General features: G+C 37.6%; 2 protein-coding genes and 1 non-coding gene across 4 annotated transcripts; 1 reads left to right on the top strand and 2 right to left on the bottom strand.

The window, feature by feature from the left end:
* The first annotated feature begins 77,102 nt into the window (after positions 1–77,102).
* Positions 77,103–125,991, top strand: CCDC39 (coiled-coil domain containing 39). Its single transcript, XM_008142344.3, has 20 exons — positions 77,103–77,192; positions 81,956–82,075; positions 85,295–85,441; positions 87,040–87,198; positions 88,688–88,780; positions 88,876–89,004; positions 92,101–92,292; positions 98,244–98,347; positions 98,653–98,785; positions 101,423–101,617; positions 102,545–102,709; positions 105,706–105,843; positions 109,398–109,606; positions 116,132–116,255; positions 121,610–121,769; positions 122,172–122,278; positions 122,957–123,097; positions 123,613–123,789; positions 123,939–124,018; positions 125,841–125,991. The coding sequence occupies exons 1-20, from the start codon at positions 77,103–77,105 to the stop codon at positions 125,989–125,991; spliced, it is 2,814 nt and encodes a 937-aa protein (XP_008140566.2).
* Positions 120,971–121,073, bottom strand: LOC114231837 (U6 spliceosomal RNA). Its single transcript, XR_003617828.1, has one exon. It is a non-coding gene; the product is annotated as a U6 spliceosomal RNA (small nuclear RNA).
* A 2,426-nt stretch (positions 125,992–128,417) lies between the features above and the next one.
* TTC14 (tetratricopeptide repeat domain 14) lies at positions 128,418–138,614 on the bottom strand. Of its 2 annotated transcripts, XM_008142343.3 has the most exons (12): positions 138,341–138,614; positions 137,806–137,930; positions 137,491–137,690; positions 136,066–136,150; positions 135,783–135,912; positions 135,342–135,497; positions 134,851–134,922; positions 134,337–134,456; positions 134,112–134,234; positions 131,863–131,980; positions 130,830–130,939; positions 128,418–130,025 (listed from the first exon to the last, which is right to left on the bottom strand). In XM_008142343.3, the coding sequence occupies exons 1-12, from the start codon at positions 138,499–138,501 to the stop codon at positions 129,104–129,106; spliced, it is 2,322 nt and encodes a 773-aa protein (XP_008140565.2). In that variant the 5' UTR covers positions 138,502–138,614; the 3' UTR covers positions 128,418–129,103. The 2 variants fall into 2 exon arrangements, with proteins under 2 accessions (XP_008140565.2, XP_054569732.1); XM_054713757.1 differs by lacking the exon at positions 128,418–130,025 and having other exon boundaries at positions 130,838–130,922.
* Positions 138,615–144,179: the final 5,565 nt, after the last annotated feature.

Genomic DNA, 144,179 nt, shown 5'->3' with positions numbered 1-144,179 from the left:
GTAACACATGCTCATACAAATAAACAAAAAGAAGAAAGCCATTGTTCTTTGCCTGTGGAGTAGCGGATGAGAAGGTGTAAATTACTGAGAATTACTTGTTATGGAGAGCGTATAACCCCATTATTCAGGGAATATTTTCAAAGACTTAATTTTGCCTTGAACACATTGTACAGAACTGAGGCTCCTTAACTGCTGAAGTGCATAAGGAAAGTGTTCCTTCTTCTCAAATGTGCTGCAATGTTAGGCTCTGAAGGATCTATACTAATAAAAGGGTAATATGCTAATTAGACTGGGTCAACCAGACATCTTCCGGTCGTCCTGCCTTCCTTCCAGACAAAGCCACGGTGGAGGGGGTTAGGGGCGATCAGGCTGGCAGGGGGAAGCAGTTAGGGACAATGAGGCTGGCAGGGGAGGGCAGTTAGGGGCAATCAGGCAGGCAGGCAGAGGGGTTAGGGGCGATCAGGCAGGCAGGCGGGTGAATGGTTAGGAGCCAGCAGTCCTGAATTGTGAGAGGGATCCTGGATTGGAGAGGGTGCAGGCCAGGCTGAGGGAGCCCCCGCCCCCCCCCCCATGCACAAATTTCGTGAACTGGGCCTCTAGTATTGATATAAGAGTAGAACTCATTTCTGCGGTGTATCATGCATTAATTTTCTGTTGCTGCACAACAAATGGCCACAAATAATAAAGCCACTTTTATTATCTCAGTTTCTGTGGTTCAGAAGTCTGAGCATGGCTTAGCTAGGTCTTATGCTCTGAGTCTTCTAGGCTACAATTAATGTGTTGGCTGGGCTGTGTGCCTTTCTGAAATTCAGGGTTCTCTTCCAGGCTAATTTGTTGACAGAATTCGGTCACCATTTTCTGAAGTCACCAGAAAATGGTGACTTGAAGTCACCATTTTCTTTTAAAAAAATATTTTTATGGATTTCAGGGAGGAAGAGAGAGGCAGAGAGAGATAGATACATCAATGATGAGAATCACTGATCAGCTGCCTGCGGCATGCCCCTTACTGGGGATTGAGCCCACAACCCTGGCATGTGCCCTGATTGGAAATCCAACCATGACCTCCTGGTTCATAGGTTGACGCCCAGCACTGTCTCACTTCCTTGAGGCTACCAAAAGTTCATTGAGTCTGCTACAGTTTTCTGGTGGTAAAAGACACGAGTCTCCTGAGTCAGAAATTGAGAATTTACTACGCACAGTAATAGCAAGAGGCAGAGTGCCAACATTTACATAGGTTTCCTGTGCTCTCCTTCCCACAGGGCCATGTGAAGAGGGCTAGATAGACTGATACTCTCACATACAGTTGATTATGTGCATTATGGTAAAGGACCCCTAAGTTTAGGGAAGCTAGATCTTTTGTAATAGACAATAAGTATGCTTGCCTTTTGCTCTGAAGAAAGATACTACCTCTATCTTCCAGGACTGTTTGTTATATATCACTAGAGCCCGGTGCACGAATTTGGGCACCAGTGGGATCCCTCAGCCTGGCCTGTGGGATCAGGCTGAAACTGGCTTTCTGACATCCCCGTAGGGCTTCCGGATTGTGAGAGGCACAGGCCAGGCCAAGGGACCCCACTGGTGTACGATTGGGACTGGGGAGGGGCACAGGAGGTTGGCCAACCGGGGAAGGACCACTGGAGGGCTCCAGGGCATGTCTGGCCTGTCTCACTCAGCCCCGATTGGCCGGACCCCAGCAGCAAGCTAACCTACCAGTCAGAGTGTCTGCCCCCTGGTGGTCAGTGCACATCACAGCAAATGGTTGAGCGGCCTAACATTTTCCTATCATTAGCATATTATGCTTTGATTGGTTGAATGGCTGACCAGACAACCGGACACTTAGTATATTAGGCTTTTATTATTTAGGATTTCTGAAAAATAGTTCAAAACAAGGGCAGTCAGAGCCTCTGTTCAAAAGACTTGGAGAATTCTATCTCAACAATAACCACTGCACAGTTTTAAAATTCAGGACATTACCATGGGTATAGTACTATCTCAAAACCTTACCACATTTAACCAGTGTTCCACTAAAGTCCTCCCTCTGATACAGGATCACATGCTGCATTCAGTTGTCAGTGTCCTTCATCTCCTTTAATCTGGAACAGTTATCATTCTTAGTGTTTTATGTCCTAGACACTTGGAAAACAAAATAGAATAGTTATTTTGTAGAATGTTCTTCCATTTTGTTTGGCCTGATATTTCCTTACTATTAAATTCAGATTATGCATTTTTTGGCAAGAATACCACAAAAGTGGCATTGGTCCATTTTACTGCACCATATCAGGAGGTACCAACATCAGTTCGTCTCACTGGCTAGTACTGCTAACACTGATCTCTTGGTCAAGGTGATGTCTGCCTGGTTTTCTCTGCTGTAAATGCAAGATTTCCCCTTTGTAATTAATAACTCCGTTATGGGGAGATATTTTGAGATTACATAAATCAGCTATTTTTTTATATTAATTTTGCTCAGGAATTTTAGCATCCGTACATGACTCTTGCCTAAAACAATTATTACTGTGGTATTTGCCAAATGGTAATTTTCTATTTTCCTTTAGCATTTAAGTGGAATGCTACTGTAAGGAATAGATTTTACTTCTCCCCATTAATTAATTAATTAATTAATTAATTAATTTACTTACGTGAGCATGGCCTCATGGATAATTATTTTATTTAGAGTTTTCTAATTCATTATTGTCACTATTTTATTACTCAAATTTTCACAGATTTAGCTGTAAGAAATTCCTTCAAGTTGACTCTTTTGTTCCTTTGACAGGTTCCCATCATTTTTTGAGTCCTTTCTTATTGTTGACAATGCCCATTGGTGCTGGGATGCCATTGCCTCTGGACCTTTTCAGCAGATAAACCTAGTAATTATATGAACATACACACACACACACACACACACACACACACACACTTCTGTATCTATCCTATATAATAAAAGGCTAATATGCAAATTGTCCCCTTGTGAGTTCGACCGACCAGGAGTTTGACCACTCACCATGACATGTGCTGACCACCAGGGGTGGCACAGAATGAAGGAAGGCCCTGGCCAGCAGCCGGAAGGCCCCAATTGGCCATGATCACCAGCCAGGCACAGGGACCCTACCCATGCACAAATTTCTTGCACCAGGCCTCTATTTATAAAAAGCCATGAGTTTATAGTTTCATTCCAACCCCAAAATGGTTATTATAGCCTTTCCCTTTTATTTTTAACAAATTTTATGCTTAAAAATGTCCTCATGCCTTTTTGCACAATTCCTTCTCCTTACCCCCAGCTTCGACATACCTGACTTCTCTTCTTATACTGTTGTCTTTTCCATAATGTCATGTAATTGGAATCATGGGATATGTAGCCTTTTGTGTCTGGCTTCTTTCAGTTAACATAATTTTGAAATTCATACATGTTTCATGTATTAGTGGTTTTTCCTTTTTTACTGGTGAGTAGTATTCCATTTTATGGATATACCACAATTTGTTTAACCATTTACCAGTTGATAGATATTTTTGGTGTTTCTAGTTTTTGGCTATTATAAATAAAGTTGTTATAAACATTTTCATATTGGTCTTTGTGTGGCCATATTTTTTCCTTTATCTTGGATAATACTTAGGAATGAAGTTGCTGGATTATATAGTAAGTGTGTTTAATTTTATAGATACTGCTGAGCTATATTCCAAATGGTCTGTATCATTTTACATTTTCATCAATAATGTTTGAGATTTCCATTTGCTCCACATTCTTGCCATATGTAATGGTATCCCATTGTGGTTTTAATTTGCATTTTCCTAATGATTAATGATATAAACCATTTTGCCATGTGCATATTTGCCCTCTGTATATCCTTTTTGGTAAAGTGCTGCTCAAAGGTTATTTTAAATTAGGTTGTTTGAGATTTTATTATTGAGCTATAAAGGTTCTTATATGTCCTGAACATTTCTCTTAATTTTTATAAATTTCTTTTTTTTATTTTAAGGATATCTCTCTTGCAAAAATGTTGCATATATTTTCTCCCCATTGTCAGTTGTTGTTGTTTTTTTATGTTGTTAATGGTATTTCTTGCCATGAAAAAAAAAAAAGCTTATTTAAAAAATTATACTCAAAGTTATCAATTTATTAAATTGCCACTGAATTTTGAATCATAGTTAGGAGGTCTCTCTCAACAATGAGATTTGAAGAGGAATTCACTCATACTTTTATTATACTAAGTGAATTAAGTCAGATAGGGAATGACAAATACTATATGATTTCTCTTATATCTGGAACCTAAAAGACAAAGTAAATGAATAAACAAAATAGAAATCAACTCATAGATACAGAGAACATTTTGATGGTTGCCAGATGAGAAAGGTATTGGGGGCATGGATGAAAAGAGGAAGAGATTAAGAAGTACAAATTGGTAGGTACAAAATAGTCATGGAGATGAAAAGCATAGGGGATATAGTCAATAATCCTATATAATAAAAGGCTAATATGCAAATAGACTGAATGGCGAAAGAACCGGAATAACCGAACAACCGAACAACTGTTCGCTATGATGTGCACTGACCACCAGGGGCCATGTGCGAAACATGGCAAGCGTTGGCTGGGGCGGGATGGTGGGGCTGGTGAGCTGGGGCGCCAGACCAAGGTGGGGTGCCGGTCATTGTCATCAGGACGAGCCTCTGGTGGTTACTAAAAATTCTTTGCTCCCGTGCACCATGGTCCTACCCAGCACTTGCACCCACTGCCTGCGTTGGCCCCACTTGGACCCGCTATTGGTGCCAGTCCCAATCGCTCTGCGCCTTCAGCGGGTGTGAGTGGGGCCGGAGCCATCAGTGCGTGGGAGCGGGGCTGCCAGCAGAGAGGGAATCAGGGGCTGCAACGGGAGGGGCTGGGTGGGGCACGGAGGATGAGCTGAGACCCGCCCCTGTGCCTACTGCAGCTTTGCAACCCACAATTCCTTTCAAGGTGCACGAATTCGTGCCTTGGGACCCTAGTATAATAATAACTATGTATGGTGTCAGATGTGTACTACACTTACTGGGGTGATCACTTCATAAGTTATATATTGTACACCTGAAACTAATCATTATATTGTACACCTGAAAATAACCTAATATTGTATGTTAGCTGTAATTGAAAACTTAAAAAATATTTTTTTAAAATCACTCAATCTTTCTTTTAGTTCTATTAAAATATTTATAATTCATAATCCATGGAGTTTATACTTATACTAGAGGCCCGGTGCATGAATTTGTGCACAGGTGGAGTCCTGCGGGCCTGCCCTGATTGGGGAGGGTGGCCCATCGGGGGTGGGGTGGCCAGGGGGCGGGGCTGTGGGTGGTTGGCTGGCCACCCCGCCCCCTGGTGGGGATCCCGGTCCAGGGGACAATTACATATTAGCCTTTTATCATATAGGATACAATGTGAGATCTGTATATAATATCATTTTTTTCCCCAAATGGTTACTCAGTTGATCTAGCACTATTTATTAAATCTTTGCTTCAGTGATTTCAGATGACACTCTTATCACATACGAAATTTCTGTATTTATTTGGGCCTATATTGGGGATTTTTATTCAATTTAATTGGTCTGTTACTCTAATTATGCTCCAGTATCATGTTGTGTTAATTATAGAGGCTCTGCAGTATGTTGTTGTTGTTTTTTTAATGTTTTTGTTGATTTTAGAGAGAGAGAAAAGGAGAGGGAGGGAGGAAGATAAAGAGAGGGATAGAGAGAGAAAAAAATTGATTGGTTGCCTTCTGTACATTCCCTGACCAGGTATTGAACCCACAACCTGGGCATGTGCCCTGACCAGCAATCAAGACACCGACCTTTAGGGACATGGGACAATGCTCAACCAACAGAGCCATACTGGCCAAAGCTGTAGTATATTTTGATGTCAGGTAGGACTAGTACCCTTCATAGATTTTTTTAAAGTGTTTTCTTGGCTATTTTTGTATATTTGTTTTCCCATACAATCTTAAAAAAAAACGATGTTTTCATTATAGAATAGTTTCAGATATACAGAAAAGTTGTAAAGATAGTACAAAGGATTTCCAATACACTCCAAACCTGGTTTCCTCTGTTATTAACATCTTACAATACATAGTATGGTACATTTGCTATCGTTAATGAACCAATACTAATACATTATTATAAACTGAAGTCCATACTTCATTCATATTTCCTTGGTTTTTACCTAATATCCTTTTTCTATTTCAGGATACCATTTATGACATCACATTGCATTTAATTGTTATGTTTCAGACTCCACATGGCTGTAGCAGTTTCTCAGACCTTCCTTGTTTTTGATGACCTTGACAATTTTGAAGAGACAGGTATGGTGTAGAAGATCCCACAACTGGGATTTGACTGATATTCTTCTCATGATTAGACTGAAGTTATGTTTTTTTATTATTTTTGAGTTCTTATTATTGATCTATAAGAGTTCTTATATCTGAGAAGATACACTATACACAGACAACACCTAAAGAGTGGGGAATTATGGTCCTCCTCCTTGAGGATAGACTATCTATATAAATTATGTAGAATTCTTCTGTATTGAAGAATTATCTATTCTTCCCATTTATTTATTTATTTATTCAATCATTTATTTATATCAGAATGGACTCATAGATATTCATTTTATATTTTGGATTATAATCTGATATTTATTTTGTTGCTAAAATTATTTTAGATTTGGCCATTGGGAGTTCTTCCTGTTGGCTCTTATGTCAGTTAACATACCCCCATTATTGTGTTTTATGTTTGAGCATTTCCATGTGTCCTCATTTACATGCAATTTACACCTTTTCAAATTATCCCAGAGTCCTTAGATGTTCTGTCTTTTTTTTTTTTTTAACATTTCAATTTGGGAAGTTTCTTCTTACACATCTTCAAGCTCATCAATTCTTTCCTCACCTGTGTCATGTCTACTGATGAGACCATCCAAGGCATTCATTTTTGTTACAGTGTTTGATTTCTAACATTCTTTTGATCCTTAGAGTTTGCATCTCTCTGTTTAAATTACACACCTGTCCTTGAATGTTGTCTACTTAGAGCCCTTAACATATTCATCATAGTTGTTTTAAATTTCCTATTTAATTTCAACATTTGTGTAATATCTGAGTCTTGTTCTTATGCTTGGTTTGTCTCTTCATACTGGTTTTTCTTGCCTTTTGACATGCCTTGAAAGCTGAATGTGTTGTATCAGATAGGAATTGAGGTAAGTGGGCCTTTAGTGTGTGGATTTGTTAGCCTGGCTAGGAATTGGACTATGCTTAATATTTACTGTAGTTATAATTAGCAGAGGCTACACATTTCTCTATTTTTTGTTTCCCTTCCTGAATTTGAGCTTTCCTAAGTACTTCTCAGCAAGAATCTATGTTTTGCTGCTCTTTCAGCTGTAATCCACTCTTGTAATACTGGAATCTGTTGGTGTGGTGGTCACGTGGTAAGATGTGGAGGAGGTGGAGCATTCTATAATATTCCAATTAAATCTCAGTATTTTAGTGGGCCTCTTTCTTGGAGTTGTGACCTTCATAAGGGTTTCCCCCATTTCATGCCCCCTGCTCCTTACTTTCTTTCCCAGCTGTAGCATTCCCAATATAAGCTCTGGCACCTTATGACTTTTTTTTTTTAACCCTGTTAATTGAGGCAGGAAGGCTAGAAGGTGCGGGAGTGGGCGGAATGCCTTACTTCTAGGAAACCAACCAGGTTACCACAGAGAAGCCTAAGAAAGATCCCACATGGTTCTGGCAATGTCTTTCACCTAGAAAGTAAGCCTTTGCTGCGAAAAAAGCTCTTTTATTTCTATATTTCACAATATTTATTCTTTTTTTTTTCCCTTGCCAGGGTCATGAGGGCATCTCTCTTGATTTTTTTCTGTGAGAATTTAGTGGGGTTCCTAGAAGTAAAGCCCACAGAATTGTACCCATGTCAATCTCCCCATCCCACGCCCCCTGCAGACTGCTGTCCCAGGAGTTTCTCACGCTCATGCTAGCTCATACTTAGCCTCTTGCAATTTGCTTACAAGTAGCTTTTAAATATTCCTACCAGTTAATGGGCCAGAGCTTTCTGTTCCAGGTTAACAGATCTCTGCTGTCTCTCTCTAAATGTTCTTGTTTTTCTTGATTTGGATTAACAGCTTGCTCAGTAACCTCAGTTCATATTGTTCAGTTTTTTCTTGTAAACACTGGTGGACTTGAAACCAAAAGTTTCCATGTGAACTTGGGTCAACTTGTCCAGCTCTATAAATAGACTTATTGGTGATGGGATTTCATCAAATTAATAAATTCACTCTAGGACAACTGACAGCTTGATGATACTTAGTTGTACCCAACAACAGCGCTGCCTTTTCATTTGTTTTTGTTTACAGCTTTCAGGTTTGATTTAAAGTTTTTCTTACATAGGCTTTGCAAATTTCTTGTTAAGTTTATTCTTAAGTATTTGATTTTCCTTGTTGGCGTTGGTATTGGGGTTTTCTCTACTATTATGTTCTTTAACTGCTTATTATTTGTGTATATGAAACTTGATTACTGTATGTTAATTTTATATCTTAACTTATTGAATTCTTGTATCAAGTCAGTTTAATCTGAATTTCTACAGGTTTTTATGTATAATATCATATCATAAAGATAGTTTTACTTGTTCTTTAATAATTCTTATGCCTCCAATTGATTCCTCTTGTCTGTTTGCATTAGATACCTCTAATACAAAGTTGGTTAGTAGTAAAGATAATTGGCATCCGTGCCTGTTCCTGATCTTAGTGGAAATGCCTCAAGAATTTTCCCATTAAGTAATATGCTTTAAGACTACGACACATCTATTTTAGATAGTTAAGAAAATACCCACCAATTTTTATTCTCTAGAATACTTTTCTCATCAGAAATAAGTGTTGAAATTTGTCAAAAACTTTCTTCAGCATTTATGAAGATAACCAAATACATTTCCCCTCAGATCTATTAATGTAGTTTATTATATTAATGAATTTTATGATATGGAATACACCTTGCATTTCTGAAATCTTACTTTATCAAAGTGTATCCTTTTCTTTCTGTGGTTTTAGACTCTATTGGCTAACATTTCACTTAGTATTTTTGCATTGGTATTCATAAATAATACTGTTCTGTAGTTTGCATTTTTTGTACTGCTTTTGGATGTAATTATCAATCTTCTACTTCCATCTTGAAAGGAATTAGGCAGCTTTACTTAATTTTCAATGCTCTGGAACAACATATGGAACATTAGTACTATCTGATCTTTGAACTTTTGATAGTAACCAATTTTGCATCCTTGGGATGTCCTATTGGACATTATCTCAGCGGCTGTCAAGCTTCTGTGCCCATAATAATCCCAGGGATAGAGTCTGGGGGCAAGAGTAGAGCGTCAACATTTAGAATGTGGGCCAGAGCTCTAAAGTGTGAGCCAAGAGCTGGGGCCCTGAAATCTGTATTTTAACCAGGGATGCTGGTGTGATGGTCTCTCACCTGTGAAAATAAACTGGTCTAGGGATTTATTTACTGATTCCTAATGCTTGTTTTGTGATTCACAGTGGTTGTTGTGAAAAATGAGTCATAGGGTAAAACATAAATGTAGGTAATGTCAAGTTAAACATCTTAAACAGGTTTAAATATACTTTTAGAATTTTTAATATGCTAATGATGCTTTGTGACTTTCCAAGGAGGGATTTTTTTTTAATATTCCAAATTTATAAACTCACTGAATTCATTTTATTGTTTATTTAGTTTTTTTTGTTTTTGCTTTTGTTTCAGGGTAGGCCCACTATTAACATCTGGTGTTCATAGGAACAAAGTGTGGAAATCCTGGATTAAATGATTTTTCTATAACAGTATTTCTCACTACCCCTTAATACTTCAAGTGATATAATGATTTTCCCCAGGAACATGGCTTTTACTATAGATTAGGCAAAATAAAATCCTTAAATTTTGTAAATCTAAATTATGAAGGCTGAACTAAGTGACTTCCCAGCAAGCATGTATTAACTTTTCCCCTCTATGTTCAAGTGCCTTTTCTGTTCATTCTCTTAGTAAAATGTACACCAACAAAACCTGTTGTGAAGCCCTCCAATTCCTATTAGTCCCTGTTAACTAAGGTAAGATGTGATCTAGAAGAACTTCATACAACAGAAATAAAGCCCACGTGACCAAAAATTTAACACTTATCCAACAACAACTGCTTTAGAAGTGGCAAGGTCTTTATTGTTTAGAATTTCCGGTGTTGGGGTTTTATTCAAAGGGTTATGTTTTAAAAAAAAAAGTCTTTTGAAACACTCCTGTAGCAAATTATTTTGGCTGAATTATGAATCCTCAAAAGTGGGGTTTTATTATAATGGAAACAGAGTTAGAACAAACTCTAACAGCTTTGTAGGCAGCACTGTATAATGAGGGTTGAGTGCATGTTATATTATGATTGCAAGTGTATCTTTTCACATCTCAGCAAAGCACTCCTAGCTTTTATACACAGTGTTATTGTTCAAGTACTCTGTGAGTTTTCCCGTTTTGTTTTTTTAATTCATTTATTTCATTGTTTAACACATCTTCTGATTATGAAGCACCACAAATAACCCCGTCAGGTTTAAATTATTACCCCAGGGGTCATATTCTTGCTAGAAATGTTCTACATATTTATCTGTAGAAGTAAGTAACGACTTCAACTTAACATGTCAACAACTCTATAAAATGTTCTAGCCAACTTGGATGAGTCCTATCTTCTTAATAGCAGCGTGTCTTAAATTTGTTTGGCTGATAGGATTAGAAAGGACAATGAAGGTTAACTCATTAACTTTGCATTGGTTCTTTATAGTTTGCAAAGCATTTAACCTTGAAATGATCCTGTGAGCTAGGATTCAATGCCAGGTAACCTGATGTGAAATCTATACGTATATTCTTTCTACCACATATAGTTTCATTTCTTCAAGTCACCTTCCACTCAGACTGTATAAACTGGAAGGGAATTTGGTTGCTTAAATTCATGCTCCTCTTAAATGGCACCATGAAATCCACTAACTTTCCAGTTATAAACCTTTTCCACGGAACTTCATGAAGGTAATAAGGTGTAGGAACTGAGTGAATCACAAACACCTGGGTTTGAGCACCTGCTGCATCTCTTATTAGTCTGCGAACTTGAGCATGTTACCTTCCCCGAGCATGGTTCCTATTTGTGAAAATGGAGACAGTAGCACTTACTTCAGAGGGTTGTTATAAAATTTAAAAAAATGTTATGAAAGTTATAAAAATATTATGGAATATGTCCAGCATAATACTAAGGGTACCCAGTAACTTCTTGAGACATGCAATGGCAGTTATTTTTAACCTCATTTGTAGAATGTGACCACATTGAATTGAGCCACTTGATCCTGGAAAACAGTGAAGACTAAGAAATCCCCCCAGCCTTTGTGCTCTGGAAAACGGCTTAATAAGACTCACAGGTGCCTTTCTTGTTTAAATGTAACAAAGCCAAACACAGACCCTCAAAATTCCCCTTCTTTGCTTCATAAATGATCAGTGAAACTGTTCGTCCTGATCAATTAGAAAAACACTTGTTAAGCAAACTTTGCTTTATTTTCTTTCTCTCCTCCAAGACCTTGAACTTTGGCCCACCCTCCGCCTGAGCCAGGGTTTTGGGAGGGGAGGAGAGAGGACAGGAGTCTCATTATAAGGACACTAATCCAATCAGACCAGGGCCCCATCTATGTCCTCATTTAGTCTTAATTATTTCCTTATTCCAAATAAAGCCACAATAGGAATTAGAGCTTCAACAAATGTATTGTGGATGGGTGGGTGGGTGGAGAAACATTTAGCTCACAGCACACATACTTACTATAAATAAATCATGAAGGTGGTCCCATTTACCTTTCCACTTCCACCCCAGAGACAGCCACTGTTCCAGCCTTTTTCTGGTGCTCACATGTGAGGGGGATACATGCATGCACAAAGCCACAGATGTATAGTTTCTTTTCTTGTTTTAATGAAATCATACATTCCATATTGTTCTGCATTTTGCTCTTTTTCACCTTATGATACATTCCAGACATCTTTCCAACTCAGTTCATATGGATCTATTTTGCTATTTTAATAGCTACTTAGATTCCATGTTGGTACCATCATTTGTGGAAAAACATTTAGTTTATTCTCATTATTTTTGCCTATGCTATCTTTTAAACCAAGGACATAATCAGTTAGTACAGTATAAGCTTAGTTTTGAATAAACAAACATACACATTTTAAAAAAATCCTTGCTCAAGGATATGTTTATTGATTTTAGAAAGAGAGAGAGGAAGGGGAATAGAGAGAGAGGGAGAGAGAGAGGAAGAAACATCCATGTGAGAGAGAAACATCTAACTGTTGCCTCTGGATTGGTTGCCTCCTGTACGTGCCCCGACCGGGCATCAAACCCAAAACCTAGGTAAGTGCCCTGACCGGGCATGGAACCCACAACCTTTTTTGTGCACTGGATGATGCTCCAACCAACTAAGCCACCAGGCCAGGACAAAAACATATACATTTAAAAAAGTCTAGAAGACAATGAATAAAAATATAAAGAGTGCTTATTTTTAGAGGGTGGAATTATAGATCGTTTTATTACTTAAAAAATAACTTGCTATATTTTTTGCCTCACACTTGGTAACATTGCTGAGCACTTTTTCAGTCCCCATGTACAGTCCTGCAGCAGAGTGTCGGAGAGTTCTGCTCTCTATCTCTGCTGTAATGAGGACAAATACTTCAACTATCATGTAAGCTTCTGAGTTGGGCTGTAAAAAATAACAAAAATTACATTTAATTGTGTCATCATCACCATTGCCACTTTATTTACCTAAAGCAGTAACTTCTTTTTGAACAAATTGTGTGTCAAGGAGAATGTATATGGTATTTAGGGTTTGATAGACGAGTTTTACACCTAGTGTTACTGTGTGACTTCAAAGGTTAACTTTTTACTTCTCTTGACTCCGTTTCCTCAGCTGCTAAACAGAGAATTGTGAACATTAGCCACCAAGGGAGTGAAGAGCCCCCTTGCTGGATTAATGTGCAAGAGTGCTGGCACACCACCCATTTCTCACGTGATGGCCAGTGGTGAGCGCACTCTAAAGTCTGTGTACTGGGGGCAGGTGGGCGGAGGGGGAACTGGGGACATCTGCAGTAGTGTCAACAATAAAAATAAAATAAAAGCAGACCAGAAATTGGAAAAAAAAAAAAAAGTCTGTGTAACGTCCTCTGGCCATCTTCTGAATGTGTGTGAAATATATTAGAAATAAAATTGGAGTTCTCTTTCTGTAACCAGTTTATACAACGGTTAGGCCAGCCTGATGTCATTTCTCCCTTAAACTGTCTTTATTCTGTGCACGCTTGCCTTTTTCTGTTAGGCAAGTATTTAACAAGTTATTTTGAGGGGAGGAATATTGCTAACTCCAGGATGTTTTTCCGAGAAAAGGTCAGCACAGATTTTGGTGGGTCGAGTTACTTCCTCTGGAGGCCCGTGGGAAAGAATTTGAGCGTCTCCCCGGTGCCCTTGGGCAGTTCTGCGCAGCAGAAGCATTTGGGTTCCCCGGCCTTGGCCAGGTCTGTGCCCAGACTTTAAGTCGGGGTTAGTGCTGCAGAAGGCCTGGGTGTGTGGGGGAGCCTTTCCAGAGGGAGGGGGTTGGCTTTCCCCAGAGCATCAGAAAAGGACCTGGCTGCAGACTGTTTACAACTGGATCCTCGCCAAAGCCTGGGAGCATAAGATACTCCTCAGCTCTTCACTTTATTTAGTGAGGAGACAAACGCCTCTCCTGTTCTTTCTCTCCCTCTTTTTTCAACCTTCACCGGAGGATATTTTTCCATTCGTTTTTGGAGAGAGAGTGGAAGCAAGGGGGAGAGGCAGAGGGACACACTGATTAGTTGCCTCCTGCACACGACCTGACCAGGGCCTGGATGGAGCCAGCAACCAAGATCCGTGCCCTTGACCGGAAATTGAACCAGGACCCTTCAGCAGGGGACGCTCTACCCACTGAGCCAAACCTGCTAGGGCTCCTCTCCTGTTCTTAAATAAAAAAGTAAACCATAGACATTGGAAGCTACTAATCCAAAGCCAAAAGTGTAAAAAAAAAACAACACCTAGTCTTTCATATTTGCTTCCCTCCCCACTGTTAAAATAACCAATGTACATACATATGTGTAAACAATATAAAAATATATCCTTAACCCTTTATAGGAGCTAAAAGCACACACACACACTATATATACATATACATATACATATACATATACATATATGTACATATACATATACATACACATACATATACATATACATATACATATACATATACATATACATATACATATACATATACATAATATATACCGATCTCTGGTTGTGTGTGTAAAAAAATATTTTTGCTAAAAGTGGTGTCATTCCCCTCTTTGAATTAACTGGATTGTGGCATGACATTCTGCAGTACTTTGCTGAATTGAACACTATTGTGTCTTAAATACTTGCACTAAAAAGTGCACTTCAAGGCCAGAAAACTTTACAAAATTTTTTCTTTATATGTTCTATAGTGTGTTCACCCTCTTTATGAAGTGAATTATCAATGCATTGATTATTGTTCATTTATACATTCCTGTACAGAAATTATAATATTGCAATTACAGTAATAAAATGATATTCCTTGTGAAAAAAAATAATAAAAATAAAAGTGGTGTCATTCATGTATAAGATAGTATAATTGATGCTAGGTGGCTGAACCTAAATTGTAGAAGCATTTTGGCTTCATTCATTTAAAAAGGTAATTCTACACATTTAAACCTCCTTCCTTCTCCTGTTCCTCTCTGCCCCCTGGCAAGTAGGCCTTCAAAGACCTCTCTAAGACCTTTCTTTTCAAATTTGCTAATAGTGTCATTTGTGGCTAAGTTTCTCCTAGAGTAGATTTTATGGAGGAAAACTCTTATACTTGCCTGTCTATTATCTTTGTCATTTCCTTTTTTACTTCCTCCACTCCTTTGGAGACTAATGGATGGAAGGAATTTTTTAAAAAGAAATAATTTAAATATTTGTTTTCAAAATCTTTATCCTAGTCTGTTGGTTTTATGTCTAGTCAAGCCAGGGTTCAAGCTGAGGGACATAGTCTTGGTCACAGCATTAGTTGAATTCTGCCTCCCACAGCCAGGCATTAACATAACTACATTTAGAAAAGTATTTCTAAAACAAGTTACTTATGCCACAATTTAAAGCTTATGTCCTCTTGTTCTCTGAGGGTATACAGAACAGTTATTTGTGCTCACAGTTCTGATTAAGCCAATAATTGGAAAGTAATCACATCCAAATGGGCTTTAGGATCATGAATGGTACTTGGGAGCTAACAAGTATTTTTCCTCTAGGTAGCAGGTAGTTGGGAAAAATGCAGTGCAAGAAGCTTTAGGATGGGTTTGCCCAGCAGCCTTCCCGTATCTTCCATGATTAGTTGCAGAGTAGGGCTGGCAGGGAGCACTTTAGTTTTGCAGAGTGGAACAAATAGCAATTCTGGCACTCTGTCAAATTGTTTGGGTTTAGGTCTTTAAAAATCTATACATATTGTTAACTTCTGATTAACTATCTCTTTACAGGTTGACCCTTCATAAATATCTGTCTTTCCCAACTAGTCTTCAGTCCCCAAGGAAAGAGGATGGAGTGTTCTGGATAACCAGTGGTTCTTCCCCTCAACAAGTTGCTACCGATCAAGAGGATAATTGCTTTTCATCCCTCTTCAGGGTTCATTCAGTGGTTGTGTCTGTAGCCCAAGTGAGCTGAGCTGAGCAGCTGCCATGAAAACAAAGCCACAACTTTGTAATTGCTTTTGCACCTGAATTGCATGTCATAAAGTCACAATAAACTGTGTATGTCATGCTTAGTAAGCACCATAATGTTCCTTTAGTAATTGTGTTTTAAAGGCCTCTTAATTCTTATTTAAAATAATTTTATAATATTTTGTTATTTGTTTCATGTTTTATAGGTTCCATGAGAGCAGAAACTTTTTTTGTGTGCAGTGCTACTAGTGTATCCCCAATACCTAGAACAGTACTTGGCACACAGTAGGCCCTACAACAAAAATATTTGTAGAATGACAGCTGATACTGTTGCTTTACAGCTTTCAATGATATTGGCCATAAGAAAGAGGTTTTAATGTTATGTGTAGTAAGTGCTAGATTATTTTTTTGTTTGTTTGTTTGTTTTTTAAATTACCAACAGGATCCTCAGTTCAAACCCCTTGAAGGTAAGAAACACGTTCCCAAAGTATTGGGAAAGAGCTCGCCACAGTTCCTTAGTAAAGGTGATTTGCCTCAGACTTGTTTCTAGTGAGACTTGGTTGAGGGACCATTCTAACTCTGAACCATCTCCTGAGATGGCCAACAAGAACACCAATTAATACCTACTTCATGTCGAACCATGGATCACAAACTTTGGTTTTATCCATTGTTTGAATTGGTATCAAATGAAATCATCCTGAACTATTCACTGTACCACAATCAAAGCACCACACAAGAACAACTAGTATACAGCCTGCCCATGTGACTGTTCCTATTTGTTGCATTGTGTATTTCCTGCTGTGCACCAGAAAAGTTTTTTGAATGCCTGTCTATACCATTCTGACATTTCTGTGACAAGGTTTAGGGCAAAATAGGAACTGGAATAGGAATTATTGTTGTCTAGGAACATGTGTACAAAGTATTAGTTATATGAAAACTATAGTATGAAAATTAAAAAAACTCAACTAATAAAATTTAGCTAAAAATGGAATTAATGAATAAGCAACTAAATGGACAAATAAGTGGTTAATATAAAAAATCCATCTTTCTGGTACAATTACTAAAACTCAGTAATCCTGCTTCTAGGTTGGTAGCACATGTAAATTACATGTTCCAATGTTTTAAAATGCTGTTTGCTGTTTGTCTGTGTCACCATAGGAAGATCAATCCATGTCTCATAAATTTCATTGAAAAAGTACTGAGGAAAACTTGATTTATAAAGATTGTTTTCCTCTAAGTCATTCATTCATTCTCTCTTCTTTTAATCAATTATTCATTTAGCCCATTACCATAAAGGGCTAAGTTCTGGGCATACACTGGGGAATCTATGCACTGGTGTAATCTTTGGCCTGAAGATGCAATGGGGACTTTCCTACAAAGAGTTTTATAAAAATAACTAGCAGCCCAGTGCACGAATTCGTGCAAAGGTGGAGTCCGGCCACCCTGCCCCAATCGGGGCAGATCAGGGCAGGGCCTGTCGGGAGGAGGAGACAGCAGAAGGTTGGCCAAAGGGCCCTGCCCCCGATTGGTGTGTGGGGGGGCAATCAGGAGTGGAGCTGGCTGGGAGGAGGGGCCTATTGGGGCAGGGCCAGCCATGGGGAGAGGCTGTGGGTGGTAGGCCAGCCAGCCCCGTCCCGTATTGGGGTATCGGGGAGCAATCAGGGGTGGTGCCGGCCAGGGGGAGGAGCTGTGGGCTTATGGGGGGGTGCTGATGGGGCCAGGGCCGGCAGGGGCAGGGCCGGCTGCCTTGCCCTCGATAGGGGTGGGAGAAGCTGATCAGGGGCGGGGCCGGCCAGGGGGAGGGGCCATGGGAGGTTGGCCGGCTGGCCCCACCCCCAGATCATGCTGGTTCTCTGGCCACAATGGGCATCATAGCGATGGGTCGTTCTAGTCGTTATAGTGTTCCGGTCACTGGCTTTTTATATATATAGATGTGTTAATTATGAGAGATTTGGAAATTCTGATGTCTTAGTTAATTTCCAGAAAAGGAAAACTTTGTGTCATTCTGTTTAACAGGCTCCTACTTGACCAAGGCCACTAAAGCTGGTGTATTCAAAACTGAGTCCAGAGAGTCCAATGGATTCTGATCCCCCTGAGGTGTTTCTGATGAGGCAATATATCCAGGAACACCTAGGTCAGAATGAATGCCTGTTTACTTCTCTTTTTTCTTCAATAACTATTGACTCATCTAAATCTTATCTGTGGTTATTCAGAAATTACAATTTTTCCACCATCAAAAACTGAAACAGACTTTTGAGAGCAAATTTAATCTACTTTTGAGAAATATTATAGTTGCCTAGAATCATAGACTGTATATGTTTCTTTTCCTTGGGGCAATGCTTTTAAAATATGTTTTTATTGATTTCAGAGAGGAAGGGAGAGGGAGAGAGAGATAGAAACATCAATGATGAGAGAGAATCATTGATTGGCTGCCTCCTGCACACCCCACAACCTAGGCATCAAACCATGACCTGGTTCATAGGTTGACACTTAACCATTGAGCCATGCTGGCTGGGCTGTTTGTTTTTAATAAAAATAAAAAAATGAACTCAGAGGGGATCCATGTTTTCCCTTATTGCTTTTCAGAGAGAGTGGGAGGGAGGCAGAGAGAGAGAGAGAGAGAGAGAGAGAGAGAGAGAGAGAGAGAGAAACATGGATGTGAGAGAGGCCCATTGACTGGTTGCCTCACGCACACACCCTTACCAGGGTCAGGGAGTGAACCCACAACCCAGGTATGTGCCCTTGATCAGGAATCGAGCCCACGACCCTTTGGTTCATGGGCCAACTCTCTAATCACTGAGCCACACTAGCCAGGGTGAGGGGCTCCATTATAACATACCTTAGTCATAGGAGATGGTGAAACATACAGGAGAGATGAGAAATATTAGATTGCAAGGCAGGAAAAACAACACCCAAATGCATTCTGAATTTGGAGCCCTTCAATACTTTATCTCAGGCAAACCTTACTCCTTACTCTTCATTGCTGAAGAGAATTGTTACAGTTGTCCCAACAGCTAAGGATTTGCTTCGCATAAATTTCTGGAGATGGCTAATTTCAATAACATTTAAAAGTATACATTTTTTTTTTTTACATATATACGTATTCATTTCAAATTACTCTTTTTCCCGTAGGGCTGACTTTTGGTGTAAACTATCTTGCTGAGTAGCTTGTGTTTCTATATAATCAAGTACCACTGGAGAGAACAGTCACTTGTGGCAGGTAGCAAAGAAATTTCAATAAAGTAAACTCTTAGTATTATCAAAATTATACATTTGGGGCTGTTAGCATGGCCTAGAAAAAGATGAGGACAGGCTCATCTCATTAAAAGAGAAGAAATAGTGGAATTAGCTTGAATCTAATTACAAGCCACACTATCTAATGTAAAAACATGACTGTTTTTTTCACTCCCATTCATTTTGACTAGTAATTAGTTTTGGCCTCTAAAATGCCACCCTTTAATCATCCAAACACAGATGTGATTTTGCCGTGCAATTTAATCTTGCTTTAATGAAGAACTAATGGACGCATCGCAAATTACTTTCCCTGTTGGAGAAAAATTCTATTTCCTGCTTTTCAAAAGATCAAGAGTATCTTGTGATAATAGCCCAAGCGGCCCTGGCAGCCTCACCGCCCAGAGCAAACAAGCTCTTTTACTCAACTCCCAATTCAGTGGAGAAAAAGAGGCTACAATTAGCAACAAAGCGGGGGAAACGCAGCGTTACAGTCGAATCACTTTCTGCAGCTCAACCCCCGGCAACCACTGGCTTGTGAGAGCCAGGTCTAAAGTGTCAGGCGCGAACAATGCGCTGTGATAAATTACTCTCTTCAAACAGCTGCACTGCTAATTTTCAATTATACACACAAATGGCTCTCAGATTGGAAGAAAATGGAGTGCATGGGGAGAACAGTAGTAGATTTCTATGTTTGTTTGGTAGTGAGTGTGGAGGCGGGAGAATGACATCTTGAGAAGAAAGAGGTAGTGAGGAGTCAGTGTTTGAACCTGGGAAGATAAGCCATCCCGAGTCTTAGGGAGACCTGGGGTCTCCCCGTTTTGCTCTGGGCTCTAAAAAGGCGTGAAATCACGTTACCCGTCCTTTGTGGGTTTGTTTCTTGTTTGTTTGTTTCTTTTGACCCATCACTCTATACTGAAAATTTGTTTCTTTGGACCCATCACTCACTCTATACTGAAAATTCACAGCTGACCTCGCTGCTGCCTGGATAAGCCCATTAGGAATCACCAAGGCTCTGTTCCCTACTGGGTACCCTTGCCATCGGTGTACCAAATCCCCACAGACCCTTCCCTCTCCTTCCTTATTTCCTTCGGTCCCCACCAACCTCACTGTACTGCACTCCTTTCCTCTTTCACTCTTGTGCACCCCAATCAGCTGCTGTTCCTCCAGTTCCTTTCAGACGCTGAAGAGACACTTCGTCCACCCCAATACAAAACATTCACCCTCTTAGAAGAGGAAACATTTTCAGGGACCTTACTGTGTGTGTTTTTTCCTGAACAGGATTTTGCCTCTACGGGTACCGGTACTAAAATTTGGCCAGGGATGCTAACATTTCACTCTCAAACGAAAACAGGTGTCATGAGCTATTGATTCTTATTTGATTTTTGGTGCAGACGGGAACAATGTAGATCAATACACATTCTTCTTCTTTTTTATTAAACTGTGTCTTTTACCTGTGCCTTAGTGCCAGCCTGTATTTTGGGCTGATCTTAAAATTGGAGTTCAGAGAGATATGCTGCTAGACCATCTCTTGGTCTTTCAGGAAGGATTCATGGTAGATCTGTGCCCAAACCTTCCCCAACCCAGACCATGAATAGCTTTGTGGAAAATACGTTCTCTCCACGGCAACCTCCAAATTGACAATTTCGTTGCCAGGAAACAGAAGGCAAGAATTGGCTTTTTTCATAGAAAGACATTTGCTAAAAATCTGAATGGTAGCATGAAGTTATTTTCTTAGAGAAAACACCAAGCCAGTTCTTGTTTTGTCTGTTTCTATCTTTATCCGAGCAGGAGGATACAGCCACAAGTGTGTGACTCGGGCTTCTTTTAGCTCACTTTCTTGGAAATTGGTTTGTGACCAAGGGAACTGCTCTTTTGTTTTGTGACAGGGATGGTGTTGACGTTACCGTATTTTTTATTTTGAAGATAAAAACCTCTTGCCTTGATCAGCGTCTGTTCATTGTGCTCAAAGACAAAGATGCGCTCACTTTTAGGGGAGCAGTCTAGGTACACCGGCCCCTGTTTTACTGTGCTGATTCAAGCCAGGGCTTCCTTTCACTTCCACAGCCAGCAAGAAGGCAACAAATGGGTCTCATCTGCTTGAGGGCCACACATCAACACGATACAATCATTGGGCCAGAAGGGGACAATGGCCATCAGAATGTCCTGATTTCTAACCATTTTCTAGAAGATTGAGTGTAATGTAAATTAATGTTCAAAAAGGGGGTTTCCAGGGTAAAATTTGCTTTAAAAAGAGCAACATTTTAGAAGAATAGGGTAGGGTTACCTCTTTTAGAGCAGTCTACCTTAACAAGGAAGAACTGTGAGCATTATCTGTTTGAATTAGGAATATTATCATTCAGAAAAGACTATATGGAATATTTTAAATGCTAGTCCATTAGAAGTGAATTTTCTTGCAGTTGGGGAAGGCTACTGGGAGGTGGGGGATGGTTATGATAGTGAGTGGAAATACAGCTTTTTTTTTTTTTTCCTGCTGAAGTGGGATTTTACTCCTTCTACTTTATAATCGTTACAGAAATTTAAACCTCAAACCATTTCAGCCCAAGCTTATACTAAGCTTGTTAGTGGTTTCTGATGCTGTGGCCGATAATGCTGCAGCATTACCATAAATCAGCAGAATTAACTATGATCTTCAGAAGCATGCTTAAAAGTGGGTGACAGAAGTCTGCAATTTGGTGCTCTGAATATTATGATAACATTCTATATTAAATGTTCATAATCTACTTAAAGCGGAGCTTCAAGTACATTTTGTATTTGTGCTTTGCCCAATATTAAATATTAAAAACCAGTAACAATTATTACAATCCATGTGAAGCTTCATTATTTGCAAATGCAAAGTGTAAAAATATATGGTGCTGTACGCACCAAGTGACCCTTTTGCTAATTTTAAAGGTGTTCATTTGTTTTTCATTTAAATGTGGTATTTCTTTGTCCATTTAAGAACAGGATTAAAATTATATTTTTATTACATTACAGTTCCCAAAAATAATCTATAGATTCAATATAGTACATTTTAGGTACTATATTGCAAACTTCTAAAATATGTATTATTTATTCTGCCTTTTATATCAGATGTCATTTTTTGGTCTAATGTTATGCCTTAAAAGGATCCATGTTGAGCATCAAGTCCCAGGAAGTAACACTATTTTGAAATAAACAAAAATTAATGTCTATAATATTTGTATGAGCATGTTGAGGTTTATTTCTTTACTGTCCTTATTATTCTATGCTAAGTTGCACATATATCAAAGCATATTGATCAATACTGTAGAAGTGGGAAGAAAATATTTAGGCAAGTCATTCTTAGCATTTGGATAGAAAGAGAATCCTTTTAAAATGTTGAGAAAATACAATTGTTCATTGCTTGAACCGACAATACCACCAGGCCATTTAACCTTAGCTCTAAATAGCACTTACAAAAAAGGTTATAGCACGATCAATTGGTTAATTTAGCAGGCAAGCAAGTTAGACACACTGAGGATTTTTAATATGTAATTTATTAGACTATAATGAGGATCGAATAAGTGATGCAAAATGGAAATACAGCACAACTTTATTTTCCCACTGATTTTGTGCAAATGTAAGGAAGTTATATTTTGACAGTATTTTTTATTCACAATGGTTATATAGAAAAGAAAAGCTCATCTAAACCAGATCCTAAATGGGATTAAATATGATCTATTTTAAATGGATCATATTATAAAAACCTCATAAATTTTTAACACTCAAATGCTCTCAAAGGAGCCCTGCCTCTTAGGTCTTGCAGGGGGAATCTGAGTCCTTGAGAGTCCACAGTGTATAGAGCTCTTCCAAGCTCACCCTCATTTCCTTCAACAGCAGCGAACGATTGCCAGCAGCCCTCCCTCTTCATGTCCCTGTGCCCATATGTTATCCATAAAAAGAACATGAAGAGAAAAGATCTACAAAAGCACTTTGAAAAGAGAAAACTGTTATATCCATGCAAGAGATACAAAAGAATAGCAATGATAATAATCACAATTTATTGGGTACCTATTAAGAGCTGCAACATTTAAATGTTTTGCATGCATTATTTCTCATCTTTATAAACAGGGCAAGGTAGGCATTTTAATCTCTATTTATAGAAAGAAAATCAGGTGGACAGAGAAGTTAAGTAACTTACCATGACCTAGGATTTGAATCCAAGTGTCTAATTCTAAAACCCATCATTTAAATCACTGGACTCTGCTGGCTCTAATTATTTAAATATATTTGTTTTATAATATCATTATCTTAAAAAGTATATTAAAACAAATGCTCCAAGTTACATGGTCTTACTGTGCTATATTACCACTGATGGTAATCAGGATATATTGAAATAAACATTTTGCCTTTCCAAAGGAACAAGATTTGAGAGACATTTATTTCTTGACCATATTAATGGGGGGAAAAGGGAATGGTGTAAGATCTAGAGTTGTCAGGCTCACTCAATCAGGGACATAATGGCTTTGGTATGGAGATGTAGTGAGTGAATTTGCTACTTTTGGTAGTTCAAACAGAAGTATGTTGGGAGTGGGCATGATTATGCATTAATGATTTTTCATCAGAGGTAGCACTAGTTTCCTCATGAATTTAGCAAAGTTCCAAGAGTAAATGAGCATGTGCAATAGAGCTGGACCCCTGGGTGTCATTACTTATAGCCAAGAAGATTAGGAACAGAACAATGTTCGGAGACTTGCCTTCCCAGCAGCAAATGAAGAAGATATGCTGCACAAGACATTCTAATGTACAGAGGGGTATTGATACAGGAATAGAAAAGCAGTCAATGGGACAGGATATAAAGCCTCGAATAAGATCAATGTGCACATGGGGGAAAAGATATGATAAAAGCACATTTCAAATCAGTGAACTAGATCCATGTGTTGAAACACCTAGTGGCCCATTTGGGAAAAAAATGAATTAGATCCTTACTGTTGCCAAAAGGTCAGAGGGGGTAATAATTAAATGTAACAAACACACACTAACAATACCAACAAAATAACACCACCATAAAAATTCTAGCAAAAAATATAGGAGAAAATTTTATTATTATTTTTAACCAGAGAAGTGTGTAAGCAAAACAGTAAACTACCAAGTCATTAATGAAAAAAGTGACAAGCTTAACTACATAAAAATAAAAATATTTTCTGTAGTTAAACAAATATCCATTTTAAAAATGCTAAAAGACAAGCAATAGACTGGAAGAAAATATTTGCAATACATATGATATTCAGAGAAGGAATATCTACAATATTATAAAGTTCTTATATAAATGCAAAAAGTTTCCAATGGAAAATTGAACAAAGGATATGGAGAGGCAATTTATTCTTGGAAGATGAAATACAACTAGGTAGTAAATACAGATGCACAATCTCACTAGCATTCAGGGAAATGCAAATGAGAACAAGTTACCATTTTTTATCCATTAAACTAGCAGAAATTCAAAAACTTGCGTATGTCCGGTGTTGGTGAGGATGTAAAGAGCACACTCATACACTTCGGTACAATGTGTACCACATTTAAAATCTACAAACCACCTAACCCAGCAATCCACGTCTAAAAACAATCCTATAAAAATATTTTGCACATGTGCTGAAAGATCCTATCTGATAAAAAGGGAATATGCTAATTGACTGCCACACCCTCACAAAGATGGTGGTGCACCCCCGTCCCCTCAGCCCCCCAGCTGCCCAGGGCTGGCCCAAGGCACAGGCAAGCCTCAGATGTCGGTGGATAGAGTGTCAGCCTGTGGACTGAAGAGTCCTGGGTTCGATTCCGGTTAAGGGCACATGCCCCGGTTGTGGGTTTGATCCCCAGTGGGGAGCATGCAGGAGGCAGCTGATCAATGATACTCTCTCATCACTGATGTTTCTATCTCTCTATTCTTCTCCCTTCCTCTTTGAAATCAATAATATATAATAATATATATACATATATATATATATTTTTTAAAAGATAATAAATATTGTACACCCACACATGGAATATTATGCAGCCATTAATGAGATGTATCTATAGCTAGAAAGATTAGCGAAAAATGTTAATTTCAGAATATGTGTAGCATAATCCTGTTTATGTAAAATCTCTCTATATATGTATGTGTGTAATGCATAGAAAAACTCTGGAAGGATACACCTCCAAATTGTTAATAATGGGAGATGGAGCAAGACTGAGATTCAGGAGTGTATATGCATGTATGTGTGTCCATATGAAGTTTTTACATATTATACTTCTATATTGTTTGAATTTTCTCTTAAATTTTAAGTTTAAACTTAAAAAAATCTTGATTTTTTTCTTTTAAAAATATTTTTATTGATTGCAGAGAGAGATAGAGACATCAATGAGAGAGAATCATTGATCTGCTGCCTCCTGCACATCCCCTATTGGGGACTGAGCCCACAACCCCGTCATGTGCTCCAACAAGGAATCAAACCATGACCTCTTGGTTCATAGGTCGATGCTCAACCACTGAGCCACACCATTTGGGCTTGCTTTTCTTTTTCTTTTGTGGTGAAAGTAATAGTAAAAAGAAACCTATCATCTAATTCATATAAATAAGGCATACTGCAGGGAAGATAAGAATTCTTATCAGTATTTCTTTTCATGTGCTTACATAAGAGCTATAGTTGCTAACCTTTCCCAAAGTTTAGCACCTCATTAAGATAAACGATTTTGGAATCAGATATATGTGGATTAAAGTTCCAGTGGGAAACTGTTGAACCTTTGGAAGCCTCAGTATATCCACCTGGAAAACGGAGAGAATAGTTTTTATTAACAGGACTGTTGTGAGGATTTATGAAGTAATGCACTTACCAGAGCTCACAGACTAGCCCAGAGTCTGAGTTTGATGAATGGTGGCTTTATTTTTTGTAGCTTCACAACAACTCTGTGATGTGATAAGATGTATTTTAATTCTAGTTTTTTACAGATGGAGAAATTCAGGCTCAAAGAGGTTAAATAGCTTTTTCAAAATCAGACAGAATCTGGGACTATAGTCTGGATCTAATTATTATTATTATTCTGGCTTCTGATTCTTTTTCTTAGAAGCTGAAGAAATTGAAGGATGGATAATTTTTACTTCAAAAATTGCCAATTTTTAAGCTACATTAAAAAAGACTATTACTTTCACCTGTGAAGTGAAAAAAAACACACACACAAACACAAAACAAAACAAAAACACTATTTTGCAATGGAAATTTGCATTGATGGAACAACAACAACAGAAAACCAGTAGCTCTACATTATTTTCTAAGAAGTGTCTGGCCTCTGATGTAGAAATATCTGCCATTACTGGGATCCTTGGAAAATGACAGGGACAGTTTAATTAATTTTGATTCAAAAGATCTATTCTTCCAGTTTTCCATCTCACCCCAAGTAGCCTGCCCCATTCTCAAACCTTAGCTTTTCCATTCATTTAACAGAATCTTCTGGCCTCCAGTTGGGTCCCCTGTCAGTCCTAATCGGCAACCGTAATGCTGTACCTGCTATGTAGTAGACACTTGACTAATGTTCTTTGGATGATCAATTGATTGATTGATTATGGAGTTTCACATGCTCTTTGTTTCCCTCTTTCATTAATGGAAAGACTGTGTTAGTGCTATAGATTTCAGTTTAATATAAAGAAGAAATACCTAACAATGGGACAGATTGTCTGGAAAGGTTTCAGAATCATCTACAAGGTCAAGAATGTTTACAGTGAGTAGGAAGCTAGACGGGATCACACATAAAAATTCTTCCTGTTACTAGGATTCTGAAACTTAAAAATAAATGTTGAGTATCTGCTTATTTTGTTTGGTTGTTCTTGTTTAGTCTTGTTTTTGAACCAGGTACATGAATCCTGAGGTTATGTAAAGATAATAATAGCTTTTTATTTTTCCCTCTGTAGAACTAAACACCTGAAATTAAGCTGACAGACATAGGAAAAAACACAATCTAAAGGAATCAGTGTTAGGACTGGAGATTGGTGGGTAGCTTAGAGCTTGGCCAGGCAGGGCAGAAGACCTGAAAAATCTACATGTCTTTTGGAATGTGCAGGCACTTGGAGGAAGGCTAGGTGAATGGACCATGATATCCAGAGAGAATGGTGACATCAATAGGTGTAATCTGGTTACATAGCAACATTAGGTGACACAGCAAGAGAGTTTCCGAAGATCCCTAGAAAATCCTAGACTAGGAATTATGTGGAGATTCAGAAAGAAACCGAAGCAAAAGTGGAAGCAGAAGGCCCAGACCCGCCCCCCATCTCTAAACTGGCATTCAGAGCCTTGAGTAACTGGGGAAAACCAATCAGGTGTCAAGGTAAGAGCACAGCATAGAAGTCAGGACTGAGTTCAAGGGTACACAGTAGAAGCCTGTTCAAGATAGAAGACTAGTTACTAGAATGGGTCCCAAGTTTAGAGCACAAAACACCATATTCAATTGTCCCTACCTAGACCAAACTTAGGATGAGTTCTAAAACAGGCTCAGCCCAGTCCTGACATTGGCCAGGAAGCATTTAAGAACCCTGTTCCTATAGTTGATAGCCAGGTGTGGCATTTTATTGAGTAATAAAATAAACTAATATAGAGGTTGTTTAAAAAAAGAAATTGAAGGACTCACAATATTTGACTTTATTAAAAATGTTTTGCTTGTTTTTGCCCTTAAATTTATTTAAGAGGATTTTTGCAAGTAAAATTTAATTTTACATTGAGAAAATTCAGAAAAACAGTAACATTCCTTCTGGTCTTTTTTAAAAGTAATTATTTTCCAACTATGAAACTACTTGTTTTCCTGGGTAAGATTATTTATTTAAAAGTTTTACTTACGAAGTTAGAGATAAAAATGATCCATTGGTTAATAACAGTGTCAAAATCACCATTAGCATTATGCAATTTTTAATGAGCTATCATCTATTTTAAGTTAATATTTCTGTGATATGAACTTGATGATACTAATTTTACAAAAAGGCCAACTAATCAGCATGGTCAGTGCAGAAAATAATAATAAGATTAGGGCCCTTGGCCATGGGAATAGAACTGGGTCTCTAATAAAAACATTTTGAAAGACCCAGAGAGAATATCAATTTCTTTGGGTTGACCACCATAAGACTTCAAGGACTCATTTCCCTTATGGAGACAGTTTTCTTCAAGACTGTGGTTGAGATAGACAATCCAGGAAGCCAGCAGGTAGCATGCAAGTTTATGAGAGCTTTGATTTACATTAAGTCTCCAGCACACTTCTGAGCAAGGGACTGGGAGGGGGAATTTTTCATGAGGAGATCCGTTGAGTTTTTGTGTCAGCTGAAGACTATGAATTAATGCTTTTCTGCTATTCCTAAAATTAAAACCCCATGAACTAACCATTTTAGGATATTAAGCTTTGCCTCAAAATGCATTCTCCACAGATGAATCAAAGGGCCTAATGCATTTGCTATTTGGGAATAATAAAGCATGAAATGGGGTGCAGGACTTATATATTTACATAAGAAGAAAGAGCTGGAAAAGTTTAGGAAAAACAACAACAGAAGAAGGTGCTACTGTGAGACCAGCTCTGAAAAAGCATTCATGTAAACTGCTTCTCTTCAAACTGCAACCCAGTTTATGGCAATCGAGGTGCATAAAGGATTTGAGGCCTCACCCGTTTCTTTCCCTTGGGTTCCCTAGAACTTCCTGTAGATTTTGGCATTTCTCTTTGTGGTATACTCCTGGGTGAAACAAAGTAAAAGAAACACATTGTGTTTTCCAAGTTTTCAATGTTAATCAGGTATCACAATTGCTTTTAAGAAAATAATATTTATGATAGAAGAGAAAAAAGTCAAGATACAGCATCTTTAGGAATAGCAGGGATCTAGTTTTAACTTAAAATTGAGTCAATCTAGACATTACACTTTATGCAAGAAGCAGTTGTCTAAATCACACATAAATGTGCACAGCCTCTTTTGCAATCTCCTATACCACCTTGTGGCCCTCAAGGTAATTCCATTGAAGAATCATGGCACCACATAGCTTTGTAGATGTGAGTTGAATATCCTGTTAAGATAGCCAAGTTTTTATTTTTAAACAAAAATATTACAGATAAGATCTCTTTTATTTTATTTTCACATGTCAAAACAAATTCAGGACCAGAGCCATGCTATATGCAGTCCTGGAGTGAATAGAGGCTGTGTCAGTTAACCAAGGTTTGGCTGCATGTGAGGGCAAGCCCAAAGTTATAGATCCTCAAACAAGATTAAATGTTTATTTTTCTTTCAAGGACAATTAATCTGGAGGTAATGAGTTCAGGGCTGATGTGGAGACTTCATGGTCATCAGGGACCCCAACTCCTTTGTTCTTGCTGTTTTCTTTGCCATTCTGAATTTACCTCATGTCCAAAAAAAGCAGTTCTAATTCCAATCATCATGTTTGGCCTGTAACATTAACAAAAGCAATGCATTTACTATAAAACAAATTCATATGTTGTCTATTTCATTTTCAAGGTATGAGTTGTCTATTTCATTTTCCCTTGAGCCTTACTCAAGGAAGCTATCTGGTAACAAAGACAATGTAGAATGGAGACTTGACTGTGCTGCCCTTGAGAGTCGATGAGTCAAGACCAACATCATAATATGTTGGTTGATTAATTGGTTGGAGGATGATAGTGCAATGCAAATCCAGAATTGTGGCTCTTAAGTTTTAGTGTGTATGATAATTAATTGCGGAGCTTCTTAAAAACACCTGTTCCTGGTCCATCTCCAAAATTTTGATTTAGTACATCTTGGACAGGTCCCCAAAACTTGAATTTTTGACAAGCTTCTTAGGACTAAGCGTTGAGAAATATTGACCTAGAAATTCAGGAAGCATGAAGACATTGATAGATTATCAGATTTAGTACTATAAGAACTGGATTTGACTCATCTTCACCTTTTACTAAGTGTGTGATCCTGGGCAAGCTAATTAACCTCTGTGCTCAGTTTTCTCATTTTTAAAATGGGTAAACATATAACTACCTCATGAGATTGTTTTTCATATTAACTGGAAAAAGATATGTGAAAATATACAGTACATGGCTTGGCATTTAATAGGCATATAAAAGAGTTCCTCTATTATGGAATCATCAGAGACCATTTACCTAAAAGCTTCATCACAAATAAGAACCCGGAATTTCTACCAAAACATCAGGACTTTGGGTTAAAACATTGTCTTTAGAAAATGCCTGCTGTGATCTTGATAAGTCACTTAGAACTGCTAATTCTTTCCTGGTGCTTCCTGGGGTGTGTTCTGTGGAATAGGAGCCCAATAAGACATTAAGACATGGTATTTAGAAAAGGTTTCATAGTCAAATAATTTTGAGAAATACTAGATTAAACAAAATCAATGAAGTTTCTTTAGCACTAGACATCTCTGAGCCTTTAATACCTTAGTGCACATTTGAGTTTACAAGAGGGGGTTTGTATAAATATTTCCCAAATTTAACAGGAGAATCTCTTTTATTTTTTTAAAATATATTTTATTGATTTTTTACAGAGAGGAAGGGAGAAGGATAGAGAGTTAGAAACATTGATGAGAGAGAAACATCGATCAGCTGCCTCCTGCACACCTCCTACTGGGGATGTGCCCACAACCAACGTACATGCTCTTGACCAGAATCGAACCTGGGACCTTTCAGTCCACAAGCCGATGCTCTATCCACTGAGCCAATCTGGTTAGGGCAGGAGAATCCCTTTTAATGAAGTATCTCAGGGGGTTTGGGCCTACAGAACACAGGAAACAGAATGACGTATTTCCACACACTAAAGTTTTAGATTTGTTAGCAGACAGCGGTCAGCTAAGAGACATAGTAGAATAGTAGATTTGTGGGAGAGGGAATAGGAAAAGGCATGGGACATGGGATCCAGTCTGCGAAGGGCAAATCCAAGTGAGAAGCTCAACAGCAGTCACGGGCATCATGATGCTACCAAAGGTCCTCAAGGTTGAAACCCTAAGGAAGAAGGCTTCAACGTCAAAATGCCTCAGCTGCAGTTTAGTCTAGTACCGTTTGGCCAGGGAACAACTTCCATATGTCCTTTCTCTCCTAATTTTCTTTCATAGCTTCTGATTTGCCTAATTGCGGTTACCTAGGTACTCACAATGAAAGTTCCTTCCTCCTCCCTTCCACCAAAAATGGAAACTTTAATTGGATATTTAACAGATGTCAGGCACTAGACTTGAAGCTAAGAATTGAAAGATGAACAATACATTGTTTATGTCCTTGAAGAACAGCTGGTCTAGTAAAAGAGAAATATAGGTAAATAGATGATTTCATTTGTGTGGTAAGAATGCTAATTAGGTTACACATACCACTTATAATGAATGAGAGGCACTCTTTCAGGAATTGGAGGTGTCAGGAAAATTTCAAGTGTAAAGTTAGGGTTGATGTAAGTCTTAAGTGAATAAGGATTGCCTGAAATGCAAAGGCCTGGCATTATGAAGGATAAGAGTTCTGGAGGACAGATTTTCAGCTGGAAGCAGGGAGCACACAGATTTGATGGGAACATGTGGCCCTTTTATGGGGTAAAAGACTGGAGGTAAATTCTAAAAACAATTATGCTAAATTCACCCTATAATTAGAGCTATTTTTCCATCCATGACAGTGACTTTTATGAAAGAGGTCAGTACTTAATACACTATAGATTGGGGGATCTAATGGGATTTGTGGTCACCCTGATGGATTTTTTTCCAGGTGGGTTTGCTTGGAACCCACATGGTTATTGCTGGGTCTTGAGTGTATCACCTATACTCTTTGCTTAGACTGGATTTTGAATCACGTTGCCTCTCTATTTTCATCTGAAATTAATTTATCCTCTAAGAAGTTCAAGTTTCATGTATGATCCATAGTGCCATCTTTTTCTGAACTTATGATGTGTTTATGGTTCTAAGCAAACATTAGGCATAGCACTCAACTCATTCACCAGAGTTAACTCTTATATGGAAATTATCCTTGAAATTTTCTTAAATTGACATTTAAATTGAGAGGATCTGAGCACTCCGGACTGCAAAGAAAACAAAACAAACAAACAAACAAAAAAACAACAACAAAATCCGCTAGTTTTTTTCCCCCTTTGATAATTTTTTGGCTGTGTCTGCTCTTTCCTGAAGCAGTGGGATTGAAGGTTTCAGTTTAACCATTGACTGACAAACAGAAAATGAGAATTTTTTCCCTAAGTGAGGGAGACAGTGTGAAAGTTGAAGTCAAAGGACATGTATAATATTTCTTTTTATCCATCCTGGTTTCCAGTATTATTCCTTGTTCATTTGCGGGTTAGGTTGGGGAGAGAGGCACCTCTGTAGAACCATGAAGCTACTTTCGATGTGAAGGTGACAAGACAGAGAAGCCATCTTCCTGCCCCAAGGCAAGTGTACCTGATGAACGTCTATTTCTTTTCTACCAGGCTCTCTATATTTAAATGTTTTTAAAAATAAACTCTAGAATTTTACGAAATAAAGCTGTTTTCCCCTAAAATGCAGGAAATGGGAGTTTTAAAATATGAGCAACTAAAGCAGAGATAAAAGTCTATGTACCTATTAATTATTTAAGTTATGACAGGATAAAATAATTATGCTGCTAAAGTTATAACAATGTTAAGAGCCACGTACTGTATATACCTCCAGAGCTTTTTGATAAATGTGAAAGAGAAAATCAGAAGCTGTCTTCTTCAACTGCTATTGCTTTAGGCAAAACTTTGGCCACAAGGTCTGCTGCCTTGCCTCCCTGATTTTCTTATTTCAACAATTGCACTAAATTCTGGGTAAATTAATTTCCCTCAAAGTGAAAGGTTCTTTTAATAATTCCTTGAATGTTCACATCATTGTCATTAAAGGGCTTTGTTCTGTTCACTGTAGGATAACTTCTTTATATACTTGTCTTTTCAAATGCGTTCTTCCCATGAATAGACATCATAGTAAGTCACTTGAAAAAAATCTCCTGTAAATATGGATTTTTTCAATATTATCAACTATTGTCTCATAATTTTCTTTCAAAACTCTGACTTGGAATTACAGAAACCCTAGTCATGAATACTAGGTTGAATTCTACACTTGTAGCTTGAAAAAGCTGTATGATAATAAATACAAAGCTTATTGTAGTTAAAAAAAATAGTAAAGCATCAATATAGGTTAGGATTCTAAAGAATTTAGTTTTTAAAGCATCTTTTGTTCTCATTCTATACTTTGAGCTTTAAACTAAGGATTCAAGATGAAAATATTAATAGTTAAGAGTTCGAGAAAATGTCACTTCTGGAGACCATATTTTTTAGAAGATTAAAAAATTTTTGAATACCAAGAGAGGAATGTAGGCTAGTATGAGGCTCCATGAGTGACACACCTGAGTGAGTTCATCTCTAGGCTCTTCTACTCATTTTCTGTGTAACTTTGGTGTTCTCATTCATAAATTGGGGATGATAGCAGCTACCCCAAAGAGCTTTATGAAAATTAAATGACATAACCCACATAAAGTGCTTATCAGTATCTTCAACCTATCAAGGTAGCTATTATTATTAATTATTATTATTATTATTATTATTATCTGTATTTTCCTGTTACTTTGACATTACAGGAATTTAAAACCAGGAAACCAACTAATCCCAGGAATTAGAATTTAGAAACTTTCTTTTCTATAGGACCCAAAAGAACAAATTTCAGGGTGATTGTATTGAAAAAAATGTATGTGTATATATAATATATATACATATATATTATTGATTTTAGTGAGGAAGGGAGAGGGAGAGAGAGATAGGAACATCAATGATGAGAAACAATAATTGATTGGCTGCCTCCTGCATGCTGCCTACTGGGGACTGAGCTTGCAACCTGGGCATCTGCCCTTGACTGGATCGAACCCGAGATCCTTCAATCCGTAGGCCAATGCTCTATCCAATGAGCCAAACAAAGCTAGGACAGGGTGATTGTACTCTTACTTGGGGGCTCAGGTAAGACACAATTTTCCAGGAGAGCTATCTAATTGAATATTATTTTGGGGTTCTCCAAGAGGCTGGCAAACAGGTCAAACCTACACTACTAGTCCTCGACCTAGAAAAAAAATCGGGTGGATTGAGAATAAATTTATAGGCAATACACCCAACTAATACATCTTGTACAGTAAACAGACTGGTATGAAAAAGGGAATCACAAAAAAAGTCTTTAACTTTGGGAGATATATACTGAATATTTGTGGGTTTAATTATATGATGTCTGGAATTTGCTTCCAAAAATTCAGGACAGAAGTGGAGAGGGTAAGGGTGTAGATAAATCAATACTGGCCTTGAATTGATAATGGTTGAAACTAGGTGGTGCATACATAAGAGTCCATTATATTAGTTTCTCTGCTTTTGTGTTTGTTTGAGAATTTCCACAATGGAATGTTTTTTAAAAGGCCATGAGTTCTCAGAGGCTGTAACAGCAGTCAGAAACAAGCACTGAATGTTTCTATACTCTGTATTCTTTCAGGTCATTCCTCCTCCCCTGGATAGTTCTGACCAAGTGAGAAAAGTCTCAGAATAAAATAACATTCTTGGAAGAGGGACATCTTGCTAATACATCTGAAATATGAATCATTGATACTTTTCTAACATTCCCCGGTTATTTATTCACTATGTTAGATGTGCAAAGTGATACAGAAAGTTTGGAACTGCTAAAACATTTTGCAGGCTTGAGGAAGTTTTATTATTTTTCTTAGGAAGTTTTTTCATCAATCAATTTGCCAGCAGATTTGGAGGTAGGGGTAAGGGTAGAGACTTCACAATATGAGTTATTCTATACAGTTTAGCTAATGGAAAATGTCTACTAAATTATGACCTCCACTGCTAAGAGTTTGAGGAAAATTATCTAACCACACTCTTGAAAAATGTAATAAGCTCTTGTAAGAGAAAGAAGTTGCTAAGTGTAAAACATATTAAGTATTAAAAGTAGTGGTAATGTTCATGCCAATATAAAAAATGACAAAGGCAGCTATTGTGAAGGCTATAGAATATTTAGCAATAGTAGCTCATTTCATTCCTGATGTCTCTCTTTGGCAGAGAATTTATTTATAAAAAATTGGTTGAGTACCTATGTTGTGCAAAGCACTGGGCATGACAAAGACACTTAATACACAGACCTCAACGTAGAGCTCACGGTATGGTTGGCAGCTGCGGTAGAGTCTGGACCACCTCTGATTACCCTCCCCTTCTTTCACTTCCCCAGCTTATACATATTGGTATCAGAGGTAAGAAAATCCTGCAAAACTTTATAATTAGTTTAAGCCATTTAGATACTCATAGATTTATTCTTCTTAATGGCAAAAAGTAGGAAGATGAACCTCTATTGGACATTATAATTTAGTGCATTACTTGGATAGTTTTGAAATTTGGAGCTAGGTGTAGAGGGAAAGATGTTTTCCTTTTCAACTCATTTATTCTCCAACCCATTTCTTCTTTTATTTATTCTCTACCTCCGGATAGAGCATAGTGAGAATTATTTTAAGTTCTAAAAGGCACTTCTGTGGGAGAGAGAAAAAGTATTACAGCAGAAATAAATTGTTGAAAAAGCAGGGTGCCCTCTATAGAGGACACTGAAGTAGCTAATAGTTTCCCTAAGAGATTACCACTAGAGTGGTCTTGCATGAAAGAAAGGTGGCATGAAAGATCATTGCTTCAGTTATTATTAATGGATTGCTATTCCCACAAAGATCATCTGGAGAATGGTTCTGATTGGTCGACTGGTACCATCAAAGGTAGTTTGTTTAGCTGTGTGACTAATGCCACTGTTTTCAAGGTCTCCTCATGGTGCTTCAATTAGATGGAGGCTGTGGCAGTTAGAGGAGCTCTCTTGAACTCTTTGCTGAGTTTCAGGAAAGGAAAACTTTTCCATTAACTGTGAAGCTAAGAAAAAAAATTCCATAATGTATTTCTTAACTAGATTAGAAACCAGAACCCTGGTAGGCTTTTGTTTAGTTATTTTGCTAAGGGTGTTCTGCTAAGGCCATGCAAAGAATGAATAATTCACATTGAAAACCTTAACATTTTACTTAAAAGCCTTATTTTCATTTTTGGGAAATGTGACAGCAAGAATTAGTACTGGCACTCTCTTTCAATAATGGTAGTGATGTTTAAAGGACAACAAATACATAATTGGATTTACATGCACATTTATAGACACAAAAATGTCATTACCTATTTTGGTGGAACGTTTTACACTTACTCTATAAATAACAAAAATCAGCTTAAGTTGTTTTTCTCTGTAAACAATGAACAATATGAGAAACCCTTTGACATACTTGGAGAAAAATAACCTGTTTAGTTTTTATTATCTGATTTTGAAAAGATGAAGTTGTTTATTTTAAGTAAGATCCTTGATGAGTCCTTCTAAAATAAATCCTAATCCATTTCATAGCATTCACTTGAAGATCAGTAATTAGAGACCCTCTTCAAATTAGAAGACAGATAAAAGACAAACTGTAGCGGAATAATTCTGTGCTTCCCTTAGTATTATTAAGCAGAAATTGTCTAAATGTAATAGGGTATGAGATTTAGCATTTTATGGTGAGAACAGAGACAACCGAAGGAGATTAAGAAATACAATGTTGTTGGAAGAATGGTGGAACTCATTGATATGACCTTGTACCAATCATTTTACCCATGGAAAATACAGGATAAAAAATGACATAAAACAACAAAGTCAAACTAACTACTCTTCTCTCAACTACTTGCATAGATTTCCATTTTGAGAGCAAGAATAAAATAAATTTAGCTATGAATAAGAAATATGGTTGTGAGCACAAAGACTTGCTATGCATTCCTGGTCTACTCAACCTTAACAGTGAGGTCGGGGTATTTCCATGCTTCCTGGAATTTTCTGAGACATATGAAGAGACACAAATGCTCTTATTATTACCTTTTATCTGCCAGTTTCCTGGCATTACACTATCTATTCTATTTGTTAACTTGAATTGTTTCTTTTAAAAATGTGATGCCTTAGTAGTATGTTTTCCCAGATGTTACTAACTTTAAAAATTACACATGCATTCAACTTCAGAGTGGCCATTAAACATTGCTAGGTTTCTCCAAAATACCATTTTAGTCCACCTACCAATTAGTCTTATGGGTAAACTCTCAGAATTAAATATATAAAACATCTAGCTATAGAGATGTTAAGATTGACTGTCCTGTCTTTAGCATCCTTATAAGATACTAGCGTTCCCATTGCAGGAAAAATCCTGCAATAGGGTTTCCTGCTGCACTCTACCCCGCCCTGCCTGCTCTCCTCCCTTGTCCCCCGCCCCACCTTCTCCGCCAGCCCCCCTGCTTTTCTCCCTTCTCCACCAGCCCACCTGCTCTTCTTCCTTCTCCCCCGCCCCGCCTTCTCTGCCAGCCCGCCTGCTTTTCCCTTCTCCCCCGGCCCTGCCTCCGCTCCTCCCTTCTCCCCCGCCCCGCCTTCTCCGCCAGCCTGCCTGCTCTCCTCCCTTGTCCCCCGCCCCACCTTCTCCGCCAGCCTGCCTGCTCTCCTCCCTTCTCCCCCGCCCCGCCTTCTCCGCCAGCCTGCCTGCTCTCCTCCCTTCTCCCCTGCCCTGCCTTCTCCGCCAGCCTGCCTGCTTTCCTCCCTTCTCCCCCGGCCCCGCCTCCACTCCTCCCTTCTCCTCCCCCCGGCTTGCTTGCTTCTCCACAGCTTTGCTCCCTTCTGCAGCTCTTGGCTTCTTTCTACGCTGTCTTGATATGCAAATTAGCAGCCATCTTTGTTGGGGTAATTTGCATACTCATCCTGATTGGCTGGTGGGCATGGCTTGGCTGGTGGGCGTGGCTTGGGCGTAGTGAAGGTGTGGTCAATTTGCATATTTGTCTATTATTAGGTAGGATTATTAGGTAGGATGTTTCATCTTATAAGAAGAAATTGAGAGCCTATTTGAAAAAATAACTACAGAAAACTTCCATAACCTAGTGAAGGAAATAGACATACAAGTCCAGAAAGTGCAGAGATTCCCAAACAAAATGAACCAAAAGAGGTTCACATTAACATGCATTATAATTAAAATGAAAAAGGTTAAAGTCAAAGAGAGAATCTTAAAAACAGCAATAGAGGGTCCGGGTGAGGCCGCGTGCCCCTGGGTCCAGGAGCGGCCACGCGCCCTGGGGTCCGGGTGAGGCCACGCACCTCTGGGACCGGGTGAAGCTGGATCCCGGGTCCGGGTGAGGCCGCGTGCCCCTGGGTCCAGGAGAGGCCACGTGCCCTGGGGTCCGGGTGAGGCCACGCACCCCTGGGACTGGGTGAAGCTGGATCCCGGGTCCGGGTGAGGCCGTGTCCCTGGGTCCGGGAGAGGCCGTGCGCCCCTGGGTCCGGGTGAGGCTGGATCCCGGGACCGGGTGAGGCCACGCACACCTGGATCCGGGTGAGGCCACGCGCCCTGGGGCCTGAGAGATGCTGGATCCCAGGTCCGGGTGAGGCCGCGCACCCCTGCGTCCGGGCGAGACCAAACCAGAGGGAGTCGGACCTGCATTACCACCACTTGTCCACCATCCAGAGCTGAAAAGTCAGTGCCGACATGTACACATAAGGAACTGGTGGACATTGAAATTGGGTCTCAAAAGAACTGTTGGTCCAGAAAGAAACTTACTACAGACTGATTCATTTGCCTGTCAGCATAACTATTATTACTCGTCTCACATTCGGTTCTTATAAGTATATTTCTAGTAACACATGATCTCACTCATCTAGGGGAAATGATGAACAACATAGACTGATGAACAAGAACAGAACCAGAAACAAGGAGGCATTGATCGGACTGTCGGGCCTCAGAGGGAGGGTAGGAGAGGATGGGGGTAGGGGGGAGAGATCAACCAAAGGTCTTGTGTGCATGCATATGAGCCTAACCAATGGTTAAGGACAACAGGGTGGTGGGGGCATCTGTGGGGAGGGGTGGGGGATGGGAATGGGGGATGAGGACAAATATGTGACACCTTAATCAATAAAGAAATAAAAAAAAAAAAACAGCAATAGAAAGCACTTATTTACCTACAAGGGACCTCCCATAAGGCTGTCAGCTGATTTCTCAAAAACAAACTTTGCAGGCCAGAGGGAGTAATTGAAAAGCAAGCATCTGCAACCAAGATTACTCCAACCAGCATAGTTATCATTTAGACTAGAAGGACAGATAAAGAGCTTCCTAGATAACGAAAAGCTAAAGGAGTTAATCACCACCAAAGCAATATTACATGAAATGTCAAAGGCTCTTCTTGAAGAAGAAGAAGAAGAAGAAGAAGAAGAAGAAGAAGAAGAAGAAGAAGAAGAAGAAGAAGAAACATTGAAATGTCAATAAATACCTATCAATCAACAATTAAATTTAAAAACAAAATAAATGAACAAGTAGAACAGAAGCAGACTCACAGATACAGAGAACATTTTGACAGTTGCCAGATGGTCATTTAGTACTCTCATGCTTTTTTTTTCTACCAAATTTAACCAAGAAAAAAACTTTTAAAATGCAATATGTCCTAAATAAATTATATTGTTTAAAGGGTTGTATATCTGAAGGACATCTACATTTACTAGCTCTCATTAAGTTTAGGTAATAAAATTATTCTTCATTGGTAGAATTTTGGATCTCAAAAGTCATTGGAAAAGATTTGTTGGAGGAGTGGGGGTGCAGGTGAGTCAAGGGGTCTGGTCTAGCACATCGAAAAATACTCGCAGTCTCTTACTTTGCTTACTTACAAGATTAGTTCTGGTGAGGCATAACTCCTCTTCTCCAAACCATCTCTCTCTCCCCACCTTTATACTGGAGATCAGGGAAACTTCCACTAAGAAGCTTTTCTTGATTAGTTTCGCCATGCTTGAGCCTGTTTAAATTCCAGTCCACTCTTCCACTGTTATCAGGCTGTTGAAAACCTCCCACTTTTGAAGGCCCTATCCCACATCATATCACATCAAAATGTACCAACATCCCACATTAAATGTAAAAATAATTTGAAAGAATTGTAATAATTTTACATGCAAAATGATTTAGCTATGTATAACTTGCTCATTTTAAGATTGATTATGGCGTCTTGGTGCCCATTGTGTAGTCTCAGAAATTTTTGTAATGAGGAAATATACCTTACATTTAAAAATATATAAATATTTTTATATTTATATAGTTATATTTATTTATTTATATTTATGATGTTTATATTTATATTTTATATTTATATTTATAAATATATATATTTATATAAGTATATAAATATATAAAATTTATATATTTAAAAAAATATAAATATATATATAAATTTATTGATTCCAGAGAGGTGATTCCAGAGAGGAAGGGAGAGGGAGAAAGAGATAGAAACGTCAATGATGAGAGAGAATTATTGATCAGCTTCCTCCTATATACTCCCCACTGGGGATTGAGCTGGAAACCTGGGCATGTGCCCTGACGGGGAATCAACCGTGACCTCCTGGTTCAAAGGTCAATGCTCAACTACTGAGTCACACTGATCAGGCTACCTTACATTTTTTAATGTAAGAAGATTTTACGAATATTCACTTTCACAAGTAATAAAGAAGACATTAACATGGCAGTGTGGAAATTTAAGCACTTATTACTTTACTTTTAAAGTTTTATTGTATTTTTACAACATTTTTTTCAGGGTCTCAAACATTTTTATAAATTTATGGAAAGCTCATGAAACTCATTTTTGTGACTTCCATGTACCAAGCAAAGTTCTGTCAGCTGGAATTACAAAGTTGAAAAGACAAATTCCCTGCCCTCAAAGAATTCAAGATGTGAGGAAGCTATTTAAGTAAATCATACCCATGCAGTGTGGGAAGTGCACTAATAAAAACAGCATTAGGAAGACACAGATGACTGTGACTAACTCGGCCCATCCCAGTTCTAATAAGAGGTGACTTTGGAGCACAGCGATGACTGACCAGTAATTTCTAGATTGAAGAATCCCTGGCTCAGGATACTTCATGGGGGATTGTCTCATGGACTATTTTCACATTCTATTTCTTAACTAACACAATCTTAAGTCATTCTTATAGAAATCTGGAGCATCTACCAGAATTGGTCCGACATAATTTTCAATATATTAGGCCATGCTCTGTTTTCAGATGCCTCCCCTTAAAGATAGAATGTGAGCAGCAAGGTGATCCAGTTTACGTGATCTTCACAGATAGCCTCTGAGGTCAGTTCTCTCACGATCCCATTATATTGGTGAGGAAATAAAAACTCAGAGAAGGGAAGTTATTTGCCTAAAGTTAGGTGGGTAATAAAAATGGCAAAGCTAGGATTCAGTCTCCATCTGCCTAACTCCATAGTCCCTAACCTCACTCCTCTGTATACTGGGACACTGTCCTTTAGGTAACTTTGTGTGTACATTTTCTCATTAATTTCCTTCTCTGATGATGAAGTGTAATAGTACTTTTACAGTAAAAACAACAACCTCTCTATACCCAGGAAGAGGTAAAAACTTGTATCAGGAAAAGATAACTCAGAAAGGAAAAAAATATTGAGCACAAAATTACTCCCGAAATACCCACACTGCTTCTTCCTTACCCTCTGTGTTTTAAAGTGACAGGCATTTCCATCTTCCCCCTATATTTTTGCCTACCTTAGCAAAAATATTGTGTTTGATACATAATTTTTGATAAGGGAAGATTCATCAGAATAAATCAAATATTTCATATACTTCAGTGAATTTTAGGATGGAAGTTAAACAGACAATAGAAGTATTCATATTATAAAAACCATTTTTAATGATCCAATTTTAAGATTTTGTTAGGAACTGAGAGTAGAACCTATACAAACATTGAGTGAGTGAAAGGTACTAATAGCAAAAATTCCTCAGAGCCATAAAGATTAGTCTTTGCTTTAAGTTAGGATAATATTCTGTTAGGAGAGTTCTGATTTTAGTATTGTGTAAGCTGTTTTCTTAATACATATCTACCCTCTGCCTAGGTGATATTCATGAAATAAGGCATAGATAATGCATTTAGTAACACTGAACGGAATCATGCAAAACATAATTTGTGTGCAATTTTGGAGAGTGTAAAATAAAAGTTGTTTTAAATGTCAGAAAAAAATCCATAAAAATAAAGCAGTCTAATCAGAGAAAAAATTCAAAAGCTTGTGTCATAAAGGAAAACAATTTACTTGTGCCAGTACCCTTAATAAGTGCCCCAAAGCGTTCCAATGCTGTTACATTTTCTAATGATATTACAGTATGTGGCACATCTCATCTAATCTGTTAGTAAAATCCTAAAGTCACTTATGTCAGTCTCTAATGCAAGCCAAATGAGTCTTTCCAGTAATAAGAAGCTTCGCAGAATTAGTTTTCGTTTTGTAGAAAATTGCCATTGGGGCTGGCACTTTTATCTAAAAATTTCACTCGTGCATAAGCAAAAAACTCATATATTATTTGGTTACATTCCATCAGTATGAGAAATAACATTGTGAGAATTCTATGCATGCTAATGATATATAGAAATCCACCTGCTTTCAGATAAAATGAGTTTAATTTTCTGTTGCCCACTGCCTGGTTGGCCTTTCATAAATTACTTATGCACAGCTATTATTAAAATAGAGGGAAAGCAAATTAGAAAGTCCTCCTATCTCTCCACTGGATTTAGCCAAGGCAGGGCTGTGACAGCTAGAGTCAGCGTTTTTGAAAAAATTCTGCTCTCTTGAAAAATTTTGCATCTCTATACAATTCTATACCACTGTTGTAAACGTTCTGACCTGCCTTCTTACCAAATTAACCTAAATCCTTTCTATTTTCAACATTAATGGAATCCTCTAGAGTCCTGCTGATATATATTAAAATATATTTATTGGTTAATTTGAATTCCAGCATTTTGTCCCTCATTTCCAGCACTCCTGTTATATCTGAACAGCTTTGAGCTTTAGCATTAAAAACTTATAAATTAAGATACATACAGTACATCTTACAATTATCAGATCAAAACAACTTAGCTTTTATTGGAGCATAGAATGGCAAATTTAACTTTCTGATAAAATAGAAAATGAGGGCTGTCTGAAAGAGTTAATTGGATTTCAAAGGGAGTTTTCTAGCTGAGGGTGGGGGTGTCTTTATTGGTCAATGAGTACTTGACCTCTTGGTTTTAAGGACAGGTGAAAAGTTTAAATTGCTAGAGGATTTTGAAGTCCAAAATTCCCAACCATTTAAGATTAATTTTCATTAATTATTTATCTTTGTTCAATGATGATCATGTTTCTTAGAAGTATCGGGTGACAATGTCTTTGAAGGCTGAATAAACATTGATGAGGCTCTACTCTTTCAATGCCATGGTGTTAAAGAGTTATCAAAGCACTATTTTGAAAAGAACTTCAACTCCAGTTCATTCTGAAAAAGATAAATAAAGAACAGTTCCAAATTATTTCATAGGATTATAATACAAAAGGTCAATTTTTGTTTAGTTAATTTTCACCTCAGGATATTTTTTTCCATTGGTTTTTAGAGCGTGTGGAGGAGAGAGAGAGAGAGAGAGAGAGAGAGAGAGAGAGAGAGAGAGAGAGAGAGATACCTGACCGGGAATGGAACCTGAGACCTTTTGGTGCTCAGGCTGATGGTCTACCACTGATCCACACCAGGGTGAGGGCCAAACAGGTCAATTTTAAGACAATTGCGTCCTGTGTGTGGAAGGGTGGTTACATTACTCAAATAGCATTTTAACCTAATTTTGGAAAATAAAATGTGCTCATTAATTTCTGTTGTTAAATTTTTCATGGTGTTTTGATATAAGCTTTATACATAGCTAAATGAAGTTTTTAAAAGAACATTGATAGTATAAGTCATTAATACAAAAAATTATAAATGAGCATTTGTGGTATGTGTGTGGATTGAGAGTGGAGCATTCTTAGGAAAGTATAGTGGAATGGGGACCCAAACCTTATTTGTTGTTGTTGTTGTTATTTTTTCTCATCTCTGCCCTGAACCCAAACCAGCCTTTTTTCTTCCTCTTTGGGAGAAATCTTTCAAACCCATGTAACAAAAATACTTATGCTGATCTTCAAACAGAATACCAAACAAACAAAACCTAGCAACACAACTAAAAGACATACAAATGATTTTGGAAGTCTGCTGCTGTAACATACCAGAGGAAAATATCATTTTCAAGTCTGTCCACAGCAATTTTCAAATAGGGTTGGTCATATCTCCTCCAGGCAAAGTTCATGACAAAGTGTTTGTTCTTTGAGAGAACTGGATGAAAAGACTATTTATATATTTAGTATTATTCATTCTAAAATTCAATATATAATTCAATAAAGTCTTACAATGACTTTAAAATACATCCTGAATTTGCAAGGTGAAATTCACTAGCAAATAGAGTTTCATCAAATGTCTCAAAAAAGACAATACCGTTTAAGACCAGTCAACTGCATAAACCATGAGTTGTTAATCCTCTCTTTATAAAATACTTGACTAGCTGAAGCTTCTCAGAGGTCTTGTGTTTTACCTTGGCAATGGTGGTTCAGCCAAGAAATCCCAGTAAAGACAATTAGTATCAATACTCCTTAGACATCTGCATAAAGTCTAGCACCTGCATAACAAGAGAAGCATCTATTCCTTTGGACAGTGTAAGGTATTAGCATGGTTGGCCTTGTGTAAACACAGCTTCTTGTCAGTTCTTAGGGTTGAAGACTAGGAAGAAATTTAAATCTAAGTTGAAAATAGAAAATAAATTATCAGGATAATTCAGGCAAAAGACAAATTAAAGTTTTGCACATAAACCTATAACATGCTATTCCTCAAAAATTGTAGTTTGATTTTCCTGTCATACCACTTTGAAATAATTTGTCATTTAATTGATCAGTTTTTGTCTCTGTAAATTGTTTGAAAGGGAGCACAAGTGAGGTAGTGAAAAGCTAGGGTTTTTTTTTTTTAAATCTAATCGACTTAGAATTGAAACTTAGCTACAGCATTGCGTAGCTATGTTATTCTGGCTAGTTTTAGTATAAAAATGTACTCATAGTTTGTTGGAAGAATTGAATAAATCATGTTTGCAAATGATTGACTAATGAATATATGGGTGCTCAATAAACATTAGGCTTCCTTTAGTGCATTTAATCAGCTAACAGTATGGAAGACTTTAAAAAATGTGCTTCAGATCTTATAAAGTTTTTGTAGTACTATAGATATGATTTCCACATATAACTTCCCTTTAGTCAGTTGTAAGCATATAAAAATATTTAGTTCTACTTTAGATCTGATATATGTTTTTGTACTGTATTGGTATGATCTCCACATATAACTCCTCAATAGGTACAACTTTGAATGAAGCAGAAAAGGACTTGTTTCTCAAAACAGTACAGGGAGTTTGAAAATAGATTTACAATACATCTTAAACAAGAAAAATGAGATGCTCATTGTAGAATATTTGGGAATTATAGAACAATATAAATGAAAAATCTCCTTTCTTTCTATATTCCAAAGACATTTGAGTATGCTGTCTTTCAGCTTATTTCTCTCTCTATATATATCCATATTTTAAAAAACTGAGATATTATGTTTGCTAAAAATTGATACACATTTTATTTATTAATATAGTGCTTCCTTGTGACAAAGATTTTTATAAGCATAATTCTTAATGACTTCAAAATATTTAATTAAATGAGCTTCAATAATTTACCTTACCATTTACTATTTTTGGATGCTTATGTTGTTTCTAATTTAGGACTACCATATAAATTTTTTTTAATTAACATAAATTGTCTGCATTTCTTGTCACTTTCTTAGGTTAGATAGTTGTCCACCAATATAAACATTTTTGAGGATTTCATGCCAAACTCCAGAAGTGTTGTAGGACTTTATCCTCAGTAAGAGCGAGAATATCCTTCTCAAATCCCCTTTGCATAAGTTGAGCATGTTATTTTCAAAACTTTTGTGAGTTCAATAATTGAAATTTTTAATTTCTGTCAAAAATGTGTGCCAGTTTCATGTAGAACTCATCAGCAGTGAATATTATCAACAAAACAGGGTATATTATTAGTTTTGACTAATTTTTTAAAAACTGAAAGGTATAGGGGTAGAAGACATTTTGTTCCTCCAGCACACATCTCAGTAAAAGTTGTTCATATAAATAAAGCAATTCATTAAGAGTTTGGTAATGCAAGGAGCCTTGACTTTGAGTGGTGAACAAACAATACAATATATAGATGATGTATTATAGAATTGTACACTTGAAACCTAAATAATTTTATTAACCAATGTCACCCCAATGAATTCAATAAAAATATTTTTAAACAGTTTGGCAATGCAAATATACACACACACACAAATGAAAGGTGTATGTGTTTTTACCAGTTTATTTTTAATTGCTAGTGGATTTGAACATTTTTTTTCTGTTTATTGGAATTTGAGTTGACTTTTTTTTGGTGAATCACTTTTTATCATTCTTTTATCATTTATCTATTGCTGTGTTTATCTTTTTCTTATTGACTTATACGAACTTGCATTTATTGTAGGCCTTTTAATATTATGATGTCCTAAAATTTATATAGTTTTACATTTTTATACTAAAAATAAATCCTTTCCTTTGTTTACAATGTTATAAATTTCAATACTTTTATAAATATTACTTCCAAATATTTCACTCTCAGAGAAAAGAAAAATCATGGCTTAAAATTAATTCTATTTTTATAGTTTTATTTTTCCATTTTATGCAAATATCTGAAATTTACTTTTATATTTATTAAGAGACAAGGTGTTAGTTTCACTTTTTCCATAAAGTAGGCCACTTTTTCCAGCCTCTTGTGTTGGATAATTCTCATGGATTTATGATACTTTCTGACTTATCTCAGTTATCTATCAGATCTACTTATCTGTAGGTATTTTCCCCTTAATTTGTGCTCTTTTATGGAATAGAAATCTTAGTTATTTTATTATTATTTTGACAATAATGAAGTAATATAATAAATGATAAATACGATGAAAGTGAGAAGTATCACTTTAGTCAGTTCAATGACTTATTCGTTAGGTAACCTTGGATTAGCTACTTACCCCATTTGTGGTAATAAAGTGGAAAGGATCTGCAACATAGGGAGAAAGGTATCTACTGATCATTATGGTTGACTCCTCAATAGGCATTCCACACCAACTCTTCAGTGGCTAATTATGATGGTCATCACGCTTCACAGAGATTGGCTTAGATAAGGTCTTCTCTAAGCCAATTGGGCCATTAATAAGACTTGAGAAAAGTCTCACTCAGGGCACCTTGCATCTTACAGATGGGCAGGAGTAGTTTCTGTCTGTCTGTGTCTTTCTCTCTTTGACATACACACACATTTCTCCTAAACATGAACGGAGAATTCGTTTCCCTGTCAACAACCAGCAATCATTTTGAGATTTTGAGGCAAACCAGCCTGAGGCCTAAAGCTGATCAAAGAGAAGGGAAAAGCTGAGAGAACAACATGAGGTGGAGCCTGGAGCCCTTATTTCCCTGTCTGAAACCCACACTACTTCTACAGGTTCCTGTTACTTGCAACGGAAAGTATCCTGATGGCTACATATTACCTCTTTCAAGTTTATTGTGATAAGCAAATGAAAGTGTGATTCCCATAGTGCTTTAGAACAGCGATTTTCAACCCTTTTCATCTCAGGGCACACATAAACTAATTACTAAAATTCTGCAGCACACTAAAAAATATATTTTTTGTCAATCTGAAAAAAATAGGTATAATTTTGATTCATTTACATCAGACAGCTATTGTTGAGTTGGCTGTTGTTATTTTTTTATTTGACAATCTAAGGGAAAAGACTAACTAGTCAGGTATTGCACGTTTTAAAAATTTTTGCAACACACCAGTTGAAAATCGCTGCTTTATAATATCACCAGAAATGTGGCAAAATGTGGCTGTCATCATTAAGATGTCATTAGGAACAAAACCGTTGTTGCCATTATGCATGAGTTAGTTGCTTATAGATCTCTATTAGCAAGAAGTGATTGAACATGCAGCTCAAACACTTCTTGCTAATATTAGATATATTTATTAGATGTATTACTGTACATATAATTATGATATATAGATAAAACATATATTAGATGTAATATGTAATATTGCATATTATTATATACATTACAAAAATTCACAAAATTAAGAAGGACCTAGAAAAAGATAAAATAACTAATTTAAAATAATTATTTTGTTTACTTATTTATGTTACAGAGAACCCCTTTTCTCCATTAATAACAACATTATTACTAAATGTATTTATTTTAGAAAAATATCTGCAGGATAGCACCCCATTGCTAAACATTTATAATCTCAGAATAGGTTAACAAACCTTGAGAAGTTGTCTTTTAAAAAATGTCATAATTCTCCTTTAAGTTCAAGCACTCTTAAATACTTTTTGAAGAAATTGCCAGCAAACATTTTTTATATAGCAGGCTTTTCATGCTTACTGCTAATCTAACTTCTGATATTGTGAAGATTCTATTCTTTAAAGTATATTTATTTTACTAAGTATATTAGCCTATGTATATTTAGCCTCAGACACAGGCTGCAATAGGCCATGATATGATGAAAGCTTGTTGATGGATTAAGGCCGTGGTCGGCAAACTGCGGCTCACGAGCTACATGCGGCTCTTTGGCCCCTTGAGTGTGGCTCTTCCACAAAATACCACGGCCTGGGCGAGTCTATTCTGAAGAAGTGGCATTAGAAGAAGTTTAAGTTTAAAAAATTTGGCTCTCAAAAGAAATTTCAATCCTTGTACTGTTGATATTTGGCTCTGTTGACTAATGAGTTTGCCGACCACTGGATTAGGGTTTTCCTGTTACCACTCTACATTGCTAAAACCACACACTTCCCTCAGCCAGACTGACTAAGAATGACCAATTCTCAGTGTCAGAGTCAACTGTATATTAAATACTAATAGGGTTTATGTTATACCTTTTTAAGATATAGGTTAATATAAACTCATTATTTCTTCTCATATATCAGTGAATTGTCTGCTCACTTCTTGGCTTGTGAGTGCCCTACATTGGAAGTAACTGGTTAGATACCACTGTGAGCTACTAAAAAAATAATAATAAATAAACAAAGCTTATATACAATTCTTTTTCCCTCCAAAATAACAACAACAATCAATCATGAAATAAAATGCCAAAAAATAAAAAATAAGAAAACAAATCCTAAGTAACAGCCTTTTCTAGTTGATAAACTGTTATGAATGGAGTGGCTCTTATTATTCTGGCCACAGCATTGATTACAAACTTTGTAATTACAGTCATAAGCACAAAACAAAAGTAGTTGGTGCTGACCTGGAAATTGAGGACAAGCAACATTAAACCAATGAGATCTTTTTTTTTGCTAGCTAAGGGGTAGAAGTAGGAATTTATCATGGTGTTATAAAGCCATATGAAGTATTATCTTAAATACTTTCCATATCAATAGTCAATAATATTATCATTTATTTGTAGAAAAATTCAGCTGGTTTTCAATAAGGTAAAAACATAGTTGCATCTGGGTATGCTGAACTCTTGCCAAGTGAGTGGTGCTATACTGCCAAACTGCACTGCTTCCTAAGGACGAAACCCTCAACAATCAACATTTTCCTTATACTTTTATTTTTCTAGTATGAGTTTCAATCATTTATATACTCACTAAGCAAACATTTCCAAGAGTCTTATGTAGATTGTCACAGAGGGCTCCTCTGAAGTATATAAGACCATTTGCCACATCCTTAAATAGCTCCACACTGCTGTCCTTTTATAAAAATATATATATATATATATATATATATATATATATAGATAGATAGATAGATAGATAGATATCTATCTATCTATCTATCTATCTATATATATATATATATAGATTGATTTCAGAGAGGAAGAGAGAAAGAGAACCATCAATGATGAGAGAGAAACATCTATCGGCTGCCTCCTGCACACCCCTTGCTGGAGATCAAACCTGCAACCCGGGCATGTGTCCTGACCAGGAATCAAATCATGATGATGCTCAACCACTGAACCACACCAGCTGGGCACTGCTGCGCCCCTCTCCACCTTTTTTTAAAGAAGTACTTTTAAAAATATTTTTTATTGATTTTTTTCTCAGAATGTGAAATTTGGAAAAACATTCTAAGAAATGCCATGAAAGAATCCTGCACCCGACTGAATTTTTGTAATTCTTTTAAGACCAAATAACCAAGTATTATTTCACAATGAATTGTTTCTTTTTGAATTCTGGAAACTCAGAGTCATTGCCTAAATTTTTGGCTGAAATAAAGTAAGAAGTAAATGAATGAACTATAAAATAAAATGAAATGTATTTATTGTTTGTGCCACAATAACTTTCAAATTATTTGACCATTATACAAATTAGAGATGGCAATGTTCACTTGATATTTGAAGTGCATTTTGTACTATATATATTTTACAATGTTGAAATTATTTAAGACTTGACTTTGAGAAGTTATAGAAATTTATCAATCACACAGAATGAAGGGCAATATTACTACTACTTTCTGCACTTTTTGTACTTTACAATTTCCAAAACATTCCCTCTATAACCTATTTTTTTTTTTTTTTTTTTTTAGTTCTCAGAACAATGCCAAGAAAATGGGGCATTGTTTACAGATGAGAAAACAGCCTCATTAAGATTGCGACTGAGACCAACCAAGGTCACACAGTCAGCTTGTAATGGACAGAACTGGGATGTGAATGCTGAATCCAGTCAGTGCATTTTGCCCTTCAGCATGCTGGCTGAGGGTACAGGTTCACAGATCTCCTGATATGAGAATGAGTGCTTCATAAAAGCCTGTTGATTGATTGATAAGGAAGTGAGTCATCCCTAGCTGAGTGAGAAAAGGTTGCCAAGGATCTCAGAATGAGGCCTGGAGAGGACCCGGCCCGGCCTGTGCATTTCACTCTCGGTCACGGCGAGGTCCTCTTGCTGCTGTCCATGAAATGGCTCGGGAGTACTTGCTCCCTGGCAGTGGTGTAGCTGCTCTATGTGGACCAGCTCTCCACTTAACTAAGATTAGGGAGGGACCATAGAAGAGTGACAAAGGGATTCATCTCCCTACTAAATAGGCTGAAAAAATGGTCAAGATTCATGGCTGGTAGAAACAGCAGGTCTTTGGCCCCCTGCCCATGTGGAAAAAGAAAATTGAAACAATGTACCAGTTCTTCAAAGTTCAGACTTTCAGGACTTCAAAGTTCTGTTGTTTCTTTGAATCTTGGGAGAGGACTTTAGGATGAGGTACCACATATCGATGCATACAATATATTACAATACCAGTCCTTTGTCCCCAGAAGCTAATTTCCTTTCTTATGAAGCACAGGACATATCCTAGGAACTTGGTAAAGGGCATGCTACAATATTAAGAATTCTATAATTAATGTTGGCCAGGATTTGAATTTAAATCCTTTACTTTTCAGGATCTAATTAAACTAAGACATTATTGTGAGTGGATGAGACGTTTTCCAGAACGACCGTATATTAATGGTTTAATGTGTAAGGATTTTATGTTAAAAGTTTAAAACATATTTGGAATAATGTGTTTTCCTTTGAAGTCAGTAAAAGTGAAAAGTTATCTTGCCTTAACATAAAAGGAAATCACCTTTGATAAAAGTGGCCTTATTAGGGCATATATTATCTTTATCTCTGTATAATTCTCAGTAGTTCTAATATACACCACAAGATTGTAAATATAATTATAGACTCTATACCAAGATAACTGCTGTAGTTTAGCAGCTTTTCATCATAAAATACTAACTCATTTTAGATCACATTTTTAGCAGTTAAATTGAACTCTTTGGGGAATAATGTTGATATCTGCAGGTAGCTTAACTGTAAAACTGTCGATATAACACAATTGTGTTTCCAAGTGCTTAGTTTCCGGTTTCAATGGGCTATAAAATGTAGCGTAGTGACAAACTTTAGAAATGATCCCTGAAAATATAGTATATATCCTAGAAAGTAAGCTATAAGAAAATAATCATCCATTGATATTTACATTATACTGCAGAAAGAAAGTACTGTTTATTTTCTGACAATCATTTTTCCCCTCAGAATTATAAATTATATACATTAATAGAATTAACACCTCAGATATCGATAGCACTTTTCCCCTAATAATTCAAGTGCTTTTGTATCTATTATTTCATTTTATCTTAACATCACTATATGTGTTTCATTATATTTTAAGCTCACAAAGAAATGTTATTTGACAATAGCATTTTAAAACTTAAACATAAAAGAGAATTGCATAATATGAAACTATAAAGTGTAAAAATTATAAAAAGACAAGCCTCCAAAAATACTCTGTTCTAGAAAAGAATATTCTTCAAATTTCAAAAAAATATTAGTTGGGTTATTTAAAACCCCACAAATATTACATAAAATCACGAGGCATAAATAAAACAGCTAGAAATGCTATAAAATAAGCATTCAACTCATGTAAAATAAAAGTGCTTTCATGCTTATACAAGCTTATAATCTTCTGCCCCATTTCTCTGATCTTAGGAAGAAAGGATCAAGTTCTTTTGCTTTCTTCTCTGTTTTGTCAAAATAGAAATCATAGATCTTAGGAGAAGGCAAAACAAAGGGAAGGCTAAGGGCGAAGTGGACTGGAAAGAAAGATGAATATATTTTCTCAAATCCGACCGTTCTCTGGAGTTGGTTTGTCAACATCTAGTAGTAGTGTAATTGTCACTCCTATCTACATTCTTCCTGAAAACAGAAATGGCCTATTAATTTTAGGAAGAGTATAACATTTACAAAGCCTGCAGATTAAGGCCCAGGGCTCTAAAAGGAATGTATGAGCACTCAGAAATGTTTAAGGTTGAACTTGGACCATTTACTTTTGATTGTCATCACCAGCAAATCCTGAGGCTGGATCTCTTGAAATTTACTATGGTTTCAGCAGCACAGGTGTTTAGTTTCCTTCCAACTTGCTCTCTTCTTAGGAGTTGGGAAAGCAGTTCTCCTAATTCCCAAGTAAGTTATTCAAGACAGCACAAGGCAGAGCTCAAATTTTTCTTTTGAGAACTTATCGAACTTATCACTACTCAAACCATAAGGAAATCTAACGCAGGCTGCCAAATTCTTCTCTGCTGCCCTCCCCACCAGGAGACACATAAAAATGGAAGATTTACAAAGCAAACTACAGTGCGTTATATATGTATACATATGTCACATATGTGTGTGTGTGTCATATATATGTGTATATGATTTTTAAAACTCCACTACTTTGTCTTATTTGCATGAGCACAAATCGCTTTCAACTTAATGCCAGAGAAAAAGGCAACATTCCCTGTGATGACTTGCTGAAAAGCTCGCTGTATTTGTTTGATAATGGATTTTAGTTCATTGTCATGTACTTCACTCTTCATCAGCAGGAGCACTTCAGGGTAGAAAAGTAGGCTTTTACCACACTGGAACAAAAGCTATATAAGAAAAAAAAAATCCTGAGCAGATGGAATATTATTTGCATTTGCACAAATAGTGCTTTTTAGCACAATTCCTATTACTCCATTGTGAGCTAAAGTAAGCCAGATGTGTCTACAGCGAGCTGCAGACGCAAAATCAGCTTTTTGTTTGTCAGACTCAGAGGTCCCAATCTTATGATATCTTTGTACTTGTGTATCCATTAGTTTTATTTCAGTTACTTATCAGGAGGGAAAAGAAGAAAATGGCAATATGTATTTAAGAGGATCATTGCATAGAGGAGCAAATTAACTATTTTTTATTTTCATGAATGAGGATCAAATAGGTTTTAGTTATCTGAATGTCCATCAAGAGGCTTAGATGATGATGAAAAATTAAAAAGCAGAATGGAAGTGTAATACAATTCAGTTCTCTGTGATTACATTGAATAATCTTTGACATTTTAAAAGTATCTCTCGGGCAAAGTAGATCGACAAATGATTCAGCATGATTAAAATAGAAGTTTAAGTCTGAAAGGGATCTTTGACACTATCTAGTTCAACTTCTTCATTTTACAAATCAGGAAACTAAGGCTCTGGCACTGAAGTGACTTATAGGGAAGGAGTGGTACAGATAGGAGTCCAGTCTCCTAACCTTGAATCCAATCCTTTATCCATGTGTCACATTTTCTAATATGTTGTACTTGGGCTACAAACTCAAAGAGGTTTGATGATTCAGGCTCCAAAAAAATTAAACTAACCATTTTTATTTTTCAGTTTTTAGGATGTGCTGTCTGTGTTGTATCTTTCTAAGGGCAGAAATTAATAAGCAGCATTTCCCAAAGTTACTAGTACTTAGCCCAGACCCTCTTTACCCACAGTTCATAGAAAGGCTTGCTGGTTGTGTAGAATGCTCTTTTCGGGATTGCAGCAATGGAGCAATCTCTGGTGAGGATGCATACAGGAGTCAACCAATGTTTTTATTTTTTGTTGTTGTTGTTAATCCTCACCGGAGGAGGCAGGGTGAGGGAGGGAGAGAAAGGTCAATGTGAGATACATCACACATGATTGGTTGCCTCCCACACCCACACCAACCCTGGCTGGGGATTGAACCTACAACCCACGTAAGTGCCTTAATGGGGAATCAAACCTGGGACCCTTAGGTGAGTCGGGGGTGGGGGGGCAGGAGGGGAAGGTGAAGCTCATAACCATTGAGCAACACTGGCCCAGGTAGCAACCAATGTTTGATGTTTCCCTTTCTCTCCCTCTCTATTCTTCTCCCTCTAAAATCAATGAAAACATATCTTTAGGTGAGGATTTTTTTTAAAAAAATGTCTTCATATTGTAGGTGCAATTATGCCCTGATTTTTAATTTGACGTTAGGTTGTATACATTGTCCTATGTCATCATATAATCTTTAAAACATAATTATACTGAAAGAATAATAATCCACTGTACTGTAATTAATTGAACCATCTCCCTATTGAAGAACATTAAGGTTATTTTTGTTTTTTTCACCATAATAAATACTATGGCAACAATCATTTTAAAATACAATATTACCTTTTGATTGTTTCCTTAGGATAAATTCTTACAAGTGGAATTGCTAAAATCAAAAGTTACTCACATCTTGAAGTCTCTTAGTAAATAATGCTAAATTGACTTCATACTTTATATTAACATTTTGAGTGTTCCCCGTGTCCCCAGAAAACTGTGTTCCCCAAAAAGCAGAAACATTTAATAAACTGCCTTTGAATCAGGAATACATAACAGGTGTTAGAGTTAAGGGGAAATGTGGCCATTTGCTTTGTTATTCATTTGGAGAGGGGCAGTAGATATACTTGCCATAGTAAACAAGTGCTTAGTGTCTCTTCACACCAACTGAACATAGAGCATTTATCACGGCCCAGCAAAGGTAGGGACGGTGAAAGAGATCTAGTGTGAAATGGGCTCATCATTTTCTGATACAGTCAGTGGAGAACAAGACAATACGTAGGCAAATGGTACACTTCTGTACTTCCATCAAGAAGAGAGTTCGTTGTCTACCTCCCTTTCTCCCAGCAAAGCAATGCTGCAGCCAGGCCCACTCCTTAACTAAATTCCTTTCCAGGGTCTTGAGCAGACAGCTATCTCTTCTCTCCTCAAAGTGTTAAAAGTCTGAATCTCATACTCTTACAAAAATTGGCTCTCATACAAGTATAAAATGAATACAAGGCAAAAATTATATTCAGCTCATAAATCAATAAACTGTTATTGAAATAATTATGATTATATCAAAGAGAAATTTGAAAAGCAGAGGTATCTATAAGTAGTCAAGAATGCTGAAATAAACTTAGTAGTAGATGGAAAACTGGTTAATATTCTTTAGGGTAATAAAATGGTATGCTTTGGGGTTATCTTTTCTATCGGGCAAAAACTAATTATATCTCTACTAGACAAAATTTCATTGTTTTGCTATTGCCAAGAATAATTTGCATTACGATCAAGTTTTTTTTACAAGTAGAGTTCCATCTCCACAGAACTGTAAAATAGCTTGGTCAATAGAAAGCCAGTCAGAGGTACACATCCTAAAAAATCAGATACATTGGGAGGATCCCACGAAGACGTTAATAATAGTTTTGTCTATCCAGGTCTCAGATATTTTTCCTGACAGAACTGTGCTTCCCCTTTTGGTTATTTTTCCTGTTGTAAAAAAAAAAATTGTCCTTCTCCTTGTTTTACTTTCAAGTTTACTCAGACTCTTTTTCTCTCTCATTATCAGTCAACTTCTTATAAAAGTTATCTAGACTTTCTGTCTTCATATTCCCCCATCTCACCTATGCAGCAATCACTGTAATCTTCTTTGAGCACTCATTTTACTAGAATTGCTATTACAAAAATAAGCAAAGTCTTATCTGCCCAATTATGCCATAGTTGCAAACCTTGTTCTACCAGATCTCTCTAGAGCATTTGACACTGTTCACCACTCCACATTTCCTGAAATGCTATTCTCCCTTCTTTCCAAGTCCCTGTTCTCTCTGATTATCCTCTTACTTCTCTGACTTCTTACCTACTCGTGAATGAATTCCTCCTACATTTCCTGAGTGGCTGTCAGGTGCCAGATACTTTGTCAGAGAACAGAGATACAAAAATGAGTAAGAAGTCTAGAAAGCAGAAATAGATCTTTAAACAAATGTGATCTACTATTAGTCTAGAGTTTTCTGTGTGCTAGTCACTGTACCAGAGCTTTACAAATCCCTCCTTTATACTTAAAACAACCTTGTGAGGGAGATATTTTCCTTCATTTTTTTAACTAGGAGAAAATCATGACTCAAAAGATGATTTACCAAAGGCTACACAAATAGTGGATCATTGAGCAGAAATTCAACTCAGGTCTGTACTCTTATCGCCAATGCTATAGAAGACAAGTATTATAAGAATTATAATAAGAATTTTATTGTACAAAGTTCCAGGGGTGTGGCTCAAAGGTTGAAGGATTGGTTCTATTAGAGGTTGAAGAATGGAAGATCCAACAAAACCTTGAAGAGATCTCATGGTTGTCATGCCATTACAGATGAATATTCATTCATAAGGTAGACTAAGCAAGAAGAGCACTCCAGAGGGAGGGAGCATGAACAAAGGCCTACTCTTTAAATGCTAATATTTTCAAATCTAGAAGTTTAATTTTCTGCCATTTTTTATTTCTCACTTTATGGGCTGTCTGTGAACAATTTCATTCACTCAGAGGCTGTAAACACTGGTATAGATATAGTAGTCTCAAGCCTATATATTGATTGTGACCTTCCTATGGGTCACCAGAACCATATTCTTAACTCACTGAGTAGGTCCACTTGAATATTCAACAAGCCCTTTTTCATTTTATTTTTCAATACAGTTGACATAAAATATTATATTAGTTTCAGGTCAAAAAGCACTTTGAATAAAACATGATTTGTTCTCTTCCAGCCAAGTGCTCCTTCTATGTATCCTTAGGTTAACCTGATTTCAGAATCATCTTAGATTTTTTACTGTTGCTCAACATTTAAACTTTTTTGAAAAAAAAATTGAGGACTATTGTTTCCCTTTTTAAAATATCTCTTGAGTCTGTCTTTTTCTTCTATCCTCACTGCTATTGCCTTAGTTCAGACTATTATTCCTCACTGAGAATATTGCTTTTGAATGGTACATTGCAGCATAGATATGGTCAAGTGAAAAGAATATAGGCTTTTAGAATTCAATAAACTGCCCTGGCCAGTGTGGCTCAATTGGTAGAGCGTTGTCCCAGGCACCAAGAGGTCTCTGGTTCACATACCTGAATTGGGCTCAATTCCCAGTAGGGGGTGTACAGGAGGCAGCCGATTGATGTTTCTCTCTCACTCCTTTACTCACTCTCTAAAATCAATAAAAACATATTTAGAATATCATTTCTAACTCTTAATAGCTAATTAAACTTTTGGAAGTTATTTGAATTATGATATTTTTTTCCCTCTGTAAAATGGGGAATAATGATATCTACTTTTTGGGGTTATTATAAAGATTTAAAATGGTAATGTGCACAAAGCACCCACCACCATGCCTGGCATATAATAGGTGTTCAATAAATATCAGGTCCTTTTGTATAGAGTTGTAGAGTAAAATAAATGCAATGAAAAGACAAAGCAAAGAAGGATGATATTGACACTGTCATTGCAGACTGACACAACATTCACTGAGCGTTTTCCTTTCACCTCTATTTTTCTCATGTGTTGGCTTCTGTTTTACACAGATTCAATGTAATGGCAGGATAACTGCTGTGAACTCGCAGCTTACATTCTTAGAGTCTGTTGTCTGAAAGGATTCATGCGTTAAACCTGAGGAAAAAACTTGGATTGGCTCTGCTTGAGCCATGAGTTTACCCATGAGCCAATGGTGTATCAGTGAAATGTAGCATTAACGCTGACCAAGCCTTGTGATTCTGTGGGACACTGTGATTGACAGTCCCACCAAGACCCCACAGAGGGAAGAGGAAGTTCTCACCAGGAAATGAATGCTTTCAGACAAAAACAGTATGTTCACCATACCTTCCTACCCAGTCTCCATGTCTCCAGCATTTCTGTCCTGTATATCTTGCATGATAGAAGATAATTATTTTTCTAAAACGTTAAGTGCATTATGTAACTCTCAAAACCTTAAAAACCTGTACCTTGCCTAGAGGATATAGCACAAGCTTCTTTATAGGGTTTTAATAATGCATGCCATCTGACCCCACCCAATCTTCCATTATTGTCCACTGTGTACCACCCATGGACAATGGAATGTACCATCCATTCCCTCAACACACATTGACTTTTCTCTCTTCTTGTCTTTGCTCAAACTCTCCTGCTTGGAGTGATACTTTTCTCCATGTTAGTTTCCAGGTGGCCAATCTGTCTTTCTAGACTACAATAGAATTCGTTCTTTCGGTATATCCAGAACTTCTCTTCCCAGAAGAAATCGGCTTTTCCCCCATTGCAATAATGTGCTTCTAAACGTTTTACCAATCAGAGCAGTGCCCCAGTTCTGGCTACATGACCCAGGCCAGACAAACCATCATGTGTGTGGCCACAATGGTTGATCCAAGAATGAGCAAGTAACCCAAACGAGGACATTTGTTGTCCTTCCTAGATTGAAGGTAGGCAAGAGGTACTCTTTCCTTCTGAGTCACTAATTTGGAATGACGTGTAGCCCCAAGCTGCCAGTGATCATGTTCCCTAATACAAGGAGACAATCCTCCTGCAGCAGGAGACAACGAGGCCAGCCTGCAGAAAGGTTCAGGTAAGAGAGGTGGAGAGACTAAGAGAGTCGGGGTGTTTCAGTCCTTGTTCTTATAGTGCCAACCCATAATCTCTATTTTACCTTAAACTACTTTGAATTGAGTCTCTGTCACTTGAAAGAAATAGTCTTCCAGGTCCACCTTAGTTATTTCTTTCTCCAGGCAGCCTTTCTAGCCTGTATCCTTCTAGACTTGTTTTATTATATAATTACTGTCTGCTTTTTAGAAGGTATAGTTAAGTATTTACCTACTCCACTACATTCATTCACTCAGTAACATTGGCCAAGTTTTACTGTGTTTCTGATTATGCTAGATTGTGAGCTTGACTCCTATCCCATTCAGTGTAGGGCCTGGTACACAGTAGAGTTTAAAAATTTTATTAAATTGAATTGTCAAAGGTCATTGAAAGAAGGATTTTCTATCCATTGTGCCTGATGACATGTATTTATCTCTTCATTCCAAGCTTTGCACTGGTAATAGAATAGCAAATAATCTAAAATAATTCACTAAAAAGGTAATCTTTGAAAAAATATGTAAACAACAGGAGAACATGAGTTACATTCACGGGAGAAAAAGGTTACATTTTCAAATAACGAACTGAAGCCATTTCTATGTCTTACCTCTAAATAGCAGGTACAAATTGGTTTATTTGCATTTTCTTGGTTAATTACACATTTTGGAATGATCTTTCCATGTGGAAGTCATTGATAACAGGATCTAATTCCAGAGACCAAAGTGCCATTAGTTTCATTGAATTGAAGCATTTTCAAAGGTTGGAGTCAAAGCCTTGGAATTAGAAATCGTGGGTCTTAATTACATCTTGGTCACAGACTGGTTGTTTTCTTGGAAGCACACAACCTCAAAAAATTTATGTACCTGTGAAATAAAGATGAGATTCGTTGCTTTTTTCAACATCAGACTTTAATGTGGCTTAATTAAACATTACCTATAAACACCTTTAAATTCCTAGGATGGTGTGCATTACTTTCCTGAGCGTTTAAACAGAGTGGCTATTCAGTATCATGAACAAATAGGTAAATTAAGGTCTCTTATCCAGTGAAAAGCAAAGTCTAGTTGTTTATAAAGGGAAGAGAAGAGAGCTGACCTGAATTGGGTGCCTACTCTATACCAGTTGGATGTTGGGCCTAGCTCTTTATCTGTCATTAATCCTTTGAAAAGTTTTTATTATATAAACAGAATACATTTTACCCATGATGAAACTTAACCTCACATACCTTAAGTAATTCTCTTCAGGGTCACACAAACAACAATTGGAACATGGTCTGTGTGCTAATCTTTGTAGATTTAATTATGATGTAAAAGGGACATGCTTTTGATTCTGGCAAACTAAGGCATTTACATATATCATTTAGTAAAAACTAGGTACCCATTTTGGGTATCTTTTTAAAAGTTGTGCTATACATTTTATTCTTAATTACTGTTAGCAATAAGGGGGACTTTAAACTTTTGAGTGTTTTTGCTCTATCAGAGTGGCTCATCAGTTTATAAAGTTAGCCCTTGAGTTTGTTTCTAGATGAGATTCTAGGACATCTGTTGGGAGTCATTCTCAAACTACAGATTAGGCATCAGATTCACTTGTGGAACTTGTTGAAAAAACAACCCTGGACCCATTTCATGTAGACTCTGAATCTGAAGAGTGTGTGTGTGTGTGTGTGTGTGTGTGTGTGTGTGTGTGTGTGTGTGTGTGTGTGTGTGTGTGTTTACATTCTCCTTTCTACGATAGGAAGGTAATGATCCAAGAAGGACAGGTTTTCCTGGGAGAAGACTAAAGCCAGTCCTGTGCAGGTGCATGGGTGTGGGAAACCCTATGAAACCTAGGTTCTGCGTAAGGTTAATGAGGAGTCCCTAAACTCACTCCCCAGCTGCAGACATTTGTAAATTGGCTTCAGAATTGACCTGCTCCTCATATAACCCATTTGGCAGAGACATCACTTGGTCCTGACAGATTTTCTTCTGTCATCTTGGAGCACGTTCCAATCACAACAGCTAACAAAGATGAGAAAACAACATTCTGAGAATATATGAAGCAGCTAAAGTCAGACTCTTTTGGCAACAAGCCAAAAACCTTGCCATGAAGGAGACTGCACCCCTTTCAACCGCCAGATAAGACAGGATAATGCCTTGGTGTTTCACTTGGCCAGTTCATAATGTGGCACTCGAAAGGCAGCAAGTCTGTCAAGCTTGTGCCTGCATTATCTGATTTTTCCCCACACTGCCCCTGCCGTCCCCCATTGTGTCAGGAGTGCATTACTTGTTGGAGCAGTGAGGCTCAACCAACATGCAGAGTGGGCCCAGGAGGATTATGGTGAAGAGCAGTGAGGCTCAACTAATGTGGGGAGTGGGGAGAGGCAGGGAGACATATAATAACACAAGCTCTGCTTTGACTCACATGACCAAATCTAGTTGAAAAGCCATTTCCAATTTTGGTATCACAGTTCTATTTGGCAAAGACTGCAAGAATTGTTTCTTTTGAATTCAGAAAAAAACTGTTAAAGGATGTAAATACTACCCTTTTAATTTATTTTCTTGAAGAAGGTTTAAGTGTGTGTGTGTGTGTGTGTGTGTGTGTGTGTTCACTCATTCATTACTTCCTACACAGGAAACATGGAAATAGCCATAGAGTGCTATGGGATAAAGTTATCGCACTATTATTTTTCTTGTCCACAAGACACAGAATTTAATCTTTCCCATGGAAACTCGCAGTAGTCAAACAATATTGCATGGGTGTCTGATGAGGATTAGGGCATATGAGGGTCCACATATATTTAGGTTTCTTTTAAATTATAAATTGCTATTTAGAAAAGAAATATACATTCTTTTTTCAAAAAAGGAAAGTAGGCACTCATTCAAGAAAGAAATCACTCGTCCATGATCTCATCACTCAGAGACCATTGTTTATATTGTTCTTATATTTGTCTAGTCTGCGTTTTGTGTGCTCATATTTAAATTTCTATTTGTAAAATAAAACTTAGATATTCTGTACTTTATTTCATTACTGTGTTTTCCTGTTAGCACATGACTGTGCAGCCACAACCAAGCTTCACATCTATGAATTGTGAAACTTTGGGAAAATTGCTTAGTTTTAAGTGCCTACATCGATGTTTGTTATATGAAAAAAATTCAAACTGGAGCAAAGGATTTGTACCTTTTTTAAAAAATATATATTTTATTGATTTTTTACAGAGAGGAAGGGAGAGAGAGCTAGAAACATCTATGAGAGAGAAACCTTGATCAGCTGCCTCCTGCACACCCCCCACTGTGGAAGTGCCCGCAACCAAGATACATGCCCTTGACCGGAATCGAACCTGGGACCCTTTAGTCCACAGGCCGATGCTCCATCCACTGAGCCAAATCGGCTTCGGCCAATTTGTACCTTTTTAAGGATTCTGATACACATTAGCAGATTAGCTTCCAGAAAGATTCTACCAATTAATACTCCTTACAGCAGCATGAAAGTGGACTATCATTTTCCTGCCCCCATGGTGGAATGGTTAAGAGTGTGGGAGATCAGGTAACATTATTTGGCTCCATGACCAGTAGCCATGTTATCCTGGGAAAGTTACTTGACCATGCTTAGCTTCACTTTCCTTTCCTGTAAAATGGGAACGGCAATATACACTGAGTGGCCAGATTATTATGATCTCTGAATGCATAATAATCTGGCCACTCAGTATATATAGGTATATATTAGAGGCCTAGTGCATGAATTCATGCATGGGTGGGGACTGGCCAGCCTGGCCAGAGGGAGGGGACATGGGCAGTTGGCCGGCCTGTCTGCTGGTCGAACTCCTGGTCAAGGGGACAATTTGCATATTAGCCTTTTATTATATAGGATATACACTAAGTGGCCAGATTATTATGCATTCAGAGATCATAATAATCTGGCCACTCAGTGTATATCTACTTCATAGGATTATTATGTAGCGGAAATGAAATGTGTAAATTAAATGCTTAGCATGGTGTCTAGCACAGAGAAATTAGTCAATAAATGCTAACTATTAGTCTATGTTTGCAGCTCCTCCATTTTACGGATTAAAAAAAAAATTAGGACCAGAAAGTAGGGCGTCTATGGCTAAAACACTAAGGTAATAGGCTGAAATGACACAGGAAATCCAGTGAGAAATAGGAAATATCTGGTTCTAGATGATCAATTTTTGTGCTTGGTGGACCAATATGGATATTTTAAAAAGGTATTTCCAGGATGCCTTCCTGTGGCTAGTACTTAGCATATATTAATTAATGTCATAAACAGTGGGACAAAGAGTATGCTTATTAAACTTGCCAGTGTGAGGGAGGAAGGGAACTTCATCTTCAAAGGAAGAACCAAGAATATACAATTCTACAAGGAAAAGTGATAGTTATCTATTTGAAGAGAAACATCATTTGCCCAAGTACCAGGTGGGGAATGAGTGTCTATGTTCAAACCAGGCAGCAAAAATTGTATCAGCCAGTTTGTGCAAAAAACCTTACGATGAATGTACTTCCAGAGATTAAATTAACCTAGGAGACTTGAGTAGATAACATGAGAACTCAGTGGTGTCCTGCTCTTTTTAGGTACCATTGGTCAGCTTTCTATATAAGCAACAAGCTAGGACTGAGTTCTCTAGTTAGAGATGGTCTTGCAGAATGTAGGATGCCATCAGAGGAGACCTACAATATCAATGGCTGGAAAGATCAAATGACCTATCATTATTCACCTTGAGAAATTTAAGTCAGACAATTTTGTTATTTTTGTCAAGTATATGCAAGTCTGTCTTAGAGAGCAAAGTGTACAATTGTTTATTTCTACTGAGAATGGAACTATAGGAAGTGGATTTCAAACTGCAGCATGAAAGATTTAATTTAGAAGGATTGAAAAAATTTATTATTAGTATGGACTATAAAACATTGCAAATGATTATTTAAAAAGCTGTCATCTCTTCAGAATTATTTAAAATAGGACTTTTTGTATTGGTTTCAAATTTTTTTAGTGGGTCTTATTTTAAAGGCGGGAGAGTAGGCTGGGTAGACTCTCAAGTTTCCTTTCTATGATTTGATGATAAAAAAAAAGACTTGATCCTACAAAGATTGCTCTGGCGTTTTTTCTATTGCAGCTACCCAAGGAATAGCTGTTGCCTTGACAACAAGGGGCATTCTTAGGTTCCTCATACGCTAATAGGAAAAAGGCCAATTTTCTTGTTCATAAAAGAAAACTCTCTCTCTCTCTCTCTCTCTCTCTCTCTCTCTCTCACTCTCTCGCTCTCTCTCTCTCTCTCTCTCTCTCTCTCTCTCCTCTATTCATTATGGACCACCCTTACATGAACCTCAGTGACAGAATTAACAGACGATAAGAGGGTATGATAGTTTGTATTTTCAGAAATCCTCATTGAAACTTAAGAAACTTATTCACAAATGAATTTAAAGTAAGATAATGACATGGGAATAACAACAACAACAACACCAGCATTCAATGTTTAGGGAAGAAAAATAATGGAAAGCATAAAATTCTTAGTCCACAGGAGAATACTGAACAGATTCGAAAAGGAAAGACTCAATATACCTTCATGGATGTCTCAACATGGGATGACATCTGCCAGCTTTTCAAACAACAACTTCAAACTATCTAGGGGTGTGTACACAGACATCATCTACTTTTGACTAAACTGAGTATATAAATCTAACTTTACATAGGAGTTATGTGAATTAACACTACAGAACATAGCAGAAGAACAATTACTTCCATACACAATTCACTGAAGTAATAGGTAACAATTAGTCCTGCCAGGGTAAAAACCATGGAATAATCCCTGTTTCCTCCTTTGGTACCTGAAACATAGCCAAATGCAGGCTCAGAAACAGATTGACAGCTGATAAAAGTGCTTTGAGTAAACTTACCCATATATTATGTGGGGCGCTGTAGCTCGCTGAATAAAAGCAGGCCGCCTCTCTGCAGTGTCTCTTAAAGCCTTAACTATTAAAAAAAGCCAAGTTTCTTAGCCCAGTGGAGTGGTGCTTTTTCCATAGAGCAGCATGGGAGGTTCCAGCTACAACCCCCTACTAGCCTTGTTTTATGCTACACTTGCATGGATGGTGTGTACATTTTCTTGACAAACACACATTTTCTTGTATCATTATCCCACATTTTTTCCATATAGTAGTTATATGCTGGGTAGGTTTTTGTTTGCTGTTTTCACTACTCACCATTGGCCCCCAAGAATTTTTTTTTAATTATTATTGTTAAAATATATTTTTCTTCTGATAATAAAAATAATTCATGAAGAATATGAGAAAAGTTCAGAAAAGAACAAAAAAACAGGAAATGAAAGAATCTGTATTATTTTGAAGATCAATATTGAAAGCAAAGAAAGCCATTATCAATATTTCGAACTGGGAGGACAACGTAAGACAAAATATACACTTCTTGCCTGTTTTCTTTCTCTATTTTTCTGTGTTTACCAAGGACCTTGGAGAATAAGAACACGCTGATGACAGACATAAACATTCAGGTACTCATAGGTGTTACTGCGTACTCTGGTGACTTTAAGAGTGGGATTGTCAAGCACATGGGAACATAGATAAGGTTTGAAAAGTTCGGCAAAAACACACTTACACTTTGACAAGATCATCGTAAGGAGGCTTTGAAAGCTTTGCTATTTGTGGCACCATATTGCTGGCAGATTCTGGAGCTAGCTTTTCTGATCCCAAGCTCACACTGGTCCCTGATATTTCCCACAGAAGGAGAAGAGCATCCTCTTCCTTGGTCCCACTTCTAAACAGTCACAAAGTCCTACCTTCTGCCTCATTTCTCTTTCCCTATTTCAGATCCTCGTTACTAATCTCTTTATTATTCACCTTTCCTATTTAAAATTATTCAATGTATTCCTATTGTCTACAAGAAATATTTTTGTGACGTGGTACCTCTCAACCTTCCCGGCCTTATCTTGTGTTACTCTCCTAGGCAATCGCTATGCTACAAAGTCACCCCATTCAGCAGTGTTGAACTGCTTGTAATTCCCCAATTCCCTCTACCTCCGAGGCTCAAAATGTTTCACCTTATTGACTTTTTATTGTTATTTCCTCTACCTGGAATGCATTCTCACCTCAACTTTTTACCAAGAGCATTTGTGTTTTCGTCTTTGAAGTTTCAGGTAAGACTCTATTCTAGTGTGGTGACTCCTCTGGCCCTTATCCCCTCCCACCTGGAAACAGACAGGCTTTCCCTGATGAGTCCTGATAGCTTCGCCATACTGTGTGCACTAGTCCACTTTAACTAGTTTAACAAAAGTTCTGGAAGGCAGCATCCTAGTCTGTTTTGTTCACTGATACACGTCCCTCTCACTTACTACAGAGAGCATGTCACACATGAGGTGCTCAATGACTATAAATGAATGAATGAATTAATAAATGCATGAATGTATATTTACTGTGTGCTCAGTTCTGGGGAGAAAGTGTTAAATAAGCTAGACACACTATGACTTACGTTGGTTACAGTATCATAGGGAACTCAAAGAAATAAAAAGTGTTAAGTACCACGATAATGAAAATATGATGCCAGGGGTAGCACATGTAGGTCAGGGAAGGTTGGGCAAATATGGCAAAAGTGCCCACGCAGAGGGAACAGATGTCCTAAGGCTTGAAGTGAGAGAGAACTTGAGAAAAAGAAATTCATTTAGGCTAGAATTCCCAGTTCAAGGTGAAGGATAGTGAGAGATGAGACTAGGGAGGAAGCAGTTCTAATGCCTGAGGACTTTATAAGCCATGGTAGGGACGCTGCCGAGAGCCAGAGAGAGGTTTTGATGGGGGGAGATGATGCATTGAGATCTGAGGTTTATAATAATCATTTTGTTTGAGATGTGTAGATGATATTAGAGAGATCAGTTTTGCAGGAAGTTACCAGTTAGGGGACAGCTTCTGTGGTCAGTTTCCCCACTTGACAGTAAACTCTTCGAGGGAAAAGATAATTACTCTTTAAAGTTTGTAACTCAAGGGCTTAGGTCAAATGCAATGTTTCTTTTATGAATGAAGAATTCTACATATGGCAATTATCATACCTCAAAAAAAAAACCCAAAAGTAAAAAGTCATTTTCTTTAAGAAGTTGTATTCCTGGTGGCCTCCAGGTAAGCTAGTTACATAAAGGAGATTTAGTGACACCCCACCCTGACTTTGCTTTGCAACAAATAAGTAAATTGACTGATATTTTCTTATCTTGCCTATGTTATCACTGACCATTTGAATTGTATCTTTTTTTTTTTGGTCTTTTTCATTAAGATGTCATTCTTGGATTAAGACCAGGACTTCTTCATGTTGTGCAATTCGGCCTTTTTGAGTTTGTTTAAGGACTGGTGAAAGAGTTAATGAAAAAATAGATGAAACAAAGCATCAATGACAAAATAGTCATCTGAAAGGTTTTTTCTGACTTCCTGTATTTGTATTAGAATCTAGTCCTTAAAGTGATATAATTCAGTGAATAAAACCATTTTTTAATTATTATTATTTTAATCCTCACTGAGGATATTTTTCCTTTGATATTTAGAGAGTGGAAGGGAGAGGGAAAGACAGAGAATATAAAGCCATTTTATTAAGCCTTTGGTCAGCAGATTTTATTATATTATGTGTAGAACTCATCTAAAATTAGTGACTACAACTCTCATTTTTTCTTTTGATAAATTAAAAAGAGTAAAAGAATTTTCAAAGACAATGAAAGGACTTTATGAAATTGCATCAGAGTTAACTAAATCAAAATTTAATATAGTAGCTAGTACAGTAATAAAAATGTTCTAATTTTTATGTTAGTAGTTGATGTCCCCTTATCTTTGAAAGCATCTTCCTAATAAAAGAGTAACATGCTAATTGACCATACCTTCACGATGCCCACCAGCCAATCAGGAGCGAGTATGCAAATTAATCCAATAAAGATGGCGGGTTAATTTGCATAAGTGATGCAGGCGTTCCCCACCACCCCAGGCTGCTCTGGGCCTCTGAGCAGTGTGGGAAGGCAGAAAGGCAGCTCCAGCCAGAGCGAAGGCGGTGCCGGCAGCCAGGGAAAGGAAGGCCCATTCTGGCACAAATCTTCGTGCATTGGGCTTCTAGTTTTTAATAACATATAAAAAGGAGGCAAAAATTGATGATTTCTGATTCAGATTATATGTCAAGCTTAGTTGTGTTTATAATAAATAAGTAACATAAATTAACTGTTTGTAGGTTGCTGGGTGATATGGATTATTTGTGCTGATACCTAGAGTCCATACTTTTCTAAAGCTTTTAGTCTTTGATGGTTCATGAAGAAACATTAATTTTTATGGCTATCTTAATCAATGATTTAGTAATCAACTTTGTTTATGTTATCTTCCTAAATAGTTGATTTACAGGTTGATCTACCTATTACAAACCTAAATTTAAACTTCTATTGTTAATTATTAGTATTGTTATGGTTGCTTCCCAGTAATAGCAACTAGCAGCATTTAGGAGAATAAGAGGTACTTTGATTTTTGCATCTGGATGTTTTTAATGGACTGACACAGAGTTCTATTTGATACCAAAGATTTTGTCATTTTAGAGTGAGAATGAGCTGAGGGGGAAAAAAATAACTGTTAATAGATTGTTAGGGTAGTATTTGCTCCACAAATTTTTTTCTGATGAGTTTTCTCCTTAAGTTTGTCTTTAATGCTGCATCCAGAGATTTGGCTCAGATGTCAGGAATAATGAGCTTTATTATAATAGTGGACCTTGATGAGAGTTCTGGCTAAAACAAGAAAAAAAAGATTTTAAAAACGAAAAAAATGTCATTTGTGGTATTTTACATATACAGACATGTAGCACCACCTACTGGATTAGAGTAAATGAATACAATCTGTAAACTATGTATTTCCATTTGCAAAAGTATGAAACTATGAGTATCAAAGCTTCTTAGAGTATTGGTTTAGGCAATTTTTTTTTTTTGCATTTTTCTACTGATAGATAAAAATACTTTGATAAAAAGGGCCTTCTTTTTCCCTTTATCTTTACATCTGGAAAATAGTCACAGAAAATTGTTATATTTAAGTTAAAGGTACCTATCCACCTCAACTGATTTCACACACACACACACACACACACACACACACACACACACACACACTCCATTGTACCAAACTCAGTATGTTTTACAAGGCTGTGGTTGCCATGGGCAAATAAATTTTGTGAATGTTTATTTCCCAGAAAAGTATATCAGAGAGTCTATAATTAGGGAGGTTTTTTTCTCTACTGTTTCTCTGCAGTAGAAAATGTTTTATTTAAATATAGTTATGCCCCTCTGTTATTAGGAGAAATAAATCCTTTGAAATTATCCATTCATTAATCCAGCAAGTATTATAGTCAAGGGATTGCTATGTTTCAACAACAATGATAAAAGCACTGAAGAAAAGAAACAGTGATTTCAGAAATATTACACAATATTTGGTTGTAAGGTAAATCTTCCTTTGTAAAGACTTACAGCCATTTCTTTCACTAACAGGGCCCAACAGAGCAGCAAAATATCTTGAGACAGCCTTGTGAAATGTATAAGGTTGCAAAATGTTGTATGTACTGGTCCATATATTTACCACTAAAAACATGTTTTGTATAGGTAGGGACATTTTGGAACAGGATAACTATGAGACCCCTTTGACAGCCTTCCAATGAGACTCATATCATTACCCAAGTCATTATCTATTTCATAATAAAACGCATTTTCTCGGGAGTGAGTGAGTACCCAAGCAGAAGTGTAAAAGCATTGCATGTTGCTGCAGTGCTTCGTATAGATAGGGGAAGTCTTGGAAGTTTCTTCTAATTCTGAGGTTATATAAATGCTCTGAATCTAGTTATATACAACTGTATTAAGAATGAATTATAGCCCTGACCAATTTGGCTCAGTGGATAGAGCGTTGACCTGTGGACTCAAAGGTCCCAGGTTTGATTCTGGTCAAGGGCATGTACCTTGGTTGCGGGCACATCCCCAGTAGGAAGGTGTGCAGGAGGCAGCTGATCAATGTGTCTCTCTCATTGATGTTTCTAACTCTCCATCCCTCTCCCTTCCTCTCTGTAAAAAATCAAAATATATATTTTTAAAAAGAATGAATTATATATCATAAAATCTGAGAATGGAGACATTTATCATATTTCTGGATAGGAAGACAATACAATAAAAATTCCAGTTCTTCTTAAATTATTGTGTATAGTCAAGAAAATTTCAATGAAAATCCTTAGAGTTCTGGGTTTTTTTGGGTTTTTTTGAACCTGACAACTTGGATTCCAAGGAAGTGTTTGAGAACAGACAAGAATAGTTGTGATGGTGATGATAGATGGTGTGTTTTGCCCTTCCATACTAAGAAGAGTGTGGCACTTTTGTAGAGATATAAATAAATTATTTCAATACCAGATATACAGAAATGTATGTTTGTATATATGAGAATTTAGTATACAATTCCAATCAAGATAGCAAGATATACTATTTAATAAATGGTGCTGGAAAATAACTGTTTTGAAAAATATCTATGAATCTACTTTCATACATAGATGTAAACTTTATGTGCATTAAAATATTAATGTAGAATATATAATTATAAAAGTACCAGAAAAAATATTGAAGATCATTTATATAGGCTTCTGAAAAAGGTCATCTTTATTGTGGTGCAAGACAAAAGTTATCAAGGAAAAGACTGACAGAGTTAACTACATAAACATTTAAAACTCTTCTTTTCATTTAAATATTTATTCTTTCAGCAGATGTTTTAAAAATATTTTTTATTGATTTCATATTCTTTATTGGAGAGAGAGAGAGAGAGAGAGAGAGAGAGAGAGAGAGAGAGATCAATGATGAGAGAGAATCATTGATCTGGCTGCCTCCTGCACACCCCTACTGGGATCGAGCCTGCAACCTGGGTATGTGTCCTTGACCAGAATTGAACCCAGGACCCTTCAATCCACAGGCCAACACTCTGTCCCCTGAGCCAAACCAACTAGGGCTCTCAGCAGATTTTTATTGAACACTATCATATACAGGTATTGTTCTAGTTTCTGAATACGGTGAACAAAATTCATATGGTTGCTACTGTCACGCCTATTATAGGCTAGTGGCAAAGATAGAAAACAAATAAGTGAACAATCAAATAAGAATGTAAGTACTAATTGTGGTGAGTTTTTTGAATATTATTACTAAATGTGAAAAATTTGCTATAAGAAAGAATAACAGGAAAATGCTACATTAAATTGAATGGGCAAGAAAGGCCTCTCTAAGGATGTTATATATAAACTAAAAAGTATGGAGCTCTGAAGAATACTCTGGAACTGGCTATATGGAAGGAAAATGTTCCAAGCATGAGGATCAGTATATATGAAGACCCCAAGGCGGAAAGACTCCTTGGATTTCTTAGGCTCTGATAAAACAAGTTTTATAAGCCAGAGTGGCTGAAGCAGTGAATGAGGGAAAAGATGGCAAGAGATAAAATTGGAAAAATAGGCAGGGATCAGATCACATAGGACTTTGTAGACCAGGTTAAGGAGTTTGGATTTAATTCTAACTAAATTGGGAATCCACTGAAGAGTTTTAACCTGAAATAAATCTGATTTTAAAAAGTTTTTTAAAAAGATAGCCCTTAAAATTGTACAACTACTTTGGAAAAGGTTTGACATGTTTTATAAAACTAAATACACACCCATCCTATGGTCAGCAGTTATACTCCTCGGAATTTATCCAAAAGAAATATAATTATATGTCCTTTGAAAAGACTTGCACTGAGTGTACATGTTAATAATTCTGAAATAACTTTAAATGTATATTGTGGTTGAACATGTAAGTGAATGAATGATAGATGTTGGGAGCAAGGTTTCTCAATGTCAGAGGGAAGTTTCAAATCCTACCTAATAATAGACAAATATGCAAATTGACCATACCTCCGACACACCCACAAGCCACGCCTACCATCCAATCAGAGCGAGTATGCAAATTAACCCAACCAAGATGGCTACAGCCACAGAGAGCAAGGTTTCCTAGGTAACAGAGGAAGCCAAGCTTTCCGCCTGCCCTTACCAGACCTAAGCCTCCACTCAAGCTACAAAGTTTCAATTATAGAAAGTAAACAAATTCAAACAAATGGCGGCAGGATGGACCTTGAGAGAGCAGGCCAGGGGTCCCATATTGGAGAGGGTACAGGCTGGGCTGAGGGACAACCCCCCTCCGTGCATGAATTTCGTGCACCGGGCCTCTAGTAAGTAAGAAAGAAAAACTAGAACAAAATCTGTGTTACTGGATTAGAGTCAGAGATATCAGTATGTATTAATGTTTAGCTCACAAAGATAGGTAGATACAAAGACAATCATAGATATGTGTAAATTTTGGGGTTAATATGCATACATATATTATGTAGTTCTGTTTGCTGAGAGGGCCCAGAAGTAATAATAACCCAGTAACAACCAATATACCCAGAGCCCAGCTCTTCATTTCTAAATACCATTTCTGATAAAAGGAACCAGAACTCCTTGAAGAAATGGCTAATTCTCAGGCTGGATAGGAGGAAATACAAGATGAGCCTGGAGCATTTTGCAGTGCCAGAAAGTAAGGAGGTGCTCAAAAAACAAAAGGATGAAGGCAGTTCAGAAAGACATAGGGGCCAATGGACAAAGCTGGAACAAATGGAGCAACAAAATGGACAGGGTAGTTTAGATTACAATCCAAAGAATAAAAATATATATGAGTTCATAGTGATAAAATAAATAATAGGATAAATAACAGGAAAAAGAGATATTTTTACTTACTGAAAATTTTCAAATAATATATAAAGACACTCTCCCCTTAGGAGGTAGAATGTAATCTCCCTCCTTGAGGTCAGGTTGAACTTAGTGAATTATTTAGAGCGTTAGAGGGAAAATAGCAACTTTACAATGGAGAGACCTGGCAAATGCTCCCTTAACAAAATGATCAAGGTTAAAATCACTAATAATGTCATGATAACATCACGTGCCCCCACTATGATGTGATAAGAAGTGTACTTTACCTCTTCTACAGTTTTCTTTCCCAAACCCTTAACTCCAGCCTAATCATGAGAAAATTACCAGATAAACAAAATCAAGTGACAGTCTACATATACCTGAGCAGTGCTTCTCAATACTGTCCAGATAATTAAAAAAAAGAAAAGAAAAGCCCTAGCTGGTTTGACTCAGTGGACAGAGTGTCAGCCTGCAGACTGAAGTCCCAGGTTCAATTCCGGTCAAGGACACATGCCCAGGTTGCAGGCTTGATCCCAGTAGGGGGCGTGCAGAAGGCAGCTGAACAATGATCCTCTCTCATCACTGATGTTTCTATTTCTCCCTCTCCTTCTCCCTTCCTCTCTGAAATCAATAAAAATATATTTTCTTAAAAAAGAAAAGACTTTGTCACAGACCAGGGAAACAAAATACAGTGCAGTATAGATTGGGTGGATAGGTAGGAGTAGCAAAGGAGATTGAGAAGGTTAATGGGAAGCTGACAGAGAAAGTCATAAAAGCCAAAAGGAGAAAGTGTTTTAATAGGAAAGAAATAGCTGAACTGAATATAACTCATAGATTGGGTGAGTTGATAATGAATGTATCCATTGAAATATGAAACACACTGATAACAACAAGAGCAGTTTCCCAGGTGTGTATGGCAAAATGTATTAAAAACTAAGTTAAAGAAGCCAAAAAACAAATAAAGAAACAAACAAACAAACAACAAAAAAACAGATTGGGAGAAAAATATTATTCAGACCCAAAAGGAATACTATCTATAAAATATAAAGTACTGTAATCATTCAGTAAGAAGAGACAACCTAATGGGAGAAAATGGACAAAGGATAAGATAAATGAATTCTTATCAGAATAAATGTAATGCAAAGTCTCACTCTTAATTATAAAACTGTTAATAAACAATGAGATACCATATTTTTCTCTTTGGTTGTAAAATATATAATATTTCACAATCTCTAGAATATGCAAAGAGACTGTCATACTCCGTTGGTATGTGAGGACGCTTTGGAAGATTTAGTGGTATGTATCAATGTAAAATTGCTTAGACTTAGACCTATTTTCCATTAATTTTACTTCTAAGAATATGTTCAGCAGAAACCCATACAGAGGTGTTTAAGATTATATCTTATTTACCAAATTTAAGACACCACTGATTGAAAGATGAATCCCAATTTCAGAGATATTAAAATGTGAAAATATGTATACCTTAGAAATGATGAAAGACAGTTTTATAAAGATGTTCTTTGCAGCATTGTTTAAAAAGTTAAATTTAATAATACTGAATTTTAAACTGCCATTCAAAGACCAAAGAACTAAACATGGCCACTGGTATTAAGTGAAAAAATGAATTTGCAAATGAATATGATATGATTCTATTTCTATAGGAAAAATTAATATATGTATATAGTTATAACTTCATTTAAAAAATTCTGGTAGGATAAACACAAAACAGGGCAACCTCTTAGGAATGAGATTGGCATGGAGGTGAAGGCTACTTTTTCCTTTTTCTTTACACATATATGTATTTTTCAATTTTAAAAAATCACATTACTTTTGCAGAACAAAGTATCTCTTTATGTTTTAGCCTGAACAACCTGATTTGTATAAAGTTATCTACTTGAGAATGAGATAGTAGAAAGCTAACATCTGAGCATTTTGGGATTAAATTGAATATTTCATGGTCAATGACAAGGTTATAAAACCTTGGGTTTTGTCTCCAAATCTAGATATTAATGGATCCAAATAGAATTATGATCTAGAAGTTGTAGAATTATAAGTGGGAACTGGATGGTATAGAATGCTGTGGTGATAAAGGGGAGAAGCAGGAATATTGCTTTTTAGTAAGAAATGTAGAATTTGGAGAATGTATGGAAATTTTGTCTACTAGTAAAATTCAACATTGTATAATTGTCATCCCGAAACTCAGGAAATAGAATCCTTGAGATAAGGGGTGTGGGGCTCTTTGCAGGGATTTGGTTGCCAAACTTCTTATGTCCTTGGGGCCAGGGGAGTACCCAGCAAAGACAGCTGCTGTCATCCATTTGGCAGCCACAGCTGACACTGAGAGGGGTGGATCAACAGATTGGCACAGGCCAAGCAGCGGCCTCTGTATTCACATTAGGAACTGAGATGAGAAATTACAACGAGAATATTTAAGACAATACTAATTTTAAATAACAGCATTGCCATAAAAAATCTCAGATATAAATAACTATATGTCATCTTAATATATACTGGATACTAACATTTTCATTAGTAGGAATGACTAAACTATTATAAATGATGATCTTCTATAAGGCTATTAGAGCTCTAAAATTCCATTATTCCATACAGGTCAAATTCTCTCTACAAGCTGAGTGTTTCTCCCCACCACCTTGGGAATTTAAGTATTGTAGAAGTGGAGAATAAAATGCCTTGCTAATTCTAGTCTTTGAAGACATTTCTAAGTCCGTAAGATTAAATATCTGGAAAAATATTTAATCTTACAGACTTAGTAAGTACAGAGATAAAGCTACTACAAGAGGATTTCAAAAACAGCAACAAATAAACAGTAAGACTTTCTCAGGACAATTGAGGAAATATAAATCTGAAATGGTTGTTAGATGATATTTAAGAATTTTGATGTTGATAGTTAATTTTGTAAGATGTGATAATGATATTATATTTATGTTAGAAAACATTAAACAGTGATGCATGCTCAAGTTTTTAGAGTGAAATGTCATGTTATTTGTGATTTACTTTAAACGCTTCAGCAAAAGATATAGATGAAGCTAATATGTCAAAATATGAATGTTAAATCAAGATGAGTATATGGGAGTTCATTATACCCTGCTTTGTGTTCTCACATAAACTTTTTATAAAATGTTTAACAAAGTACAGGTAAAGTAAAATTCAAAAGGGCAAAAACAACAACCCTACAGATAGTTTATTGAATAAGAAAGTTAATTGATGCTCACGATGCGGTAGTAGAGAGTATTCCAGGCAAGAACACCCTTCATTGCAGAGGGCTTCCTTTGGATAAGGAGTCCTGTATCCTAATTTAGGCCCTGCCTACTTTAATGGCTCCCCCTCAGGAGCCTTAGTTTATTTATTTGGAAAATGAAAGAATTCGATTAGTTGATTGTTTTGTCTTTTCTAGTTCTGAGATGTTACACAAGGGGGGGGACTATAAACTCAAATGCCTACCTGTGCCAAACAGGTCATTCAAATTGTGCTTGCAATTTAAAGAGCTCAGAGTTTCCTAGCCTTTTTCAAGAGTAGGAAGAAATACAGATTTTTTAAATGTGAAATGAAAGATTTGTAAATGTTGGCAAATGAAAATGCAAAGAAAAACAAAGGTGTAGCGTGGCGGGGGAGGGACCCCCAAACTCCGTGCATCCACTTTGGTGCTCAGTTAGGACGCTACCACGGGGCAGGTGCGAAGGTGAGGAAGACCATTACGTTAAACCAGACGAAGATCACAGCATCCCGCAGTGATTTTGGGGATAGACTTCTGCTTCAAAATGCAAGGCCACATCGGCCTAGGAGATTCCCTCTCCGGGTGAAACCCAACCCCACCACGTGCAGAGAGAGGCGGGTTTTTCCTTGCATTCACTCTCCTCTTCCTGCGGGCGCTCAGGCCGTCGCGTAGCTCCCCGCCGCTCTCGTACCCCGTGTTCCTCCGGCGACCGCAGGCGCCACCGACTGACGGCCTCCGGCAGCGCCGCCGGGGGTACCGTCCGGGCCGCACGTGGAGGGGAAGTTACGCCGGCGCCTGGCAACCCCAGCGAACCCTGGAAGGAGTAAGACGCCTCGCTTCCCGCGGCGTTTCAGAAGCAAAGGGTGGCTCAACCGGAAGTTTCGCCTCCGGGTCTGAGCGCTTCCTGTTTGGTAACTAAGGGCGCGGGACGGTTGCTAGGGCTCCGGAGGCAATTACACCGAAGCTTGGTGGGCACCTCGGGTGCAGGTCGCGGGCCTTTTCTCCGTAGTGGGTTCCCTTTGCCATCATGAGTAGCGATTTTCTGGCAGAGCTGCACTGGGACGATGGGTTCGCCATCCCTGTGGCGAACCAGGAGAACAAGCTACTGGAAGATCAGGTGAGAATCAGGTGAAGGAGGCCGCGGGAGGAGGGGATATCTTTTTTTTTTTTTTTTTTTTGCGGGGGTTGGGGGGACGTGTATGGTGAGTTTTCTGGTAGGCAGGAATATCCCAATCCTTTTGGTTCTCCCCTTTCCTTCCTTAATCCCATCTCTTTTTGGTCTAACGCTCCTCCACATCATCTCTCCTTTTCTCCCCCACCTCCCGCCCTTTTTGGTGCTTGCTGAGCATTAAAAACTATATTGAAACGATAATGGATGTGCAGAACTACAAAGTCCGATTCTTTACTCCTTCCTCCCGTCCCCGGCAAGCCCTCGTTTCCAGACTCTTTGGCAGGAGGGGAAAGGCTGGCTCCCGGGCCCACTTTCTCCTTGCTCGGAATTAAGCGCGTTTTGCCAAGGGACTTCTAGGGTTTGCATGGCAACCGCGAGTGCGGACGTGCACAAACCAAACGCGCTCTGGTTGACATTTCTCTGTGAGTTCTGCCCATGATGGTTCAAGTTAAGAGTGACTCCAAGAAATGGGAAGAGGGACGTTCTAGTAAGAATGCAAAAACGTGCAGCTTTTCAAATGGAGACTTTAGTTGTCACAGAACGAGGTAAGACATTTTAAGTTGTAAAGAGTATTTTACATCAGTTTGCAGCCAATGCATAGTAGTTGTTCCAAATAAAATGGCACCTCGCTCAGGAAACGAAAAAAAGCCTTCAGCAGCCAGTGCGAAGTCCTATCAGAGGGCAATGTGTTGTGTGGGAGAGGATCCAAGAGCTGATGATGTTTACACCACTTAGGAAGAGGTTTTCCCTCCTCCGAAAAATGAAAATGAAAATCCTTCACTGTTTTTTTTTTTTGTTGCTGTTCAGAATATTCTGACGTATTTACTCACGCCTAAATTTAGATGGCTTCATTGTTTTTGTTTTCAATGAAGGGCAACATTAGGGAATGTAAGAGATCTAGCACTAGGTACCCAGGCACAATATGAAGAAGTATCCAGCCCTAGGTGTAGATCGTACTTACCAGCACTGAGCCAGTTTCTTCTCCTGTAAACTGAAGACAAGTAAAATAATTATCGCATAGGGTTGTCACACAGCTCTAAAGACATTAATGGAGGATAAAGTTCCATTCAAATGTTAGTTTTTGGTATTAGTGACATAATATTTGTCTCACAGGATATTATATACATTCTAGAGGCCAGGTGCACAAATTTGTGCACTGGTGGGGACCGTTGGCCTGGCCTGTGGGGATCGGGCTGAAACTGTCTCTCCAGACATCCCCCGGAGGGGTCCCGGGTTGTGAGAGGGCACAGGCCAGGCCAAGGGACAGCACCGGTGCACGATTGGGCTGGGGAGGGACCCCAGGAGAGCTCTAGGGAGTGTCCGGCCCATCTCCCCCAGTCCTGATCAGCCGGACCCCAGCAGCAAGCTAACCTACCAGTTGGAGTGTCTGCCTCCTGGTGGTCACTGTGCATCATAGCAACTGGTCAAACGGTCGAACAAATGGTCAGACACTTAGCATATTAGGCTTTTATTATATAGGATGTTTTTTATTATTATTTGTTAATTAATTATTTTTTAAATTCTCACCCAAGGACATGCTTATTGATTTTAGAAATAGGGGAAAGAAGAAAGGGAGGGAGGGAGAGGAGAGAGAGAGAAATGGAGAGAGAGAGAGAGAGACAGAGAGAGAGAGAGAGATCACTGTGAGAGAGAAACACCATTCTCCCCCTGACTGGCAATCAAACCTGAAACCTAGGTAACTGAAACCACAACCTTTTGGTGCATGAGACGACACTCCAACAGACTGAGCTGCACTAGCCATGGCTGTATTGTGCTTCTAATTCCTTGCATCCTCAGTTGCCAGTTTGATTCCTTGCATTGCCTGCTTTACATTTATATCAGATCTTCAAGATAATTTCTCTCTTCTCCCACTCCTTCTTTTGGAGTACTATGTTTTTCAATACGGACAATTTTTCTGCTGGCCTATTTCCCAATTGTTAACTTGTTAATTCCCGTTTTCCCCCTTACTACTTTGTCACTCTATCTTCTTTTTTCTTGGATCTCTCTCTCTCTCTCTCTCTCTCTCTCTCTTTTATGAAATACTTTCTTGTGTCTCCCTAAGAAGGGTGTACGGGAGGTAAACACTCTAAGTCGAAAATGTTTTTATTTGCTTGCATATTTGATGGTGATTTGGCTGAGTAGAAAATTCTAGATTAAAAAAATTTGCCACTACTTAATGTACTTTGAAAAATGGTTAAAATGATAAAATTTTTGTTATGTATAGTTTACCACAATTTAAAAATCAGTGATAGAAATTTTATAGGTCACAGTCTCTGATTATAAGCCAATAGAATTTGTGTTAATTTAAAAAATGATTTTCTATTGTCAGAGAATTAATGTTTGTGTCCCCCCTCCCCCTGCAACCATTCATATGTTGAAGCCCTAAACCTCAATGTGATAGCATTTGCAGCAGGTGGGGCTTTTCAGGAGGTAATTGGGTTTAGATGAGATCATGAGGGTTGGGCCCTTGAGGGGATTAGTGTCCTTATAAAAAGAGACCAGAGAGCGCTCTCTCCCTCCCTCCCCTCCCCTCCCCTCCCCTCCCCTCCCCTCCCCTCCCCTCCCTTCCCTTCCCTTCCCTTCCCTTCCCTTCCCTTCCCTTCCCTTCCCTTCCCTTCCCTTCCCTTCCCTTCCCTTCCCTTCCCTTCCCTTCCCTTCCCTTCCCCTCTCTCTCCTCTCTCCCCTGCCCCCTCTGTGAGGACACAGGAGAATGTGGCCAGCTCCAAGTTAGGAAAAGAGATTTCATCTTGATCTTGGACTTCCCAGCTTTCAGAACTGTGAGGAAGAAATTTCTTTAGTTTAAGCCACGAGTCTATGGTATTTTATTTTGGCAGTCTGAGCTGACTAAGAAATTCAATTTAAATACTTAGGCAAGTTTCTCAGAAATATATTGCTAGATGGCTCTTACATCAAATAAGAGTTGAAAGGGAAAAGTCACCAATTAGAAAACTGTAAAAGGAGACTGCTTGGTACCTACATCCATGGGAAGCAGCAAAACACTTACTTAGAGAAAATATATAGCCTAAATGCCTTAGTTCTGAATCAGTGTCTTAGGCAGCCTGAGTTGCTATAACAAAATACCATAGTCTGAATGCTTAAAAAAAAACACAGACATTTATTTCCCAGTTCTGAAGGTTAGAAGTCGAGATCAGGGTGTCTGCATGGTTGGATTCTGGTGAGAGCACTCTTCCTGGCTGGTAGATGACTGTCTTCTTCTGGTGTTCTCACACAGCAGAGAGAGCCCCTCTGGTTTCTCTATTATAAGGACACGAATCTCATCATGAGTGTCCCACCCTCATGTCCTCATTTAAACCTACTTACCTCCCAAAGGCCCCCCTCCAGATACAATCACATGGAGGATTAGGGCTTCAACAGATGAATTTGGGGGTGACACAAACATTCAGCCCATAACAATCAGTAAGACAAAAAATAAGAAACTAAGAACTTTTAATAAATTAAAAAGAAAAGAATAAGAAAGTAAACAAAAGAGGGAATTAAAAATTGAAATCTATATATATATAAAAGCCTAAGCGACCATCCGACTAGTAGGTATGATGTGCAATGATGACCAGGGGGCAGAAACTCTGACCAGTAGCTATGGTGCACACTGACCACCAGGGGGCAGATGCTCAACGCAGGAGCTGCCGAGCAACAGCAACTTTGCAGAGTGACCTCTTGCACTCCGGGACCTGTTGGGGGGTGTTGGACTGCCGGTTTTGGCCCGATCCATGCAGGCCAGGCTGAGGGACCCCATCTGCCAGAGGGACCCCGCTCACTCCGCAGACGCCCTTTGAGCCTGGGCACTGCCCCAGGTGTGGCCAGTCGGGGAGGGACTGCAGGAGGTTGGCTCCAGGGCGTGTCCGGCCTGTCTTGCCCAGTCCTGCCCCGCCAGCCACCTTCTAATTAATTTACTTTCAATGTGCACAAATTCGTGCACTGGGCCTCTAGTTAATGAAATAAAAAGCCAAAAATACATACTTACTATTACTTAGGATATAACAAATGAGTAAATTCGTATTTTTTTTCTTTCTTTCTTAGTTCAAAATTCAAGTATTTTCTTCTGCACGTTGGTGAATTGTGTTTGCCCCTCCTGGGTTGTAGCCTCCACTTTGGGAACCACAGCTCAAGACTATAAAGAAGCACATTTTTGTTTTGTTGAGCTTTTATATTGCTTTCAGGGATGACATATTCTAATGGTCCTGAGAATCTATCTTGCAATTTCCTAAAGTTTTTATTGGTTTTGGACTTAAATTGTTTTGGTTCTGCTCAGGTTCTAATTCAAAGACACAAAATATAGGAGCTATTATGCCTGGTATCTGGCTACTTTTCAAATTTATGGCTAATGATCTATTTTTTTGTTGTTATTAGGCATTGTTTCTATGCTCTTGTTTGATTTGGAGGCCTTGTCATATAATTATGGAATAGGATCTCATTTTTTTTTCATTTATAATGCATCTTGGCTGTGGACCCTGCTTAATGTTGCAAATCTGAGAGAGGTTCCTATTTTGTTTTAATGTGGTGCTAATTTTCCCACAATAATCTCTAAATCAAAGCACTATTTTATAATTGAAATAGTAGATTTTTGAAGTTCAAATTGATATTTTAAAAAAGAAAAGTAAATAAAGGTTTACTTTTCTTTTGATTTTATACCCTTAAATATGGTAAGAACTTAGTAGACTTTGACTAATCATCATGTTTATTATTTACAGTTGTCAAAGCTGCAGGATGAGAAGTCACTCTTGCAAAATAATCTACGTGTCTATGAAGAACGAATTAATGCTATAGATTCTCACTTAAAAAATGTTAGGCAAGAGTTCTTATTTACACAGGTATATATAATGTTGAAATTCATGTTGATTATATCATGTGTAGTTATGGTACATTTCCCATTGCATTTATATCTGTGATGTTATTTTATAGATACAATAGGAAAATTTAGCATAACTAATCTATAGTGAACATAGCCTTGAATTTGAAAGTAGGCAGAAAAAAAGTCTTTGAGGAACTCACTACTACCACCAAGTTTAAGGAATAATTAATTCATTTGAAAGAATAAATCATCGTTCAAACAGTCTAATATAATGTTAGGCAGCAGATTGCATGAAAAAGGTACAGTGATGCAGTGAGAAATAATGACTTTAAGCAGAAATAGACTTAATATAACACATAAAAGAGTTTCTGTCTACTTTTAATTATTCAGCACTACCCACTGGGACCATTTTGAGTGGAAGCAAATAATTCTAACACTTCAGTAGCCCTTAGGCATAGTCTTTTAGCAGAGTTTAAGAACTGAAATTTATAATGACATCCTGAAATAATAGTTAAATTATATTTAGGATAACTGGGGACAGTATAATGCATTTTAGAAAATGTAATAAAATACTGCAAATTAATTTAGGGTGATTAATCAAAGCATCTGTTTTATGGACAATCTACTCATGTGTAGAACCTCATTCCCTGATGAAGCCCAGAAAATTAGTTAGCTCAGCAAATCAGCACTGGAGCATTTACTAACTTCCATTTCAAACTCTGTTTTTAAAAGTCCATCTGCATTTATTTGAAATAATGTAATTCTTAAAAATGGACAAAGTCATGTTTTTAATGCCAATTTGTAATCTAATCTAATAATAGACAAATATGCAAATTGACCGCACCTTCACTACACCCAAGCCATGCCCACCAGCCAAGCCACGCCCACCAAACAATCAGGACGAGTATGCAAATTACCCCAACAAAGATGGCGGCTAATTTGCATATCAAGACAGTGTCGAAAGAAGCCAAGAGCTGCAGAAGGGAGTAAAGCTTCGAAGAAGCAAGCAAGCCAGGGGGGCGGGGGGAGGAGAAGGGAGGAGCGAAGTCAGGGCCGGGGGCTAAGGGAAAAGCAGGCGGGCTGGAGAAGGCGGGGCGGGCGACAAGGGCGGAGCGGAGGCGGGCCCGGGGGCGAAGGGAAACGCAGGCGGGCTAGAGGAGAAGGCGGGGCGGGCGACAAGGGCGGAGCGGAGGCGTGGCCGGGGGCGAAGGGAAATGCAGGCAGGCTGGAGGAGAAGGGGGGGCGGGCGACAAGGGTGGAGCGGAGGCGTGGCCGGGGGCGAAGGGAAATGCAGGCAGGCTGGCGGAGAAGGTGGGGCGGGCGACAAGGGCGGAGTGGAGGCGGGGTAGAGTGCAGCAGGAAATCCTATTGCAGGATTTTTCCTGCAACGGGAACGCTAGTCCTATATAATAAAAGGGTAATATGCAAATTGACCCTAATGGCGGAACAACTGGGAATGATTGGTCGCTATAACATGCACTGACCACCAGAGGGCAGACAATCAATGCCGGAGCTGCCTCCTGGTGGTCAGTGCGCTCCTACAGGGGGAGCTCCGCTCAGCCACAAGCCGGGCTGACAGCTGCGAGTGCAGCGGCGGTGGCGGGAGCCTCTCCTGACTCCTTGACAGGTGGACACCCCCCTAAGGGGTCCCAGACTGTGAGAGGGCACAGGCTGGGCTGAGGGACCCCCCTGAGTGCACGAATTTTCGTGCACCAGGCCTCTAGTTAATATAGATAAGTAACTATTTCATGCTTTTTAAATACTTGAGAAAGATGTCCTCTACAGTATGGGGGAATGACTCAGCACAGGAATCCAGGTGACTGGTCTCTGAGCTCTATCCCTATAGCCCCCTACCCTGGAGTCTGCTGACACAGCTCCAGTCCACTCTGCCCTCCCTCTGCTGGAGCCCAAGACGAGTGACTACACACAAAATTTTGTCCATTGGCCCTTTAAGAGGGTGCCTGAATTTCCAACCATCTCACCCCGGTAGACAGAAACCTCTCTGCTTTTCACAGCCAGATGTTATGTGGGCACCTTTTTCAGTTCTGGTGCTCTGGGCTGAGAAACCCAGCATGGGATTTAGACCCCAGAGTTCTCAGTAGGAACCCCCCACAGCTGAGATATCCTCTGAACTTCAGCTGTTGTCTGGGAGAGTCTGGCAGCCTTCTCCTGCCTCCGCACTTCCTATCAGTCTCTATGTGGTCACTTTCAAGTCATTCGTTATCATGGATCTCTCCAGCTTGTCTTCAGTTGATTATTCAGGGTGGTTTTTCTATATTTTAGTTGTAATTCAAGTTTGGTCCTGGGAGGGTGTCAGTGTAGCTTCCACTTAATCCGCCACCGTCTTCCTATTTCATGCTTTAACAGTCTTATTAGAAAGTTAAAAAGTTAATGAACTTCTAAAAACAGTACTTCATATTTTTAAATCCTGATATGATTGAGTAATTAATAAATGGTTAGGGACAACATCTTTTCCTCAAGTTATTAAACCACTAAGTTGGGAATCTGAGAGAGACTCTTTGTAGGTATATTTTATTATAGTCAAACCTCAACTAGGATAAGTATGAAGATAGTAAACTTCCTACAACAGTAACTGCTTTAACAATGTAAAAATAATACCAATGGTGATAACTTTTAAAGCACTGTAAAATCAGTAGTCAACAAGTACTATTTTATTAAGTAAAGCATAACAAAGGCATGTTCATTTATTAATATTGTCTAGGAAATATTTATAACCAATGTTTACATAATTATTTAAAAATGATCTCTGTTAATTTATGTAATCAATTCATGTAACTATCCTATTTCCCAATTATTTTTACTCAGTTTTATTTCTTATTTTTAGTTAAGTAATGTCATATATTTTTATTAAATTTTTAATTAATTAATTATTTTTTTACAGTAAGCTAAGGTTAACTTATAAGTTAGATCTTTTAAAGTATAACCATATAAACTTTGGTTTTCTGCAAATTCCCTAGCCCAACATAGTATCTGAAAATCACTGACAACAGTATTTTTCTACTAGCACATTCTATGAATTAATTGTCTTATAAATAGTAAACAACACTGTCTACACTGAATCACAAAGTCTAATGTGGTGTAAGTTTAAGAGAAGTGGAATTAATGATACTTAACCTAAGCATTTTGTGGGACCTTTGTTATGTGTTTAATGAGTTATTATAAATATTTTTAATACTAAAGTGTAAAAAGCCTTTCTATCTTGTATGCTTTTCTATAGTCTCTTTGCAAAGCCAGGGAACATGAGATTGAAAGCGAAGAGCATTTTAAGATCATTGCAGAAAGAGAGCTGAGTCGAGTGAAAAATGAAATCCAACGACTGGAAGATGATATAACTTTAATACGGGAAAAGAAAGGTGATAAAGAAGTATGTGTTGAAATGTTACTTAAATTTTTGTGCCATTGTTCCTTCTTCCCTCACCAAACAAACACTGATTTTGTTCTGAATGGGAAAGGCATTGATTAGTTTCCTAACATTTTCCTGCATTGTTTTCTTGGACAATGGGAGGCACATGGAGCTGTGATTTGAATGAAATAATGTTAGAATGTTACATTTATTTTCCCAGTGTTCATTTACCAAATACTCATTGAACCTTACTATATGCAAACTACCATGCTGATTGCCTGTTATATAATGCTAGGCATAATTTATTCATAAGTGCTATATTTTTAAAAGACACATTTTAAAATATCACTTTTAATTTTGAGTTTCATTCTTTACTGATTTTACCTTTCATATTAACTTGTCAGCTTATGACCAATATTAAACTACTGTACATATTTTTTTCTTTTTCTTAGTTTTTAGTTACTTGATTTGGGCACTCTTTCCAAATTTGACTCTTCTCTTTACATATGTATATGGTTATGGAAATGCACACATGTATATATGTATATGTATACATACACACATACATATTTTATTATATTAATTTGTATATTCATCAGTTTTCTTTTATGAATCTAGATTTGTTAGATGAATACACATACCGAAACATTTTTATTTTCTTAACTGCTGTATTTATTTCAATTAAACGTGCTTCCATAATTTCTGTGTAAGAGGCTTCTTAGAGGCAGCAATCTGATTGGAAATGGGGTTAAAGGTGACTTGTCTTGGGCTTGAGTTAACATATCAAGCTCATTATTTTTACTAAGATTGCACATTCTCTTAAGGTGGCTATGATGGAATGACTAATGAGATTGCTTTGGGGAAACTCCCCTAAAGTCTTTTAAAGTAACTACTGTTCTCAACTTTGTATAATAATTTCTCCTCTGTTTTACAACTAAAAAATTAAAATACAAGTATTATAGTTATATAATTAAATATGGCATATTATACTAGTATTCATCTAGAGCAGTGGTTCTCAACCTTTCTAATGCCGCAACCCTTTAATACAGTTCCCTCATGTTGTGGTGACCCCCAACCATGAAATTATTTTTGTTGCTACTTCATAACCGTAATTTTGCTACTGTTATGAATCGTAATGTAAACATCTGTGTTTTCTGATGGTCTTAGGCGACCCTGCTAGCAGTTCTGTAGAGCCTAATACCATCAGAAAACACAGACATTTACATCGGAAAACAGATATTTTCCGACGGTCTTAGACTCTACAGCAGCGGTTCTCAACCTGTGGGTCACAACCCACAGGTTGAGAACTGCTAGCAGGGTCGCCTAAGACCATCAGAAAACACAGATATTTACATTACGATTCATAACAGTAGCAAAATTACAGTTATGAAGTAGCAACGAAAATGATTTTATGGTTGGGGGTCTCCACAACATGAGAAACTGTTTTAAAGGGTTGCGACATTAGAAAGGTTGAGAACCACTGATCTAGAGGTCAGTTACAGGATTCCTTTTTTCTTTATTATATGTTCTGTATAGTATGTAATGCTATGTTTTATTTTAGTTTATATTATAAATAATGTTTTTTTAATCTCCCCATGTTCCCTCTCTTTGGATATTAGAGTCAGATATTTAAATTTACTCAAAAATTGGATGGTTTGAAACGTCAAATGAACTGGGACCAGCAGGCATTGGAGGCCTGGTTAGAAGAATCAGCTCATAAAGATAGTGATGCCCTCACTCTCCAGAAGTATGCACAACAAGATGATAATAAAATTAGGGTGAGAAATTAGAAATTGTAATGTCAGGTTTTCTCTGAATCTGTAGTGTCAACCTTTTTATCTAAATCGGACTTAGAATTTTAAAGCAGTACTTCTTAAACATTATTTGGGTCAGTTTCCTTCCAGAATCTAATAAAGCCAAGTATCCTCTCTCTAGAAAAATGAGTATATTCAAATACCTACAAAATTTTGTCTTTACATATAGTTTTTGCTGATTTAATACTTTAGTGCTTTGATTATTTAATATATTATTATAATTATTATTTAAAATCTACTTGTAATGAAATATGGTAATACTTTAGTATAATGAAACATGCTATTTTCTAATAGACTTAATACCAAAGGCATTATTTTAAATTAAAAATTGTTCATCTTTTTTCTAACATACTTTAAAATGTATTAAAAATCTTTTGAAAAACAATTGAGTTTTCATTGCAGGCCTTTGAGGTTAAAAGATTAAGAATATATACTAGAGGCCTGATGCACGAAATTCATGCACGGTGTGTGTGTGTGTGTGTGTGTGTGTGTGTGTCCCTCAGCCCAGCCTGCACCCTCTCCAATCTGGGACACTGAGAGGGATGTCCGTCTGCCCGTTTAGGCCCGATCCCAGTCCGACTGCCCACTGGGATCGGGCCTAAACGGGCAGACGGACATCCCTCTCACAATCCAGGACTGCTGGCTCCCAACCGCTTGTCTGCCTGCCTGCCTGATTGCCCCTAACCGCTTCTGCCTGCCAGCCTGATCACCCCCTACTTACTCCCCTGCCAGCCTGATCAATGTCTAACTGCTCCCTTGCTGGCCCGATTGCCCCTAACTGCCCTCCTCTGCAGGCCTGGTCGCCCCCAGCTGCCCTCCCTTGCAGGCCTGGTTGCCCCCAACTGCCATCCCCTGCTGGCCTAGTCACCCCTAACTGCTCTCCCCTGCAGGCCATCTTGGGGTGGCCATCTTGTGTCCGCATGGGGGCAACCATCTTTGACCACATGGGGGTGACCATCTTGTGTGTTGGAGTGATGGTCAATTTGCATATTACTCTTTTATTAGGTAGGATATATGTATGTGTATATATATATATAGTTTTAGATATAAAATACATGTATATCTATATATATAAAAGCCTAAGCAACTGTCCAACCCATAGCTATGATGTGCACTTACCACCAGTGGGCAGAAGCTCAATGCAGGAGCTGCCAAGATGCAGTGACTTGGCAGCTGCTGTTCTCGGGTGATGCACCCAGAACCGGAGAAGAGGGAGCCCAATTCCAGGGTGCATCCCCCGAGAACCACCCTCTCGCAATCTGGGACCCCTTGGGGGATGTCAGAGAGCCAGTTTTGTCCCGATCCCCACACAGGCCACGTCCGAGGGATCCGACCTGTGCAAGAATCCATGCACCAGGCCTCTAGTAATATAATAATACTTAATATGAGATATGCTAACAGTTTTAAGTTAATCAAATGATAATCATACCTATTTTTTCATGTAACTACATAGGCACTGACCCTGCAATTAGAAAGGCTGACTTTGGAAGGCAATCAGAAAAGAAAGGTACTTGACAATGAAACTACAGAGACTCTAAGTGCACAGGTTGGTTCAGTGAAGTTTTTTTATTTCTTAATTGTCAAAGTGATGTTTGCAAAAGCACTTATATTCAAGAAATGTTATTGCTCTCTATTTGACAGTTAGAATTGGATAAAGCAGCGCAAGATTTTCGTAGAATTCATAATGAGAGACAAGAACTCATTAAACAGTGGGAAAACACAATAGAACAGATGCAGAAGAGAGATCGAGACATTGATAACTGTGCCTTGGTAAAGTAGTTGTTTGGTCTTTGCAATGTTCAGATGTATTTATTTTCTTTTGTGTTTAACTCATTCATTTCAACTGTAAACCACAATGTTATTTGAAAGTCACTTTTGTAGGAGATTCATTAGTTTTGGTAAATGTTTTTCAAAGCTGACTCCATCCATTTAGAAATGTGATTTTATGTATATTACTTATCTATATATATAAAAGGCTAATATGCTAAGTGTCCCTCTGCCCATCCAACCAGTCGCTATGATGTGCACTGACCACCAGGGGGCAGACACTCAACGCAGGAGCTGCTGAGCTGCAGTGACTTGGCAGCGGCGGTTCTTTGGTGACGCACCCCGAAACCAGAGAGGAGGGAGCCAATTCCTTGTGGGGCCGTGCAATTCCACCTTCAGCCATGGGTTATGTTGCTGCTGGGGAACTGTCGGTCCCAAATCTGGTTTACTACACACTTGTGTTTGTGTTCCACACCCTGTACGACAGCAGCTCCATTACTCCTTGGGGGATGTTGGAGAGCCAGTTTCAGCTCAATCCCCACAGGCCAGGCCAAGGGACCCCACCTGCTGGAGGGACCCCACTTACTCCACAGATGCCAGGGAGAAACTGCCGGGAGCTTGGCTCCAGGGTGTGTCTTGCCTGTCTTGCCCAGTCCCGTCCCACCGCCACCTTCTAATGAATTTCCTTTCAATGTGCATGAATCCATGCACCGGGTCACTAGTGGTAGTATAATGACAAAGACAAGATTCTGCCATCTCTGATATGTGGAACAAGAGAAAGTTAGACAGATAATGTTATTGCAGTAAAATCAATGCCCTACATACACACAGTTGTTTGCAGTGCCTTGGATTTAACATGTGTGCTGTCTGTTCACACAGTTAGGTGCAGGGAAATGAGCCTCATGGGGAGCCCAGAGACAGGAAGGGAGAGTCAGGAAAGAAACCAGGACTCCAATAAAGTTTCACTTTCGAAGCTGAGGCACCAATGATGGGGTAGAAGCGGTAGAAGCTCCGAAGGGAGGAATGCCACATTGATTGAATACAAAATGGCCTAGGCCTCCCGAGGAGGGACAAGGGAGAGCCAATCTTAACTGAGTTCCTTTTCATTCTTAATGCTGATGTTGGTTTCTCTTTCCTGACTTCTCATTGCTTTCAAACATCAAGTTCTAAACTACTTCTTCTGTATAAATAAAATGTGCCCAATCTAAGACTGCGGATCCACAATTGAATTCTCATACAACCCCACGGTTGAAGGGAGAACCTGCTGATTTGGCAGAATATACAACTTGTCATATCCACAGTGGTTCCTTACTGACAGGCTGATATCTCCTGGCTGTCTGTATTGTAGGAGGCTAAGGAGGGTGCTAAGAAATGGCTCCCAGGTAGAGGTGTGCTTCTCAGTGTTTAATAACTGGCTCCCGATCTGTGGCATTTCTGATTTCTGTGGTGAAACTTTCGATACCAACAGGACTTCACTGGACACAGCGTTGAGAAGAGATGTGCAAGTCAGTTGTGGTGAGCCAGTGAGAGCCGGTTCACACCACTATAAGGTTAAATCTGACATTCGACCCTTTTGGTTTTTTTTCCCCTCCAAAACAATTTCTGCCTTCTCAAGGTCTTCTTGGCAGGAGTCAAACCATAGGATCCTGGAATTGTCTTCTTAAAAGAAACTTTTCATTAATAATAAATAGTTTTCTATTATGCTTTTATTCCATTATAAACATTTTGAGGTGTTACTTATAAGCATTACCTATATGAAAACTTATCTGTGAATAGATAGCACTGTTAAATAATGTGAACACTGAAGTAGTATTAAAGCACCTGATTAAGTAGTAAAAAAATCAGTATAAAGTAGGAAATTCCAGAATGATCATTTGCCATATATAAACCTAAGAAGTTTTTACCTGTCTTTTGATTGAATGAACACAGTAGATATATGGACTGCTACAATTATAGAATGTTACCTATCATAGAGAACATAGAGGAAACTAGATTAAGCAAGTTAAAAATGTTTTTTTAAATGCAGTGCATATCATATATCCACTTAATATGCTAATATGTGCAATATTATGTGTAGCATTTCTAAAACTTACTGATTTCAGACCACATGTCCACCCCCCTCCCCCCCATCTCCTGGGATTAATTGTTTGGTGGAACCCCATTTTGGAAAACTTGCAAGAAATGTATTTTTAGGGTAAATTTTTCTTCACCCTCCAATTCATCCAACATATTGCAATAATAATCACTTGTAAAAAACACATATGATCTTTTTATTCTACAGCTCTACAATCATCTTTGTTCCATATTGCTTAAAAGTTGGTCCTCTTTGACATGATAATTGAAAAATAGAATTTCTCCACAGTTCAGCCTCAACCTCTACTTTTCCAGCCTCATCCCTTTCATCTGTAACCACCCCTTCTTAATATATCCCTATTCTATCCCTGCCCTCCCACCATGCGCTTTCACTACATTGGGTTTTTATGTATCTCCGTTTGTCTTTTTAGGCCGACTTAAATTAAGCCCGTTAGATAATGCCTTTTAATGACTCCTCTTGGGTAGACCTTATTCTCTTTGTTCCCATAGCTCTCTATCCACATCTCAGCTAATACTTCCTATATTCTGTTAATTGTGTATAGTCAAGACCATCAAAAAGCCTGAGTGAAGGAATTCCTATTGAAGCCAATAACTAAAATGCTATTCTCAAAAGATGAAAAACAAACTGGTCCTATGAAATATTTGGGAAATTTCATTGAAATTCAACTTTCTGTGTTAAAAATATTTAACACTGTTATATTTTTTTAAATGTCACTTTTCACTCATAAAAGATTGATATTTTCCTCATCTCTTTAGCAAAGTACCAAGTAGATGAAAGAAAATATAGAAACCTTTAAAAATATAATCTTACTTTTTTGGGTATGTAGCATATTAATATTTTGTTTTAATTCATATAAATATAGTCTCTCTTAAAATACATTCTCTTAAGTTTTGATAAAATAAATACTAAATATAATAATAGAAAAATAAAAACTAAATTTCTTTTAGTTTTCATTTTGATCATCATATTAAATATATATTTAACTTTTTTTTTTTTAATTCTAGGCATTAGCAAAGATAAAACAGGAAACAAGAGAAAAAGAAAATTTGGTTAAGGAAAAGATCAAGTTTTTGGAAAGTGAGGTTGGAAATAACACAGAGTATGAGAAAAAAATTTCTGTTGCTGATCGTAAAGTTTCAAAATATAGAAAAGAATACCAGCAGCATGAAGTTACTAAAAATCAGCTGAAGGATGAGGTATGGCAACTAAAAAGACTGGTTTGCGTGTTTATGGCAAATTGCTAAAAAGTAAGCACAAAGCCTTTTCTTTGATTAAGCTGCTGCCTTATTTTATTTTATTTTTTTCATCCTTTCATGTTATGGGACTTTCAGGATACTCTGACTGAGCTGAGCCGCTGGTTGGTGAAGGCATCAGGGGGTGCCATTGGCATCACAGGTGGTGTGAAGGGCTCCCCCGGGAGTTGTGCAGTGCCTAACTACCTGTCACACATGTTTTGCTAGTGACCCAAGGCAAAAGGCTCCCAAAGGATCTAGACTGGAAATCATAATCCTATGTAATAAAAGCCTAATATGCTAAGTGCCCGGTCATCCAGTCAGCCATTCAACCAATCAAAGCATAATATGCTAATGATATGCTAAGGCTATTCAACTGCTCGCTATGACGTGCACTGACCACCAGGGAGCAGACAGTTGACTGGTCGACCAGTCACTATGATGTGCACTGACCACCAGGGGTCATACGCTCTGACTGGTAGGTTAGCTTGCTGCTGGGGTTGGTCTGATCAGGACTGAGCAAGATGGCCAGACACACCCTGGGTCCCTCCCACAGTCCCTTCCCAGCAGGCCAACCTCTTGCATCCCTCCCCAGCCCTGATCATGCACCAGTGGGGTCCCTTGGCCTGGCCTGCACCGTCTTGCAATCCAGGACTCCTCGGGGGATATTGGAGAGCTGGTTTTGGCCCGATCCCGCAGGCCAGGTCCAGGGGCCCCACCTGCACACGAATTTGTGCACCAGGCCTCTAGTTATATGATAACCAGCAAATGGGAAAATGTGAAGGTGATTATTGACCTTAGTGATAACTTGAATTATCTTTCCATTGTTACATGTATGGAGGTTACCTATTTAATTTCAGTTTCTCACCTTGTTAAGGAATAAATTTCAGTCTGGTAGTGGAACAATGTAGTGGTCAAATACCTTGAAACAGATTAAGAGAGGAGAAAACTTTTTTGTTCTTCTTTTGCAGCATTCATGCTAACTAGGTTATTCCATAGGGAGAGGTAGCAATTCCCTTAGTTAGCAATAAACAGATCTTTATGAGATTTATGTCTTAAGACCATAGTATGTGAAGTTAACATTGTTTAGATGGGAATTTGGAATATTGTAGAGCATTTTATTCTATAAGGTATTATGCTTTTTATTTCTGATGAAAAGGAAAGTTTTTCTTTTGTCTAAAGAAAATAATTACCGAAGATCCTAAAAAAGTAAAATAAATGAATTTCTTGCCTAAGTTAAATGCCACTGCTAAAAATTCGTTTTTAAACATTTTAAAGTTTAAACCAATTAGAGAAAAGAATGCAGGCGAAATAAGCCAGTCAGAGAAGATAAATATCACATGATCCCACTCATTTGTGGAATATAATGAATAACATAAACTGACGAACAAAAAACAGAGACAGAGAAGCATCGATCAGACCGTCAAACCTCAGAGGGAAAGTAGGGGAGGGTGAGGATAAGGGGGAGAGATCAATCAAAGGACTTACATGCATGCATATAAGCCTAACCAATGGACACAGACACCAGGGGTGTGAAGGCATGAGTGGGGAAGTTGAGGGGAAAGGAGGAATAAAGATATATATGTAATTCCTTAATCAATAAAGAAAAAAATAACAATAATAAAATAGAATGCAGAGATTTCTTCATTCATAATTTATTTATTGAGATATAATCCACATACCATAATTTTTAGTGTATTCACAGAATTGTGCACATACCACCACCATCTAATTTTACAATATTTTTGTCACTTTAAAAGGCACCCCACACCCATTAGCAATCACTTTCTTTTCTCCCTTCAACCAGCTCCTGGCAGCTACTAATCTACTTTATTTCTCTATGGATTTGCTTCTTTTGGATATTTCATATAAATGAAATCATATAGTATGGAGCCTTATGTGTTTGAATTCTTTTTTTAAAATATATTTTTATTGATTTCAGAGAGGAAGAGAAAAGGAGAGAGAGATAGAAATATCAATGATGAGAGAGAATCATTGATTGACTTCCTCTTGCATATCCCACACTGAGGATCAAGCCTGCAACGTGGGCATGTGCTCTGACCAGGAATTGAACCGTGACTTCCTGGTTCATAGGTCAATGCTCAACCACTGAGCCATGTTGGCTGGGCTGGATTCTTTTACTTACATAATATTTTCAAGGTTCATCCATGTTATAGCACATGTTCATTCATTCATTTCTTTTCTCCAATTTTTTTATTGTGATAAGATACATATAATTTACAATTTACCATCTTAACCATTTTTAAAGAATCTATATTGTGGAGAGTATTACAGGTGTCCTCCTTCCTTCCCCCATTGCCCACTCCACCTGGTTCCCACCCCATCCCAGGCCTTTGCCACCCTATTTTCTGTGTTCATAGGTAATGCATATATACATATAAGATCTTTGGTTAATTTCTCCCCACACCCACCTCATCCCTTCCCTCTGAGATTTGTCAGTATGTTCCATGTTTCCATGCCTCTGATTCTATTTTATTCATCAATTTATTTTGTTCATTAGATTTCCTGTTTTTTGGGTTTTTTTTAGGTTTAATTGTTGATAGATATATATTTATTACCATTTTATTGTTCATATTTTTTATCTTTTTCTTCTTCTTTCTCTTCTTAAAGAATACCCTTCAACATTTCATGTAATAGTGGTTTGGTGGTGATGAACTCCTTTAGCTTTTTCTTGTCTGTGAAGCTCTTTATCTGACCTTCAATTCTAAATGATAGCTTTGCTGGGTAGAGTAATCTTAGTTGCATATCCTTCATTACTTTGAATATTTCTTCCCATACCCTTCTGGCCTGCAAAGTTTCTGTTAAGAAATCAGGTGCTCCCTTATAAGTAACTAACTGCTTTTCTCTTACTGCTTTTAAGATTTTCTCTTTGTTTTTAACCCTTGACATTTTAATTATGATGTATCTTGGTGTGGGCCTCTTTGGGTTCCTCTTGTTTGGGTCTGTTTCTTTCACCAGGTAGGGAAAGATTTTTTGTAATTTCTTCAAATAGGTTTTCAATATCTTAGCTTTCTCTCTCTTCTCCTTCTGGCACCCCTATTATGCAGAATCCTCTACTCTAGTGTTGAATCCCTATAAATTATCTTTATTTCAGTTAGTGTATGCTTAATTTCTGCCTGGTCTTTTTTTAGGATCACTATGATCCTTGAAAGTCTCACTAAGTCCCTTGAAGCTCTCATTAAGATCTTTGAGCAACCTTATAACCATCATTTCGATCTCTGTATCCAGTAGTTTACTTTCTTCCATTTCTTTAATTTGTAACATATTTCTTCGTCTCTGAATTTTTGCTGCTGCCCTGTGTTGTTTCTATGTATTGGGTAGAGCTGCTATGTCTCCTTGAGTTGGTAGAGTGACCTTGTGTATTACGTGTACTATAGGGCCCAGTGGCTCAGTCTCCCCAGTCACCTGAGCTGGGCACTCTAGGTATGTCCCTGTGTGGGCTGTATGCACATTATTGTTGCAGTTGAGCTTTGATTGCTGTTGGCATGACTGGGAGGGATTGACCTCCAGGCCAACTGGCTGTGAGGACCAGCTGCCATCTAAAATGGAAGAGCTGCAGTGCAGAAGACACCCTGTGGAGCAGGATTTGCTGCATTGAGGCTTTGGTGCTCACTGAGTCTGCCCCTTGAATGTGTCACTTGTAATCTGCTATGGTCTGAGGCTGTCCACCAGCTATACTGGCTCTGGGGCTTTCCAGGAGGTGCAAAGTTAGCCACTGCCTGGGGCCACCCAGCAGGAGCTACAGAGAAATCTGCAGATGGCTGTTACTTATATTGGACTAGGAAGTGCCCAGGTGAGGCCCAGGTGTGAAGCAAGGCAGGCTGGTGTTAATACTGGGTCTTGGGCCTTTTATTGATAGGTTTGGGACACACTGACACCTGCTGCTGCTTTTTCAGAGATTTTAGCAATGTCTGGCCATTCATATGGAAAAGTAGCTGCAAACAGCTTAAGTGGGGCTGCAAACTGGATGGGGCAGGGTTTTAGGGAATCACCAGGATAGAATGAGCAGTGTGGGCCAGGCTGATGGAAATTCAGATATAGCTGCCAGTCAGCTCGGCAATGGGGGAAGTCCCAGCACAGGAACAATGACCCCTGTGAGCACCATTGACTGGGAGAAAGCCGCCCCTGAGTTCCTACCTCAATGCCAGACAGTCCAGTTCCTCCCTGTATGTCACTGGATTCTCCCAAAGCCACCACCCAGAGTTGGAACTCAGAGGAAGCGGGACTAAGTAAGTTCACGTGTGGGCCCTTTAAGATGAACTGCTGGGTTTCCAGCAGCCTCCGTGCCTCTCAGCTACAATTCTTGCTGGTTTTTACAGCCTGAAGTTACAGGGACTTCTCTTCCCAACTCTGGAACCCTGGGTTGGGGGTCTAGTGTGGGGCTGGGAACCCCTGCTTCTCACAGGAGGCCTTGGAGATATCCTTCCCAATTAAAAAAAATGGCACACGTGGGTGTTGGACCAGCCCGTTCTGTGCCTCTGTCCCTCCTACCAATCTCGATGTGCTTTCTTTACTTCTCTAGCTGCAGGACTTCCATTCAGCCAGATTTCAGGTGGTTCTGAATGATGGTTGCTCTGTATTTTAGTCGTAATTTTGATGTGGTTGTGGGAGGCAGCGAGTACAGGCATTTACCTGTGCCACCATCTTGGTTCTTTCCCATCTTAACCATTTTAAATGTATTCACTGGTATTAAATACATTCCTAATGTTGTACTGCCATCAGCACCATCAATCTCCATAACTCTTTCTTTTTTTCTCATAAAAATAAAACTGTACCCATTAAACAATGGCTCCACATTCCTCCCTTCTACCATTCCCTGGTAACTATGATTCTATTTTGTCTCTATGATTTTGACTACTTTAAGTACCTCACGTAAGTGGAATCAGCCAGTATTTTGTGACTGGCTTATTTCATTTAGTATAATGTCCTCAAGATTCATCCATGTTGCAGCATATGTTAAAATTTCCTTTATTTTTAAGGCTGGATACTATTGCATTGTATGTGTATACCACATTTTGCTTATCCATTCATCTGTCCAGGGACACTTGGGTTGCTTCTACTTTTTAACTATTATGAATAATGCTGCTATAAACGTGGGTATACAGTTACCTCAGAATTGCTGGATCGTATGGTAATTTTGTTTTTAATTTTTCGAGGAACTGTTGTGCTGTTTTCTACAGTGGCTGTACCAACAGAGTTAATTTCTCCACACTTTCAACAATACTAGTTAATATTATCTTTTATAGCAGCCCTCCTAATGGGTATGAGGTGGAATTTTATTGTAGTTTTGATTTGCATTTTCCTAATGGTTAATTATGTAGAGCATCTTTTCATGTGCTTTTTGGTTATTTGTATGTGTTCTTTGGAAAAAAATGTATATTTAGGCCCTTTGCCCAGTTTTGAATCTTTTGTAGTTGTTGAGTTTTAAGAGATCTCCATACATCCTGGATATTAATCCCTTACCACATATTGATTTGCAAATTTTCTCCCATTCTGTTGATTGCCTTTTTACTGTGTAGATATTGTCTTTAGATGCACAAAAGTTTTTAATTTTAATGAAGTCTAATGTGTCTAATTTTTAATTGTTCCCTGTGCCCTGGTGTCACATCCAAGAAATCATTGTCAAATCCAATGTTGTGAAGTTTTGCTTTAATGTATTTTAAACACATATATATGGGTCTTTATAATTTGCCAGTATTATACAAGCAATTTAAACCATAATTTTAGATCAAAAAGAAAAACAGTTAATATGTATTATAGCAATATGGTTATTGTATTTATGGGAATGATGAAGGTTAGAAATTAAAGTGCTTCAAATAGGAATTTTTGGAAATGAAATTAACTTATAAAATACAGAGTAAATGTATACTTTTTGTCTGTTAATTAATAAATAGCTGGATTCTTTAAAAGCCACTGTGAATAGAAGTTCCAGTGAAGTAGAAGCTCTGAGGAAAAATACTTCCAAAATAAAGAAGGATATTGATGGAGAAACAACAAGGTAAGAAAAAAGATGTTTAAATATATTTATAGTTCTTAACTACTTCTAGAAACATATTTTTTGTTAAATAGCTATAAAATTATAGCTACTAAATTACTAAATTAAAAAATGTCCCAGGTGTTTTATCACAAAGGCTCAGGAGTAATTTTTTTATGGTTTATTAACTATTATTGGTAATAAAATGGTTTATGGGGAAAGAAAACTTCAAGTTATATGAAGAAATTGTAGGACAAACTATTTCTTGTTTGTTTGCATTCAATACCTCTATACATGTTTTCTGTTTTGTAATCATAAACGCTTTCTAGGTTACAAAGAATTAAAAAAGCTAATGAGAATGCAAAAACAAAATTAGAGCAGATAACTGAGAAAACTATGTCAGCAGAAGAGAAAGCTACCAATTTGGAAGATATACTAAAGGAGGAGGACAAAAGCGTGAAGGTAAAGTTTAGTTCCCATTTAAAAGAAGATCACAGCACATTTAGCAATAGTGAATTAATTAGACCCCTGAGATCAGAGGAGTAGGAAGTCTTTTAAGAGGCGCTGCTTTCTGGTGATGACATTTGTAATCAGCATTGTTAGTCTTCTTTTTATGGCTTCTGTGGCTCTTCTTAAGCTCCTGATCCTCCATTTGCTTCACTTTCAGCATTTAATTTTGATGCCTCCTCCTCCTCCTCCCCCTCCTCCTCTTCTTACTCCTCCTCCTCTTCCTACTCCTCCTTCTCTTTCTCCTTTTCCTTCTCCTTCTCCTTCCCCTTCTCCTTCTTCTTCTTGTTAATCCTCACCTGAGGATATTCCCCCCCACCCATATATTTTTCAAGAGAGTGGAAAGGAGGAGGAGAGAGAGAGAAACACCAATGTGAGACACATCGATTGCTTGCCTCCCACACACTTCCCAAACAGGGTCAAGGATTGAGACAGCAACTGTGGTATGTGCCCTTGACTGGAATGAAACCTTAAACCCTTCAGTCCTGGGCTGATGCTATAATCATTGAGCAAAACTGGCTAGGGCTTGATATCTTCTTTTAAAGGTAGCTCCTGTACCTTAGATTCCATGCCTTCCCAATGCCTAGTGTGTCCATGTCCCTGCTTGTCATCCATAATATATATATATATATATATATATATATATATATATATATATATATACTAGAGGCCCGGTGCACAAAATTCATGCAAGAGTAGGCCTTTATACTAGAGGCCCGGTGCACAAAATTCATGCAAGAGTAGGCCTTCCTTCCCCTGGCTGCGGCACCTGTAGTGTCCCACGATTGGGCTCCAGTTTGTAGTGAACCCCTTTCCACATCCCACATGGTTCAGGGTTCAGGTTCAGGGTTTGGGCTCTGGAGGAGGCCGCACACAAATGAAAGAGACTAGAAAATATTAATTTGGAAATATTTTGTGCATCAGGCCTCTAGTGTTCTCATATTGCAAATGTACCTTGAAAAGTGCCTTTGTTTTACAATTGATTTCTACATGATTATCATCGTTTTTGTGCAAATTTCCCCCAATGGTCTACATTTATTAGCTATGTTTCTTCATATGTGCTACTGCTATCTTTTTAACCTCGTAGAGTCTGGCATCATTTATCAGTAAATGGGCTCTTAAATGCTATTATTTTACTAACCTTACTGGCATCTCCCTTCTACCTTAATCTCTATGGCATGTTGGTAGCATTAAAGCCAATGTTTGAGGAACTGAAAGAGATTGGTTCAAATTTCCTCTTTGAAAATTTCAAAGTGACTATATGACCTGACACTGTAGGCACTAGTTCTTGCTTTGAACTTTTTTTTTTAATTAAAAAAAAATTTCCCCCTTTATTGCTTTTTAGAGAGAGAGGAGAGGGATAGAGAGATAGAAACATCGATGAGAGAGGAGCATCATCTATCGGCTGCCTCCTGCAACCCTTCCCCCCTCCCTTCCCCCCCCCCCCCCCCCCCCGCCACACACACACACACACAGGGGATTGAGCTCAAAACCCAGGCATGTGTCCTGACAGGGAATTGAACCAGCGACTTCTTGGTTCATAGGTTGATGCTCAACCTCTAAGCCACACCAGCCAGGCTTTAAACTTTGTGTGTGTGTGTGGGGGGGGAGAAGCAGAAGGGTAGCTGAAGATGGTAGCAAAAATCTCTCATTTGCTGTTTACATCAAGGATGGTTTCACTCATATTTGGATAGAATCTGCTTCCTCAGTGTGTTGTGTTTTTAAAATTCCCGAGTAATGAAGTCATACAGCAGTGTTGACTTGGGTGGTGTCTGAGTCCAACGTTATTTTTTTAACTTATTTTTTGCTTCCAAGAGCATGATTTTTTGTAGCACATGAGATGGGACAGTATTAAAACCTATCAGAAATCTGTAAAAATGGTAAAATTCACTTGAAATAGACTTTGGGCTACAGAATGAAAAACTAGTGACATTTTTAAAGAAATTAACTGAATTTGAAAAAGATAAGATTACAGCATGTGTACTAATTGTGCTCTAGCAGGATTGTGTTCAGAATCTTGATTTTTATAGCTATTGGATTTTGTGTTTTGTTTGGAAAAATCTCAACTCTATGTATTTTGGAGATGTGCTGTGTTATTCACCATCAAGCAGTAACTTGAAAACTCTGCTTAGGCAATCTTTGAGAAGGTATTAAACCCAATGAAAAGTGTCTGTTATATGAAAAATAATGCATTTTATATGATTATAACAGATTATATTTCTTGATTTGTGCCCCAAAGAAGGTGGGAGATTGAGTGATGTAATTTCTTCCCTATAACACCCTCAAGACTTCAGTAAACATGAATTTATATTCTGTTTTCTAAGGAAACCAGTGGAATGCCTAAGTTCTAAGGCTAGGGTGGGGTAACAGATCAAGGTACATGGTACAAGAATAGAAAACTACTGTTCTAGTCTACTAGCATAGAGTATACTATAAGAAATGTTGGGGGTTTGTTGAAATTGTAGGAGGCCTTTATATCTCAAGAGCTAAAATGTTGGGGGTTCATTTATGAGCCCCCTATATTATACTGTTTATAAGAGAAAACATTTAAGGTACTATAATTTCACTAATCACTACTATTCTTATCACTAGGAAGTGGAAATTCAATTGAATATATTGAAAGGTGTGCTATTTAAGATAGTTCATGAATTACAGACTGAGACAATGAAAGAAAAAGCTATTGTATCAGAAATTGAAGGAACTCGTTCTTCTCTAAAGCACTTCAACCAGCAGCTACATAAACTGGATTTTGAAACCTTGAAGCAGCAAGAAATTATGTACAGTCAGGTAGATGTTACTCCTATGAATATCTTCCATATTGAATTGTTTTAGTTGTGATGGTCAAGATACTACAGAGCTCTGAGCAAACAAAAATTTCTAAGCACTCTTTGAGGGATAGACAGATATTGAAGATGGGATTTCATGCTAGGTCAGTAGTAGGGTGAGGAAGCCTTAAATGCTATTTTTTCTCTGAAATAAAGAGGTAAGAGGACAGACAACTCTAGTGAGGGAGAACCATACTTTAAAGGAACCTGGGGCAATTGAACATAGAGTAAAACAAAACAAGGAGTTGGGCATCTGAAGCCTAGAAAAATTGTATGTTGATTTTTAGTTGTGTGGAATAAATAGGGACATAGGCTTTCTCATCCCCACCCATAGGCAAATAGATTAAAAGTACTTTTTCAGTTTTTCCTTATTTCTTCTATTTATTTGTTCTGTCTCATTAATCTCTTAATGTCCTCCCTCTGTACATCTTCATCTCCCCAATCTAATATATTTTTAGTATCCCAAAATTACAGATGCTAAAGTTTAATTAAAAAAAACAATTCATTAGAATTTTTTTATGGGTAACAACTTATGACTATATCACTTTTCTTTGCATCCCCTTTTTAAAATGTATCCTCAAAAATGTATGTCCATGTATATCCAGTGGATTTACTGAGGTTCCATCATGGTAGTACGATAAATAGCTCCCTAATAACTTTGTTATATTTTCAGGTTACATATATGTCACTATCATGTACCCTGGTTGTTGAAGAATAGGTTGATGTTTCTCCCTTTAGGGTAAGAAGGATTTTATCCTGTAAATTACTGAAGGCTTAAAGTGACACCTAGGCCAACTGATAAAAAGGTCTTTACCGTGTCTTTATACTTGTAGAAATGGTGTTCACCATTTGTTTCTTCTTACTAACTTATTTTAATAAACTCTAACAGGATTTTCACATTCAACAAGTGCAACGCCGAATGTCACGGTTAAGGGGAGAAATTAATTCAGAAGAAAAACAAGGTCTTCAAGTAAAAATTGTTGAACTTAAAGAGACATTGGAAGAGAGAAATTCTGCATTTGGCATTTTGGAAACACAGATCAAGAAGCTTCGTGTAACTTATCCAAAACACTTTTTATATATGCTAGTCATTAGACATTATGTTTTAAGAGAACATGTTCCTAAGACTTTACTTTGGATAGGTGATTGCTAAGCTACCCACGTATATAATAAATGTATGAACTGATATCCATATTTCTATAAAAATGCAACATTACCATTGATTATGCATTTACGACATGCTAAATATACCACATGTATTTAGTATTTTATTTCATTTCATTGTTTTAAATAGGGGAACTTATAAGGAATATATCATTACTTGTTTCACAGATTAAGTTACTTGTCCACAGCTACACAGCTAGTACATGGGGAGCTAGGATTTGAGCCCTGGTTCATGTGACTTTAAAATACTCTTAAATAGTACCTGATTTAAAGCATTGATAAATTCCAGTTTTTCTATTATGCATTTGCCATAATAACTTGATTGTCTATTATGCATGAAATAACCTCTAAATGAAGCTGCCATTTTATGGTTCATCTATTGTTGTTATTCAAATATTTACTTAGTTACATTTTTCAAATAACTCGATTTTGTTAATAAGATGAGAATAATCTTAATCTTTAGGTATATTAATATGTTTATAGTAATATAAAACCTATGTTAGGGAAGCCTATGTAATATAAAACCTATGTTAAAGTTTAATAAGAGTGAAAGAATGAGAGCTTGGACCTGAATGAGTAAGAACACCCAGGGATTTCAGGTTTTTCAACAGCTGGGAAGGCCTAGTGATGAGTGTCTTCTAGTGTCTATAAGAAGAATTGCCCTAAATTCCTTTAGGATAACAAAGGAAAAATGGAGGTTTTACCTTTTTTACATTAAAAAAATTATTTCATGATGACAAAATTTTGTTTTGGAGTAGTTTGTAGCATGATGAAATGCCTTTTTAAAATGTTGCCTTGATTTGGTAGAAAAGAGCACATGTTTAGAATAAAAAAGAATTGGTTTTTAATGTCAAGTTTATATCACTGCTGGTTTAACTTTTCTGAGTCCTAGTTTGTTCAATTCTTAAATGGAAAATAATTTAATATTAATTTTACAGCATTATGGAGAATTACAAGCAGTTTATATCTTAATACAGTGCTTTTTAGCAAGTACTCAGTAAATGGTATTGTTTTAATGATACAGAGTATAGGAATACTAATGCTATCTATAATAATAAAAGCATAATATGCTAATTAGACCAGACAGCTGAACGACCTTCTGGACGTCATTCCAGATGTCCTTCTGGATGAAGCCACAGTGGCAGGGGCTGAGGCAGAGGCAGTTGGGGCTATGAGGCAGGCAGGCGAGTGATTAGGGGCGATCAGGCAGGCAGGCAGATGAGCAGTTAGGGGCATCAGGCAGGCAGGCACAGTGGTTACGGGCGATCAGGCAGGCAGGTGAGCAATTAGGAGTGATCAGTCAGGCAGGCGAGTGGTTAGGGGCCATCAGGCAAGCAGAGAGGTTAGGGGTGATCAGGCAGGCAGGCAGGCCAGCTGTTAGGAGCCAGCGGTCCCAGATTGCGAGGGGGATGTCCCAGATTGCAAGAGGGTGAAGGCCAGGCTGAGAGGACCTCCCCACTGCACGATTTTGTGCACCGGGCCTCTAGTCTATAATAATTGAAGCATAATATGCTAATTAGATCAGATGGCCGAAAGAACTTCCGGACGAAGCTGGGGCTGTGAGGGCTGAGCCCCTTGCATGAATTTCGTGCATTGGGCCTCTATTAGAAATATAAGAAGGTGACCTGTGTATCATCTTTCTTGACCCTGGCCTGGACTGTGCCTGCTTTGCTGTGTGGGGATGGGTTTAGTGTCCCCTCTTTAGCAATTGGCTAGTACTTATACCTATTGTAACTCTGGTTTTAACAGAGAGAAAAATAAATTAATAGAAATGCAAGTGAATTTTAAAAGGTATTGTTACTCTTCTAATAAAGGTTGCTCTCCGTAGTATGGGGTTGTAAAGTCATTCTGCATTCCTGCTCCCATGCTACTCCATCTCTTATTGTGCATAACAGAAACTACTTTCTTTTGGTTAAAATTCACCTTAAATTTAATTTTTTTTTGGGGGGGTTCTATAAGTTAATTTTATGAAATCACATTTTCTTAAAAAAAATCTTCTTCTTACTATCTTGTTACAATCCTAGGTCTTGATACTTCAGAGACATACAGGCAATGAGAAAGGGGAGGGAAAAGGTACAGATGAAGTGAGAAAGAAAAAGACAGAGAGGAGAGAGAGATAGATCTTGGAACCAAAAAGTTTTTGCTTTACATACCCAGAAGGGACTAAAAGCACAAACCTTGTTCTGGGTTCAGGGTGGGAGGAGGGATACAAACTGGTATAAAGCTAGAAAACTAGAATCTGTGTCTGAATGACCTACGATGCATCCTATGGAGTTAGATCTTCTATAACATTTTTTCTCTCTAGCAATACGTGGTTATATATGTAATACTACATGAGCTTTTTGTATATCAAACGCTGTTGTGCATACTCTTTGCCAGTAACTTCTTTTTTAAAAAAGTTATTTATCTTTTAATCTTTATTGGTGGCCAATAACTTCTTTAATCCTCACAACAACCTAAGGAAGTAGGTATTGTTATCATCTGATTCCAGAGCTTGTACTGTTAACCAAATATTTACTATGCTTTCTCACAATGTTAGTGTCTTCACCTTCTGGGACTTGGATTGAATCAAATAATGAACTCTAGAAGGTGAACCAAAGCTTGGGCTCCCTCTTCCCATGCCTTTCCCTTTAGAATCACATTGAACGGTAACCATACATATGTAAACTAAACCCAAAACATCAATAGATGATAAAAATGAAAAAAAAATTGTTAATATCCATATGTATTATATTAGAGATGTTAGAGCATAAAGAATAAGACTTTTAAAATCTGATTTATTATAAATATTTAATGGAGCATATAATTTAATGTAAGATGTTTAATAGTATGTATTTAATATTGCTATTTAAAAATGTATTTGTGTACCTTTTTTCTTTCTTACAGAATGATCTTTACTTTATCAAGAAGTCAAACAGTAAAAATTATGATGAAAAACAGTCCCTCATGACCAAAATAAATGAACTAAACCTTTTCAATGAAAGATCAGAGAAAGAACTTAATAAAGCTCGAGCTTTCAAACAGGTGCAGTAAAATAATATGAGTATATAATAAAATCCACATGTTTTCAGGCTCAATATAGAAAAATTTAAAAACATAGCAACGTTTGAAAAAGACAGTAAGTCACTATAATTGAAAAAGACAGTCACTAAAATGTTAAAATACATTATTTCTTTCCAGTCTCAAAGAGAATTTGCTATATATATTGTATTTATAATTTGTTAATATATTATACATGCTTCCAAAACATTAAATATTCTAGAGACACAGAACCATGGAATAGACTGACAAATTTTAGAGGGAAGATGGGGGTGGAGGGAGAGATTAATCAAAGATATATATATATATATATACTAAAGGCCTGGTGCACGAAATTCAAGCACAGGTAGGGTCCCTAGGCCTGACCGGCGATCAGGGCCAATTGGGGCCTTCTGGCTACCAGCTGGGGCCTTCCTTCGTTCTGTGCCACCCCCTGGTGGTCAGTGCATCATAGCAAGCAATGGATCTCCTGGTCAAACTCTCATGGGACAATTTGCATATCAGGCTTATATATATATATATGGATAGAGAGAGAGAGAGAGAGAGAGAGAGAGAGAGAGAGAGACTAGAGGCCTGGCACACGAAGTCATGCATGGGTGGGGTCCAGTCAGCCTGCCCAGATTGGGGCCAGTCAGGCCAGGCCAGCCAAGGGGAGGGGACACAGGTGGTTGGCCGGCTGGCCCTGCACATAGTCAGGGTGGAGGAGGGAATTGGGGGCAGGGCCGGCCAGGAGGAGGGGCTGCAGGTGATTGGCCGGCCAGCCCTGCCCCCTGGTCAAACTCCCAGTTGAACTCCCAATTGAGGGGACAATTTGCATATTAGCCTTTTATTATATAGGATACACATAGCCCCCAGACACAGTCAATAGTGTGGTGAAGGCTTGGGAAGGGCAGGTGTGGGGTGGAGCAGGTCAATGGGGAAAAAATAACAAAAAAACAAAGGGGACATCTGTAACACTTTCAACAATAAAGATAATTTTTAAAAATATGACCTTGTAGTGACCAGAAAAAAGTTTTTTTTTTTTGAAGTTTTCCCATAGTCCATTGCATGAAGTTACTATAATTTACTTGGGCAATCTCCTATTTTTTGGATTTATGTTTGTTTCTAGTGTTTAGCTTTTTTAAATAGTATTATTATGTTCTATGTACATATATCATTGTACAGTTGTTCAGTTAGTTCCTTAGGATAAATCTCCACCTGTATAATTAAGGTTGAAAAAGAATGAATATTTTCAGTGTCTTAAAACTATGTTTAAGTCCAATTGTCTTCTAGAGGGTTCAATTAATATTCCCAGTAGCAATGTGTAAACATCCTATTTTACTTAACACCATCAAAGCTGGATCTTATAGTTGATAAAAGTATTGTCAATTTGATGGTCAAACATGGTATCTCATTGCTTTTAGTCTGCACTTTTAAACTTGGTGACTTTTTGAAACATTTTATGTTTAAACATAAAATTTAAAATATCCTATATAATAAAAGGCTAATATGCAAATAGACCGAATGGCAGGACAACCGAACAACTGGTCGCTATGATGTGCACTGACCACCAGGGGGTGCGCATAGAACATGGTAGGTGTTGGTCGCAGCAGATGGTGGGAGCAGGTGAGCGAGGGTTCCAGACCAAGGTGGACTTCAGTCGCTGTCATCAGGGCCAGCTTCTGGTGGTTAATGAAAATTCTTTGCTCCCATGCACTGTGGTCCTGCCTGGTACTCACACCTGCTGCCAGTGCCAGCCCCGCTCGCACCCGCTGCCAGTGCCAGAGCTGCTGCTCACACCTGCTGCTGGTGACTGGGGCCTGCCCTGATCGCTCGGCACCATCAGCGGGTAGAAGTGGCGACTGCTGGCCCCAATCGCCCCTGAGGACTTCTCCACCTCTTCCTGCTCCTGAGGGGTGATTGGGCAGCAGCTGCTGCTCAGACCGCTGATGGCACTGCCCCACTTGCATCTACTGGTGGTGCCAGCCCTATTTGTTCTGTAAGCGGAGCTGGCAACATCAATGCATAGGAGTGGCAGTGGCAGGAGAAGGGCTGCCAGCAGACAGGGGGCTGGGGGCTGCAGCGAGAGGGGCCAGGCCGGGGAGCAGAGGATGGGCTGAGACCCGCCTCTGTGCCCACTGCAGCCTCGCGGCCCACAGTTCCTTTCAAGGTGCATGAATTCATGCACTGGGCCCCTAGTGTTGAAACAAAAATGTTTAAAACACTTTTTAAAAAAATATACAACTAGAGGCCCAGTGCACAAAATTTGTGCACTGAGAGGGGGGGTCCCTCAGCCCAGCCTGCACCCTCTCGCAGTCTGGGATCCTTCTTGCAGTCTGGGACCCCTTGCTCCTTACTGTGCGCCTGTTCGCTGCTCTTTACCGCTCGGCTCACTGCTCCTTAGCACTGCCACGGAGGCAGGAGAGGCTCATGTCACTGCCACTGTGCTTGCCAGCCATGAGCCTGGCTTCTGGCTGAGAGGCACTCCCCCTGTGGGAGCACACTGACCACCGGGGGCAGCTCCTGCGTTGAGTGTCTGCTCCTGGTGGTCAGTGCGCATCACAGCGACCGGTCGTTCTGCCATTCAGTCAATTTGCATATTAGGGCTTTATTATATAGGATGTTCCATAATTTTTACTTTTTACTTTCTGGTTTATGTTCTTGGCCCATATTTCCATTAGGAGGTTTACATTCTTTAATTGCTTTGCAAAAGATCTTCATATGTAAAAATATTAATTCTGCCATAAATAGTGCCAATATTTTTTCCATTTGTCTTTAAATTTTTATTTAGTTTTTTGACATGAAAGCTGTTAAAACATCAAACAGTTAAGTGCTTTTCCTTGTGTAAATGTTATGTTTAGAAACTTCTTTGTCATATAAAAATCAAATGAATGCTTGCTATTTCTAATAGCTGCATTGCTTTTATCTCTTGCATTAAGTTTTGTTTTGTTTGTTTGTTTTTGTTTTTTACTCATCTGGAGTTTATTTTTGGTACATATGAAATGTAGTGATATAATCTTTTCTCCAGTAAAAAACTATATATTTGAAATAGTAAAAATCTTATATTCTGGAGTGTTTGTTTCTGGGCTTTCTATTCTGAAAATTATCTGTATACTTTTTTATCAGGACTCTACTCATGATGGAATCATTTTAAAATAAAAATTTATTTACATACCATTTTATGAGATTTAGTTTAGAAAATAAAAATGCTCACCCATAGAGCTTTATATATTTTCAGTTTCAATTTTACGAATAATTTCTTCCTTTTTTTCTTTAATAAAACTTAAATTTACGATTGAATTATAGTAAAAGACTTGGAATGGCTATAATTTTTTTTAAGTGAAAAGGAAAGAAAGAAAAAGGAAAAGAAAAAAAAAAAAAAGCAAAGGAAAACCAGAGTCATGACTCAGAGCTATCTAAATTTAACCTTAGTTAACAACTTGGTCAATGGCCAAATTAGAAAAAAAAAGTTGTTTTCAAGTTTGACTTTTGTAGCAGTAATAAAGAAAAGTATTTTTGTTTGGGTATAAAAATAATTTTTCAATATTTGACTACGATAGGATTTAATGATTGAAGACAATCTTTTAAAACTTGAAGCTAAACGTGCTCGTGAAATGCTTCACAGTAAAGCAGAAGAAGTTCTTTCTCTGGAAAAAAGAAAACAGCAATTACAAACAACTATGGAAGAACGAACTGAAGAAATTAAGGTTCACAAAACTATGCTTGCATCACAAATAAGATATGTGGATCAAGAAAGGCAAACCATAAGGTAACAATTAGAATTTTCACATCCTGCTAATGAATTTTGTAAACAATAAAGAACCTACTGCTCCCTCTCCCACTCTGGGTGTCCATCTCTTTCATATTCATTTGAAAAGCCTTTTAATATAATATATGGGACATATGTTAGCCATAAATCTATGCTTTTTCATCTTTCTTTCCTTTGGCTAACTCCTCATTACCCACCCCCCTCCCCTTTCTTCTTTTTTTTTTTGTTAATTCTCACCTGAGGATAATTTTCCAATGATTTTTAAGGAGAGTGAAAGAGAGAGGGAAAGACAGAGAGAGAAACATCAATGTTAGAGAAACACATTGATTGGTTGCCTCCTGCACAAGGCAACCAGGGCTCATGCTAGGGAGGAGCCTGCAACCAAAGTACATGCCCTTGACCAGAATCGAACCTGGACCCTTGGGTCTGTAGGCCAACACTCTATCCACTGAGGCAAACAAGCTAGTGCTAACTCCTCATTCTTTAGATTCTCCTTTTTACATTAAGATAATTAATTCCCTTGGAATTGATTTTTTTGTATGGTTTGTGGTAAGGGTTTCTTAACATGTTTTCCCTTATGGATAGCTAATAACTGTTTATTGAAGTAAATTTTCCCTAAAGATTTTGCATATCTTTTATAAGATTTATTCCTGGTTACATGTTATTTTTTTAATGTTACTCTCAGTGTTATCTCCTTCAAAACATTTCATTTCTGGTTTGTTGCTGGTACATAAAAATACAATTGATTTCTGTATATTAAGTATCCAGCAACCTTGATTAAACTCTTATTATTAATTCTAATAATTGATCTAGGTTGTATTTTCTATTTATTGCACTTACATCATTTGCAAATAAGTTTTTTTGTTTTTTTGGGTTTTTTTTTTTTTGCCTCCTTTTCAATCTTTATTACTTTTCTTTTTCTTGTTTTCTTGTCCTTGTTATCTAACTTCCAGTTCATTGCTGAACAGCAGTGGTGGTTGCAGGTACCCTCGTCTTGTGCCTGACCTCAAAGGGAAAGTTTTCATTGTTTTATCATTGAGTATGAAGTTTACTGCAGTGTTTTTTGAGATACTCTTTATAATATTAAGGGCATTCCCATATATTTTCTTTCTTTGCTAAGAGATTGTTTTAATTTTTTTTTTTTAATTTGGAGTGTATGTTGAATTTTATTATATGGTTTTTCGGCATTTGTTTATATGTAGCTTCTTCAGTCTGTTAATATAATTAAATATATTGATTGCTTTTTCAAAGTTAAACAACTTTACATTTCTGGAATAAACTCAACTTGTCTATCACATATTGTATTTTCTATACATCTAGTTTTTTTTGGGGGGTAATATTTTTATACAGTTTTTCATCTATGCTCATTCTTTTTCTTTGGCCCTTGTCAAATTATCAGGCTATTAAAGTTAAGTCTACTTCTATAAAATTATTTTTGCGTGTTTTTTATTTTTCTGTACTTTGGATACGTTTGTAAAAGAGTACTAGTAGGAATTTTCAAAGACCTCACTGAGAAAGCCATCGAAGAGCGGGAGCTTTGTGAGGAGGATTTTCAACTGCTGGTTTAATTCATTTGTTGCTCATAGGACAGTGTAGATTTTGTACCTCTTCTTGAGTCAATGTTGGTAAATTATATATTTCCCTAGGAAAGTTTTTCCATTTCCTCTAATTTTCAAAGTTATTGCCATAAAGTTGTTCACAATATTTTGTTATTTGTTTCATAGCTGCAGTGTTTCTAGTATTTCATTCCTGATTTGAATTATTTGTGATTTATCTTGCAAGTAATGACATTTATTGCTCTTTGAAAATAATCAAATCTTGCTGATTTTTACTATTGGGAATTCATTTTTTATTTTATTAATTGCTACTCACATTTATTATTCTTCCTTTCATTTTTATGGGCTTATTTTGACTTCATTTTTTGAACTTTTTCAGATAGATGATTAGCTAATTAATTTTCAAATTTGAAAGCTAAAACAATTCCCTTAGGTATTACTTTAGCTGCATCTTTATTACCTAAGGGATAGATACTAAATATTATAGGTTTTGCAGACCATATGGTCTCTGTTGCACAACTTAATTCTGACATTATAGAGTAAATGCAGCCATAGACAACATGTGAATAAATGAGCATGGATGGCTGTGTTCCAATAAAACTTTATGGATACTGGAATTTGAATTTCATAGAATTTTCATAGAATATAAATTTTCTTTTGATTTTTTAAACCATTTTGCATTTAAAAATGTAAAAGCCATTGTTTGTTCATGAAGTGTACAAAAACAGGAGGCAGGCAGACACCCTGGCTCTTTATTGCCTAGTAATAATATTCCACTGTATGCATCTACTCCAATTTGTACATTTTCCCGTTGGTAAACATTTGAATTGTTTCCAGTTTTTGGCTACTACAGATAAAACTGCTATGAACATATGTTTTCTTGGTATGAACATATGCTTTCTTTTTTCTTGGGTAAATACCTAGAAGTGGAATATCTGGATCATATGGTAGGTATTTCTTTTTGTCCTTCTGGTTTGTTCCTTTCATTGGTTTTACTGAATTTTATTTTTCTCTTTTCTTCTCTTCCATTGTTTAATTATTTTGTTGGTTATTCTTAAACTCAGAAGAAACTTTAATATTCCTATTTTCTATAAATACTGAAGATGAATTTGATTTTATTATTTTTCCCTTCCCAAAAGAGGTTAAGACTCTTAGTATGTTTTATTGCTGCATCTCTTGTATCCATCTTTCATGTATTATTGAAATCACTGATTATTATACCCAGTTGTTATTTATTGTTTTTAATATTATGTCTCTACTTTTAAAAGAACTACTTTCTTATAACTTCTTTGAACCCTTCAGCCAATTGCCAGCAGTAATTTCATTCTAGCTATGTTTTACTTTGTTTTGGGGTTCAATATTTTTTCACGTATCCTTTGTTTTCTTATTTTCTTGGATTTCCATTTCATTTCTCTGGAGTATGTTCTGAATCTTTTTCTTTGATGTTTTCTGAAATTTTGAGTCCTTTTCACAATTAAAATATATTTATTCTATCCCATATTTTAATTAGTTGAACTTTGAGAGCATTGTTTTACATTCGTCTATATATAGTGCTGTTTATGAGAGGTCTGATTTCAGGTTAATTTGTTTTATTTTGTAGGAAACTTGGTTTTTGTTTTCTTTCTGGGAGCTTAGAACAATCTTTTTACCTTGGGGCTTTAGAATTTTCCTGTATGTGTCCGGGTGTTTTTTCATTTTTCTTGTTTGACCCTTTGTTAACTCTTTCAGTTAATTCATTGAAGTCTTTCTTCAAGTCAGGAAAATACCTTTCTATTACTTCTTTATTTTTTCTCACATCATACTCTCTTCTACCCATTTGTTGCTCATTTTTAGTGGATGTTGGTCTTCTTAGATATGTCTTTACTTCCAGATTTCTTAACTTTTCTCTCATGTTAAATTTTCTATTATTTCTATTCTACTTTAGATATTTACATTCTCTCTTCCTATCCCCTTTTCTGTCTCCTCCTTGTTTCCTGCCTCTCTTTCTTCATATCTCTAATTCATTCTTTTTCTTCACTAGTTACATATGTACACCTGCAAAACACACACACACACACACACACACACACACACACACCCATATATATAAAAGGCTAAGTGACCATCCAATTGCCCAGCCAGTACCTATGACGTGCACTGACCACTAGGGGGCAGATGCTCAACACAGGAGCTGCTGAGCTGCAGTGACTTGGCAGCTACAGTTCTCGGGTGATGCACTCTGAACCAGAGAGGAGGGAGCTCAATTTCACCTTTGGCCATGGGTTACGTTGTTCCTGGAAATGAATCTGGTTTACTGCACACTTGCATTTGTGTTCCACACCCTATACAACAGCAACTTTGCAGAGTGTTCTCTTGCACTCCAGGACCCCTCAAGGGATGTCAGAGAGCCGGTTTGGCCTAATCTCCTCAGGCCAGGCTGAGGGACCCCACTCACTCCAAAGACTCTCTTCCAGCTGTGGCGCTGCCCCAGGTGCCACCAGCCAGGGAGGGACTGCAGGAGGTTGGCTTCAGGGCATGTCTGGCCATCTAGCCCAGTCCCGCCCCTCTCAGCCACCACCAGAGACTGCCTGCATTAGTCCCTGCACCAGAGCCAGCACCGCGCGTAGCCAGAAGACCAAAGCGTGAGTTTTTTTTTCTTTTCCTGCTCACTCCACAGCCATTTGAGCTGCTGTGCCACCCCAGGAATTCTAATTTCCTTTCAATATGCACAAATCCATGCACCAGGCCAGTAGTATGTGTGTGTGTGTGTGTGTGTGTGTGTGTGTGTGTGTGTGTATGAATAGTTTATTGATTTTTAGATAGAAAGGGTGTAGGAGAAACATTGATGCGAGATGAGAATACATTTATCACCTGCCTCCTGCACACTCCCTACTGGGGATCAAGCCCTCAGTCTGTGCATGTGATCTTGCCTGGGAATCAAACTAGCAACCTTTTGGTGCATGGGACGATGCCCAACCAACTGAGCCATACCAGCCAAGGCTGAAACTAACATTTTAGATAAACTATAATTAAAAAATAAAGAAGTAAAATTGAAAAGGGGAAATTACTTGCAAGAACTTTTGTCCCTTCATTGGTCCTTTCTTTTCATGGAAGCCCATTCTTGTTTTATGGGTATTTTTGGATGCAATATCCTCTCATCTTTTAGAGGACACTAATCTGAAAGTTTTCTTCTAGCCTATGCATTATCTTTGTTTCTTCTAGTGTCTGTTCTGTCATTGCACATTTTGTTCTTTTTATTCATGCTGTTAACTTTCCATAAATGTCTCATAGTCCTAAGCTTTCTGTTATATTTACTTTAAAATGTTTAATTAATAATTATGGTGATTAGTAAAATGATCTAGTATGGGTTTCTTCCGCAGCTCCTCTGAGTCTCAGTGTGCTTTTCTCTTCCCTTCTAGTTGTAGAATTTCCACTTAGCCAGCGTTCTTGTGGTTCTGGATTATTTCCATTTTGTCTTTTAGTTGTAGTTTTGAAGTGGTTGTGCGAGGCAACAAGTTCAGTTGTTTACCTATGCCGCCATCTTTGTTTCTCTCTATTTTCTTTAGGAGTAGGAAAACTGCGGGTTTCCTCTCAGCATGGTTGGATGGCCACTTTAATGTGGCTGTAGTAGGCAAATATGTCTCCCTCCATGCATATATTAATGTTATCAGTATTATTATAAAGTAAGTTAAAAACAGTTCATAAAATATAAATTTACAAGAATAAAAGGAAAAAATTTAACCAGCAGATTTAGGAATCTAAACCATGATTTCTCATATTTCTGCAAGCTTTGTCAGGAGGATCACTAACTGTCCTAGACTATCTTAAAAAATTTTTTTTGGTAAAAAACACATAACATAAAACTTAGCATCTTAACCATATTTCAACACACAGCTCAGTAATGTGAAGTATATTCACATCATTGTGCAACACATCTTCAGAACTTTTTCATCTTGTAAAGCTGAAACTATGTCCATTAGCATTAACTCCCCATTTATCCCTCCCCTCCACCCAGCCATTGGTAATCATCATTCTTCCTGTCTGTATGAATTTAACTACTTTAGATACCTCAGGCAGTGATACCATACAACATTTGTCTTTTTTTGTACTGGCTTATTTCACTTAGCATAATGTCCTCAAGGTTCATTCATGTAACATATGACAGAATTTCCTTCTTAAGGCTGAATAACATTCCATTGTATGTATACAGTATATCACCTTTGTTTATCCATTCGTCTGTCTGTGAACATTTGGGTGGCTTCTACCTATTGTGAATAATGCTACTGTGAACACTAGTGTGCTGGATCACATGGTAGTTCTATTTTTAATTTTTTGTTTTCCATAGTGGTTGCACCATTTTACAGTCCGACAGCAGAGCCTAGACGTTCCAATTTCTTCACATCCTTGCCAATACTGTGTTTTGTTCATTTGTTTCTTTGGCAGTAGGCTTCCTAATGGGTTGAGGAGATATACTATTGTGGTTTTGATTTACATTAGACTATAAAAGACATTTGGATAGTGAACAGTTTCAGAATCTAGAGGTAGTATCTCCCTCTGGAGCAAAGGTTAGGCCTGTTTGCTTATTTCCTACTATAAAGTCTTTAGGTTACCTAAGCTGAGGTTCCTCAGCTGTAATATACATCTACTGTGTGTGCAGCATTTATTTGAGCCCCTTCTCATCTGCATGGCACCTTGGGAGCAAGGGGAAGCAATGTAAATACAAGCTCATGCCATGAGTGACCAAGTGCTCTCTCTCTGACCCAAGAAACTGTGTCTTCTGCCACCATCCACGAAACTGTGGCACTTGTTATCTTTCAAATAGGGTAAAATCTGAGACCCTTCACACTGAATTATAAAATTGAAAAGTGAGAACATTTAATCTGAGTACAGTAGTAATACAAATACAACTGTCTTCCATGAGAACAATATAGTTCTTTTAAAAATAGTATTTGTTTTCCAGTGTTTAATTTTTCTTTTCTTTCCATATTAGTGCTGAGTTTCATGAGCGGCTAAGTAAAATTGATAAGCTGAAGAATAGATATGAAATTCTTACTGTTGTTATGCTGCCTCCTGAAGGAGAAGAGGAGAAAACACAGGCCTATTATGTAATAAAGGTAATTGTGATTGATTTACAGTTGTGATAGAAAGAAGTATCCTTTCTTTGTTAATAACCAAAATGGCATTTTTTCCCATGACATTTCAAATTTCATAGCAGTCTAGGAACCATTGCACTTAATTAGGGCCATAAATCATTAGTTGCTAATTGAAGTATTGAAACTCTATTAGTTTTATACTCCTCCAGTCCATGAGGTCAAAGAGAGGCCTAGAATACTCTTTGACATTTTTTTTTTTTTGGCATCTTTGCATCCTGTCATTTCCCCTCATTTATTCAAAATTCATAATTTTTTACCCTAAAACCTACTATCACTACTCTAGACCTTACCATCGCCTGGAGTTACACCACTTCTGAAATCTTACACCCCAATTTACCATTGCAGTCCTGGTATAGCAGAGATCCAGAGAGTAAGAGGTGGGGGACAAATGAACAGGTGAATCTGCTGTTCTTTCTGATGTTTAAGAGTTGTCTACTATCTCCTGGTTATCTTTGTCTAGTAACCCATAATAGGAAATTCAGAATTAGGGATTGGATGTAATTTCCTTCCTGAACACTAGTATGTTCATCTTTCCATGTAAAAAATACCTTGCACAGGTGTGATTTCCTTTCCAGAAAAGTTCAGGAAATTATTCAAAACACCACAAAAGAGGAATGAAATTGTAACTTTAACTCATTCTTCCTGTCTTATACATGGATAGGAGTAGGCAGATCTCCCAATTCACATCTTTAGAGATGGGCCCTAGTGGATGGGCCCTGCTTTTGACTTATAATCTTCCAAATTTCTTTCTGTAGTCCTTTGAAGCTGCCTCTAACACATACGCTGTGACATTCTGCCACTTTGCCTCAGAAAATCCTGCCAAACCAATATGAGAAATGAGTCCCAGTTCTCAAATCCTTTTAATAACTCATCTGTCTATAGTACCTCAGGGTTCTGCCCAATATTAACAGGATTTACCTTTTCTCAAGTTTTGAGTTTCCAAGGGGTGAGGGGTAGGCTCTAGTTTGTTAAGTGTTGGGAAGCAGTTAGATGTTGCAATCCCAGCTAAGTTTCTTTACCAAGCTGTGATGAGGTACCTAAAAGCACTGGTGTTAGTGTCTTTGTCCCTGTCTTGGTTCTGTCACTGACTAGGTAGGTGACCTTGAATAAGTTAACCACTTGGGGCTTTAGTCTCCTCAATTGCAAAATATAAGGATAATATTGTTACTTTTGTTATGAGATAGAAAATATATATAAAGCCCTTAAGACAGTGCCTAGAACAAAATGAATCCTCACTAAATGTTAGCTATCACCATTGTTATTGCTGTTATGATGAACTAGAGGCCCCGTGCATGAAATTTGTGCATGGGGGTGTGTGTGTGTGGGGGGAATCCTCTAGGCCCAGCCTGCATCCTCTCCAATCCGGGACCCCTTGGGGGATGTCCGACTGCCGGTTTAGCCCCCATCCCCAGGATTAGGCCTAAACCGGCAGTCGGACATCCCTCTCACAATCCTGGACTGCTGGCTCCTAATCGCTCAGCTGCCTGCCTGCCAGCCTGGCCACCCCCAACTGCCCCCCTCTGCCAACCTGGTTGCCCATAACTGTCCCCCCCCCCCCACCGGCCTGGTCACCCCCAACTGCCACCCCCTGCTGGCCTGGTCATAGGCAGCCATCTTCTGAGGGCGTAAGGGTTCTCAGGAAAATAGGCACATTTTTATGAGGGGAGTATTCCTTTTGTTCACAGTAAAGGTGATGAATGCCAGTGTTAAATGAATCAAGGCTATCCTACACTCTTAATTTCCTGATGCCACACTTCACCTTCTCCAGGATCCACAGCTTACCACGTATTCCCATTTTGCATTGTGTAGCATCCTGACATGTCTTATGCATAACACTTGACATGTACTGGATGTGTAAAAATGAAACATTTCTTTATAACTATACTCAATGTGTCTTACGTTGAGAAAAACTATCAATGGCCTGAAATGGGAAAAGCAGTCTGTAGGTGTGCAGTGATGCCACTGCATGGTGACACCAGACTTGGCATTTTCTAGCGGGCCCTCCAGGGTTACTTGATTCTGTAGGAAGGTACACCTTTGACAGATTTCTATTGACTAATCTACTTTATAACTCTGTAGGGATAGATGTTAACTTGTAGAAACTGATAGTTATCCACAATGCAAATGAATTTTGGCTAGTAGAAATACAACTGATTAAACTCTACAGGAAAGATAACCCAAGCAGTACATTTTGTTGCCCTAAAAGGTATAGTTTCATATCTATAGGCAAATTTATTTCAGCATTTGTGTATATTAAAGCTGTTCCACTTCTCCCTTTGAACTTGTCTAACATCCTACGGGTTCTTTCATTAATGAATTGAATAAAATCTTTGACATGTTCATTTTATATTTGAGAATTTTTTAACTCTTTGAAAACACTTTAGCCGTTCACCACTGTAAAAAACTTAAAACTTGCCAATTAGAACTGTCACTTTTGTTTTGGAATGTGGTAGGCATAGGAATATTGATTTAGTCAAATCAAGATTCTTTCCCTTCCTTATATCCTTTACATTCTCCCCAGGTTGATCTTTCCTGATGGGCACATACACATATGTTTATAGCACTGATGAAGAGGAATTTGGTCACAATGCTTACCACTATTCCGTGTCCTGCATGGTGTATTGCAGGGGTACCCATGGCTCTGAGCCAAATGCTGCCCAACATTTGTGTGGTACACATAATACATCACCTCATTCAATTACAGTCTTTGTCTATGGCTGCATTCAAACTACAATAGCAGTGTATTAAGTACAAGTAATTTTGACAGAGATGAAATGGTCCATAAAGCCTAAAATATGTACGGTCTCACCCAGTATATGCAGTTTGCTGACCCCTTGTATTAGTTTGCTAGAGTTGCTATAACAAGTACGACAAAGGCAGTTTTTATTGTCTCACAGTTCTGCGGCTGAAGTCTGAGATGAAGATGCCAATATGGTTGGTAACTTCTGAAGGCTGAGGGAGAATATTTACATGTCTGCTGGCAATCTTTGGTGTTCCTTGGCTTTTGGAAGCATCACCATGATCTCTGTCTTCATTTTCACATGGTGCTCTCTCTTCAGTCTTCCCTGGGAATGTCTGTATCTGTGTCCAAATATCCCATTTTTATAAGGACACCAATCCTATGAATTAGGGCCCACCTTTATGACCTCATGGTAACTTGACTACATTTGCAAAGACCCTATTTCCAAATAAGGTCACATTTTGAAGTACTGGAGGTTAGGACTTCAAATCTGTTTTGGGGGAAACAATTCAATCCACTGCCCTTATTTTTGGTCCTGCAGTAGGTTCTTGTCTATGGGGCACAAATGATTTTACTTTTACTTTTACCCACCCTGGCACCTTATAGTATCTGACTCTTAAGAGCCAGAGTGAAAAGTATGATCAGTAACCAATGAAGGACTAGTATCTTTCAAATCTCATATTTCAGTTCCTCTTAGCCTTTGTAAGGCAGTTCAATTCTGACAATTTAATGACTCTGTCCAGTAAAATTACTAGGAAAATGTTTAAAAATGTTGACATAAATGCATAAATAAAAATTTCTTCCAAACATCAGCTTTTCTAATCCAGGATAAAAGGTATACATTATATAAGCTCTGATTTAGAGGCAAATAGGATCAGAGTTTTAGAAGTTTAAGGTATATGTGGAATTAAATCAGAAACCTGTATAAATGAACAAATTCAACCCCTTCATTTGACAAATAAACTGAACTCAGAGAATTATTTAATGTTATTCAGCTCACTAGGACATCTGCAACTAAATTCTAGCTGTTTTGATTTGTCCTAGGTCTTCCACTACACTGTATTTTGAATGAATCATTGCCAATTCTAGACTTAACTTAAAGGAATTAGATATAATTTATCTAAAAACTTTATTTTTTTGCTAAGTTTTTTGACTATGTGCTATTTGCTACTATTTTTTATTATGAACTATTTTATTATGTACTAATATGTAGTTTATACATATTTTGGTAGCATGATAAAACAAATACCAGAGAAAACATTAAAAATTGAAACATTACCAAACATTTTTTTCCAATGACAATCTTCTGGTTTAAATATACACACCTAGGGATTGAGTAAATTAAAAATTTTTGACTAAGAATGGGTTTGAGTACTTTTAAATATCTATATCTATATCTATATCTATATATACACACACACACACACACACATACATACATACATACACACACACACACACACACACACACACACACCCTAGTAACCCTTACCTGGAGCAGTTCTTTTGGAATTGATAGGGTATAGCTCTAGAGCCTGGCCGTAACAGAGGTACAATGGAAAAATTCACTGAATATGTCCATTCACTGAGGAATTTATAGTTTTCAGCAATTAGTAAACTTCATTTTCTCTACCCACATTTATCACAATTATCTTTCTCTAATTAAAATAATTAAAAGGTGGTAAAATACATAAAATTTGCCATTTAATAATTTTAAGTGTACAGTGGTATTATATTCACATTGTTGTGCAATTAACACCACTACCAATCTCCAGAACTGTTTTCACACTCTAAAACTGATACTGTACACATAATAGTAACTCCCCATGACTCCCTACCCCAAACCCTGGCATTCACCATTCCACTTTAAGTTCCCATGAATTTGACTACTCTAGGTACTTCATGTAAGTGGAATCATGCAGTATTTTTTCCTTTTGAAAATACGGAACACTTCACAAATTTGTATACCATTCTTGGCGTAGGTGCCGTGCTAACCTCTATATTGTTTCAAATTTAGTTTGTGCTACTAAAGTGAGTGCTTTCTCTAATTTTAACATTACTAACTGCTCAAAAATGTTGAAATACTATTTCTATTAACACATATAACTTACAACTGGCTTGGAAATGACAAGCATTTACTTTTCTGGGTGTGCCCTGTCTCGCCTCCTTTTTACTCCTCTATATGATATAAAAGGAGAAAGTGTTCCTAAGTTTCTTTCAGGCCAGAAATATATTCTATTTAATATCTACTTTGAAACCTCCTTCTAGTTAACTCTGTTTCCCTTCTCAGTGAAGTTTATACCTGCTTGACTTTTTGGTAATTTTTGTTGGAGAGTTTAATGTAAGCTTTGGTTAGTTACTGTGTTTCTATTACTGTTTTGTATCCTATGTGCTATATTTTGTAGGCCTTGAGGATTTGATCTTCTGTAAATCAAATGAAAGAAATAAATGGTACTTTATATGGACCTCAAGGCAAATGGGTATTATTGTGAGTTAACTATGTTTTGCCCTGAAAACAGACATCCTCCCCCATGAGAAATACTTTTATTTAATCATTTATTCTGTATTTTTACAGGCTGCTCAAGAAAAAGAAGAACTTCAAAAGGAAGGTGACAGTTTGGATGCTAAGATCAACAAAGCTGAAAAAGAAATCTATGCTCTAGAAAACACCTTACAAGTGCTAAACAGTTGTAACAACAATTTCAAACAATCTTTTAAGAAAGTGACACCATCTAGTATGTAGGAGTTAACATTTTAATGAATATATGCAATGAAAACTGTATAGTTGTTTTTAAAAGCAGGAACACTGAGCAATGGCAAACAAAAATGTACCACGTTTGATTGTCAGAAAAACCACCTCCTTTGAAAATAAGTGCTAAAGTGTTATTTCCATTATTAGTTCTAATGATACAGCATATCACTTCTCTAGGGGATTAATTTCAAATCCACAGAAAATAGCACATTAGCTGCCCTGTGTTGACTAAACAAGAGTGGCTGCTACATATGCTCATATTATTTTTCAACAAGTAGACATCCTTTCATAAGAAGAAATGTTAGAAATTTAATATATATAAGATTTTAAGATTGATTTCTACAGAATATGTTAAAAATTTAACTACAAATTCCCTAAATCTTAGGTGATGAGTATGGACTAAAACTCCAACTGGAAGAACAGAAAAGAGCTGCTGATGAAAAATACAGATACAAACAAAGACAAATCAGAGAGCTACAGGAAGACATCCAGGTAATTCTACAGGCTTTAGTAATAAGCCTTAGTAGAAATAAACTAATATTATGTCTATTTTCTTACCCCATAATTTTTTTTTAGAAAAATAGATGAGATGTCTCATTAAAATGAGGAAAATGTGATTAAAAGAATTAAAATAGCTAAAATCCCAGTGTTAAACACAGGAAGGACTCTGAATCATCACTTGTTAGTTGATGAATCATTCATTGCTAGTTAATTATGATCTATTCCTCTATCTTTTATTTAATGTACTCTTATTTTCATTTAATTCCTTAAAGATTGTTTTATAAAACAAAAATTCAAAAGATAAAAATAATCTAGTACACAGAAGTGCTAAAGCACATTACTGAAAAACAATGTGTTTGGTAAGCAGGTTCTACATACAATTCATTTTTTTTTGCTAATAAAGTTGAAGGAATAGATGAATTGTGAATTTCTGAAAATTGCATGCATGTTTTCAATAGTTACTAAATTACTTTCCAAGTACCATAAAAATACTTTCCAGTAGAATTACATACAAAAGTTAGTTATAAAGCCATTATATGTGTTATTTACCAGCAGAATGTATGTTATATACAAAAGTAAATGAATTAAGATTAAGTGAATATTTGACAAATAGCAAGTTGTTACTTTTGATTCTAATTAATAAGTATTTTAATGATTTATTTTCTGCAGAGCATGGAAAATACTTTAGAAATTATAGAACATTTAACACATAATGGCAAAGAAAAATTATCAGAGAAGCAGGCTTATTCACTTCAACTAAGTAAAGAAGTTGAGGAGCAGAAGCCAAAATTAGAGAGAGTAACTAAACAGGTATTGATATTTAAAAAAATCTGACCTGTCATATTTACACTAGAGGCCTGGTGCATGAAATTCATGCAAGGGGGAAGGGGATGGACCTCAGCCCGGACTGCACCCTCTCCAATCTGGGACCCTTTGGGGGATGTCCGACGGCTGGATTAGGGGATGGGGCCTAAACCGGCAGACGGACATCCCTCTTGCAATCCAGGACCGCTGACTCCTGATTGCTGCCTAACCGCTCCACGCTGCCTAACCACTCCCCTGCCAGCCTGATGGCCCCCAACTGCCTTCCCCTGCTGACCTCATCACCCCTGCCTCTGCCTTGGCCCCCACCATCGTGGCTCATCTGGAAGGAAGTTGGACGATAGGAAGATGTCCAGTCTCCCAGTCTAATTAGCATATTACCCTTTTATTAGTATATATATTTTTGAAGTTCCAAATGGTAAACCCAAATCCTTTCATCCATGAAAAAATATTAAGTTCTAGAAAATAGGTTTATGTAATAATTGACTACTATTGACCAACAGTGTGCAAAACTCACCAAAGAGATCCGTCTTTTGAAAGAAACAAAAGATGAAACACTAGAAGAAGGAGACATCAAACTTCGTGAATTGAAACAGTTTCACCAGATCATTGATGAAATGTTAGCTGATGTCACAGCAAATACTGAGATCCGCATTATCCTTCAAACATACTTTCAACAGGTAGCCACTGTACCTTCTAGTTAAATATAAGTATTTCTTAAACACTTCATGAAAATAATTTATGGCATTCATCAGAGTGAAATCTAATCACAAATATTCTCCTTCTAAAATGCAGTGGTACTAATGACTGCTATTGAATGTACTTTCAGAAAGGTCTGGAACTACCTCCAGCTAGTACTAAACGCCGGCACCAGAGATCTCCTTCACAGGTTTCACTGTTGTCACTAAGGTAAGTGGAAGGTTAAAAAACCATGTCCTCGTCCTAACTGGTTTGGCTCAGTGGATAGAGCGTTGGGCTGCAGACTCAAGGGTCCCAGGTTCGATTCTGATCAAGGGCATGTACCTTGGTTGCGGGCACATACCCAGTAGGGAGTGTGCAGGAGGCAGCTGATCGATGTTTCTCTCTCATCAATGTTTCTGACTCTCTATCCCTCTCTCTCTTTCTCTCTGTAAAAAATCAATAAAATATTAAAAAATAAAAGAAAAAACAACAAAAAAACATGTCCTCAATGATCACAGCTGCTACCTCAGTGAACCCAGCCACTCCCACATTGCCACAGTTGGATCTGCCAGTGCTCTCTCTACTCCTTACCCATCTGCCTAGGTCAGTATCACAGATATAGACATGGCCAGCACAGCAACATTCTTTCCAGCCTCTTTCCATTACTGCGCAGAGTGCTCTGTGACTACCAGCTATTTCAGTAGGGTAGAGCAGGGTGAAATTTTAGAGGTTATATCTAGCATGACCAACCCTGGGGGGGGGGGGGGGGGGAGAGAATTTTTAACTATAAAAGGGTAACTTAGATGTAGAGATATGGAGTATGATTTTTATTATTAAAACCACACTGCAAAATTTTAAATATTCAGGATTTGAATTTAATTATGTTGATTTAACTTGCTAATACAGGAAATTACTCTTTACTTTCAGTTTAGTGCTATCCAGAATTCTATCATCAGGGATGTTCAATCAACGCTCTTGTGCTTTGCTGACAAAATAAAAATTAACAATGATCCTAACTTTCAAATTTCCAATCTCCTACCTTCAGCAGCCACTTAAGTTTTTATTAGTCCATATAGGGATTTCACAAAGACAAAGTAATGTCCTAAAAGGTGTGGTTTAAATAAAAAGAACTGTTTTTACATAAACATGGTGGGCAGCCACTTGAACATCCCTGTACTGTCATAAAACACACACACACACACACACATATATATCTCAACTAATATCTTTATTGATTTGAGAGAAAGAGAAATATTGACTCTTGCAACGTAGGTATGTGCCCTGACCAGGAATCAAACATGCCACCTTTTGGTGTATGAGACACTTGAAGTAACTGAGTTACCCAGCCAGAGCAAACATATATATATTTTGTAAATTCTCCCCAGAGGATATTTTTTTACAGATTTTTTTTAGAGTGGGAGGGAGGTGAGAGAGACACACTGATTAGTGGCCTCCTGCACGTGCCACAACCAGGGCCAGGGATTGAAACTGTAAACTTGGTATGTGCCCTTGACCAGGAATTAAATCTGAGACCCTTCAATGTACAGGCCAGTGCTCTAACCACTAAGGCACATCCGTCAGGGCTATATTTTTAAACTTAGCATTTCAGAATTGTGTAGCTAGTAGTGATTTTCAAATGATCCCACCTTTTCCCCCCTGTAAACAGGTCACTCACTTTCTTCTCTTATATAACCTATCATTTACTCACTCTGCCAGCACCCATCCCATATGCACATGCCTTTTTGTTACATTTTGTTTAATGAATTTTGCAAATCTTTAAATTAATTATAGTTGAAAACATTTTTATTATGTTTTTAAAACTATTTTTCTACTGGTTTGAAACTATTATGTTCATTACCTTTCCTTAAAAAAAACTAATTTCTTGATATTAAAGGTCATGCTTTAAAATTTATTATTAGCACTATTAATGTTAGGTACTTTTTGCTCTCTTTAGTTGTAGGATTATGGTATCTTTCACTATTAATGAGGGGGTCTTTATTAAAGTATAAATTTTGAATTAAATTTACAATAATTCTGTATTTTCTTCTAGGTCGTCTAGGAGTACTGCTTCTCAGGCTTCGATGAACATATTAGAGCTAACCTTCCCACCTTCCTCTTCACCATCTGGCAGCACTTTGAGGCCAACTAGTTCTATCAGTAGTAGTTCCAGTAATGGTAAAAACAAAAAGAGCAGCAAGTAAACATTTTAATCTCTCTTGAACAAACTATAAACAAAAACCCTCAAATTTCACTTTTAAAATAGTAAATTTCACTCTATACTTTGGGTGCTGTATAATGATATAGAGTCCTACTGAAATAGTGTGGAAAATGAAATGACCAGACAAGTTTTATCAGTGAAAAATGGTAGTTTAAAAAAAGTCAAGCCTAAGTAATGTTTAACTTTCTTATCCTTTTCTTCACATATTATACCTGATTTTAACAAGGTTACATATTACACAAGTGTAGGGAAAACTGTTTTCCACTGTTATTTTTATGTCTGTTATAACAGAAAATAGTTGACTTTATTATTTCACACTAGCCATGCAACTATGCTTACTTAGAATCTTTTAGGAAGGAATGTTTAAAGATGAAGACTTCTAACACTATTAAAATTTTCACTTATCCTAGAAGATCCTGAAATTAAGTTTTCTTTATTCAAAGAAATATACTTCGCAGACTTTTGGGGGAGAAATGTTAGTTTCTTCTTTGATATAATTTACAAAATGTTAACCCAAATATAGCATTACCCTCATCCCTCCACCAAGAAAGCAATTGCTAGGAAAGAGAAACAATGCATATCAATAAAAATGCAGCTCAAATTTTTAGGGATCAGTCTACTTTGATCTTGAAAGAAGTCAAACATATTAAACAATATATTTATAATTGTCATTGTTTAGAACTGTCATTTGCAGTTCCTTGAAAGGCAGTAGTGATAAATGTTTGGCTGAAACATTGTTCTGATGTGTGAGATTTTATTTAATAAAACCTAAAAACTGATTAATCTTACAGTCACTTTGTTCTTATTCTCTGCCTTATATTACTTTGTAAATTACTTGGAACTTGAAATATTACATACTGTTCTATGAAGGCAGGGATTATATCTTCCTAGCTCTGTGACCTTGGAAAAGTTAGTTCTCTATGCTTCTTTCATTTGTAATATAGGGACAGTAACTACACAAAACATTTCCCGATATAACTGAATATATATAAAATGCACATGGTCTGACACAGAGGTACTGCACAGTAACTTCTATCCACTGAGTTACAACCCAGAACCTAGCACAGTATTTGTGGAATGGTTAGGCTCTCTGGCCAGAATAGAAGTTTACATTTAACTGTGAAAGTAACAGTTCCAACTTCAGTGTAGTAATGCTAATTGATGAGACAAGGGATTAACCTTATTATCTCCACATCTGGAGTTATCTTAACATCCACCTATTGTAAGAAAGTCAACTATCATTTATTATGGAAACCAAGACACAGCCTGTGTATGTATAAACTATGGACATGATGTTATGGAAAAAAACTGAAGTATCATTAGGGATTCTTGACCAGTATATCCCCAATATTTTTTTACTATGATGGGTTTCCTGAATACATCCTTAGAAAATGGAGCGTGTACTTTGCTTAAGTGTACTATGTCCAAGGAAAGAAGCTCTGGGGAAGATGGAATTTCTAAATTTAGGCAGGCTATTGTACAAGGTACTAACCCTGATTTTTTTTTTTTGTACCAAAATGTAAGCTTAAGCCACAAAGATGCTTTGGAAAATTACAGTGCTTGTTGATGGTGATGCTCAAGACAATTTTATTATATAAAAATGGTGTATGTAAAATCCCCATCACTAAAATCCGAAGGTCACAAATAGCATACACCCTGTTAGTTATACTTAAAAGCTTTGGTATTTTACTGTTGGTGAGAACGGTGAGACAGAACAAGGAATGCAAGTGTCTCCCTCCTCAATCATTCTTAGACCTTTATAGATGGATGCTCAGCTATTTCCCAACCCATCCATCCAGAGTCATCATGTGTGATAGTCTTAAAAGGCCATTATCATTTAGTGTCTAGAATCTTAAATTGGGAAGATTCTAAAGGCCATTATAAGCACAACACTATGACTCCTATCTCTGTCTCCCTAATAATAAACTATACTCTTTTCAATAATTTGGGGAGGATCCTTACAATCCAAGTCCCTTCTTCAGCTCTAGTTCCTGGAATTTATTCTGAGTAAAACCAAGCTCTGTTGGCCTAATCTTATTCAGACCCTGAGAAAAAAGGCACCGGGAAAGCATCAGGGGAGAGGAGGTGTCAAGGAAGAAAAGCAGAACCGCAGGCCAGCTTTAGCCTATTTAAAAATACGCTGTGTGTTACAAAACGGACATCTGCAATACTAGGAGTTTCCTATTTATTTCTAGAGAAAACCAGATTTATACTGTACTTCTCTAGTCACTGCTATGTTTTTGCTAGAAGGATTCTTTTCTATCCTGATCTATTCTCGCCTCAAACATAGCCTCTAAAGTCTTGACAATACTTGAAGTTAAAAAATTTCTTAGGGCTATCCTACCAAGCAATAAGGTAGGTAGACAGACAGACAGACAAATAGAAAGAAATAAGTAAAATGGGTCCCTATTTAATGTTCATGGCTTTATTCCTAAGGTACTTGTTAAGCTGGTACACAAGTCTCTTGTAATTGAATCAGGCTTTAGAGGCCAATTAGTCAAGACAGATAATCTGCCTACCATTTTAAAACAACAGTTATGTAAAAATTTAATATTTAAACAAATGGTAAATATAAAATAGTACTTAAAGAACATATCTCTTTCAAAAGTTGATGGCTTTTAATTTAACAGAAAAGAGAATGAAATAATTTTTGATGAAAAAACCCAGGTGTTCAGTGCACAAATTTAATTTTCTCTCAAATAGCAGGATAAGGGAGACCCAAGGAATTCTCATACCCCAAAATACAATGAAGAAACAAGACTTGGAGAATTATCTTTAACTGAAGTTTAAATCAGAGTAAGGAATACTGTACATAAACATATATATGAAAAGTCTGCAAATCAAGCTGTGAAAGGGAACCTACAACTAAAAGACGCAGTTTCACAACAGCTTGAAAGCATTTGCTGAAAAAAAATTGTTATAAAGATTAAATGATAATGAACGTAAAGCTTTTTTAAAAAAAGCATTTGCTTTCTGCAAGCTCTACAAAAAAAAAAATAATCTTAGGAGCAGCGATTTCTACACTGACTGTTATGATTAAAAGACCCAAAACTTTTAACAGCCTTTAGTAAAACAGTGCTGATTCCCTTGGAATATTATTTTTTTTGCTTATTTCCTTTTTCTTTCTCAAATGCAGCTATCTGATTAAATATATTGAGTAAATTCTGAGGTAAATTTTTTTTAGCTCCACTTTCTGAATGCTCCTTGCTACTTAGCTCTTCTTCTTCTGGAGCCTCTGGTTTAATACTCTCATCATAATTATCCTCTCTTTCATATTCTCTATGACTTTTACTTAATTGATATCTTTGCTCATGTCTATTGAAATCACGTGATCCAGAATAATTACATTTTTTATACTTTTCAACTGACTTAGAAGAGTAGTCAGAGCTTGCTGGAGAAGTGGAATACCTCATGGAACCTGGCTCCCACTTTCTATAGTGCTCTTTTCTTCCATCTGTGTCTTTTTCAAATTTTCTATAACCATAATTTTTTAACTTATCTTCTGGATTCCTAGAGAAGGAATCTGAGGAATCCCTTCTATTGGAAAAATGTCTTTCATATTTATATGACTTTTCCGTTTTGCTACTACCTGCCTGAGTTTTATAGCTATTGTAAAAATCTCTTGAATCTTCAGACCTACCTCCAAAATCATCCGGAATTTCAACTGAAGATGAAGAGATGGGGCATCTATCTTTCTCTTTTACCTGCTTCTTCTGATATGGTACCCTATCTTGCTTTTCCAGTAGTTTTTCCACTTCTTGTCTTTGGTTAAGAAAAGACGCTGAAGTATTGGCTGGAACTGGGAAGTACTCATCTTTCCTATTCTGATCTATCTGATTTGAGGATGACTTAGCTGAATGCCTTTTGGAACTTCGAGAAGACTCTGAACGATTCCTCCTATGTTTCTTATGCTTTTTGTGACCAGAAGAGGAAGAGGATGATGATGAAGAAACTGATTCATCACCAGAAGAAACACTTGAAGAGGAAGAAGTTGATTTTCTTCTTTTTTTCTTTAGCCTAAAAAAGTAGTTAATTCATCAGATGTTAAGTACAAAAATGTTTCTTAATTATCCATAAAGCTTTTAGTTCTATTTCGTTCCCCTTAAAGACTTCATAAAAGCTGTGGCTTAGATAAGCAATTATAGTAATCTTAGTTACTCTAAGTTACACTTGTACCAGCAAGCGCTACTTTTGGGGAAAAAATACTTGTGTAGACAGTTGTCATTCTAAGCAAATCCATTTCTGTTAGACACAGTGACATTTCCAACATTACCTTAAAAACAAGACCAGCTGAACACGTAAAGGAATTAAAATTTTCTATCTAACCACCTCTAGAGCATAGATATAAACTCTCTACCTCAACACTACGGACATTTTGTTGGAAGTGTAGGGTGGCAGTGTCGGGGTGGAGGTTCCTACACCACCACTATAGGATGTCTAGCAACACCCTTGACTTCTGCCCACTAGATGCCAATAGCACTCCACCAGTATCACAACCAGAAATGTCCCTTGGACAAAACTGCCCCCAGTTGAGACCACTGCTCTATTTCTAAAACAATTCTCCCTAAAATACAGATAATTAAAATAATATTATGTATTTCAAATTTAAGGTTACAGTAATTCTTTTTACCCTCAGATTTCTAGCCTTACAATTCCACTTTCCTTAATCTCTCAAAAATTTCTGGTACTCATTATTGCTAAGAATAACTGGTTATGATTTGAAATACTTTTATATTTTTACTTACTTTACCTCTATATGGCACTGTGGGGTTCAACTCAGTAGTTGCTTTAAGTAAAAAAATACTGAATGTTACAGTTTACCTTTTCTCCTCTTTTAAGAGCTTACGCAACTTTTCTGCACTTGTTTCTATTTTCTTTGTTTTCTGCTTTTCTTCCTTTTCAGCTTGTTTTTCTCTTAATTCCAAAGATTTCTTTTAGAACCCAGATATCGGAAAAAACCACATGTTAAAAATAGAAGAATGTTTAAAACCCAGTTTTCAAACCACCCCCCCCCACCAGAAACCAAATGTGGTATACCCAAATCACCACATATCCAGCAGTAAACAATTATTTTTAACACATAAAAATTAATCATACAGGTGTTTGGCATCAATCATTGGAATAGCCAGAACAGTATTGAGGACCATATTGCAGTTGGTATTCCATGAAAAAAGGGGAAGCCATTGCATTGGTACCCATAACCCAGAGTGCAAGACAGGGAAAAAATAAATAAAAGTTATTTCAAAATTTAAACAGGACACAGATTGTAGAAAAAAAAATTCAAATACATTCCATTTAGGTGAATTGAGGGAGGAATCACCATGTTCAAATACAAACCATTTAAAAAATAGCACAGCCCAGTTGGACGCATGATTACATAAGAAATCATTTTCCAGTTTGAGGATGGGGATGAGCAGCACCAGATGTCACAGACACAGCAGCAACGGTCCAATTCAGAAAAAAATGCATGAGAAAACATCATCATCAGTATTACAGGAAAAGACAGTTTAAAATATCTCTCAAAAAGATTTTTAGAATTAGCTCAATTACCGTAACATCACTGAATTCTGTAACCACCAGGAAAGCTCACTACAAGGATAGTACTCAAAACCACTCACCAAATTTAGGCAATTAGAATTTTCTGATAGGGCTATTTTTATTTTTACTTTTGAGTACTAACAAATAAAGTAGAGGCATTATGAAGCAATATCAAACCCAATTAGGAAAAGCTCTATCTAGAAAGAAACTTTTCATAATGCCTTAAGTAATCTACAATAATTTTCCACAGAAGAAAGTTAAGTTTTGGCATTAGTTTCAAATATCACTCATTTTCTAAGAGGAAATAAAGAATCACCTGCATATATTTATGAAGTTTCTGCAAAGCATCCTCTGCATCTTTAAAAGTCTCATCCAAATCCAAAGCTTTCTTATAGTAACTTTCAGCATTTAAAAATTTTTCTTCTTCTTCTAACCTAAATTTGAGAAGAAGATTTAGTTTTCTTTTATAAAAATAAAGTCCTCAAGTACGCATACAGGTCTAGGGCTCATAGGAGAAAACTTACTAGGAAAAAAATGTATTTAGCAACTTACTTTCCAAATTGAGTAATATCTAAACCATAGCTTTTGACTATTTTTTTTTTTTTTTTTTGGTAAAGAGACCATGTAAAACTATATAAAACAGAACAAAATGAAACCAAACTCACAGATATAGGGAACAGACTGGTGATTGCTAGGGGTGGGGTTGGGGGGTGAGTGAAATGGGTGAAAGTGGTTAAAAGGTGTAAATTTTTGGTTACAAGATTAAATAAGTTTTGAAAATGTAATGTACAACATGGTGACTATAGTTTATAAAAGTGTATTGTATATTTAAAAGTTGCTAAGAGAAATCTTAATAGTTCTCACCACAATAAAAAAAAATGTTTATAATTATGTGTGGCGATGAATGTTAACCAGACTTATTGTGGTAATTACTTTGCAGTATATACATATAAGGTGGGGCCAAAGTAGATTTACAGTCATTCAGATAAAAATAATTAACAAATAATAATGCACAAATTACTCTGTTTTGTGTACTCACAACTGTAAACCTACCTTTGCCCCACCCTATATTTTAAAGCATTACTTTGTACACCTGAAAGTAACATATTAAATGAGTTATATTTCAGTTTGAAAAACAAAATAAACCCCCAAGTAAAACAAATAGGAATCCATTACTGGTAACTAAAGCTATGCTGCGGGCCCAGCATTAGCATTTTAGTATAATGCATGATCAACTGATGCCCTCTGTAAATATTGTACGATCTTGACCTTTACCACAGAATTACATTGGCTGGCTTTTGCTAGCAGTTTATGAAGAATTTTCCTTTCCACAGAAATATTTTCTCAGGATATTTCCTGTTAAGTTGGAAATACCAACACATACATGTATACCACAACTAGCCTATAGATAGGATCATTATCAGATGACACTCAAAAGTCTATGCTATGAAAAGTCAGAATTAGAAAATTTGGTTATAAAGCAGTGAAAGTACTTTGCAATATATTTTCAGTTTTCAAAGTAGGAAAAATTACTGTAAAAGAAATTAAGAAAATCTCAATGGCTTCAATTGGATAACTTCTGTGACAGATGGTATGTGGGAAGGGACCAGTCAAAGATGATCAACATTATGGCTTATGGTAACTGGATAGGTGGTGTTGCCATTCACTTAGTAAAAAGACACCAACATATGGGTAATAAGATAACCACACCTAAGTAGGTACTAGCTATCTACCTAGTAAGAATGTAAAAAGCTGCTCCAATCACTTGGATCTAAGCAGAAGTTGACATGAGTTAACAAATACTCCAAAAATATCAATTTGGAATTCTGGTATGATCATACAAACGGGAATGATCAAATTCATGAAAGAGAAAACAGATAATTCTATTTTAAAAAATTAATAGCAAAAAATGCTATTAATTATAAACTTTTAAAATTATTAAAGTTGTTAGCAAATTACTTATACTTAACATATATTCCTTCAAAATATTTTATAAATTAGACCAGTCTATTAGTCATTAAATATTTACAAAAACTCAGAAGAGTAACATAAGATATAGGGTTTCTTCTTAATATATGATCTTCCATTTAATCTGCAGTTTGTGGATTTTACTGGGCAGAGTTGAGCAATAAACTGAATATAACAGTGAAACCTTATTCATAATTAACAACAGGAGCTCTCAATTCATATTTCTGGTATTTTTTCTACTAAAATGATGAAATTAATTAGAAAGTAAATTCTATTAAAATTTCTAGTGTATGTCCGGGAAAAGAATATTTAGCTAATTTCTTGTACCTTTACATTTACATTTCTATGTAATGAGAATAGGCATTTAGGACAATAAACTCAAATCACTAAAATACATCCAATTAGAATCCCAGTAATAAGAAAAAAATGACTAGAAAATTTAAAAAGGACTATACTTAAAAAACATTGTCAACCAAAATCGAAACTAAGAATGGTCTGAATTGAGTTAAAGATGCTATTTCCTTATGTTAAGTTCAAGATCTTATAGTAGTTGGTTGAACAGTGGACCTATACTACTGAACAAAGTCTGACACTTACTGCCCTCCTCTTTCTACAAGTGTCTGGCAGAGGTATTTTCTTGCATTCCTGTGAGTTGGACAGTTTTCCAATGCAAGTTCAAAATCTTCTATTGCTTTGTTCAGACTTCCTTTTGTTGCATATCTGGAAATATGAAACAAAGTAAGAAATTTATCTTGTGGGCTATGTATAAATCTTGTGCTCATTCACCTTGTAAATATTCCTTAAAACCCACAATCCACTTACAATGCTCCACGAGCTACCAAAGCTTCCACATTTTGTTTGTCTATTTCCAGAGCTTTATTGTATTCATTCATAGCATCCACGTGGCGCCCAACTTTAAAATAATCAACTCCAATCTTCACACTAAAAGTATCACAAGAATTTCACAGAATAACAAAACAAAATGTTAGCATGGGTAAAATTTTAAAGCAAATCAAATTTGGCTAATATTTAGTCTTCCATACTCTCCAAATACCTAAACGCATTCTGCCGTTGCATAGTTTTGTAACAAATTTTAGGAAATCTAGATATCAATATACCAATTCCTTTTGAAAAAAGAATTATGATATTGGCTAAAACTTAAGTCTGTTAAGTTTACAACATAACATCATTTACACCAATAAGAAAGCTAATGTCAAAAACTCACTTTAATTCATTTATAAACAAACTTGGCCTTAATGATGACATAAGAATTCCTTGCCTTACCCTAACCTTTTATGCCAGATAATTCAATTGTTGAAAGACAAAGTCTTCATACCATTTTAAAGCCCAAGATGCAGACTGTTTCTTTCTTAATGCAGAAGCAAAATCGTCTTCAGAGAAATTTTTGCTATTAAAAAAAAGTCAAACCATATAAATATTTTTGTAATTATAGTTTACTGCCTAACAGATAATAAAAACACAACACTGAAAAAGTGAATTTCAAGCAAGAAATTTGTATTCCATTTACAAAAAAAATTTCTTGAATTCTCAGGAATGACTATTATTCTTAAACATTATTTTTCTTTAGGGTATACACAAAATTCTTATGTTCTAAATCTTTCTCTATTTGGTCACCTGGTACAATTCTAATTACTGATAATAGACTTAGTTCCAGAAGGAGACAGGATCACCTAGTTCATTCAACCTTTGTCATATTTGCTGCCACTAGGCTTAGTATAGTTGAATATATCCCTCAGTTATGCCACTTTGGAGCTCCACACCATTCAATACCTTACCACTTAATAGAATAATACTGATTTACTATACCTTTGTAGGCCTCTCATTAAAGATGGGGGATTAGATTCATCTATTCCTAATTTTCCTAGGAGGAATTCAACTACTCCTGGATTAGCAAATCCCAAGGAACTTTGCATGATATTGTCATAGGATTCCAAAGAATTGCTATTTAGTTCAACACTCCTCCTTAAGAAAAACAAAAAATGAAAAAAAAAAATTAATTAGCATGTCCACTTCTGTTAAAGATATAAAATTATCGCATGGGGTTTAAATACTTATACTATAACTTGTACATGAAAGTGTGTCAATATTATTACTGGGTTTCTTTTATCAAGTTTGAAGAAATTTAAGGGTATAAAAATATATGAGCATACTTTGAAATAAGAGAAATTGAAATTACTTTGTTGTTAGAAGTTGGACAAAATTTGCCATTTTTTAAGTCAAGAAACTGTTTTAATGTAGAAAAATTACCTGTAATACAAAGGAAGCTCTTCAGAACTAATTACACCTAATTTAATACCAGATAGCTGTGGTGGAAGAGACGAGTTATACAGAGATACTGCAAGCTTTTCATGATATCTGTCAATATCCTTGATTCCAGCTTAAAAAATAAGAAAACTAAGCTGATTAGCAAGAAAATGCAAACAAACAAAAATCCTTTCAAACACACTATTCTTATTAAACTACATTTTCAAAATTAATTTAAAAAATCTGACAAATGTTACTTTTCTATTAATATGATGAAATTGATCACCTCGAATGATATCACCAGTTTGGTAATACGATAAAGGATCCCCATGGTTACTGTGAGAAGGCACATCTCTTAATGGACAAAGAGCCTGCAATGAGAAGTATTTTAAAACAACAGACTTCCTATTCATTGGTGAAAAGGGTATTCTTTTATCCTACTTGTTAAGTATAAATAGCTAATAGTTGATATAACCTTAAAACAATTAACTAGCATCCTAAAGTCTAAATTTTAGTAAGGATTTAAATTGTAAGTCATTTCTGTGTCCAAACACTATTAAATAAGATTTTTGAGTCAGTTCAAAAACTAAAATCCCATAAAATTTGCAATTAGTTTTAGGAACAAAATATGAGTGTGGATGATAAAGCAAAAAGATATTTTGCACTTGTTAAAAATGAAACAAAAATTTGTCCAGTGTGAGAATTCCAATGAAAATGAAATATGAATTCTCCCAAGTGTATGTCTGCTATCCAGTCTGTGATATCTTCTGCTTTTCTTCATTTTCATCTGCCTTGACAGACAGTAAGTATCAAACCTTTTAAAGTGACACATTATTTCAAATTCAGGACTAGTTATCTGGGGCAAAGTATCTCATAATATATACATCACGTTCAATTACTGTGAAGATATAAATAGGCCAGGAATTCATTTCTAAATTATCCATATGCAAGTATGTAATGCCAAATACTAAGAACATGTTCAGTTAGAAAAGAAATAAGCCCAAATACCAATCAATCTCACCATACCCATTGACATCTCTTTTAACATTTGAAAAAGGACCCCATCCCTGCCAACCAAGGAGACCAAAAAAAACTCCCAAAACCAGAAACGGAGGAGTAACTCTTTCACTGCTAAGAATTTTTAAAAAGAAAATGGTACTTTTCCTCCAATTAAAATATTCAATTCTCAAAACTGTCAGCAGGGTACACTTAAGTACAACTGGATGCAAAGACATAATTCTTTTTATTATTGCTTTCAGGTTCTTTCTCTTCTTTTTCCCATCACCATTTATCCCCTCTATGCCCTCTTCCCCCCAACCCCACCTCCAATAACCACACTGAGTTCTCTCCTTGTTCTCTCTCTCTTCCTCCTCAATCAATCCAATCCTCTGGCCCTCCACGTGAGCTGTCTGCTTGCTCTGAGTCTGTCTGTATTTTGTTTGGTAGATCAGCTTGTTCATTAAATTCCACATATGCAGCCCTAGCCGGTTTGGCTCAGTGGACAGAGCATGGGTCTGTGGACTGAAAGGTTCCGGGTTCGATTCCGGTCAAGAGCACATACCTGTGTTGCGGGTTCATCCCCTGTAGGGGGGCGTGCAGGAGGCAGCTGATCAATGATATTAAAAAAAAATTCCACATATGCAAAATAATTCTTTCACTGAAGCGACTCAAAACCAGAAGCAATCAAGTGACTGAAAAGTGAGTAACTTACTGTGATTTCCAAGTGAGATATATCTCTCATGATGCCACTGCCTAAACAAATCAACACCATGAAAAACCCAAATTCCCGAATGGAACTAATTCTTCCAATCACTATATCTCCACGCTCAATATCTCGGAAAAACAGCTCTCTCCGATCCATACTAGGTATTTCCATGAATTGCTCTAAAGGTGGCATGACTGCATAAGAATCTGAAAGAAAAAAAAATTAACAAAATTACTAAGCATAGTTTTGTGTTCTGTTTTATCCGAATGAAGTACTGTTAAAATAACCGCAAATCACAAAATTTTTTAAGACACAGCTCACCTTCACCGTCTTCATTAACTTCAGAAGTTGCAGGTGCATCTGACTTCCACGAAAGTGCGAAAAGCAGATCCGCCTTTTTGGAAATGAATTTTTGTATTTCAGCGTTGTCGACTTTCTTCTCTTTTCTTAAAACAACAACAACAGAACTTATGGAGACTAATTTATTTGAGCACCAATCGGGTCCATCCTAAATTCCAGCCCATACATCATCCGAGAAAAAAAGTTTTAACCCTCACTGGCCAGTCGGTTGTTGGAGGGCGGGGAAACGTCAAGAGTGATGCCCGCAGCCCCAGGTACGAAAGCCCGAGGGATTTTTAGCTAAAGACTCTGCACCTCTGCTAGGCCATTACCAGGGAAATAGAAGCTCAGCCCGCATTCCGCAGGACCCTCACGCACACCCTCCGCCATCCAGCCCTCCGCACCAGCGCCGTCTCCAAGGCTCCGGCTCCTTCTGGACTCCTCGGCCCGGCTGAGGCAGCGGAGCCCCGAGCCGGGTCCCCTCCCCCGTCGGGGAGCGTCGCCCCAGTCTCCTTACCTGCCTGGCACGGGCTGCTGGGGCGGCGGGCCCCGGGCAGGCTCGGCCGCCGACCCCAGGAGGCTCCGGAAGTGAGGATTGTCCAGCTGTTCGCTACGGAGCAAGGACAGCAAGGACGGCCCGTGGTAATTCAGCGACTGCCGCAGAAGGTCGCGGTCCATGGTGAGAGAGTGCAGGGCTCCACGACCCCCGTGCCCGCTCCTTGAGCCCCGCGGTCCCGGAGGCCGAGCCCGCAGCCCGGGAGCCGCCGGAAGCACGCGTCACAGGAGCTCCAAGTGGCCTCCCGGAAGTATTAGTGCCTCCCGTCGGTCTCGCGAAATTGAGCGCGACTACGGGAGCCGGAAGGACGGGGCTGGGCATTTCCTGCGCTCGGGCCTGACGGTGGCTCCGAGGTAGCGCTGTGTGTGTACAAGTTCACTTTTTAAAAATTCCGGGCTGTTATTCTTCCGTCGCAATGACCCGAGCTCTCACCCAGGGTAAATAATAATTCGTCCGTTAATTTAGTGAGACGCGTCTAAGTGCAAGTGCCCCAAACAGGTGAGACCTCCAAAGGGGTTACAAAGGTTCCTCCCCTCAAATACTCGCTGGATAAATCCCTGCCTACGTCTCAGGCATAACCACCCTAAAACCACTGCTGTGGGAGCTCTCCCCATAGGCTAAAGGGCAGAAGAAAGAAAAACAGTTAAGATTTATTAAGCACTGAAATTGTGTCCTCCATCCATAGCCCATTCACTGTTGGTTGTTTTAGCGTTACCTTAAAACTAGAATGACTTGAATGCCTAAACATAAGAACAAATGCTTTGTTTTGCATTTTACCTAAGGGATTTCTCAAAATGTAGTGCCTCGAAGATTTACTTAAGGTGTTGTGTACACTAAAGTAAATATAGGTGTGGGTTTTGTTATTTTTTGGTAATTCAAGTGATTTTCAAAGGTAATTGTGACCTATTGACTCAAGAACCTAACCACTTATCTCATATACTCTCATTTAAGACGTTGATGTTGTGGAGCGAATGTGAGTGAATGACCCCTGGAGCCCAGACCAAATTAAAATGTAGGGAGCCTTTATTAGCTGGCCGGCCGGGCTGAGCGACTAGCTGGGCGACTGCTCTGCCATTCTCCACGCAGGGAGACCAGAGAGCAGCCGCGACCCTTTGTGTAGGACTGCTTTTAAGCACATTAACCACATCCGGTTTTTGCAGAGCAAGCAACCCAAGACAAAACAGTTTTTCCTAAGCAACATCAGGATCATGCCAATGACGACCATGTTATTCACAGGGTCATCCTGTTCTTCAGAAAGCCGACAGTGTTCTGTGAAAGAAGGCCTACGTGCTGGGAAGGGGCCATGAGACCCTATCTCAAGGCCTGGCCTAGTGTCAGCGCTGACAACTCTATCTGGGGCATAGTCCACGGCCTCTCTGGAAGCATGCTCAAAAATTCCCACTCTCCAACAGTTGAGGAAACAGGCCTAGAGAATCTCAGTAAATTGATCAATGTCATCTAGCTAGTAAAAGGTAGACTTAGGATTCCAACTTGATCTTAATCGACTCTTCACAAGCAGAGTTGCTGGAGAGTAAATTTACTGTATAGAACAGGGGTGGAGAACCCTTTTTCTGCCAAGGGCCATTTGGATATTTATAACATCATTCCCAGGCCATATAGGATTATCCACTTAAAAATTAGCCTTCTGTTTTGTTCAAACATTTAATTAACTCACCCCCTAAGGGCCAGACCAAATGATTTCGAGGGCCTTATACCACCCGTAGGCCAGATGTTTCCCACCCCTGATATAGAAAGACTATAATTTTGAGAGTAAATTTTATTTCAATATAAATTTGTTGAGAACTCATTTGGTGAGATCATTGTCCCAATATGCCAAGGTTGCAAGTTAAAACCCTTGCCAAGACCGGTTTGACTCAGTGGATAGAGCGTCGGCCTGGGAACTGAAGGGTCCCAGGTTTGATTCCGGTCAAGGGCATGTACCTTGGTTGCGGGCATGTCCCCAGTACGGGGTGTGCAGGAGGCAGCTGATCGATGTTTCTCTCTCATCGATGTTTCTGACTCTATATCCCTCTCCCTTCCTCTCTGTAAAAAATCAATAAAATATATTAAAAAAAAAAAGAAATAAAATGGAAAATGACATTTAAAAAACAAACAAACAAACAAAAAAAACCCTGGTCAGGGCACATACAAGAATCAATCACTGAATGTATAAATAAGTGGAAAAACAATTCTCAATAAAAATATCTATTATTATGTTAACATCTAAAGATATTCTTGAACATTTTCTTAAAATGGTACACTTGATTTCATTTCTAAGTACATAGTGCAAGATGTTTAGATTACACATTTGCTACCATTTAAAGTAGTTATTTGTATTCTGTTTAAAGTTCTTATTCAGGGTCACCCAGTTTACACAAGGAAGAATGAAGAATACTAAATGGAAAATATGGCTAAATCAGCCAAAACTCCATATTCATTTTAAAAGAAATAACTTAAACTATGAGCTCTTCTGATAAGGGTTGGTATATCTTTATCTAATAGTCTTTGTTTGAAGGAATTCCACCACCTTATCTTTTTATTTTTCATATCACAGACCTCAAGAGAAAAACATTGTCAGTTTAATATTTATCCACTTGAGGGTGCCATAAGATCATGTGGGTATCAAATTTTCTAAGGTTTACCAGAAAACCTATTGCCAACTAAACAAGGATTTGTAACTTACCATATAGAATCATTTTAAGATAGTTGTGTCTCTTACACCTCCATTTTTTAGTTACTTGTAACTGTCTTGAGGATATTATTTTAATGTAAATCAGTTCATATTTCACTGTCTAGGATTGATTAGCTCAGTAATTTTGAATTACTTTTTCCAAGAGAAAAGATCACTGTACAATGCTAGGGCAGAGAATGGGTCAAGTTGTTGGTGCATTTACATCATAATCCATGTACCATGAACAACATACATGACACTTCCAGAGATGTGCAATGCTTGACTATACGCAGTGGCCATTCTCAGCCAGCCATTTCCCCCATGTTTTTCTTTGTTTACATAAAGGATTTGGAAATAATATGAGGATATTTTAGAACAAATTCATTATGATTGTTGAAAAATACAGTTTAAAGATTCATGGTAATGCTCACATGGAGTAGGTCAGTGTGCTTATTTCAGGTACTTTGTCATGACTGCTTATGAAGATTCAAACTTACAAGCTTCTTAGAGTCCCATTCTGTGGTAATGCCTGAGAATACTATTGTCAGGGAACATGTCAGGATTATAACCAAGAAAAATTGACAGTTTAATTGATGTTAAATAAATGGTATTTCTTGTCCCTGCATTCTAGATTGGTTTGATACCCATTTTTTAATGCAATGTGGACATTTCTTTGAGAAAGTGATTGATACTTTTTAAATTATTAAACAGCAACTCCTTTTTATTTTATTGATGACATGACCAAAGGAGAATTTCAAAACTAGGAATGTATTATTGATTTAGTTTATTGCTCTCCTCCATTGGAAGATCCAGCATATCTGTGTAAATATTTAACTTTGATCCTACTCACTTTAGGTATCACATTTGCTTATTGGTAGACATAGAGTGGTCAAATTTCCAAATACAATTGTTTCAATTAATGAATTTATTCAGCAAATATTTGTTGAGAATTAGACACTGTTTCAGATGTTAGGGATAAAATAGTAAAAAAAATACACCAAGATTCCTGCTTTCAGGGACCTTACATACTGGCCATGTCTGGAGATAGACATGAGCAATAATCATAGTAAGTAAGTGATATATTAGAAGGTGATAAATCCTATAGAAGAAGAAGTAAATCAGGGTAAAGGGCATTGGAAGTATAGAAGGTTGGGTGTAGTAGTTTTAAAATAGAATGCTCAGGGCACGCCTCATTGAGAAGATGACATTTGAGCAAAAATGTTAAGGAGGTAAAGGAATTAATCATTCAACCAATTTGGGAGAAAAGAGTTCCAGGCAGAGGGAACAATCAGTACCAAGGTCCTAAAGCATAAAGGTATTGAGGAACTGCAAGGAGGACTGTGGCAGAAACAGTTAGCATGGAAGTGCAGGGTTTGTAGGCTATTGGAGGAACTGGGCTTTCACTTTTAGTGAAATGGGAGTCAATACAGGATTTTATGTATATTCTCCATATACATTATATACTAGAGGCCCAGTGCACAAAATTCGTGCACAGGGGGTGGGGGGGTAGGGTGGTGGTGGTCCTCTTAGCCCAGCCTACACCCTCTCCAATCTGGGACCCCTTGGGATTGGGCCTAAACCGGCAGTCAGACATCCCTCTCACAATCCTGGACTGCTGGCTCCTAATTGCTCACCTGCCTGCCTGCTTGGTCGCCTTAACTGCCCCCCCCCCAGCTGGCCTGGTCACCCCCAACTGCCCCCCCTGCTGGCCTGGTCGCCCCCAACTGCCCCCCCCTGCCAGCCTGGTTGCCCCTCACAGCCTGCTGTTCAGTCGTTTGGTCGTCCCTCACTAACCCCCCTGCCAGCCTGGTCGCCCCATGCAGCCTGCTTATTCAGTCATTTGGTTGTCCCTCACTAATCCCCCTGCTGGCCTGGTCGCCCCACGCAGCTTGCTGTTCAGTCATTTGGTCATCCCTCACTAACCCCCCTGCTGACCTGGTCATAGACAGCCATCTTGTGAGGGTGTGAGAGTTAATTTGCATATTACCTCTTTTATTATATAGGATTATATACATTTATAAATATACAGATAACTACTGTTTTTGAAGCAGCTTTCAAATATTTTTTAAAACTTTCTTAAAATGGAAGTCCAATATATAAAATGGATAATGAACTATTCTTGTTGAATCAGTGACAAGAAGATACTGAACCCAATCTATTACTTCCCTATGTACCCCTCTTCCCCCAGCCTAACTATGCACATACTAATAGATAGCTGGAGAGGTACCTTTAAGGAATATCTCAGATTTGTTAACAGATTACTTCTTTAGAGAGGATTTATTTATGTATTTATTTATTTATTATTTATTTATTTATTTTATTTTCTTCCTTTCAATTTCTTCATTGATCAAAGAGCCACACACCTGTCCCCATCCCCCCACCCCATCCCACACCCCTCCCCATGGATGCCCCCACCCCCCCGCTGTCCCCAACCATCGGCCAGGCTCGCATGCATGCACACAAGTCCCCTGGCTGACCTCTCCCTCCCCCGCCTCCGAGGCCCGACAGTCCGATTGATGCTTCCCCACCTCCAGGTCTGTTCCCATTCATCAGTCCATGTTGTTCATCATCTCCCCTAGATGAGTCAGATCATGCGCTACTAGAAATATACTTAAAAGAACCGAATGTGAGACAAGCAATAATAGTTATGCTGACAGGCAAATGAATCAGTCTGCAGCGAGTTTCCCCCTGGACCAACAGTTCCCTTGAGACCCAATTTCAATGTCCACCAGTTCCTTATGTGTACATGTCGGCACTGACTTTTCAGCTCTGGATGGTGGACATATGGTGGTAATGCAGGTCCGACTCCCTCTAGTTTGGTCTCGCCCAGACCCAGGGGCATGGCTTCACCCAGACTCAGGGGTGTGTGGCCTCACCCGGACCCAGGGGTGCGTGGCCTCACCCAGACCCAGGGGCGTGTGGCCTCACCCGGACCCGGGATCCAGCTTCACCCGGATCCAGGGGCACACGGCCTCACCCGGACCTGGGATCCAGCTACACCCAGACCCAGGGGCGCGTGGCCTCACCCAGATCCAGGGGCGCACGGCCTCACCCGGACCCGGGACCCAGCCTCACCCGTAGAGAGGTTTCAATATCATTGATTGTGTTTCAGCTTGTTATAATCATACT

This window comes from Eptesicus fuscus, chromosome 3 (genome assembly GCF_027574615.1).
Source record: "Eptesicus fuscus isolate TK198812 chromosome 3, DD_ASM_mEF_20220401, whole genome shotgun sequence".
Taxonomy (NCBI): Eukaryota; Metazoa; Chordata; class Mammalia; order Chiroptera; family Vespertilionidae; genus Eptesicus; species Eptesicus fuscus.
This window is presented reverse-complemented; position numbering and strand designations above follow the sequence as displayed.

Excerpts from the sequence above, each read along its gene's own strand:
- TTC14 (XM_008142343.3), bottom strand. The coding sequence starts at position 138,501 with ATGGACCGCGACCTTCTGCGGCAGTCGCTGAATTACCACGGGCCGTCC. Across the intron at positions 136,151-137,490 it reads TATCTCACTTGGAAATCACA|GCTCTTTGTCCATTAAGAGA; the intron begins GTAAGTTACTCA and ends TTCTCATTGCAG. Across the intron at positions 135,913-136,065 it reads AACTGGTGATATCATTCGAG|CTGGAATCAAGGATATTGAC; the intron begins GTGATCAATTTC and ends TTATTTTTTAAG.
- CCDC39 (XM_008142344.3), top strand. The coding sequence starts at position 77,103 with ATGAGTAGCGATTTTCTGGCAGAGCTGCACTGGGACGATGGGTTCGCC. Across the intron at positions 98,786-101,422 it reads AGGAGGACAAAAGCGTGAAG|GAAGTGGAAATTCAATTGAA; the intron begins GTAAAGTTTAGT and ends TCTTATCACTAG. Across the intron at positions 109,607-116,131 it reads CAAGAAAGGCAAACCATAAG|TGCTGAGTTTCATGAGCGGC; the intron begins GTAACAATTAGA and ends TTTCCATATTAG.